The 124,068-nt window shown below is 38.2% G+C and overlaps 4 long non-coding RNA genes across 7 annotated transcripts; 2 read left to right on the top strand and 2 right to left on the bottom strand.

Annotated features, from left to right (window-relative positions):
• The first annotated feature begins 29,768 nt into the window (after positions 1-29,768).
• On the top strand, positions 29,769-61,350 carry LOC141577187 (uncharacterized). Its single transcript, XR_012505886.1, has 3 exons — positions 29,769-33,939; positions 35,394-35,568; positions 59,646-61,350. It is a non-coding gene; the product is annotated as an uncharacterized LOC141577187 (long non-coding RNA).
• Positions 61,351-71,376: 10,026 nt separating this feature from the next.
• LOC141577191 (uncharacterized) lies at positions 71,377-105,937 on the top strand. The gene is made up of 2 exons (XR_012505893.1): positions 71,377-72,858; positions 103,910-105,937. It is a non-coding gene; the product is annotated as an uncharacterized LOC141577191 (long non-coding RNA).
• On the bottom strand, positions 82,851-90,405 carry LOC141577189 (uncharacterized). The gene is made up of 3 exons (XR_012505891.1): positions 86,585-90,405; positions 85,175-85,282; positions 82,851-83,307 (listed from the first exon to the last, which is right to left on the bottom strand). It is a non-coding gene; the product is annotated as an uncharacterized LOC141577189 (long non-coding RNA).
• LOC141577188 (uncharacterized) lies at positions 93,323-114,593 on the bottom strand. Of its 4 annotated transcripts, XR_012505888.1 has the most exons (4): positions 109,951-114,399; positions 108,971-109,114; positions 107,627-108,646; positions 93,323-95,873 (listed from the first exon to the last, which is right to left on the bottom strand). It is a non-coding gene; the product is annotated as an uncharacterized LOC141577188 (long non-coding RNA). The 4 variants fall into 4 exon arrangements; XR_012505887.1 differs by lacking the exon at positions 93,323-95,873 and having other exon boundaries at positions 107,171-108,646; positions 109,951-112,814; XR_012505889.1 differs by lacking the exon at positions 93,323-95,873 and having other exon boundaries at positions 107,171-108,646; positions 110,134-112,814.
• Positions 114,594-124,068: the final 9,475 nt, after the last annotated feature.

Genomic DNA, 124,068 nt, shown 5'->3' with positions numbered 1-124,068 from the left:
AGTTTCTTCACAGGTACAGAAATAACTTGATATGATATAAAAGCAAGACTTTATTCTGATTTATTAGCTTTGTTTTTTCTTTGGTGGTTTTACTTTTTTTTTTGTCAAACTCAGGAAAAACTACCAAAATATTGCAAAGATTTCCCATGTAGTCTTCATTGAGGTTCCCCAAATGTTAACAACTTACACAGTGACAGTGTAGTTATCAAAATCAGGAAACTTACACTGATATAGTACTGTTACCTAGTCTCCAGCCTGTATTCAGTTTTCACCGGTTGTCTCAGTAATGTCCTCCCTCTGTCCAGGATCTGATGCAATTGCATTTTAATTGTCATGTCCCCTCTTAGTTTTCTGTAATCTGAAACAATTCCAAAATCTTTCTTTGTCTTTCAAGACTCTTATACTTTGAAGAGTACTGGTCAGTAATTTTGTAGAATGCCCAACAATTTGGATTTGTGTGGTTTCCCCATGATTCAATGAATGTTAAACATTTTTGGTTAAGAGAACTCTACAAGTGACGTTATTAAGCTTACTAGGAGGCACGTGCTACTGACTTGTACAATTACCAGTGATGCTAATTTGTTCACTTGGTTTAGGTGATACAATTGGGGTTGTCTGCTGTAGTTGTGCTTTTCCTTTGTAATTAATAAGTGTTCTGTAGGCAAACACTTTGTGACCAGGTAATTATCTTATTTTTCATCATACTCTCTAATTTTTATTTTCATTGGTGATTCTTACCTGAAATGATATTATTACTGTGGTGTTTGCCAAATGGTGATTTTCTGTTTCCATCATTCCTTCTGCATTTATTGGTTGGATCTCCTACAAAGAAAAGCTTTCACCACCAAGCCCATAAAAACCAGCAACACGGGGCCTTTGAGGCCACCCCCCCCTTTTGGAGACAGCCCGAATTCTGTCCATGGAGTATGTACCTACTTTTAATCTGAGCACCCAACCCCCACACCTCGTGGCCTTTCTCTTGCCTTTCAATGTATCTCTCTGGATAAATCTACTTTCAATCAAAAAAAGAAAAAAAAGGAAAAAAAAGAAAAGCTTTCCTTTCTTAGTTATGTGTTCAATTATTAAATCTATATCAGAATAGCCTTGAGGATTTTTATTTTACTTATATCAAATATACTAACAGATTCTTAGTCTATGGATTCAATCTATTAGCATCATTACTTTTTGTGCTGTAATTACTCTAGTTTTGGCTCTAGGGAACCCCTTCAAGAAGGCTTCTGGCTCATCATTTTTTGAGGATTGACTGTCTTTCTAGTACCACAGGATGTCCCAGGCTCATCTTGTGCATTCTCTGCTCTAGCCCTGGAATTAACAATTTCACCAAGGAAGATTAGCTGTCTTTATTGAAGATTGGAATTCTTCCATACTCTTTCCCTGATAATTGTATCTCAGCATCTTTTAAAAATCTTTCCAATATAAAACTACTTTGGAGGTTATGGGTATGTAACTCTGCTGTAGAGAAGTTAGTTTGTATCCAGTAATTCCCTTTGTAATAGATTCTGTATAGTTCCCAGCAGATTCATCTTGCACTTATTAAAGTGGGAGGATTTCTGCACAGGTTCCACTGTGTCAAATATGTTATTTCATGGAAACATGATTGAAGATTTATTATTTACAAGCCATTCGTTCCTAGACACTTGAACTTAAAACTAAGGGAGGCATTAGTACCCCATGTTCTTAGAATGAGTTGTTTTGGCACCACAGATTTCATTCATACTCTTCATTAATTTATCTTGTATACATCTGTAAATTAACTTTACTAGTGGTTCTCAAAGTGTGGTCCCCTACCACTAGTAGTGCCAGCCTCCTGTGGGAACTAGTTAGAAGTGTAGCCTTCTCGGGTAACACCCAGAGGAGGTAGTGTGGGTTATCAAGCCCTCAGGTGATCCTGATGCAGGAGAAACATTGCTGTGTCCATTTCCTGTAAATTGTTTCCAATTACTGGTGGAGGTACAGAGTGCCAGTTTATCCGTTTGCTGTTTTATATTATCTGTTTTACCTAGCTTGTAGGGGTAGTGAGTTATTTTGAAGATTAACTCTCTGTTCTCTCCTCCCCTTGAATCTGGTAGCCTCAAATTTACTTTCTGTCTCTATGAATTTGTTCATTTTAGGTATTTCATACAAGTGGAGACTCATACAATATTTGTCCCTTTTGCCTTGTTTATTTCACTTAACATAAAGTTTTCCAGGTCCATCCATGTTGTAGAATGTGTGTCAGAATTTCATTCCTTTTCATAGTTGAATAACAGTCCATTGCATGTATATATCATATTTTGTTTATCGATTCATTTGTTAATGAACACAGGTTATTTTCACTTTTTGGCTATTGTGAATAAGGCTTGCAATGAATGTTGGTGTATAAATATTTTTTAGAGATTTTTTTCAAATCTTGTGTATATATCTAGGAATGGAATTTGAGGGTCATATGGTAATTCTGTTTTTAACTTTTTTAGAAAATACCAAACTATTTTCCACAGTGTATGTATTGTTTTTATTACCACCAACAATCTACAGTTTCTTCATATCCTTGCCAGTGCTTATATTTTGTTTTAAAAAAAGTATTAAATTTTTAAAATAATTATGGCTATCCCAGTAGGTGCAAAATGGTGTTTCAGTGTGATTTTCATTTGCATTTCTCTAATGGCTGATGATGTTAAGCATTTTTTCATGTGCTTTCTGGTCATTTATATATCTCCTTTGAAGAAATGTCTATTCCAGACCTTTGCCCATTTTAAAATTAATTTGTTTGTCTTTTTGTTGTTGTGTTATAGAAATTCTTTATATATTTTAGATATTAAACCCTTATCAGATATATGGCTTACAAATATTTTCACCCATTAGGTAGGTTATCTTTTTATTTATTGATAATATCTTGATGTACAAAAGTTTTATTTATTTATTTATTTTAAAGTTTTACATTTGATGAAGTCCAATTTATCTATTTTTTCTTTTGTTGCTTGTACTTTGGTGTCATATCTAAGAGCTACTGCCGTGATAATGGCAATCCACGATCATGAAGATTTACCCCTGTGTTTTTGCATAACAGTTTTGTGATTTTAGCTTTTATATGTAGATTGTTGATCCATGTTGAGTTAACTTTTGTATATGGTGTGACACAGGGGTCATCTTCATTCTTTTATGTGTGGAAATCCAGTTGCTCCAGCACAATTGGTTGAGGAGACCTTTCTTTCTCCATTGAATGAACTTGGCACCCTAATCAAAATCACTTGAAAATAGATTTATGGCTTAAAGTCTGGACTTTCAGTACTGTTTCATTGGTGTATATGTCTATTCTTATGTACTATGTTGTTTTGAAGATACATTTCTCATGCTGTTTTATATACTTTTAAAAAACTTCTTTAGGCACTTTAAGTGTTATTTTAACTTTCTGTTCTTGATAAGAGTAAAATTATGAATAACTTTAAACATTTAAAATATTGCACTTAGTAAATTATAAAGAAGTAACTTTAGTATTATTTGATATGTACACTCCTGGGCTTCTGAGGGAAGCATGAAAATGCACAAGACTTGTTTCTGTTCTCTAACAACTTGCAACTCCATTCATTTACTTTAAAAGTACTATACTTTTGCTTTGCCATTCTATGTTTTCATGTGAGTCCACCCTTATGATGTCGTTAGTATAGTATAAGAGATGCTTATCCCTGTTGCAGCAAAGATGCAAAATTTAGATATAATTTTTTTTTTTTTTGCTGTTGTATAGTTTGTATCTTTACGTTAAGCACCTAATTTTATTACTCTTGTTATGTTTTTATAATTCATTTCTGTTATATTCTGCAACTAGTTTCCTAGAGTATGGGTCTTTCATGTTTTAGTTTTTTATGAAAGACACTTTAAGCCAATATACTACTGAAGTTTGCCTCCTTCTGTATGTTTTTACCCATCCATCTGCAAACACGGAATCTGTCTTGGGCAAATTTATATTCTGGTTCTGAGACTTGTTCACTGTGTTTTGTGCAGATAGTGAGATGGGCTATTGTAATGTGAACTTCCAGGGTAAATTTCTAGTAGTTGATAGCAATGTTCTCAAGCATGCGTTCCTCTTGCAAGAACTTAATTATGTTTATCTTTAGTTACTCTTGCCTAGAATAGCACTGTGTGATAGAAATATAATTTGAGCCACATATGTTATTTAAATATTTCTAGTACCCTCATTTAAAAGAGTTAAAAAGGGCTAGATATAATTTTAATGTATTTTAATTAATCTGACATATCCAGGATATTATCATTCTAACATTTAAATAATATGACAAGATTGAGATATTTTACTTTTTTTAAAAACTTTTTCAAGTTTTTGGAACTATGTGTTCACTTTATATTTATTAAATAAATTTTGTAATTTTTTTTTAAATTGAGGTATAGTCAGTTTACAATGTTATGTCGATCTCTGGTGTACGGCACAATTCTTCAGTCATACATGAATATATATATATATATATATTCATTTTCTTATTCTTTTTTACCATGAGCTACTATAAGTAATTGAGTGTATTTCCCTGTGCTATACAGTATAAACTTCTTTATCTATTTTACTTTTTTAAACCAATCCCTTGAAACCTAGTAGGTCTTTTACATATTGATTGGATCACCAAATTTTCATCAAAAATATTTGATCTTAGTTGAGACTTCAAACAATTTATGGTTGAAAATGTAGATTCACATGACTAAGTTGTTCCAAAGAAACTTATACTTTTCAATATCTGAATTAAGTGCCAAAAATTTTTCTTTTACTAATTTTATTTATAATGATAAAACTTGTTCATGCTTTTTTTGAATTTGAAGCAAAAGTTTAACAGTTTCAAATCTGTGCTAATTAAGCAAATTCACTAATTCTTGTGTCAACTTAGTGTTATTAACATCATTTCCTAAGGATATTGCATAAGTTGAACAACAAGTTTAAACTCGATCAAAACAACAAAGTGTTCAACTATTTCTGATTATTTTTGCAGCCAATTTTTACAACATTCTGTATTGTAAATAAAATATTCTGTACATTGATTCATGTTAGGGAAAAGTGTAAAATCTTTATTATCAAATCATATTATTGTAGATTCATCACCAGTTGTGGGTTCTGGCCAGCAGAAGTCCCACCGAGATGGAATAACTATTCAAGACTCTGGAATATTCAAGAGAGCGAGAGGGAGTTGGGAGCCTCGAGCCTCTCCAATCTCCCACATTTATTGAGTACAGTCAAAGGAGGAATGCAGGGATTTAGGGAAGGATAGGGTGGGATCACAATGAGTACAAAGGCTTTGTTTATTGTTGGTGTTTGGCTCAAGGTCAGAAGACCCATTTTGGTGAATCATGTTTGTGGGTGTTGAGACTTTCAGCTCATCAGGGCGGAACGTATGAGAATCAGCTGCTTAACAACTTGGACTCAGTCGGCTGTGCCTGTCTTAGGTTGCCCCCCTCAGGGGATCTTACTTGTCATTGGCTACCCAGCCTTCTCACCTCAGATTCTGCAGATTTTTACCATTCCAGCCCAAGGCTGTTTTGGGGATAGAAGACTAACAGCAGGCACGCCCAGCTTTTATAGCCATGGACCTGGGTCATTGCTAAAACTTCAAGGCAGTTACTAAGCAAGTCTTCTTTAAGGAGATAAGCGGCTGGGATCTGTTACAATTTGTTAACCCAATCATGGGCTCCCACAATTATAAGAACTTTCAATTTCAACATAAATGTCTGTACCTGTGTAACTAGGTCATAGGTACAATTTCTCTTTCTTTGGTACTTCAGGCCATGGTTGTTTACCTGTACTGAGATACCATTGAGAAAACATGAGCACTGCCATTTTTGTCTTTGATTATTGAATATTGAAAAAAATACTTTCTTAATCAGCGTCAATAATACAGTAAATCTTTGTGAAATTCTTCCTCTACTCAACCATTGAGCAAGGAACACAAGATTCTTAAATGTATTGTTTTCTATTTTTTCAAAAGTTTTGCAAGCTGTCTAGGATTCTTATTATTTTCAAGCACATACTTATCAGTTTTAACAATTTAATACATGCTACGTTTCATAGCTTTAGAATGCTGAGCACAAACATTTTCTCATTCTATTTTTTGAGAGGGAGGTAATTAGGTTTAGTTGTATGTTTATTTTTGATGATGGCACTGGGGATTGAACCCAGGACCTTGTGCATGCTAGGCACACACTCTATCGCTGAGCTATACTCGCCCCTCACAAATCTACTCTATGTATGTCATATAATGGAGCAGAGCAATAAAAGGAGTATCAGTTTCTTCTTTTAAAAATCCAATAAGTGTAGCTTTTTAACCTAACATGGCTGGAGCTGTCTATTGAGACAGAGACTAATATTTTAATATATAGCTGAAATTCTTTGGCTGTGTAAAAGATGAAAAATAATCCATGCTAAAATTTTGATTTTTTTAAGGTACATATTGACATTTCTTCTTAAGTTTGGAAGTTCTTTCAAACAAAATGTGTCTAAAGTTGTACTTTGGTAGTGTCTCTTGTATCACATGGCTTATCTAAAGCTAAAAGAAAACTAATTTCTCATATTTTGAATCTACTGATTTTTGATACAGGTCTTCCATATGATGGACAGTTGTTTGGTGGCTTAATTGAAGGCCTTCTACTTTTTCTATAATATCTGTTTTAGTATTCCTCATAATTTTCTAATAAGATATCTATAATTGAAATAATTTATTTACCATCTCTCTACTTAAATGTGGTTTCTTCCCTCTTTCCTTCCTTCCATCCTTCCTTCCTACCATCCTTCCTTTCTTTCTTACATCTCTCTCTCCCTCCCTCCCTTTCTTTTTGCAAGAATCCATGTCATTTTATAGCTTACTAGAGTAATAAGCCCAGATTCTTTAAAAATCTTTTAAAAATGTTTTTTGGACATTTACTTCTGATCTCAGGTGAATAAGTTTTTTGCTTCTCTTTTGACTTAGGAAAATTCTTATGAAAATTTACTATGTGTTTCCTGAAAATGTCTCTTAATATTGTCTACTTTTTTGTTTAAAATATTTTTATATAAGTAATAGCTTTTAAATTTTGCTTTACCAGAGATACTTGTGATTACTATTCATGTTAAAATTGGTGCATTGTTTTCTTCCAGTCTCACTTCACTGTGCCGGTGGCAGTGCTATCACAGCATCTGCTCACTTCATGTCTTTGTGTTACATTTTAGTAATTCTTGCAATATTTCATAATTTTTCATTATTATTATACTTGGTGTGGTAATCTGTGATCAGTAATCCTTGATGTTACTATGGCAATTGTTTCGGGGTGCCAAAAACCACACCCATTTAAGATGGCGAACACAATCGGTAAAGGTTGTGTGTTCTGGCTGCTCCACCAACTGGTCATTCCCTCATCTCTCTCCCTCTCTTCAGGCCTGCCTATTACTTAATACACAAAAATATTGTAATCAGGGTGATTAATATCCCTACAGTGGTCCCAGTGTTCAAGTGAAAGTAAGAGTTGCATGTCTCTCACTTTAAATCAAAAACTAGAAACAAGTGCAGTAAGGAAGACATACTAAAGCTGAGATAGGCTGAAAACTAGGCCTCTTGTGCAAATGAGCCAAATTGTGAGCAAAGGAAAGCTCTTGAAGGAAATTAACAGTGCTACTCCAGTGAATACACAAATAATAAGAAAGTGAAACAGGCTAATTGCTGATACGGAGAAAGCTTTATTGTTCTAGATAAAAATCTAATCAGCCACAGCATTCCCTTAATCCAAAACCTAATCTAGAGAAAGGCCCTAATTCTCTTTAATTCTCTGAAGGCTGAGAGAGGTGAGGAAACTGCAGAAGAGAAGGCTGAAGTTATCAGAGGTTGGCTGATGAGGTTTAAGGAAAGACACAATCTCCATAACACAAAAGTACAAGGGGAAACAATAAAGGCTGATGGAGAAAGTGCAGCAAGTCAGCCTCAATATCTCAATAAGAGAATTCATTTCGGTGTCTATACTAAATGACATATTTTCAGTGTAGATGGAACAGCATTATATTGGAAGATGCCATCTAGGTCTTTCATTCGGGTCTAACATTGCTGGTGACTTTAAGTTGAAGCGAGTACTTATCCAGCATTCTGAAAACCATCAGGCCCTGAAGAATTATGTTCAGTCTGCTCTCCTGTGCTCTATGAATGGAACAACAAAGCCTAGATGAGAGCACATGTATTGACAACATGGTTTATTGAATATTTTAAGCTCACATTTGAGACCTCAGAAAAAAAAAAAGATTCCTTTCAAAATATTTTTGCTCATTGGCAAGGTAACTGATCACCCAAGAGCTCTGATGGAGATTAATGTTATGTGCCTGCTAACAAAACATGTTCTGCAGCCCATGGACAGAGTGACTACAACTCTCAAGTCTTATTATTTAAGATATATTTTGCAAGGCTACAGCTGCCATAGGTAGAGATTCCTCTGATGAATCTGTGCCAAGTACAGTGAAAACCTTCTGGACAGGGTTCCCCATTCTAGATGCCATTAAGAAAATTTGTGACTTGTGGGAAGAGGTCAAAGTATCAACATTAACAAGAGTTTGAAAGACATTGATTCCAATCCTCCTGGATGACTTTTTGAGGAGTTCAAACCTTCAGTGGAGGAATGAATTACAGATGTGGTGGAAATAGCAAGAGAATGAGAATCAGAAGTGGAGCAAGGAGATGTGACTGAATTAGCTGCAATCTCAGAATAAAATGTGAATGGGTGAAGAGTTGCTCCTTATGGATGAACAAAGAAGGTGATTATTGAGATGAAATCTACTCCTGGTGAAGATGTTATGAAGATTGTTGAAATGACCAAAAAGCATTTAGAATATTACACAAACTTGATAAAGTGACAGTAGGGTTTGAGAGAATTGAGTCCAGATTTGAAAGCAGTTTTACTGTGGATAGAGTGCTATCAAACAGCATTACACATTAGAGGGAAATCACTTGTAAACGCAAGAGCCAATTGATGCAGCAAACTTCACTGCTTAATTTTTAGAAATTACCACAGCCACCCCAGCTTCCAGCAACCACCGCCCTGGTCAGTCAGCAGCCACCAACATGGAGGCAAGACCCTCCACCAGCAGAAAGATTACAGCTCACTGTCAGCTCAGTGGATGATTAGCATTTTTTAACAATAAAGTATTTTTTGATTAAGGTATGTATATTTTTTAGACATAATGCTATTGTGTACTTATCAGGCTATAGTAAATTGCAACTATAAATTTATATGTACTAGGAAACCCCAAAACTCCTGTGACTTGCTTTGTTGTGACATTGGCTTCATAGCAATAGTCTGGAATTTAGCCTGTAGTGTTTCCAAGGTATGCCTGTACTTGCATTTTCTTTGTGGCGTACCTCATAGTCATGCAAAATTAAAAAGAGAAAAAAACATTTCAAACATTGTTTATGGATAAATACTATTTAGTAATCAAACATTTGGACACATGTATTATATTTGAAGTCATGGCTCATCCCCCATTATTCTCCAAGTATTCTGCAGGAGTACTTGGGGAGTGGGGGCATGTCTATATTTTAAACCTGCTTTCATCATTTCAGTGAAAGACCAAATGACAACAAAAGAGGGGAGTAATTTTGTTTAAGAACTCTCACACAAGTTAAAATTTAAGAACATTTCATCTATAGAAGTCTATAGAGGTCTAATCAGGCTTACAACATATCTTTAAATTAGGAAATTTAATTTCAGTTGACATGGACTGTGGAAAGAGGTTAATGGAGTTCAAGTATTTAATATTCTGAGTTTGGGTATGTATGAACATGTTTTATTATGCATACCTCAACTGCTTTGTGGTTTTTAAAGCTAGGGGTCTCTCAACTAGTTATAGCACCAGCCTTTCTCTCTCTCTCTCTTTCTTTCCTGTTTTTTCTTTTATCTTCTTTTCTTTCTTTCGTTGTTGTCCTTTGAGCAAGTCAAGCAGTAAGTTCTCCATGTTTCTGATTTCCCCAAAATAAATGTAAATAGTAATTCCATTCTCAGTCATGATCTGTGAATAGAGGGGGATGTCTAAAGACCTGTTTTAAAAATCATATGAGCAAGTCTATGAATAAAAAAAGGAATTGAAACTGTCAACTAGAGAATTTCTCTACCAGATTGTTTCCAAATGCATTCTGTAGGAGTAGTCACTAGATATGGTCCTTGAAGAAAGTTTTCTGTGATTAAGTTTGAAGAAACACTGAGTACCATAATAGTGGCCTATTGATGAGTCATAATGCACAATAGTATGTTAAAGATTCTGAGACATTTTACAAGAAAGAAACTTGTAAAAGCTTGTTTATGTTTTGTTTCTTAAACTTCTTGGACAGTGGAATTCTTTTTTTATTTGTCATATCTGATGTATGAGGAATGCTGCCCTCTAGAGGCATATATATATATATATATTTTTTTTTTTGGTTGGGGGAGAAAACTTTCTTATATATTATCTGTCTAACATGAGAAAAAGGACAAATCTCATAGACTAAATTCCAGAAATTTAATGTAATTGTATATTTTTCATTTTTTAATGTTTTCTTTTAAAAAATCTGAGACAAGATACTATATAAAGCAACGGTGAGAAGAGAAAGCAGTGAGACCTACTGGTACCATCTATGTAAGAGCTGGTTAACATTTTCAAATCAGTAGTTCTTAGAAAAAAATAAATAGAGCTCTATCTCTAATGTCCATATGTCTTTAGTTGGTTCTCCCAATTTTCAAGAAATACATTATTTTTCTACACATATTTTCCTTTTCTGCAAGTTTACTTAAATGATTTTTATAAAGCTAATACTACACAGATGCCAAAATTGGAGAGACGGTACTCACACAAACTTCACACATTACTTTTATTTTACAAACACTTACATAGAGCTTACATACTACAGTGTGATAATGGCACAGAACAGAGGTAGAAATTAACAAAACAGAACAGTGTCTAGGAAAGGATCCATATAAAATGGAGTTTTGCATGCAACACAATTGGCAATTGAAATAGTGAGGAATGGCAGATTATGCAATATATTTTGAGATAAATGATTAGGAATAGCCCATAAAAATGAAAATATTAATTTAAAACAAGTACGATTTCTAAAATAAAGGAATTACAAGACAAAAGAGAGCAAGAAGATGAGCACAAGACTGTAAAGAAATGGAAATGGTGCAAGCATAAAAATATGCTCAGTTGCAGTCACCAGAGACACTGCAAATTAACCCAACCAGATACCAGCATCCTATCAAATTAGTAAGTAAGTAAGTAAATAAATAAATAAATAAATAAATAAAGTGATAATCAATGCTCAGAAAGTTGAAAAGAAACAGGTAATTTAATCTCTGCTGGAGGGACTACTGGTACAGCTTTACAGGAGGACAATCTATTAATATAAAAATAAAATACTACAAACTGGTGATTCCATTTCTCAGTGTCTACCCTAGAGAAATAATTTGTTCTTTTACAAATTGCACTGCAGCAATTTGTAAGAGAAAAATTGAAAAATCTAAATATATATCACCAACAAATATATATATAGTCTTGGATATATATCCCTCCACTGTGGAATATTTTGCAATGATTCAAAGGAGATATACATGCATAATATATATAGAGAAAGACAAGGAAACACAATCAAGACATTAATTGGGGAAAAATAAGTTCAAGAACATACATTCTTCCTATTACTCATGTAAAAGTGGAAAAGAAAAAGATTCCTACATATTCCACATAGACCCATCTATACACACACACATACAGACATACAGACAGACGTACATAAATGTGTTGGAAAAATCACTGGTAGGAAAACTGACAAGCAATCATTACCTGCAGGAAATAATCCGTGACTGGTAGAAGGCAGTCAAGGAAAATATCAATGTATTTGTTTATTATTTTCTCTGCAACATTTAATTAGAAATATTTGCAAATACATAGAAAGGTTAGGAGAAATGTAAGTGAACATCCATAAACCCACCTAGATTGTACAGTAGTCTATTATATTTATTTTATATCTATTCACCATCTGTTTTTAATGCATTTCATGTTGCAGATGTCCATACAATTTACCCCTAAACACTCCATGCATATTAACTAAAATTGAGAAAGCAAATTATATTCAGTGAAATACACAAACCTCCAATGTACCATTACTTGAGTTCAGCCTATATGATCCAAGCCACTATCAAGATAGAGAACATTACCATCACCTATAAATCTCTCTCATGTCCCTATCCAGTCAATCCCCACACCCACCATCCTAGAGGCAGACATAATTTTGAGCTTTTTTTCAAGCACAGATAAGTATTGCTTGTTTTATAATTTCATAAAAATGAAACTATATAGTAATGTTCTCATAAATAAAATACTGAAATGCTAGTTTACATATTGTTTATGGCCACTTTCAAGCTACTAATAGCAGAGTCGAGAAGATGAAACACTCCATTGCTAGCAAAGCCTAAAATACTATCTGGTCTTTTAAAGAAAAAAGTTGCATTTATATAGGCTTTTTCGTTCCAAACTGACAGTTGAAACTATCTTATGCAACTTTTCCCTTATAGAGGAAACTAAGACCAAGAGATTTTAAATGACTTATCTAAGTTTAGGTGGAAATGTAGAACTCAAATTTAGGTCTGTATTCTGAGTCCTAGTCTGATCATCTTTTCTCAATATACCGGTAAATTTCTACAACTTATCAAGCAAAAATATATATGCCCACAGGCTCACTTTGACTCACATGCCCTATCTGTAAACTTCAAAATGAGTTAGAAGTTTAGTGGAACAGAATCATGGTGAGCTAAGGGAAATTAAACCTTTATGAACAAGTTTTTCCACAAAGAAGACTTTCATAGTGTGGAGCTAAACTAATGAATCCACAGTACTCTCAACTTACAAACAGGTGGATCACAGGTGGAAACTGATTAAGTGACAATTTCTTCATCAAAAAAATAGCAAGTGCCTATTATGTGCTGGGTGCTGTAGGGATATAAAGTCCTGCTGTGAGAACATCCAGTGAGTAGGAGCAGTGCATAGAAAAAACTATCATCCAATTTACAAAGTTTTAGGTGTTAGAGGTGATAAGTGTGGTATTATTTTCATCTGGGCATGCCAGAGAAGGCTTATGATGGAGCTGGAACTGAAGAGTTTATGACGTAGAGGATGAAGGGTGTGGGAGAGGGAATGAACAGGGCACCCCAGACCAGCGGGCCTCAGATACACCTATCTGGCTGTGACAGGAGGTATACCAGGAATATGGTGTAAAATGGCAGGTTATGAGGTTGGAAACATAGTTCTAAGCCAATATGTAATACACTCAGAATGCCAGGCTATCTGGAACTTATGTAAACATTCTGAAAGCAGCGGGAATCCAAATAGTTTTGGGGTACCGGGAAGTAGCATTAGCAAAACTACAGCCTTAGAAATAATTTGAGAAATACTGGGTTAGGTCTGTCAGCCGCGGGAGGCTGGAGAGGGATGCGAGGAGGTGAGCTGCCCAACTGGAAAAAATGCACAAGGAGCTGACATGATGCGTGAGGAGCTCACATGGAGCAGAACAGCAGTATTGCAGTACAAGCGGGTGAAGCACGTCCTCGGGCATATGCGCTTGTCTTTTTAATATGCCCGCGCATGCGTATTGTTCATAATACTTTCTCATGCTATTGGCACATGCATACATTTACTTCCCACCTCACACACATGCAAGTTATTGTGAACTTTGACCTCGGTCCCATGGCTTACTCACTTAAGACTGTCGACAAGGTCACGACAATTCCAAATGATTCTTGGATCTTTCTAGAGGTGCACCAGTATTTAAGAGCCCACGGTCTCCAGTCAAAAAACACTGCACTGTTTTTTAACAGCAGATAATAGCTAAAAGCCAAGGGTCTATTTAAACTTGGAACAATTTTGAAAGAAAGTTACAAAAGATCTTCATCTGGTGTTTAAGTTTTACAATCAGAGAATTTACATGAAAAGGCACTGCCAGGCCCTGATAAAGAGGGGCAGAACTGGTAGGAATGTTAAGGGCTATGCAATTTGCAACAGGTGGTTAGCATTGCAGAGCTAGGAAAGTCAAGCCCCCGAGGGTCCCTGTGAATGTGCAGCTTCACAAGGCATTGGAGGATGAGGCCAGATGGAAGAGTGGTGAGCAGGTCAGAGACAATTCATTCCTGAACTGACGGTGGTAGGGTGTGCCTCATAGAGGTATTCAGGAGATGTTATGGGAAATAAAACTGGCATGATCTGGCCGGGTTCAGAGCCCAGATGACAGCAGTGATAGTCACAGTCTTCAAAAACTACAAATACAGGAGCAACTCAGAACTTCAGTGAAGGAAGGGGAAAGAGCCCCGCTTAATCAGTTGACGTATAAGGTACCTGAGTTATCTAAGCCTCACTCTCAGGTTTATCGGATATGCAAGAAGCAACTGCAATCTGAGATGATAACCAAGAAGTAAAATTTGTCAGTAATTTTTGCAATTGTTTTAAGATGAAGATGAAGAGAAGACAAGGCCCAAAAGAGCACCTGGGAGATACATATTCAGGAAACAAGAGAACCAAGAAAGGAATGGCTAGAGAAGTGTGGAGTGGGGGTAAGGGCCGCTTTTTATGGGCCACATACTGCCAGCCGGTCAGAAACCACCAAAAGAAAAGTACCTCATTCTGTACACAAGGGCCAATTCCTTACCATGGTAATAGCAAAATACTAAGAGGAAATCATAAATAAGAGCCAGCTCCACAAATGTCTCAACAACAAAATTTAAACAGATATGGGGAGGTTGTTAGGTTAGAGAATTCTTTTCAAACATATTATTAGCTAACAGCACCGTTTAGGGAGAGGATGAGACTGTTAAATTAACCTCCATTGAGTCTGAGGGTAGGTAAGTTAAAAAATAATCAGAAGCCTCTATGAAGTTCTCATAAGAGCCATATAAGCAGCTGAATAGGGCAATAAAGCCAGACACAGCAGAGCTGGGTAATAGCTCTGGTTCTGTTATCCTAATCAGGTGCACCACCCAGGCATGTTAAGCTCAGCTGAGTCTCCCATGAGAAAGTAAAGGGGGGGCTTCTTCTGAACACTGAACTATGAAAACCCATTCGTGCTGTACTCAAAAGAAAAAAAGAAAGGAAAATGCCCAAACACTGGGTGAACCTTTATGCTATTAAATGCCAATACCATCAAAGATATTAAAAATAATTTTGTAGAAGACTAATTACAGCTAATTAGACTGGGGACATTTCATAATACTGCTCACTTATCCAACCAATTTTTATTACGTCCCTACTAAGTGCCAGGCCCCAAACTAGGTGTTAGGAAGTTGTACATAAGAAGTTTATGTCTAGTAAACAGGCGACAATAATACTATATGAAGTGACAAATGCTATGGTGGAAAAAGGTATCAGAGGGTACATTGAAGCACTTGACCCAGTCTTAAGGAGGTCAAAGAGGAGTTCAAAAACATTTCCCAGAGATCAGGCTCTGAAAGCTGATGTCTGACTAGCCAGGCCAAGTTGAAGGAAGGAGACACTCAAAAGCTAGGAAACCATCCCAGAATGGGTGGGAGAGAACTACGTAGGACAGTAAGGCGACAGGAGAGAAATACACCAATGTGCCTGCAAACAGTTTGTAGGTCACACTAAGAGCCCCAGGGGAGAGTAACGATTTACATGAAGAGGTGCCTATAAAACATCCAGTTGAAAATTTCTGACAGGCATTTAGAGGAATATAAAAGAGGCTTAGGGACTAGAGATGCAGATTTGGATCCCAACATAGAGACAGTAACTAAAGCCACAAGAACACCAAAGTTCTAGCGGGAAGTGCGGACAGTCTCCACACTGAGAGGTGATGGAGAGGCCCAGGGAGGCTCCCAACGCATCAACCTGTAAGAAGGTGGCAGAAGGAAAAAAAATCATTCCCCTTACACATTAAGTGATAAGACTAGGAATCTAGCTGAATATACATACATATATATATATTTTTTTCTTTCCCTTGACTTTATTTTTTTGGTCAATTAAGCTTTTCTAAAATTATACTGTTACAATTTGTCAATTTCTAGTGATTAGCATAATGTTTCAGTCATATATATACACAAATATATTCATTTCACTCTTTTTTCATTATAGATTTCTACAAGATATTGAGTATATTTCCCTGTGCTATACAGAAGAAATTTGTTTTTTTAATCTATTTTTATATATAGTAATGTTTGCATATCTCAAACTCTCATTTTGTCCCCCCATCCCCTTTCCCCCAGTAACCATAAGACTGTTTATTATGTCTGCAAGTCTCTTTCTGTCTTGTAGATGAGTCCATCAGTGACTTTTTTTTAGATTCCACATATGAGTGATATTATATGGTATTTTTCTTTCTCATTCTGACTTCCTTTACTTAGACTGATGATCTCCAAGTCCATCCTTGTTGCTGCAAATGACATTATTTTATTCTTTTATATGGCTGAGTAGTATTTCATTATATAATTATACCACAGCTTGTTTATTCAGTTATCTTTTGATGGACATTTTAGGTTGCTTATAGTAAATAGTGCTGCTATTAACATTGGGGTGCATGTGTCTTTTTGAATTAGATTTCCCTCCAGATGTATGCCCAGGAGTGGGATTGTTGGGTCATAGGTTAGATCTGTTTTTAGTTTTTTAAGGAATCTCTATACTGCTTTTCATAATAGCTGCAACAAACTACATTCCCTCCAGCACTGTAGGAGGGTTCCCTTTTTTCCACACTCTCTCCAGCATTTATCATTTGTGGACTTTTTAATTATGACCATTCTGATTGGTGTGAGGTGATACCTCATTGTAGTTTTAATTTGCATTTCTCTGATAATTAGCGATACTGAGCGTTTCTTCATGTGCCTATTGGCCATTTGTTTGTCTTCATAGGAGAATTACTTCTTTAGGTCTTCTGTCCATTTTTGGATAGGACTGTTTGTTTTTTTGTTATCAAGTTGTATCAGCTTTTTTTTTTTTTTTAACATTCTGAGAATTTATCCCTTGTCAGTTTCATCATTTGCAAATATTTTCTCCCATTCTATAGGTTGTCATTTTGTTTTGTGTATTGTTTTCTTTGCTGTGCAAAGATTATAAGTTCAATTAGGTCTCATTTGTTTATTTTTGCTTTTATTTCTATTGCCTGGGTTTACTGCCCTAGGAGAATATTGCTAAGATTTATTTCAGAGAATGTTTTGCCTATGTTTTCTTCTAGGAGTTTTTTTTTTAATTGAATTACAGTTAGTTTACAATGTTGTGTCAATTTCTGGTATACAGCATATTGCTTCAGTCTAGCTGTATATTTAAAAAATTTATTTATATATTAAAAAATTGCACATAGGAAAATGTTAACAGTGATTACTTTAAGTGATTAAAGATTACAAGTTTTACTTCAAAATAAATGTAATAAATGCATAATTAGAAAATAATTAATTTATTTTTGAAAGTTAAAATGTTTTTTCTTCTATTACAAAAGCAATGTTAAATGGTCCTTAAACAAACATGATGATAAATCATGGTAAATTTGTTACTAAAGATAGGAGGGTTTTTAAACTTCTTTGAATACAGCTGATTTAATTCTGTAGATCTTTATTCAAAAGTGAATTTCAAAGAAATCAAATTATTTCAAGAGTGAAGGGAGGAGCTCTTTAACATAGTAAAGCACATACTACAGTTATTGCAAAGGTACTGGAAGGCCCCCCCACACTCTCTCCCTCCCTTCCACCAGCAATAAAGGAAGTGCTGCCCCCTGGTGGAGGACGGCTCAGTAAGCCTATGCGGCTGCCACTGCCAAGCCCACGACTGACCTTCATTTCCAGCCTGAGCACAGGGTAAGGCAAGTCCTGTTACTTTCCCAACAGCACACATTTATGTAAAGTATCTCCAATATGTCACCTCACAGGACAAAGAGCATCCTAGAAAACTGGGAGAATACACACATTTGCCTTCTCCTCTACAGTCAGACACCCAAGATAGGATGGAGTCTGATCTCCGAGGCAGACAGCATTATCTGAGGTATGACCTAGAAAGGGAAAAAGTGACTGAAAAAAAAATGGCACTTCATGGACCTACAATAAAACAGATGCACATGAACAAATTGGAGATTTTAATAGTTTTGATCCAGAATTCTGACCTTGCTTGGAACCAGTAACTTGAGTTTTCAGTTAATATTAACATAAAGTGTCTATTGACAGATAACCTTAAGATAATGACAAGTGGTCGTCGTCACTAAATGACACCATGTCACGACATAATTTGAAGAGTAAAGAAAAGTTCTGTCCATAGAGGGAATTGAAAGGCCAAGGATTCTATTACTGAGTGAGTGAATTTTGATAGATCAGATCTGTGGGTTCAATGTTCACATATATGAAATGAAGGCACAAGATTAGTTTAGTAACTTTCAAGCTTTTTTTTTTTTTACTATGAGTCATAGTAAGAGACATTTTACAGCAGGGTATCTGAATACACAAAACACAGGTAAGTTTCATGGAACACCATTATCTCTTAAACTTAGGAAGAATAATGTTCATGGAAAGAGAGACAAATGAGATTAAAGCAATTGAACTTTAAAGCAGAAGGGAGATGATTAAAAGAGCAAGATTCTGGAGGAGACATGGCGTAGACAAAATCAAAAGGACTGATATTAGTCTTGGGAATGATAGGGATCACTTTTTTCTTCACAGACAGTAAGGACGGAAGGAGGAATCAAGAAACAAAAGCCTTTTGAGATTGAGAGGTAGAAAATTGACAGAAGCCTATCTCTGAAATCTTCAGTCATCTCAATGAGGAGAGTAAAACACTTACTGAGCAGCGTAAGCTCTAGTTGTTAAATAAACATTTTATTTTATGTAGGACTGTTTAACTTTGATTCCTATTTTGTTTTATCACAGTGGAAATTTAATAACTTTCAATATTCATAACTTTTAGTAACTTACTTTACCAGAGTTAAAATTTGATTAGGATTTGACATTCTTAAAGTATTAGTGATGTTTTAGACACATTACAGAAAAAGATTTAAATGAAGAAGCCAACTTAGTAAAGTGTATTCCCTGTGGCCAATATTGGTTAATATTGTTTTCTCCTTAATAATTTGACATTTTCATAAGGAAAATAATTTCAAGTATGCTACCTATAGACTAATTCTAAGGGAAAAACCTGTATTATTATTGTAATGAATGTCATCTGCCTTGTGGAATGAAAAAAAATTTAAACTGACTCAAAATATTTTTTTTATATATAGTATATACAAGAATTTACATTTAATTTAGAATAATTTTGAGAATTTTGAGATCATATATTCTACTTCTATTAATATAATCTGTATTTTAAAATGTTATTTTCTAGTTTTTATTTATTTCAAATATTTCACTCCAACTCTTTCTTATTTCTTAAAGTAAAAATAAAAATGAGCAATGATTTGCTTTGACAAAGTAATTCTTAAGGGTTTAGCAGCAATAAAGTTTATTTAACCTCTCAGTTTAGATTGGTTTTACTCTGTAACAGCAAATACTGAAGAAATTAGACTAGGTCTGAATAAAGCTGGTGGTGAAACTGAGTTTTCTACAATACCATAATGCAGGCAGTTCTCTTGTAAAACAATATATGTGTCTCTAGAAAAAACCTAAACTTCTGCAAAATCATACCCTAAAAATACAGACAAGCCACTCAGAACTATGCAGCTTTGTAATCTCTGTACTAGCAAAACTGGTAAGTGTTCTCATAAAATTCTACTATAGTTGAACATTTGCACCCAATATCAGTTAGTCTTCTCCTTTGAAATGTAAGTCCACAAGGGCATTCAATTCTGTTAAAGATAAATTGTCAAAATTAAAAATTCTGATCCAGGATGTAGCCTTTCTTCTTTAGATACTACCCTCTTTTTTTTTTTTTTTTTTTTTGAGAAAACATGGGGAAACATTTTCATGATTTATTTGTGTTCACAGCTCAGCCAGGTAGTCTAACATTGTAGAAATCCTAGTAGTTCTTGAAGCCATTAACTGGCCTCTGTTCGCCCTCTTCCAAAGGATTGTCAGGTGTTTTCCTTAAGGTCATCATTTATTGCTAAGGCTCTGTGAGAAAGCTCATCCTTCAAGGCTTTAAAACATTGTTATGATGGAGACAATTATTTCTGGACCAATGTGACTTTCACATTATACTGACCTTACCACTTAATGATGAATGAACTGATTCTCACTACAGAAGTGTGTTATGTAGAAAAAAAATTAGACAGTAGTCTCTAGCTGTCCCATTGCTATGTCATGATTCATATAGTGGACAGTATTTGTGCACATTCATGTTTATATATACATAGTACCATGTAGTAAAGGAAAAGAGCTTTAGGATTTGGCTGACTTGGCCAGTGGAATCAAATTTAGGTGAATGAGTTTTGGTTATGTGAAGTAAATGCTAATTATCTGGTAGGATTCTTTTGGAGATTGAGATAATTTACTAAAACATCTAGCACAGTGATGGGCATATTGCAGAAACTCAACAAGTGTTATTTCATTTTCTAGTGATGAATCTTAAGGCTAAAAATACTAAGTGACTAGCTACCCCTGTACATAGCAAAAGTCAGATTCACTATGTAATTCTTATGAGAAATTCCTATACACACATACATAACTGTAGGTTCATAGATAAATGCAGATTCTCCTACAGATTTAAGGTTTATTATTCCCTTAATTGATTAACGTTTCACTAGGTCATATCCTTTTCTATCCAGATATTAAGGCTGATAATGATAAAAAAAATTGGTAGGGAAGCTCTCTCCTTGATGTAACTTCCTATACTAATTAGAATAGGACGCTGTACTAAGGTTGTGTCAGCAGTTTAACTCATGCCTGTTTGCACTTTTCCAGTAGACTATAAAATGTTTCCCTAGCTGCCTGATAATAGTCTGACATTGGCAAATTCATTGCTTCCTTTTTAAAAAAATGGCATCTCCCCCGGGCAAAATAAAATATAGCAGGTTGCTTGTTTTATGTTACTGCATTATGTTTATTGTGTGAGTCTTCCTTTAGAGTAATTTATAAATGAATATGAAATTCATTAATGTGAAGTTAACACATTTCTATTTTTTTCAGTAAAATTTCTTCATGTTAAGATGGTCAGTATTTTATTCTTTTATTTATAGATAAAATTATAGCAACAAAAATTATTTTCTTTTCCCCAGCTTTCCACCTTTTAGTATAAAAAGGAAAGAATATCTTCTTTGTTTCTATAACAGATTTGTTTACAGTATCTGCGGTTATTTACCTCACAACACCGTTTGCAGTAACATTGCAGATTCTGCATGCTCTAGATATTAAGATGTGCTGTATGAGTTTGTAGTTGTTGTAATTTTGTTGTTTTATATTTTGAAATGTTAAGAATTAGAACTCACAGAATTTGACATCCCAAGTTTTCATTAGGTTTTTGAGCTGTTATGAATATTAAAAGTTATAATTAGGGATCTAAATTTGCATGTATTAAGTGATTAATTTTGAAATCATATTACACACAATAACATTTGTTTAGAGTCAATCGATATGTTTGATCAAATTTAAGAGGCATGAGATACACACTTATTTTAACTATAAGAAAGAAAAAAATGCTACTCTTTAAATTATGGCATCTCATCAATTTCTGAGAAGCTGAGACATGAAAACAAATATGTGCCTTTAGACTCAATGAAATATTTCAGGTGTGTATTTAGACTTGAGGGCTCTTCTTTGGCGAGGAGCAGATTTTGTGTTGCTGGTTGTTGAAAACCCTGCACAATACTATGTATCTGCACAGCTATGCTGGTTCTTCTTGTTCATTCATTTGTTCCCTCCTTTAGTATTTATTGAGTGTCCTTCAGGTGCAAAGCTATGTCATGTTTCTAGTCACACAAGATTTCTCCTCTTGGAACTTCTTTTATATATCTGGAATATAACACAAAACCAAGTAATTGTTTGATGGTACAACATAGTACTTATGTCTCCATCTAGATTCCAAACTATCATAAAGATTGCTCTTTTTCACATATTATGTATCTGCTTCATTTCCTAGCACATAATTTGTAATTCATTGTAACTTCTTGATTAATAGAGATTTGTTTATAATGATAAGAAAAAAGTGTAGTGGGTACACCTGAAAATGATGTCTGTATGATTATGCTTTAATATAATCAGTATTGAATTTTAGAAAAATGGAATAAAAAATTTTAACTGTAAAATGAGATACCAAAGATTTCTTCAAATAGCTAATGACTTTTCTGGATTTCTTTGACATTCCAAGAAATCTAGAAAAGCCCAGTGATCTGGCAGCTGTGGCTTATTACCCAGCTGCACAAGTGAATTACTGCTTTGAACACTGTGGAATCGTGGAATGAAGAGGTGTCTAGGGGTTCTATTGCTTGGGTAGACTGCCCTAGGAGGACACTGCTATGATTTATGTCAGAGAATGTTTTGCCTAGGTTTTCTTCTAGGAGATTTACATTGTCTTATATTTAATTCTATAAGTCATTTTGAGTTTATTTTTGTGTATAGTGTGTGGGAATTGTTCTAACTTCATTGATTTACATGCTGCTGTCCAGTGTTCCCAGCACCATTTGTTGAAGAGACTGTCTTTACTCACTGTATTTTCTTGCCTATCTGTGTCAAAGACTAATTGACTGTAGGTCTGTGGGTTTATTTCTGGGCTTTCTAGTCTGTTCCACTGATCCATATGCCTGTATTTATGTCAATACCTTTCTGTTCTGGTGACTGTAGTTCTGTAGTGTTGTCTGAAGTCTGGGAGGGTTATTCCTCCAGCTTCATTCTTTTTCTTCAATATTGCTTTGGCAATTCTGGGTCTTTTGTGATTCCATATAAATTTAAGATTATTTGTTCAAATTCTATAAAAAGTGTCCTGTGTAATCTGATAGAGATCACATTAAATATGTAGATTGCTTTGGGCAGTATGACCATTTTAACAATATTGATTCTTCCAATCCAGGAGCATGGGGTATCTTTCCATTTCTTAGAAACTTCTTTAATTTCCTTCATCAATGTTTTATAGTTCTCCATTGAATTTTATTAAGTGCATTTTCTGCATCTATTGAGGTTATCATGTGGTTTTAGTCCTTTCTCTTGTTGTGAAGTATCACATTGATTTGCATGTGTTGAATCACACTTGTGTCCCTGGGATGAACCCCACTTGATCATGATTTATGATCTTTTTTATGTGCTGTTGCATTGTATTTGCTAGTATTTTCTTGAGGATTTCTTGCATCTATGTTCTTCTGTGATGTTGGTCTTTAATTCTCTTTTTTGGTGGTGTCTTTGCTTGTTTTTGGTATCAGACTGTTGGTGGCTTCACAGAATGAGTTTGGGAGTATTCCCTCCTGCTTGTTTTCTTTCTATCAGCTTTACAATGTTCTGGAAAGCACACGAAGAAAATATGGTTAAGTGGCATAAGGCTGTGACTATGGTAATTCCACCTAAAGAGTAGTTTTCCCAACAACATAAATTCTTTTGTAACAAAAAGGGAGGGAAAGTGATTGCTTTAAGAAGTAAGATGTGAAAGGCTACTCTACCACACACATTTCTTGTCAGTCACACAGAAGTTGTCAAATAATTATCCCCTGCCACTCAGAAAAAGGTAATATTGTGAGAACACACTGTCCACAGAACCCCCCGTCCACTTCAGCATAGGCATCAATTTTTCTGCCCTGCTCACTGAGGACACCCAGCCGTGGCTACAGGAAAGAGCCCTGATGCCCAAGTACCATCACATCCCATGACAGGTGCCATTGCCTTCCCCTGCAGGGGCAGACAAACTCAGAAAGCCCCCAAAGCCTGGGCGGATGGCCTTAGTAGTGTTCGTTTTTCAAGGCTTCGAGCCCCAACCTATGTTTTTTGCATCCAAAAAGAGGCTGTATTAAGAGATACACACCATTATATACAAAATAGATAAGCACAAGGACCTACTGTATATCACAAGGAACTATATTCAATTTCTTGTAATAACCTACAGTGGAAAAGAATCTGAAAAAGAAAAAAAAATGTATACTGAATCACCCTGCTGTACACCTGAAACTAACACAACATTGTAAATCAAATATACATCAATAAAATATTCTGAAAATACAGCTCTAAAGAGCAATAGAGTCATGGTGTGTGCTGCCAGGCCCAGTGAAGGAATTTTGAGAGGTGAATGCTTTAAAAAATAATTCCTAATACCCTGAGATAACTATTTCCAGGATGGTGCAATTTTACCTTTAAAAAGGGAAAGAAAAAAAACAAAAACAAAAATCTCAGACATCACCGTCCTGGAATTAACCAGCACACAATTAAATTTTGGAAAAGAAAACACAAAACAGTAATGCAGTATTCATCAAATTCACAAAGGAAAACCAAAAATGCCAGCTCCTCACTGAGCTTGATTTCAGACAGAAGGTTGGTAAAGGTTACAGCATGAAAACGTATTTCTAATAATTAAACAATACTTCATAAAATGAACAGGACTGGCAAAAATATATTTCTGGTAAATCAACTCAGGGGATATCCAAATATAATGGAAACAACTCATGTAATTTTAAATTTTCCAGAAGCCTCCCCAACTTTTTTAAAGAAGTAAAAAAAAAAAAAAGATGGAATTGATTTTAGCAATATATTTATATTTAATCCAATAGAGCCAAAATATTATCATTGCTGCGTATAATCAACAGCAAAAATATGAGATATTTCACATGGTTTTATTCATACTAGACCTTCAAAATCTAAGTGTATTTTACACGTACCATGCATCTCAATTTCAGCTGGCTATGTATCAAGCAAGCAATAGTTACATGTGGCTAGCGGCTGCCACTTTGCTTTTCTGTGATTTTTTGGTTTTTGTTTTGTTTGTTTGGGAGGGTAATTAGGTTTTTATTGATTTATTTTTAATGGAGATACTGGGGAGTGAACCCAGGACTTCGTGCACTCTGAGCACATGTTCTATCTCTTAGCAATACCCTCCCCCCTAGCAGCTGCCACTTTGGACAGGGCAGATCTCAATGGATAATTTGCACTTATTTGTAAGTCCAAGTCTTCTCAAAAAAGAATCCCAATGGCAACCTCTTAAATGGATGCTTTCAGAAAATATAATTTCAAATACAGTTTTTAAGTTTTTCCACTCCACCAAGTATGCTCTCTACTGTGATAATCAAGCAGGTGGTTTCCCTATCCCTCATGGAGTCCCAGAAAGCAACAGGTAATGGGAGCAGAAGGGGAGACTTCTGAACTCTCTGTGCCTTTGAGGATCCCTTTGGAGAAAAGAGACATTTTACTCCTGTTCCAGTCTCTTCACCTCCCCAGAAGAGTGTCTTCACTACATCACCATGTCCTTTCTTTCCTCGAATCCACCTCTCATTCCACTGCTGTCGGTTTTAGTCTCCCCAGAAAAAAAACCAGGGGTACTCCCCTATTTTTAACACATCACCAAGCCTCAGTGTGTCCTTCTACAAAAATATCCCACTACTTTTCCTCACCCTGACTGGCTTCTCCACACCCAGTCTCTTGTAGTCTACATGTGAACTAAGATTTAAGAATTACCCCACCTCCCAGCCCTGACACATACACCCTCACTGCTGTTCATGGCCTGTTCCCACTTTCTCAGACAGTGACCTTCATCTCCCCCACACCTGTGGTCCTGGTTGTTCATGGACCTGGGAATCTACCTTTGTGGGACTGTGGAATTCTGTTCATGCTAGTTCCATTCCAGGCCATCTGGTTCTAGGCACATGTCCCAGGAAACCATTTCCAGTGATTCTGGACTCCCTGACCCCACCTTTCCTTGGAGCACATGCTCATCAACAGCACCCCACCAACCCTACCCTCAGCAGATCCACAATGGTAACTGCACTCGGTTCCTCTCTACTCCCCACAAGCATGACTCACTCTGCTCTTCTACACATTCAGGGAAGAGGGAAGGTCCTTCCTATAGTTACATTGTGTCTCCTACCACCATTCATCCTTACCTTCCTCCAGGGTGTTTCCAAATTTGGAATAAATGACACTTGTAAAAATTATCTGAAATTTGGAGAAGCTAGTGTGTGAATCAAGCTATCTATCTTGCTATTGTGGCTTCAGAGATCTTTTAAAAGAACTAGATTAAACTGCAACTTGATTTTTCTTTATTGCACGCGAAAGTGTAAATAAGAAGGCAATGGAAGACCTTCCTAATGTCTAATATAAACCAGGCTATAGCAAGTTGCCCGTTTTTATTAGGTTTTGAAGATTTTTTTTTAATTTTTTAAGTGAGAGGTCTTTATTTTCGAAAACAAATCAATATGATTAAATTTAAGTTTGACAGGATCTACTGTTAATGAGAAATTAATAGCAAGTAATTCATGCCAAGAACTTGATCTACACATTTCCATCTTGTGTCTGCCAGGGACCAGTGATCAGTACAGAGACTGAGCTTGGTTTGATATTTATATTTGTAGCTGTGCTTCTTTAAATTTTTCTCAATAGAGGCAGCTAGCCCACCAAAATAATGTTTTCGATTTCTTTAAATTTTAAAGACAGAAGAAAAACTCATTATGTTATTTGTCAGATCTTGTAAACTCTTGTAATTCTAGTACACTCAGAGACCATATTGATGGCTTCATAAACAGTACATACAAGTGAATATTTTGATGATGCTGATTGGTAGACATATATCTCAAAATGTTTTGAGAAACTGTTTATTTGTGCTATGGATGTATTTGAGGTCCCCCACTGCCTTGGTGTTGTGTTCTTCCACTTGGAGTGAGAGACTCGCTCCCCTGTGGCAGCTAAGATGGCTGATCAGAGAACATGGAGTGAGCATCAGCTAGCCTGAAGTCCCTAACCCTTCCCTTCCATGTCGGATTTCCATGAGAATGAAGCCCAAAGGGAAAAACGAAGGGTGGAAGATATTAAATTTGGTTTGGGCTCATTGCCAGTTTTTCTCAAAATCAGTGCAAGTTTCCTCCTAACCCACTGTGATTTCATTTTGACAGTGGCAGTGGGCTCATCTGTATGTGCTCTCTGAGCATTTTTGCTAGCTTAATGACAACTTTTTTTTTTTTACTTTTTAAAATTGAGTTATAGCTAGTTTACAATGCCTCAATTTCTGGTGCACAGCACAAATCTTCAGTGATACATAAATATACATTTATTAATTTTCATATTCTTTTTAAAAAATTGACTACCACAAGATATTGAATATAATTCCCTGTGCTATACAGTAAAACTTATTTATCTATTTTATATATGTCACTCAGTATCTGCAAATCTCAAATTCCCAGTTTATCCTTTCCAAATCCCCTCTCCCCTGGCAACCACAAGTTTGTATTATATGTCTGTGAGTCTGTTTCTGTTTTACATATAAGTTCATTGGTCTTATTTTTTAGAGTCCACATATAAGTGATATGTGGTATATTTCTTTCTCTTTCTGGCTTAATTCTCTTAGAATGACATTCTCCAGGGACATCCACGTGGCTACAAATGGCAATATGTTCTCAATTTTCATGGCCAAGTAGTATTCCATTTTATAAATATACCATAACTTCTTTATCCAGTCATCTGTCAATGAACATTTAGGTTGCTTCCGTGTCTTGGCTATTGTAACTAGTGCTGCTATGAACATTAGAGTGCAGGTGTCTTTCTGAATTAAGGATTCTTCTGTATATATGCCCAGGAGTGGGAACACTGTATCATATGGTAAGTCTACTTTTGGTCTTTTGAGGAATCTCCATACTGTTTTCCATAATGGCTACACCAAACTACATTCCCACCAACAGTGTAGGAGGGTCCCTTTTGAACAACACCCTTTCCAGCATTTGTCATTTATAGACTTTTGAATGATGGTCATTCTGACTGGTGTGAGGTGAAACATTGTAGTTTTAATTTGTATTTCTCTGATAATTAGTGGTATTGAGCATTTTCTCATGTGCCTTTGGCTATTTGTATGTCTTCATGGGAGAATTGCTTGTTTAGATGTTTTGCCCATTTTTTGATAAGGTTGTTTGTCTTTTTCTTATTAAGTCGTATGAGATGTTTATATATTCTGGAGAACAAGCATTGTCAGTTTCATCTTTTGCACATATTTTCTCCTAATCTATAGGTTGCCATTTTGTTTTGCCCATGGTTTCCTTTACTGTGCAAAAGCTTGTAAGTTTAATTAGGTCCCACTTGTTTATTTCTACTTTTATATCTATTTCTTTGGTAGACTGCCTTGGGGAACATTGCTGAGATGTATGTGAGATAATGTTCTGCTTATGTTTTCTTCTAAGAGCTTTATTGTGACGTATTGTGTTTAAGTCTTTAATTCATTTTGAGTTTATTTTTGTGTATGGTGAGAGGGAGTATTTTAACTTCATTGATTTACATGCTGCTGTCCAGTTTTCCCAAAACCATTTGCTGAAGAGACTGTCTTTATTCCATTGTATGTTCTTGCCTCCTTTGTTGAAGATTAATTGACCAAAAGATTGTGGGTTCATTGCTGGGCTATTTTGTTCCATTGATATGTCTGTTTTTGTATCAATACCATGCTGTTTTGATTAATGTAGCTCTGTAGTATGGCCTGAAGTCTGGGAGGGTTGTTCCTCCAGCTCATTCTTTTCCTTCAGTTATGTTTTGGCAATTCTGGGTCTTTTGTGATTCCATATAAGTTTTATAATAATTTGTTCCAGTTCTGTGAAATATGTCCTTAGTAATTTGATAGAGATTGCATTAAATCTGTAGATTGCCTTGGGAAATGTGTACATTTTAACAATACTGATTCATCCAATCCAGGAGCATGGGATATCTTTCCATTTTTTAAAGTCTCCCTTAATTTCCTTGTAGTTCTCCATGTATAAGTCTTCCACTTCCTTGGTTAGATTTACTCCTAGATATTTTATTACTTTAGGTGTAATTTTATAAGGGATTGTTTCTTTACTTCCTTTTCCTGTTGATTCATCATTAGTGTAAAGAAATGCAACTGATTTTTGTACATTAATCTTGTATTGTTTTGTACATTTATCTTGTGACCTTTGTACATTAATCTTGTATTGTTTTGTACATTAATCTTGTGATCTTGTATCCTTGTACCTTGCCAAATTCTTTCATTAGTTCGTGTAGTTTATGCATGGACCTTTTAGGGTTTTCTATATATAGTATCATGTCCTCTGCATAAAGTGATGATTTTTTAGCTTCTTTTCCAATTTGGATCTCTTTTATTTCTTTTTCTTGCCTGATTGCAGTGGCTAGGACTTCCAAGATTATGTTGAATAGAAATGGTGAGAGTGGAGAACCCTGCCTTTTGCCAGATTTTAGTGGGAAGGTTTTCAGCTTTTCACCATTGAGTTCTATGCTGGCTGTAGGTTTGTCATAAACAGCTTTTCTTACGTTATGTTATGTCCCCTCTATACCTACTTTGGTGAGGATTTTTATCATAATGGATGGTGAATCTTATCAAATGCTTTTTCTTCATCTATTAAGATGATCATGTGGTTTTTGTCCTTTTTCTTGTTTTTGGGGTGTATTACATTGATTGATTTGCATATGTAGAACCATCCTTGTGTTCCTGGGATGAACCCGACTTGATCATGTTGTATGATCTTTTCTATGTGCTGTTGGATTCTGTTTGCTAATATTATGTTGAGAATATTTGTATCTATGTTTCCTCAGTGATATTGATCTGTGAGTTCCTTTTTTGGTAGTGTCTTTGTCTGGTTTTGTATCAGGGTGATGGTGAATTCATAGAATGAGTTTGGGAGTACTCCCTCCTTTTCAATCTTCTGGAAGATTTTGAGAAATACTAGTATGAGTTCTTCTTTGTATGTATGATAGAATTCCCCAATGAATCCATGCAGTCCTGGACATTTGTTCGTTGGGAGATTTTTTTTTTTTTTATGCTTATCCAATTTCATTTCTAGTGATTGGTTTGTTCTAGTGGTCAGTTTATTCTTGATTCAGTCAAGTGGACTGTATGTTTCCAGAAACTTGTCCGTTTCTTCAAGGTTATTCATTTACTTTCCATAAAGTTGTTCACAGTATTCTCATATGATATTTTGAATTTCTGTGGTATTGGCTGTAATTTCTCCATTTTCCTTTCTTATTTTGATTGTGCTCTGTCTTTTCTCTTCTTTGTGAGCTAGGCCTGAGGTTTGTCAATTTTATTTACTCTTTCAAAAAAAACAGCTCTTTGTTTGATTGACTTTTTCTATTGTTTTTTAAATCTCTATTTTATTTATTTCCTCCCTGATATTTATTGTTTTCTTCCTTCTGCTGACTTTAGGTTTTGTTTGCTCTTCTTTTTCTAATTCTTTTAGTTGGTTAGTTGTTTATTTCAGATTGTTCATCTTTTTTGAGGAAGACCTTTACTGCAATGAACTTTCTTCTTAGGAATGCTTTTGCTGCATCCCATAGATTTTGTGTGGTTGTGATTTTTGTCATTTGTCTCAAAGTATTTTTTAATTTCTTTGATTTTATCATTGACCCTTTGGTTTCTTAGTATCATGTTGTTTAATTATCATGCTGTCATTTGTCTCCTTTGTTTTTCTGTATTTGATTTCTAGTTTCATGCATTGTGTTCAGAAAAAAATGCTTAAAATAATTACTATCATCTTAAAATTGTTGAGTCTTTTTTTGTGCCCAAGTACATGATCTATCCTAGAAAATGTTCCATGTGCACTTATAAAGATTCTATATTGTATTTTTTTAGGATGTAATGTTCCAAAATATCAACCACGTCTAATTTGTATATTATATCATTTAATTTGTTGCGTTATTAAATTTGCATCTGGAAGATCTTCCAGTGAGGATAATGGGATGTTTTAATTTCCTACCATTATTTTATTCCCAGCAATTTCTCCTTTTATATCTGTTAGTATTTGCTTTATGTATTTAGTTGCTCCTACATTGGGTATAGTTATGTTAATGGATGTAATATCTTCATCTTGTATTGCTCCTTAAATCGTAAAACATTCATCTTTCTTTATGGTCTTTGTTTTAAAGTTCATGTTGTGTGAAATCAGTATTGCTACCCCTGCTTTCTTTTCATTTCTGTTTGTGTGTAATATCTTGTTCAATTTTCTCACTCACAGTCTATTTGTGTCCTTTTCCCAAAGGTGGGTCTCTTGTATGTGGCATATTGTAGGTTCTTGTTTTATTTTCCAGTCTTTCACTCTATGTCTTTTCATTAGAGCATTTAACCTATTGAAATTTAAAGTAATTTCTGATCAACTTTGGTTTATTGCCATTTTGAACTTAATTTTGCAGTTGATTTGGCATTTTTTCCCTTGTTCCTTTCTTTTTCCTGGTGTGTGTGTGTGTGTGTGTGCGTGTTTTTTTTTTTTTAAGTTTTCCTTTCTATTATCTTCGTTAATTTTTAGTTTTTGTGACTCTCTTGTAAGTTTCTGTCTTATGGTTACCCAATTTTGTACATATATTAACCCATTACTGTATCTGTTTGTTTTAAACATATAGTAATATAAACTCAAACCCATCCTACCGAGAATGAACAAATTAAAGAATGAAGAAAACTCTATATTTTCTTGCTCCCCTCTCCCACTCTTAATGATTTAGATGTCTTCTTTTACAATTCCATGTTTATTCTGTTGTAATTCATGGTAGTTATCACCTTTCCAATTATGGTTTTCTCCTTTCAAAAGCAACCTACTTCTTTTCAATTTAGAGTATACCATTCAATATTTCTTTTAGTATAGATTTAGTGTTGCTAAATTCTTTTATTTTTGCTTGTCTGTGAAGATATTTATTTCTCCTTCTATTCTAAAGAATAGACTTGCTTGATAAATTATCCTAGGCTGAATCTTTTTTGTTTGTTTGTTTTTCATTCAGGACTTTGAATATATCTTGCCACTACCTTCTGGCTTGTAGTATATGTGTAGAGAAATCAGCTGAAATCCTTATGAGTTTTCCTTTGTAAATAACTCTGTTTTTCTCCTTATGACTTTAGAATCATTTCTTTATCTTTAACCCTGGCCATGCTGATTATAATATAGCTTTGTGTGTGTCTGTTTGGTTTCTTCTTGTTTGGGTCCCTTTGTACTTCCTGTATTGGTATAGCTGATTGCTTCTTTATGTTTCATAAGTTCTTAATTATGATTTCTTCAAATACCTTTTCAATCCCTTTTGCTTTTTTTCTCCTTCTGAGACTCCTGCTATGTGTAGGATTTGGCAAGATTTATATTATCCCATAGGATAGTTGTTTTCATTGAATTTTGTTCTTTCATTGGTTTTTGTTTGTTTTCCTCTATTCTGTTCTGATTAGTTGATTTCTGTTGTCCTGTATTCTAAACCACTTATTAATTCTTCTGCATTAAGTAGCCTACTTTTTTTTACAACTTTTAACTCAGCTCTTATCTCAGCAAATTTGTTTTCCTGTTTTAATTCACTCCTCTTTATAAAGTTTCAATTTCCTATTTGACATATTCTGTGCCTCTATATACAATCTCTTTTTGTGTCTTTAGTACTTTTATCTCTCCTCTTTTGAAAACATGATTTAATAGATTATCAAGGTCTAATTCATTGATCATTCTTTCAGGGGATTTTACCTGTTCTTTTAAATGGGAGTTTTTCCTCTACTTCTTTATTTTACTTATATCTCTCCTGCATTATTGATTATGGAGCATCAGTTATCTCTTCTGTTTCTAAAGGTTTTCTTTTTACTTATTTACCTAAAACGGGTGCAGGAATAAAGCTAAAAAAAATTAAAAGAAAAGAATAAATTTGAAAACAGATTATGAACAATGACAGAAGAACAAGTCAAAGAAAAATAAAAATTGAGACCAATTTTAAAAGTCTTAAAATTAGAAAATAATATCTGAAAGCTGATTATAATAAATAAGAGAACAAAACAAAGACATTAAAAGCAAATTGTAAGAAATTGAAAAAGCTTAAAAGAAGAAAAAAATTTGAGAACATAGTCTAATCGATAATAGAAGAATAAAGCAAAGAGAAATAAAAATGAAATTGAGACAAACTAAAGACAACTTTAAATATTTTAAACTCCAATTTTAAAAGGGGTTTAACAGAAACATAAAAATCTTTTAAAAGTAAAAATTTAAAAAGTAAATGAAAAAAGTGAAAAAATGTGAACGTGTTATTTTGGGCACTATGTGCTCTTAATAATTTTGTTGATAGCTCTGTCTGAAGTATGGGTGGTTACTATGTCTTCCTGTCTTTTGCCTGTTATCCTTTTTGTTGGGGATTTGGCCTGTGATCTGGTAGCAAGAGTCTTCCCTTGCTATTAAATGAGATCTCCTTTTTATTTTGTGGTTGTCACTGCTCCTGTTCTCACCCTGCTGCATGAACTCCACTCACTGGTTCCAGAGGCCCTCCAGTTGTGCCCCCAATCTGTGCTTCTCCTTGTGCCATGGGTCATGCCTCCTCCAAATGCTGTATTGTGGTGGTGCACTTGTGCATGGTAGGTGGTTGGGTCTCTCTGCCTTTCAGTGCCCCTCCCAACTTCACTTCAGTTCCATGCTCTTTAGATGGACTTGGATAAAATGGCCATACCAGTCATCACCCCTGCTCTGTGCCAGAACTCTTCTTGTTCTTCTTAGAAGCATGAGTTCACAGAGGTACTGCAGCAGAACTTTCCTATTTGCCTGGGCCTGTGAACAAATCTGAGTCCCACCTATGAGGTTTCAGAGCCCCTAGGTAGGGATTGAGATTTCAACCCTGCCTCCACCTCGGTGCACATTAGAGTATATGGTGGGTGTGGTTGAGTCCCAATTTTCTTCTCCAGAAAAGGCACCAGATATGATGCCACAAGTATTCAAAGACAAAAACTATGGCACCCCTCCGCCCAGGGCACACCAGCAGTGTTGCTTTGCCTTTTTTTTTTTTTTATATTTTATAGGGTACTCATGTTGTTCTGCTCTGTATACCTTTCCAGCGATGGCACACAGCACATTGAAATCTCCTGAGGTTGCCTCTGTACAGTTGGCCCGAGTCCTCCATCAGGCTCATGCAGTCTGTTTCATCCCACACATGCTGGTTGGTGTCTAAGCCTGGGGATCATGAGGATACTTTTTGCCCCATTTAATTTAGTTCTGTCAGTTAAGGGCTATTCTATACAATTTCAAGCCTCAGAGGTTCCCCCTCCATCCAGCTTACCTCTTCATTGGAGTGGGAGAGACCCAGCAAATAAGCACTATACCACCTTTGCTGCTCCCTCCCCATGGAACTGGACTGCACTATTTCCCTTTTTCTTCCTTTTATTTTCCTTTTCTCCTGCCAGATTAATGGCGTGTTTTGTCTTTTGATGAAAGTAAGGTTCTGTCAAAGTTCAGCAGACTTTCTGATTGGATAGGTGGGTCAGTGGATGTCAGTCTTGGTGCATTTGTGGGAGAAGGTGAGCTAAGGGTTTCGTTCTACTCCACCACCTTGGCCCTTCTTGATTTTTTCTTTTTTTAAATGTACAGTAGTCTAGTGTCTGTATGTGTCAACTGTAGTGGGATTTTGTCCAGTAAACCTAAAATTTCTACTTTTAAATAAACTACTGAGTTTATAAAAAAGAACTTAATTAACAGCTGCAAGCCAGCATCATCTATTCAAGGGTGTGTTAGAGAAGGATGGAGGGGAGGAAGGGGAGAGGGGGAAGAGACTCTAAGGGTGAGAGAGTGGGTAAGGGGGAAGCCCTACCTGCTAAAAAGTGGATGCTTGCTGCCATTCAACACAGCTCAGTGCCGGGGCACCCCAGTTTATGCAGGAAGAGCTAGCTGTCTGGACTCTGATCTACAGACACTGCTCTCAGCTTCTACTCTAGAGTTGAGCTGGTGCTGCTGGAGGAGAGTGTGGAGTCAGGGCAACAGTGGTTGGATGGCAGCCTCTGATGTTAACAAGGAGCTGTGAGTTCAGACTTGCTCCTTAAGCCCCTAAAGGACAATGAGCAAGTGAGTCCATCTAGAGAGACAAGGAGGGAGAGGGCCCTGTGGTGCTCCCACTGACTATCCAAGCATCCAACTTAGAATTCTGCCTCAGGCTGACATCTTTGACCAAGAAACAACACAGGTTGCTTTTATTTCCTAATTTAATAAAAGCCTTTTGCTCACTTCCACGGGAAGCATAATAACAAATCTGAGCTACTTTAAGAAGAAGGAAAATCCTCACTGAGCACCTACCCTGCACCAGACATGGTATAAGGAACTTCATGGCTGTGATCTCAGTGACATCTGACAAGTCACTAAGAACTGGGATGAAGGGACATGAGCAGAAACCAGAAGACAAAGACAGGCTGAAGGCAGATGTCATAAAGAAAATTCCACAAGGATGAATAGCAGAAGCAGAAAGTGGAGCTGGTGTGGGACCACATGGGCAAATTCCTAGGTTTGAATTCCAATGAACTAGGCAGGGAGGTAATCCTGGACTTAAAGCATAAAGATCATTGGTTTCACAGTTTCTCTGCATGACCAATTATTTTTGTTTGTTTTTTCTTCTTGCTGTCCTAGATTTTCCAACATGGCAATTTTTATACTTCTTCATCAACCATTCCATTGACTGCTTCTCTTTCAACTCATATGCATAAAAGTCTTCACCCCAGGACCAGATAACAAATCAGTTAATAACAGGAAGGATAAGCCTTCAGAACTTGCCAAGCAAAAGGAGAGATTGGTATGCACTAAGGTAAATATGTAAGATGATGTATAATTGAACTTTAAGTGAGTGGCTCACAGTAGTGCTCAAAAAGTTCAAAGAGGAAAGGAAGGCAGGTGGAAGTGGTCCTGTTTGTGTGTGTTTGTGTGTTTAAGCATGCGTGCTGGGAGAGGAATTGAGTAATGGATGAAGACATCATGCAAAATGGCTGAAGTGTCAGTAACAATCTTTGGATATGAGTTGAGAAAGGGAAATAAAAATGTGAATTTGGAAATGATGCTTGAGGCCAGAATGTAAAAGTCCTTGAAGGTCAAATTAAGATGTGCTATCATATTTTATGTCTCGTATTTCACACCAATTTAAGTGTTGACCCTCTTAGAAATGGTGAATTAGAGAGGAGATGAAGGGTTCCTTTAAAGAAGAAATCTAGACAAACCACAGCACACTGAGGCAATGGTACCCAGCAATTGCATTCCACAAGATTAAGTACATTAGCATTTCTACAGAAAAATAATAATTTATATCACTGTATGTTTCCTACTACCTACAGAGTTAGAAAATAGCTCAGTAACATTGAATTTGAAATATTCAAAGGGTGACCTAGAGAGACACCAATTAATCTTTGGTGTGGTTGAGTGGGTGTTTCAAAATGTTTCAGTTTTTCCTGACAGTGGCCACTTTTATTAGGTATTTACCTAGAAGCAGATTTGCTGGAATAGGTTTATCTGTATGTTCAGGTTGAAGTGGATACTGACAGATATTTGCTTCTCAGGTGATTGTAGCAATTTACATGCTCATCAGCATTGTAGCATTCTTTATGTGCTCCTGAAAGTTGGGAAGTTCTGAGCCTCAATTCAGTTCTACAAAGGGTAAAATTTTAAGCAATCTCCTTTGTAGTTCTCATGCATACCACATTTTTAGTTATTACCAGTGGTATAATAAATAAAATATCTGTCCTTTATTTCTGGTACCAGACACAGAACTTCAAAACTCTTGGAATTTCTTGAGTGAGAAGAGTGTCTCTTATGCTAATGAGGTGACTCATGGTAGTGGGCCCCAAGTTAACTTCAGCATGAGGGCTAATCCCAGAAAGACCAGCCACATAATTAGAGGGTTGAAAATTAGGGCCATGCTGAACTCTGGGAAGGTGGGAGGAGATGGTGCTGGAGATGGAGATTAATCATGTGTCCAATGATTTAATAAATTATAAAGCCCAAGTAAAAACTCTGGACATCAAACTCAGTGATGCCTTCTGGTTTGTGAATACCCTGACTCCACTTGCAGCCAGTGTCTGAGGTTGGCATACACTAAGTCTGTGTAGTTTATTTGTTGAACAACTTAATGCACTGATTCTAACCTGAGTCTTACATCCAAATCTTGAATCATTCTGGAAGTATAAAGTCTATGAGCTTGTGTCTCTTATGGTGAAGCTTGACATTTCTGTCCATGTAGGGAGATTCAGGAAAGGTATGACTAAACAGTGGGAACATTACTGTGTGGAAAAAGAAATCATCATAGGAAATGAAATCCTCTAACACAACTATTTTCAGTTCAAAGCAAGCCAAAACAAATTGACTATTCCACTTGTGACCTAGGCTGTGAGCATTGGTCTCTCCAGTAAGATTTGGCTTCTCCAGTAAGATTAACAAAAGGACAGATGACTGGATAAAGAAGTTGTATATTTATACAATGGAATAATGCACATCCATAAAAAAATAATAAAATGATGCCATTTAAAGCAACATGAATGGACCTGGGGAATATCATTTTAAGTGATGTCAGAAAGAGAAAGAAAAATGCCATATGATATCACTTATATGTAGCATCTAAAAAATAGTTGAAATTATTAAAAAACAAAAAAGACTCACAGACATAGAAAACAAACTTATGGTTTCCAGAGGGAGAAGAGAGTGGGAAGGGCTAAATTGAGAGCTTGAGATTTGCAGATACTAATATATATATAAAATATAAACAACAATTCCATACTGTATAGCACAGAGAACTATATTCAATATCTTGTAGTAACTTATGGTGAAAAAGAATATAAAAATGTATATATGTATGTTAATGTATGACTGAAGCATTATGTTGTACACCAGATATTGACATAACATTGTAAGTTGACTATACTTCAGTAAATAAATATAAATAAATATATATAGATATATTTTAATTATGCATTAAAATTCAACAGTAAACTTTTATTCTCTAAAAGAAAGAGGGGAGTGAGTGGAGAAGCAATTTGAAATGTGTTTTGTATTTCATTATCTCATAATATAAGGATGATTCTAGTCTATAATTAATAAATAACTTGCAAGGCTTAAACCCAGCAGAGAAAATATTTAAATATTTACTTTTGGGGAATTAGATTTAGACCAAGAGGAAAAAAAAATCTAAAACTGATATTAGACATCCATCAATAAACATTCAAAATAAATTCAGTGTCTTCCAGTATTAGACTGACATGTTCACCTTTATTTCCTAGAATTATATGAATTGTGGGGGAGTGGAATTAAGATAAAACTATGTTGGACTTTGGATGTCTGGCTAAGGCATTTTAGTTTTAAGTTTTGTTCACAGGGGAGAGTGGAGAACTTTTGGAAGGCAGCTATACTCACCACTATATGCCTTCAAGTGGAGAAGTTTTGATCAGTAGATGGAAGAGAAGAAATTAGTACCACAGAAAAAAGCATTATCAAGGAAGGTAGAACAAAGATAACTGATGTTCACTGTACATGGCTACCAGACTTTCCATCAGTACATCCTTTTATTTAAAATTCATAGGATTACACTTATATTTACTTCTTCCCTGCAGAATGTGCTGTCAATTTTTTAAAAAATAAGAAATGCCATGTTAATTTTCAGACAGGTATACAATATCTGTCTGAATATATCATGGAAACATTGAGAATTCTGGCCAATTATTAGTAATTTCAGTATCAAATTTAAGAAAGAGGAGTCAGGAGCAGCCAAGATGGTGGAGTAGAAAGACATTAGTAGCTCACCCTTTCCCACAAATACACCGAGAGACACCCCGGGACCTAACCATTCACTCAGAACACCTACTGAACATTAACAGAACATCGCCTTCTTCAAAAGACAGAATTCACCACAAACCTGGTAGGAAAAAAGTAAAAGGAAAATAGCGTGGGATGGATCCCACAGTGTGGGAGTGACAAAGGAGGATTTGCACTCTTAAACTGGGGGGGAAGGGGGGACTCCAAGTCTTGTATCTGTGCAAAGTAGCCCTTGGCCCACAAAACAATAAGTAAAATGAGCACTAAATTTCCCTGTGACCTCAGCCTTAGACACAAACCAGCAGGGGGTGGGCTGGGAATGGCTGCCAGAGCCAAGTGGTGGACTGGGGCCAACTGCACAGAGGCAATCTCAGGGGGCTGAAGTATGCTATTAACTATGTCTGGGAGGATATAGAAAACAGAACAGCCTGAGTTCCCCATAAAATTAAAAAAAGCAATACTGCTGGTGTGCATTGCAGGGAGAAGCACAATGAGGCTGGGCCATAGCCTTTGTCTACACAGGCCTGTGGCACCATTGCTGGTGTGTTCTTAGGAGAAGAGAGGCAGGGCTCCACCACAACCACCATATTCCTTAGTGTTCAGCTCCCAGGCAGAGGTGGATTTGAAACACAAATTCATATCTAGAGGCTCCACAACTTCACAGGCAGGACTGAAATTTGTTTACAACACCAAGCAAAGGGGGCCATTTTGCTATGCAGATGCCTTTGCGGACCCACACCTCTAAGACAATTGGGCAAGGACTAGAGTTCTGGCACAGAGTGAGGGTGAGTGCTGGTGTGGCCATTTTCTGTGAGCCCACCTACCCTGAGTGGATGCAGCACTGAGAGTAGTTCTGACCAAGTTGCTTGACCTGTGGGCGTCTGGGAAGAGTGAGCAGGATTTGCAAAGTGGGGTGATTGAAGGGGCAGCATTTGGGACTTGGCATGATGCTGATCTGGTAGCATGAATGTAGTCACTGAGTGCTGGAAGCCCTACTGGTGTAGGCATCTAAGACAAGTGAGCATAGTTTGTGTATCAGGGAAAGTGCAGGTGCAGTGTTTGCTGCTGGGGATGTCACTGACCTGATAGTGCATCACCAACCAAGTGTGTGACCCAGAATTCAGTGGAATTGGGGGCAGAGAACCTGGGGGACACCAGAGCAACAGACTGACATTCCTGTCACTAAAGCTAGGACAAGGTCAGTGTCAAGAAAAAGTACTTAAAGTGCTCCAACCCCACCTATTATGCACCAGAGTTCAGAACCAGGTCTGGAAGCCTCACTCCCAACAAAAAGGAAACAGACTCAGTCCCTGACAGAGATATGACAACCACAGAACAAAAAGGAGACCACACTAAAAAACCAGAGAAGGCTCTGGTCACCACAACACCAGCCACATCCCTAATCAAAAGGAAAACAGATAACACACATGGAAGAAAGACATGGCTACCATCCATAGTAAAAACAGACCTAGTGAAAAAATTATTAGGGGTGTGCAGTCTACACAGGAACACATCCTCTTCAAAAAAAAAAAAAATCCCTTGAAGGCCAGAGAAGATAACTGATACTTCATAATCCATAGTGCCAGAGAGATATAAGTAAAATGAAGGAGGGGAATGATTCTCAATTAAAAGAACAATAGAAATCCCCAGAAAGAACAGTCAATGAAATACATCTGAGTAGTCTACTAGATCATGACTTCAAAACTGGAGGGATGAAAGCACTGAAAGAAATAAAAGAGACTATAAATATAGAGAGAGAACATTATGAAAAGGAAATTGAAACTTTAAAGGGGCGATAATTAAAAACATAATACTCAATGGCTATGAAAAGAGCCAAGCTATAGGCAGTCAAAAGCAGACTAGACAATGCAGAAGAATGAATAAGTGACTTAGAAGACATGATAGGAGAAGTCACCCAATAAGAACAGCAGACAGAAATGCAGGAAGAAAAAAAAAAAAAAGAACAATGAAAGCAATATAAGGGATCTATGGGATAATATATAACATTCCAACCTATGTATAAGAGTGGTCACAGAAGGAGAAGAAAAAGCAAAAGAGATTGAAAAGGTATTTGAAGAAATCATGACTGAGAATATCCCAAACCTAAAGAAGCAATCAAATATCTAAGTACAGGAAGCACAGAGAGTACTCAAGAAGAAGAACCCAAATAGACTTACACCAAGACATATTAAAATTAAGATGGTGAAAGTTAAAGATAAAGAAATGATACTAAAGGCTGCAAGAGAAAAATGAATTGTTAGTTATAAGAAAAACCCCATAAGGCTATCTGTTGGTTTCCCTTCACCAACACTGCTGGCCAGAAGGGAGTGGCAATATATATTAAAATTTCTGAAAGAGAGAAAGCTGCAACCTAGGATAATTTATGCAGTAAGGCTGTACTTTAGAATAGAAAGAGAAAGAATTTCATAGACAAGCATAAACTAAAAGAATTCAGCAATACTAAGCCTATGCTAAAGTAAATAATGATAAGTTTACTCTAAATAGAAAATAAGCAGAGGAGAAGGGCAAAGATGGTGGAGTAGAAGGACACTTGTAGCTCACCATCTCCCACAAATACACCAAGACTGATATCCATGAACCCACCCACCCAAACAGAACAATTGCTGAACTTTGACAGAACATTGCCTTCTTCAAAAGACCAAATACATTGCCAATCGAGTAGGAGAAAAGGAAAAAAAAAAAAAAAAAGGAAGAGAAAGGAAAATAGTGGGGAAACGTTCCTGCAGGGAGAGAGTGACAAAAAAGAAATAGCCTTCATTTGCTGGGTCTCATTCACTCGAAAGGAGAGGTCAGTGGGATTGAGGGGGAACTTCCAAGGCTTGGATCTGGATGGTATGGCCTTTGACTGACAGAACTAAGTTTAGTGGGCACAAAGGATCCCTGTAATCCCCAGGCATAGACATCAACCAGCAGGGTTGGGACAGGACAGGCTGCCCAATCCAGGAAAAGGACATGGGCCAAATGTACAGAAGCAAGCTTGGGGGACTTCAATGAGCTGTGTGCCATAGCTAGGGGGATATACAGATCAGAAAAGCCTGGGTCCCTTATAAAATACACACACACACACACACACAAAACTACACTGCAGGTGTGCCCTAGGGAGAGGGGCACTGTAGCATTTGTCTCTGCAGACCCATGGCACCATTATTTGTGTATCCTTGGGAGAAGAGAGGCAGGGCTTAACAACAACCATATTCTCCAGTGTGCAGCTCCCACATGAAAGTGGGGTTGAAACCTGAAGCTATACCTAGGGTTCGGCAACCTCATAGGTGAGACTGAGATTTGTTTACAGCCCCAGGCAGAGTTAATCTTTCTGCAAAGGTGCCTCTGTGGACTCGTGCTTCTAAGACAAATGAATAAGAAGAAGATATTTGGCACAGAGCAGGGACAAGGGCTAGTGAGGCCAGTTTCCCTGAGCCAGGGACATGACTGGTGGGCCTCTAGAACCAGTGAGAGGAATTCAGGCAGCAGGGTAAGGATAGTGTCGGTGACAACAACAGAACAAAAAGGAGGGCCCAGTAAATAGCCAGGGCATGCTCTTGCCACCAGAACACTGGCCACATCCCCAACCAAAATAATAACAGGCAAAAAGGAAGGAAGGAAGACTTGGCAACTACCTGTGAGTAAGAAAGAACTCTCAACAAAATTATAAGGGAACAGTCTATAGAGAAATATATCCATATTTTCTATAATTTTTACTTTTTTAAAATATTTTATTCATTAATAACTTAAAATTTTTCTTTAAAATATTTTTATTAATTTTAAATTGATTTCAACTTGATTTTTATTTGTTTTGTTCTTCTGTTATTGATTATACACTGTTTTCAATTTTTTTATTTTACAGTTCTCTTTTATAGTTTTATTTCTGCATCCACTTCAGATAAATAAATGAATAAATAAAACCTTTCAGGACCAGAGTAGATAACTGATACTTTATAATCCATAGTGCCAGAGAAAGATAAGAAAAGTAAAGAAGCAAAAAATCACTCCCAATTAAAATAACAATAGAAATTCCCTGAAAGAATAATCAATAAAACAGAATTTGTTAGTCTACTACATCATTATTTCAAAAAATGACTGATCACAGTACAGAAGGAAATGAAACAAATTGTGCTTAGAGACAGAGAATATGTCAAAAAAGAAATTAACACTATAAAGAGGAGCCACATAAAATTGGAAAACCCATTTTTTGAAATGAGAGCTAGTGGGCTAGATAATGCAGAGGAATGAATAAGTGACTTAGAAGACAGGAAAACAAAATCATCCAATCAGAACAGCAGAGAGAGAGAAAAAAAATCAATGAAAACAATATAAGTGATATATGGTATAATATAAAGTGTGTCAATGTATGCATATTTGGGGTCCCAGAAGGAGAAGAAAGAGCAAAAGGGATTGAAAAGGCATTTAAAGAAAAAAATAACTGAAAACTCCCCAAACCTAAAGAAGCAATCAGATATCCAAGTACAGGAAGCACAGAGGGTCCAAAACAAGAAGAAACCAAACATAACCACACCAAGACATATTATAATCAGGATGGCCAGGTTTCCACTGAAAGGAAAAAGAACATAATTGGAAAGATGATAACTACAATGAATAACAACAGGATAAACAAGAAATTGTAAGAGAGACGTCTAAATCATTAAGAGTGGGAGAAGGGAGCAAGAAAATTGAGTATTTTTCTTTTCTTTTTCTTTTTCTTTTTGTTTTTGGCAGGATGGTTTGAACTTATATCACTATCTCTTTAAAACAAACAGATACAGTAATGGGTTAGTATATATATAAAAGAGTAACCACATGACAAATATTAACAACGGAGACACACACAAAATAAAACAGAGATAATACAAGGAAAATTATCAAACCACAAAAAGAAAAAGAAAAAAAAAAAACAAAGAGGAAATACCAAATCAACTGCAAAACTAAGTTCAAAATGGCAATAAATACAAGTCTATCAATGATTTCTGTATATGTCAATGGACTAAATGCTCCAATCAAAAGCCAGAGTGGTATATTGGAAAATAAAACAAGAACATGCAGTATGCTGTATACAAGATACACACTTTAGGGAGAAGAAGAGACATAGAGTGAGAATGAGAGGATTGAAAATGATATTCCATGCAAATGGAAAAAAAAAACAAAGTAGGAGTAGCAATACTGATTACAGACAAAATAACTTAAAAACTAAAACCATAAATAATGATAAGCAGGGCACTATATAATGATTGAAGGCAAAATGCAAGATGAGGATAGTATACATGTTAACATACAAGAACAAAACATAGAACCTAAATACATAAAGTGAATACTAACAAATATAAAGAGAGAAATCTATGGGAACACAATCATAGTAGGAGATTTTAACACCCCATTCACATCACTTGACAGGTTTTCCTGACAGAAAGATAAAGGCAAAACAGCAACTAAATGATAGAATAGAACAATTAGGCTTGGTTGATATTTTCAGAATATTACATCCCCAAAAATTACAATATACATTCTTTCCAGTGCACATGGAACACTTTCTAGGATTGGTCATGCACTTGGGCACAAAAGAAGACTCAACAATTTTAGGAAGATAGTAATTATTTTAGGCATTTTTTTCTAAACACAATGCCATGAAACTAGAAATCAACTACAGCAAAACGTAGGAGAAAAAAATGACAGGATGATGATTAAATAACATGATACTAAGAAACCAATGGGTCAATGTTAAATTCAAAGAAGATATTAAAAAAATACTTTGAGACAAATGACAAAAATCACAACCACACAAAATCTATGGGATGCAGCAAAAGCAGTCCTAAGAAGAAAGTTCATAGCAATAAAGGCCTTCCTCAAAAAAGATAAACAATCTGAAATAAGCAACCTAACCAACCAACTAAAAGAATTAGAAAAAGAAGAGCAAACAAAACCTAAAGTCAGCAGAAGGAAGAAAACAATAAAGATAAGGGAGGAAATAAATAAAATAGAGATTTAAAAAAACAATAGAAAAAGTCAATCAAATGAAGAGATGGTTTCTTGAAAGAGTAAATAAAACTGACAAGCCTCAGGCCTAGCTCACAAAGAAGAGAAAAGACAGAGCACAAATAATTAAAATAAGATAGGAAAATTGAGAAATTACAACCAAAACCACAGAAATTCAAAATATCATATGAGAATACTGTGAACAACTTTATGGAAAATAAATGAATAACCTTGAAGAAATGGACAAGTTTCTGGAATATACAGTCCACAAAGACTGAATCAAGAAGAAATTGACCACTAGAACAAACTGATCACTAGAAATGAAATTGAATAAGTATTAAAAAAAGAACAGAGTATTTACATAATCTCAGAATATTTACATAATCTCAAATTAATAGATGCTAAAAACAGTGGGTGAAATCTTGATGAAGAACAGAATATTTACATAATCTCAAGTTACTGGTTAGTCACAAAGGAAAAAAGAACTTTGTAGGGAAGAAACCTAATAGACACCACCTAGTGAATTGATGAACTTAGCCATCACCCATAAATGGAAAAATTGATATCTTTTGCCATCTAAAATAACACCTTGGGAAGAACATAGCATCACTGATGCCTGTTGTGCTCCTGCTAAGAATACATGACATGGAACTAGTCATGAGGCAATATCAGAAAAATATAAAATGGACACTATAAAATTAATGATATATGTTCTTGAAAAATCATAAGATCATGAAAGAAAAGAAATGCTGAAAATTGTTCCATACTAAAGGAGAATAAAAGTACAAATCAAATGAATGTTATTTTTCAATATCTGAGCACAGATATTAGATATTATAGATATAATTTTAGACATTTAACTCTTATAAGAACAAAAAATCATGATAAAAATTTTAAAGGAAGATATGCAAATGTTTCATCTAATAGAAAATAATATGAGAGAACTTACTTTAAAAAAAAGGAATGGAAAACATGAAGTTGAAAAGTATAACTGAATTTAAAAACTTGCTGGAGAAATGATAATGCCAAGAGAATGACAGAGAAGACACTTACTTGGAGAAAATCTTTTCAAAAAGCACATCTGATAAAGGACTGTTATCTTCAATATACACAAAACAATTAAAACTCAACAGTGAAACAAAAATACCTGATTAAATGTAGCCAAAAGTCATTAACAGACATCTCACCAAAGAAAATACACAGAGGGCAAATAAGCATATCAAAAAATATTCCACATAATATGTTGTTAGGCAAATGGAAACAAAAATATTAGAACACCCCAAATTCAGGACACAGACAACACCAAGCCCTGGTGAGGATGTGGATCTATAGCACTTCTTATTCACTGCTGATGGGAATGCAAGATGGTAGGGAATCTGTGGAAGACAGTTTGTCAACTTCTTAAAAGGCTAAACACTCATGCACAATATAATCCAGCAGTTGCACTCCTTGGTATTTACCAGAAGGAGTTGAAAACTTATGTCCACACAAAAAACAATATATAGATGTTTAGAGCAGCTTTACCCATCATATCCAAATCTTGGAAGCAACCAAGATGCTCTTCATTAGGTAATGGGTAAATAAACTGTGGTACAGCTGGACAATAGAATAATACTCTATCCTAAAAACAAATGAGCCATCAAGGTATGAAAAGACATGGAAGAAATTTGAATTCCTGTTTCTTTTTCTTTTTTTTTTTTTTGAATGCCTATTACTAAGTGAAAGAAGCCAATTGGAAAAGGCTACATATTGTATGATTTCAACTATGTGACATCCTAGAAAAGGCAAAACCATATGAACAGTAAAAAGATTGGTGGTTGCCAGGGATTTTGGGTGGGAGAACTGAATAGGCAAGCAATGAATATTTTGAAGCTGGTGAAAATACTCCACTTGATACTATAATAATGGATGTATGTCATTACACATTTGTCCAAATCCACAGAATGCACACCAAGAGTGAAACTTAATAAAAACCATGAGCTTCAGGTGATAAAGATGTGTCATTATTGGTTCATCAACAGTAACAGATAGAAACATCCCCCACCAAAGTGGCCTAATAGGGAAGGCTGTGCAAGTATGGGGACAGGGCATATGGGCAATCTCTGTACCTTCCTCTCAGTTTTGATGTGAACATAAAACTGCTCTTGGAAAACATCTATTTAAAGTTTTACTAGTCATAACCACAGAGAATCTATGCTTTGCAGGAAAAGCAGTCCTAGGAGGGAAGCTCATAATAATACAGGACTTCCTCAAAAAAGAAGAACAATCTCAAATAAAAATTCTAACCTACTAGCTAAAACCAAGAGCAAACAAACGCAAGTCAGCAGAAGAAAGAAAATAAGAAAGATCATGGAGGAAATAAATAAAGATTAAAAAACAATGGAAAAAATCAATCAAACCAACAGCTGGTTTTCTGAAAGAGTAAACAAAATTGACAGATCTCTGGCCAAGCTCATGAAGAAGAGAAAAGAGAGAGCAGAAATAAACAAAATAAGAAAGGAAAATGGAGAAATTACAAACAATACCACAAAATACACAATGTAATATGAGAATACTATGAACAACTATAAGGACACAAAATGGATAACCTAGAAGAAATGGACAAGTTTCTGGAAACATAGAGTCCACCAAGACTGAATGAAGAAAACTTGACCACTTGAACAAACCAATCAGGAGAAATCAAATTGAATTAGAAATAAAGGCTTACCTAGAAACAAAATTCCAGGACCAGAAGGCTTCACTGAGGAATTTGACCAAACATACAAAGAACTCATAACAATCCTTCTTGAACACTTCCAGTAGACTGAAAAAGAGAGAGTACCCCCAAACTCATTCTATGAAGCCACCGTTAGCCTGATACCAAAAACAAAGTTACTACCAAAAAACAACAATACATACTAATACCACTGGTGATCATAGATGCAAAACTCCTCACCAAAATATTAGCAGAGTCCAACAGCACATAAAAGAGATCATACACCATGATCAATTTGGATTCATCCCAGGAACACAAGGATGCTGCACCATACATGAATCAATCAATGTAATGCATCACAACAAGAGAAAACACACACACACACACACACACACACACACACACAATCATCTCAATAGATGCAGAAAAATCATTTGATAAAATTCAACACTAATTTATGATAAAACACATTACCAAAGTGGTTATGGAGGGAACATAGCTCAACATAATAAAAGCTTTTTTTTTAACTTTTAAAAATTGAGTTATAGTCATTTTACAATGTTGTGTCACATTCCAGTGTAGAGCACAATTTTTTAGTTATACATGAACATACATGTATTCATTGTCACATTGTTTTTTGCTGTGAGCTTCCACAAGATCTTGTATATATTTCCCTGTGCTATACAGTATAATCTTCATAAAGGACAAGGTTGTCACTCTCACCACTTGTATTCAATATAGTCTTTGAATCCCTAGCCACAGCAATCAGGTAAGAAAAAAGAAATAAAAAGGATCCAAATAGGAAAAGGAAGAGGTAAAATTGTGACTATATGCAGATGACATGATACTGAATACAGAAAAATTTGAAAGTTTCACACAAAACTAAAACTAATAAAAGAATTTGGCAAGGTAGCAGATACAAGGTTAATGGACAAAAACCGGTTGCATTTCTTTATACAAATAATGAATAATCAGGAAAAGAATGTAAAGAAACACTCCCTTTTAAAATAGCACCCAAAGTAATAAAATATCTAATAATAAATTTAATCAAGGAGGTGAAATTGTTATAAATGAAGAACAATGAAACTGATTAAGGAGATTAAAGTAAACCTGAAAAAATGGAAAGATATCCCGTGCACCTGCCCAAGGCAATTTACAGATTTAATGCAACGTGTATTAAATTACCTAGGACATACTGCAGAGAAATAGAACAAATCATATTAAATTTTATATGGAAACACAAAAGACACAAAATTGCCAAGGCATTGCTGAAGAAAAAGAATAAGGCTAGGGAAATAACCCTCTCAGATTTCAGAAAATACTACAAGCTACAGTAATCAAAACAGCATAGTATTAGTACAAAAACAGAAATATGGATCAATGGAACAGGATAGAAAGCCCAGAAGTAAACCCAGAAAATTTTGGTCAATTAATCTTCAACAAAAGTGGCAAGAACATACAATGGAATAAACAGAGTCTCTTCAGCAAATGGTGTTGGAGAAACTGGAGAGCATCATGTAAATCAATGAAGTTAGAATACTCCATTACACCATACACAAAAATAAATGTAAAATGGATTAAAGACTAAAACATAAGACAAGACACAGTAAACTTCCTAGAAGAAATCATAGGCAAAATATTATCTCACATACATCTCAACAATGTTCTACTAGGGCAGTCTACCTAAACAATAGAAATAAAATCAAAACTAAGCAAGTGGGATATAATTAACTTACAATCTTTTGTACAGCAAAGGAAACCATAAACAAAACAAATCGGTAACTTATGGAATGGGAGAAAATATTTGCAAAAGATGAAACTGACAATGGCTTGGTCTCCAGAATATATAAAGAGCTCATATGACTTAATAAGAAAAACAAACAACCCAATCCCAAAATGATCAGAAGACCTAAACAAGCAATTCTCCAATGAACACATATAAATACCCTATAGGCTCATGAAAAAAAATGCTTAATATCACTAATTATCAGAGAAATGTAAATCAAAACTACAATGAGATATTATCTCACACTAGTCAGAATGGCCATCATTCAAAAGTCCACAAATGAAAAATGCTGGAGGGGGTGTGGAGAAAAGAGCACCCTAATACACTGTTGATGTCAATGCAGTTTGGTGCAGCCATTGTGGAAAACAGAATGGAGATTCCTAAAAAGACTAAAAATACAAATAACTTATGATGCAGCAATCCCACTCCTGGGCAATTATCCAAAGGGAACGCTAAATCAAAAATACGTCTACACATCCTACAGCCAGCATAGTACTCAATGGTGAAAAACTCAAAATCTTCCCACTAAAACCTGGAATAAGACACGGTTACCCACTATCAACAGTCCTATTCAACATAGTCTTGAAAGTCCTAGCCACAGCAATCAGGCAAGAGAGAAATAAAAGGGATCCAAACTGGAAAAAAGAGGTAAAAGTGTCACTATATGCAGATGACATGATGTTAAATATAGAAAACCCAAAAACTAGTAGAAATAATCACAGAATTCAGCAAGGTAGCAGGTTACAAGATTAGCATTCAAAAATAAATTTCATTTCTTTACACTAATGATGAATCAACAGAAAAAGAATGTAAAGTTTCAATCTCCTTTAAAATAGCTCCCAAAGTAATAAAATACCTAGGAGTAAATCTAACCAAGGAAATGAAAGACTTCTACACAGAAAACTATAAAACACTGATGAAGGAAATTAAATAAGACTTTAAAAAAGTGGAAAGATATCCCATGCTCCTGGATTGGAAGAATCAATATTGTTGAAATGGCATTATACTCAAGGCAATCTACAGATTTAAGGTGATCCCTATCAATTTACCCAGGACATATTTCACAGAAGTAGAACAAATCATAATAAAATTTACATATTCTTGTTTAATAAAAGCTATTTTTGACAAACCTACAGTCAGCACAATACTCAATGGTGAAAAACCGAAAACCTTCCCACAAATATCTGGATTGCACTTGGACCAAGAAAAAAATTATTAAGTAGGACATGATTAGAACAGCTGGTGCAATTTGAATATGAACTGTGGCATACATAATAATACTGAATCAGTATTAAGTATCCTGATTTTGATAAATATATTGTGATTGCATAAGAGAAAATCTTAAAAAAATAGTCACTGAATTTGAGACATGATTTCTATAAATTATACTCAGATCATTCAGAAATAGATATGCCCAGGAGTGGATCATGCAATAAGTCTATTTTTAGTTTTTTGAGACACCTCCATACTGTTTTCCATAATGGCTGCACCAAGCATATGATCTAGTAATCCCACTCCTGGGCACATATCCAGAGGGAACTCTAAATTGAAAAGATACATGCACCCCAATGTCCATAGCAGCACAATATACAATAGTCAAGACATGGAAACAACTTAAATGTCCATTGACATATGACACTATAAAGAAGCGGTGTTATATTTATACAATGGAATACTATTCAGCCATAAAAAAGAATAAAATCATAACATGGATGGATCTAGAGATCATCATTATAAGTGAAGTAAGCCAGAAAGAGAAAGAAAAAATATGGTATCACTTATATGTGAAATCTAAAAATGAAAGAAAAGGAAGAAAGTACTGAACTAATCTACAAAGTAGAAACAGACTTGCAAGCATAGTAAATATTCTTATGGTTACTGGGGGAAAGCGAGTAGGAAGGGATAAATTTGGGAGTTTGTGATTTGCAAATTTGGGCCACAATATATAAAAACTGGATTAAAAAAACAAATTTCTTCTGTATAGCACTGGGATCTTTATCTCCTTCTGCTTTTCCAATTTGGATCTCTTTTATTTCTTTTTCATGCCTGAGTGCAGTGGCTAGGACTTCCAAGATTATGTTGAACAGAAATGGTGAGAGTGGACAACATTGCCTTTTCCAAGATTTTAGTAGGAAGGTTTTCAGCATTTCACCATTGAATTTTATGCTGGCTATAGATTTGTCATAAACAGCTTTTATTATGTTGAGATATGTTCCCTATAAGCCCACTTTGGTGAGAATTTTTATCATAAATTGGCATTGAATTTTATCAAACGCTTTTTCTGTATCTATTAAATTCAAAGAAGAAATTATATGGAACCACAAAAGACCTAGAATTGCCAAAGCATTACTGAAGAAAAAGAAAAGAGGCTGGAGCAATAACTTTCCCAGACTTCAGACAATACTACAGAGCTACACTAATCAAGATAGCATGGTATTGGTACAAAAACAGATACATGGAGCATTGGAACAGAATAGAGAGCCCTGAAATGAACCCACAAACTTTTGGTCTACTAATCTTCAACAAACGAGGCAAGAATATTCAATGGAATCAAGAGAGTCTCTTCAGCATACGGTATTGGTAAAACTGGACAGCAGCACGTAAAGCAATAAAGCTAGAACACTCCCTTACACAATACACAAAAATAAACTCAAAATGAATCAAAGACTTAAACATAACACATGATATAACAAACCTCCTAGAGGAAAATATAGGCAAAACACTATCTGACATACATCTCAAAAATATTCTCCTAGAACAGTCAACCCAAGCATTATAAATAAATTAAAGAATAAACAAATGGGACCTAATAAAATTTACAAGCTTCTGCACAGCAAAACAAACCATAAGTAAAACAAAACGACAAGCTAGGGAATGGGAAATAATTTTTTTTGCAAATGAAATTGACAAATGCTTGATCTCCAGAATATATAAGCAGCTCACACAATTTAATAAGAATAAAAGCAAACAACCCAAACCAAAATGGGCAGAAGACCCAAATAAGCAATTCTCCAAGGAAGACATGCAAATGATCAATAGGCACATGAAAAAATACTCAATATCACTAATTATCAGAGAAATGCAAATCAAAAGTAAAATGAGGTATCAGCTCAAACAAGTCAGAATGGCCATCACTCAAAAGTCCAAAAATGACAAATGCTGGAGAGGCTGTGGAGAAAAGGGAACCCTCATACACTGCTGGAGAGAAGGCAGTTTGGTGCAGCCACTGCGGAAAACAGCATGCAGATTCCTAAAAAGATTAGGAATAGACCTAACATATGACCCAGGATACCACACCTGGGCATATATACAGAAGGAACCCTACTTCAAAATGACACTTGCACCCCAATGTTCATAGCAGAACTATTTACAATAGCCAAGACATGGAAAGAGCCTAAACATCCATCAACAGATGACTGGATAAAGGAGATATGGTATATTTATAAAATGGAATACTATTCAGACATAAGTCCGACAACATAATGCCATGTATATAAACAGAGACAGAATCAAAGACATAGAATACAAACTTCTGGTCAAACGGAATGAGGGTGGGAAAGGACTGGGATAGCAAAATGCAGAAAATATATCCAAGACTGTACTGTGTATCACAGGGAAATATATACAAGATTTTGTGCTGGCTGAAAATGAAGATAAGAGACAATGAATGTATATATGCTCATGCATAAAAGAAAAACTGCTCTACACTGGAATATGAAACAAAATTGTAAAATGATTATGAATCAATAAAAAGTTAAAAAAAGAAATTTGATGGGTGACATAATAGAACGGCTAAAGAAAGGATTTGGCAGACTAGATAATGAAGAGGGACTTGAAGTGTTTGAGAAGACACGAGAACAGAAAAACGTCAGTAAAAAGATGACATAGAAAATCAAATTAAAACCAATGCAAACATTGCTGTTGAAACCTAGGAAAAGACAAAGGATGCAGGGCTACGACATATAGGATTCCCAGATGAAAAAGCAAGATAATCAAAGAAAAAAGAAAAAAGGAAAAAAGCTCTGAAAAGCTATTCGAAAAAAATCAGACTGAAACATGCTGAAAGCCAAGCAACAATCATCTATAAGAAACCAGGAAGCACGGAGCATCCAAAGAAGGCGGAATCCCAATAGACTTACAAGCAGCTGTATTATCATTCAAATCATCAAAGTTCATGATCAAGCGAGTGACTTTGAATGCACTTAGAGTAAAGCTACTTAGTCACAACAGAACCTCCAGAGGGATTTCAGCTGATATCTCGACAGATTCATTGCAGGAAAGGAAGCAGGGACAAGACACAGACCAAATTCTGAATGAGAAAAAGCTGCAGTCTAGTGTAGCCTATGCCACAAGACTGCACTTTACAATTCTGGACAATGTATAGAATTTCACAGACTGGTCAATCGTAAAAGAAATCAGCAGTTTGAAGTTTATCCTAAAAGAAAGATTGCGAATTCTCCCTTGAATACAAAACAAGCAAGATTATCTGGAAATAAGAAAATCATCACTGGAAATGCAAGAATTGCAATGACTTGCAAAGAATAAACAAGAAGGCAAAGAGGAAGTCAAAATCCTAAAGATGGGAGAGGGAAGCAGGAAAAGATAGGTGATTTTCAGCACTTCACTATGTGAATCAGCTTATATGTCTCTCTTAAACAAACGGAGGGATACATGGCATAATGTGTTTGAAAAACAAACAAACAAAAAACAAACAAACAAACACCAAAAGCATACGGTTGACTGACATATATCCGACGGAACCAAGAAAATTCAAAACAAAATACTCAAAGTGATGTCAAGGATCATTCAGCATGCTTTGACAGAGTTTCGCTGCATGCATCTACACAACACACTTGTATTTAGAAAACAGATGCGTGCACTAATATTCATAAATATTGATTCATAAGAGCATATCGTGACCTAACCCAGATGACTATTTTCAATAAAATGAATCCATAGTCCGTGATATAGACTTACAAGCCTTCCATCAGGAAGAATGAATGGCATATTCAACCCTACGAACAGATTAAATGGCATATGCCTATAACAAAGACAAGTAGCTCTGCAAAACCGTACTAAGAGTAAAAGAGACAGACAGAAAAGTGGATATTGGGATTGGATTCGTTTCTAGGAAATGCAGCCCCCATGAAGCAAATGGATCCATAGTCTGAGAGCGTGGGTGATTCAGCAGAAAAGCAACAGAAAGATATGCATTCTGGCTGAATAGATATGATGCAAACATAAGATTCCTGTAGTGTGTCTTTGGGTACTGTTAACTGTTAGAATGTTTAAAGACATGTGAATATACAAACTTAACATGGACATAATTCCTCCGTTTGTACTACTTATACAGAAAGGAACATAAGGAAAGAGGAATGGAAAATAAGATCCATGGGACACTAATGGAGAGAAACACACTTAACTTAGGAAAGTCTCATCTGATACAGCCCCTCCCCCAACACTGACAAGAAGTTGCAACCATTGGGGATGGCAGTTACCGGTTGAATTCCAGGTGGAAACTTGTTTACCGCGTGGCATGTTGTGGCTGGTGGATCCAAAATAAGTAGGTGAACCATGTGGGTAGATCAGTGTCATGGAGGGGTGCAGCCCTCTGAAGGTTGGGTTATGTGTCCTGATAGGGAAGCTGTGTAAGTTCGAGATAGTGCTGCTGCCCAAAGGCCTGAATTCACGGGTCAGTTTCCAGAACCTGAAAGGTCAGACAGTGGAAGTTCTGCCTGTATTCAGCTTACTGGTGAGACTCCGAGTTACTTTGAGACATGCCCAGTCCTGTTGAAGTCAACTTTATGGGAGACACGAAGGGAAGTTGGCAGAAAAGCTGGATGCACGGATTGAGGGGAGATGCGAACACTTTGATGATTGTTGTTCTGCTACACTGGAGATTAGTGGTATGGAGAATGTACAGAATGCTAGGCTCGAAAGTCATTCATGAGACATATTGAGCCTCACTGATACTGGCAGAAAACTGTGGAGGGACAACGTGCACTTGAGGAAAGTTCTCAATTCACTGCTCCAAGAATGGGTCCAAGATTCTGGACGTCTAAAACAGAAGAGATGGCAGAGATCAAAAAAGCGCTCATGTTCTTGGAACAGGTGGTGAGAATCCACACGTCCCAAGGGGCAATAACAAACCAATAAGACCACCATGCACAAAGCCCTGGTAAGCCTTCTCCCAGGGTTGGGCCTAGATATCAAGCACATTCTCTTCCCTCCCCACAACTCAGGCATCCATTTTAAAGCATCAGCACCTGAGCTGCAATGAAGACATTAGGAGCAGAGCAAGCCCCTCCTAGGATCAGTGTTCAAACACCTTCACATTCTGTGCACAGCAGTGAAATCCTCCATGGTCAACTACTCTCGACTAAAACAGATTGGAAATGAATTCTTAGGTCACACAATGAAATGATGACCTTCCACTAGATTCAGCAAATGCTGTGTGTTTGTCTACTTTGGGGTGAAGGGAGTGTGGTAAGTGAGGGGAATATTTGACTGAATTTGAATATTTAGTAGGCCTCAGTTTTCCAAGACAGTATAGGTAACAATTATAAGTCAGTTATTGAAATGAACTGTAAAAGTCACCATAGACATGTAGGGACACATATTGTGTTGATTTTCCTTTCACTTCAGTCAAGTCCCGGGTGCAGGATATCATGGGGTTGCAGTCTTGGATGGGTTAAATTGCTTTACCAAACATGATCGGATGATTAAGTATTCTCATGGTTGATAGAAGAGCACCTTGTTCTCCATAGACTAGCAAAGATGCAGCAGTGTTCTCATAGCTATGATGCCTCTGGGTACTATTGGAAGCAAGCCTACATGTCAATATGTTGTTTGTGTTTCCTTGTGTTTTCCTAGAGAGAAAAGTTGCCCCTTTAATCACCAACATTGGCAAGTATGTGTCATTGGGGGAAAGGGCAGCACATCAACAAGGGGAACCCAGGGTGGGGGTTATTTCATGGTTCCAATATTTATTTCATGTTTCCTGTTGTTGAAGGCATCAACAGTAAAGGTTTCACCTGTTCCCTTCAACACTTTGGACTGGTATTTTACATTTTTCTGTCTATTTTCCTCTTAGAGCTGACAAACTGGTACCTGAATATGACTAGACTGGATTCGGGTTAGTTTTAGTATGTTTTGAAAATTAACTTCATTTTCATACAAATCCCAAAATATGTAAATCAATTCCATTAACCATGTGAAAGACTGTAACTGAGGAATCAACACAATGTCAATACTGGTGTTTTCAGAAAAACCCTCCCACCATGGCGGTACGGATAATAGAGCTAAAGAAGAATCACTTTTCTGTGAGTTATAATGAAAAATGTTGATTTGTCTATGTCCATTTGGCAGAGTTCCAGTGCAAATTTCGCACACTCGCTGCCATATACAGAGCAATATAATTATTGACTCACCCAGCCCTTTGCTAAGGAACATGGCTAAGAGTGGTCTCTTACTTGTAAAGACAGAAAGAGGCCTCACAAAACCTGGAAGGAGCAGGAAGAAATGTTGAGATTGGAAATTAGTGCAGGACCTGACCTCTGGTGAGGTAGAAGCTAAGGTGAATCTCTGCTTTACTGGGTCGCAAACACTCAAGCGGACAGGACACTAGAGTTTGAAAGTGCTGCACTGAGTGTTAGCAGAGGGCACAGCAGATGCTTGGCTGACAGAACTCAAAGAAATCGTACAAAATAACCCCTGAGTTGATTCCCAGACCAAGATATGAGCTGCCAAATTTGAGCTAGCAGGAGCTGTGCAAGATTAGGGACAGGGCTAAGGATGATGGCACACACTGAATCTCAGCGATCTGGAGGGTGTATTGGATTGTGGTTTGTCCTATCAAGAGAGCAAACCGGCCTGGGATCCCAATGAGAAAGCAACCAAACTGGCGGGCGAGTTTGACTTTACTGAAATATCCCATGGCCACATCCACAGCATCTGTAGTCCAAGGAACCAATTTGGAATTTTGCAAGTCGAACAAGTGTGGGGCTCAATGAGAGATATCATTCATCTGGTTTCAATGATCTACGGGTCCTTGAGGTTGAAATTGGTGTCCAGTACCATAGGATCTTCCATATTCATAGCTAGGACTGGGATTAGGATTTGGTAAGAGGCAGTGGATGCAGGTCAGCTCTGTAGTAGTCTTCATGATCCCATGCCACCAGAATGAGAGGACAAAGATGAGTGGTTCCTGTCCGCTGCTTGAGAAGATGAAGCGTTTAATTCAGCTTTATCTCCCAAAGGCAGATGCTACATTTGGGATGGCACTGACATGTTACGGCAACGAGGACATCAAGGTGGGGCTGTGGGATCATTGCAGCAGTCCCTGATGCATGACATCCTTAGATATGTTTCCACTGGTGTTTCTGTAGACAAAGAAGCTCTGGGAAGACCTTGTACTATTGGGACATACCACTGCAATAAAAAGGACAATTGCACTGTCACAATGGTGTTTTGGAAACACTCCAAATTGACATACAGCAGCCTGCCAAGCAGAAACCTTATAGAAGCTTCGTTTCCACAAGGGAGAGGGTCCATGCACGTTCAGAGCTGTGATATAATCGTAATAAAAATTAAGTTCTACTAAACGACAAGAGTAGGTTTTGTACATGACAACCACTGCAACACCAGCAATTAGAGATATACCACACTACACACACAGAAAAATAACATTGCATCACTGTCTAGGAAATATTGTCCTCACAGAAATATCATGGAATTGCATACACCCAAGAGACTAAAATTTTCACTTAAACAAGCCCAGCAAGTCTACATTATATACCTGAAAATACTTGACCAGTAGAGTTACAAAACTATAGTAAAAGAGACAGGAAGTACCATTTTCACTCCAAAAGGGATTGAAGGTTCCAGAAAATGGTTTAAAGAATTAGACTCTGAAACAATTCCAGAGCAAGCCTTGAAAAGGTTGGTGAGAGAAGCACTGAAGAACAGTATTGTCTTAGAATTTCAAAAGGCAGAATACAAGAAAAAGGGAAGAGAACATCTATATACAAGACAAATAAATCAGAAAACTCGATGGATGGGATAATAGGGCAGATAAAGTCAGTCCTAAGCGGACTAGATAATGCAGAGGGACTCGTGAGTGACTGCGAAGACAGGAGAACAGAAATACCCTGATCAGAAGATGACATAGAAAAGCAAATGAAAACCAATGCAAAAAATTCTGCTGAATCCTGGATAAGACAAAGCATGCAAAGCTAGGATTCATAGGATTCCAAGAAGGAAAAGCATGATATGTATATAAAAAAATATCTGAAAATGTATTTGTAAAAATATCAGACTGAAACTTGCTGAAAAGCAAGAAACAATCATGTATAAGAAATGATGAGGCACAAAGCGTCCAAAGAAGGCGGAATCCCAAAAGACCTACAAGCAGCTGTTTTATCTTTCAAATCATCAAATTCATGATCCACCGAGTGATTTTAAATGCACCTAGGTAAAAGCAACTTAGTCACAACAGAACCTCCAGAGGGGTTTCAGCTGATATCTCGACAGATTCATTGCAGGACAGTTAGCATTGACAAGACACAGACAAATTTCTGAATGAGAAAAAGCTGCAGTCTAGTGCAGCCTATGCCACAAGACTGCCATTTACAATACTGGCCGATGTAGACAATTTCACAGACTGGCCAATTTTAAAAGATCTCAGAACTTCAAAATTTATCATAAAAGAAAGATTGTGAATTCTACCCTGAATAGAAAACTAGAAAGATGATCTGGAAATAAGAAAACCATCATTGGAAATGCAGGAGATACAATATAAGTTGCAAAGAATAAAAGAGAAGTAGGCAAAGAGGACGTCAAAATCCTATGGATGGGAGAAGGTAGCAGGAAACATAGGTGATGTTCAGCAATTTTGTATCTTAATCACTATATATGACTATTTTCATCAAATGGAGTGATACATTGCATAATGTGTTTGCAAAACAAACAAACAACAAAAAAGCAAACAAACAATCACCAAAAGCGTACGGTTGAGTGACATATATCCGCAGAAACCAAGAAAATTCAAAAGAAAATACTAAAAGTGATGTCAAGGATCATTCAGCACGCTTTGACACAGTTTGGCTGAATGCATATAAACAACACCCTTGTATTAAGAAAACACACGAGTGCATAAATCTTAATAAATATTGATACATAAGAGCACATTGTGACCTAACCCAAATGACTATTTTGAATAAAATAGATCCATAGTCCGTGATATAGAAATACAAGCCTTCCATTAGGATGAATGAATGGCATATTGAATACTACGAGGAGAATAAATGGCATATTCCTATAATAAAGACAAGTAGCTCTGCCAAATCTTAAAAGAGTAAAAAAGACAGACAGTAAATTGTATAATGGGACTGGTTTCGTTTCTAGGAAATTCAGCCCCAATGAAACAAACGAATCCAAGTTCTGAGAGTGTGGGTTTTTCAGCAGAAAAGCAACAGAGAGATATGCATTCTCGGTGAATGTATATGACACAAATATAAGATTACTGTAGTGAGTCTTTGGGTACTGTTAACTGTTAGAAAGTTTATAGACATGTGAATCCATAAACTTAACATGGACGTACTTCCTCCGTTTCTACTTTATATAGAAAACTGCACATAAGAAAAGAGGAATGGAAAATAAGAAACATGGGACACAAATGGAGAGAAACACACATACCTTAGGAAACTCTGGATGGATGCAGCCCCTCCCCGAACACTGACAAGATGCAGCAACCATTGGGGATGGCAGTTACCAGTTGAAATCCAGGTGGAATGCTGGTGTGTCCCGCGTGGCTTGTTGTGGCTGGTGGATCCAAGGTAACTGGGCAGAACACGGTGGGTGGATCAGTGTCATGGAGGGGCTGCCGCCCTCTCTGAAGCTTGGGATATGTCTCTTGTTCGGGAAGCTGTGTAAGAGCAAGATACTGCTGCTGCCCAATGGCCTGAGTTCACGGGTCAGTTTCCAGAAACTGAAAGGTCAGACAGTGGAAGTTCTGCCTGTCCTCAGCTTACTGGTGAGACTCCGAGTTAGTTTGACACATGTCCAGTCCTGTAGAAGTCAACTTTAAGGGAGACACGAAGAGAAGTTGGCAGAAAAGCTGGATGCACGGATTGAGGGGAGATGTGAACACTTTGATGATTGCTGTTCTGCTACACTGGAGATTAGTGGTATGGAGAATTCTTTACAGAATACTAGGCTCGGAAGATATTCATGAGACATATTGAGCCTCACTGATACTGGCAGAAAACTGTGGAGGGGCAACGTGCACTTGAAAAGTTCTCAGTTCACTTCTCCAAGAACGGGTCCAAGATTCTGGACGTCTAAAATAGAAGAGATGGCAGAGATCATAAAAGCGCTCATGTTCTTGGAACAGGTCGTGAGAATCCACACGTCCCAAGGGAAAATTTCAAAACACTAATACCACCATGCACCAAGCCCAGGTAAGCCTTCGCCCAGGGTGGGGTCTAGCTATCAAGCACTTTCTCTTCCCTCCCCAACACAGGCATCCATTTTAAGGCATCAGCACGTGAGCTGCAATGAAGCCATTAGGAGCAGAGCAAGCCGCTTCTAGAATCAGAGTTCAAATACCTTCACATTCTGTGAACAACAGTGAACTCCTCCATGGTCAACTACTCTCGAGTAAAACAGATTGCAATTGAATACTTAGATCACACCGCGAAATGATGACCTTCCCCTAGATTCAGCAAATGCTGCGGTTCTGTCTACTTTGGGGTGAAGGGAGAGTGGTAAGTGAGGGGAATCTTTGACTGAACTTGAATATGTACTAAGCCTCAGTTTTTCAAGAGAGTATAGGTAAATCTTATAAGTCAGTTATTGAAATGATCTGTAAAAGTCACCATAGACATGAATGGACACATGTTTTGTGGATTGTCTTTTCCCTTCAGTCAAGTTCCGGGTGCAGGATATCATGGGGGTGCAGTCTTGGATGGGTTAAATTGCTTTATCAAACGTGATCGGATGAGTATATATTCTCATGGTTGATAGAAGAGCACCTGGTTCTCCATAGTCTAGCAAAGCTGCAGCAGATTTCTCATAGATATAATGCTTCTAGGTGCTATTTGAACCAAGCCTATGTGTAAATATGTTATTTGTGTTTCCTTGTGTTTACCTCGAGAGAAAAGTTGCCCCTTTACTAGCCATCATTGACAATTACGTGTCATTGGGAGGAAAGGGCAGCACATCAACAAGGGAAACCCAGGGTTGGGGTTATTTCATGGTTCCTATATTTAGCTCATTGTTCCTGTTGTTGAATGCATAAATAATAAAGCTTTCACCTGTCCCCTTCAACACTTGGGACTGCTATTTTACATTCTTTCTATTTTTATTTTGAGCTGACATATTAGTACCAGAAAATGACAAATGTGCTTTGGGGCTAGATTCAGTATGTTTCGAAAGTTAACTTCATTTTGATACAACTCCCAAAATATGTAAATCAATTCCATTAACCATTTGAAAGACTGCCACTGAGGTATCAACGCAATGTCAATAATGGAGTTTTCAGACAAACCGTCCCACCATGTCTGTACAGAAAATTGAGCTAAACAAGAATCACATTTCTGTGAGTTATGTCTGTGAAATGTTGATTTATTGATGTCCATTTGGCAGAGTACTGGTGCAAATTTCGCTCATTCACTGACATGTGCTCAGAAAGATATATATGGACTCAACAAACCCTTGGCTTGGGACACTTGGTGAAGAGTGGTCTCTTACTTACAAAGACAGGAAGAGGCCTCACAAAACCTGGAAGGAGCAGAAAGAAATGTAGAGAATGGAAATTAGTGCAGGACCTGACCTCTGGTGAAGGAGCAGCCAAGGTGAAACTCTCGTTTACTTGGACACACACTCTCAGGTGGTCAGGAAACAAGGGATTGAAAGCACTGCGCTGCGTGTTAGAAGAGGGCACAGCAGATGCTTGGGTGACAAAACTCAAAGAAATCAGCACAAAATATCCCCACAGTTGATTCCCAGACCAAGATACGAGTGGCCAAATTTGAGCTAGCAGAAGCTGGGCAAGATGAGGGATATGGTTGTGGATAATGGCACACACTGAATCTCAGTGATCTGGAGGGTGTATTGGATTGTGGTTGGTCCTATCAAGAGAGCAAACCGGCCTGGGTTACAAATGAGAAACCAACCAATCTGGCGTGCGAGTTTGTGTTTATCGAAATGTCCCATGGCCACATCCAATGCATCTGGAGATTCAGGGACCAATTGGTTATTTTACCAATCGAGCACGTGTGGGGCTCAGTCAGAGCCATCATGCATCAGGTCTGAGATTTCCAGGGGGCCTTGAGGTTGAACTCAGTGTCCAAAGCCATAGGATTTGCCAATTTCATAGGCAGGATTGGGATTTGCTTTCTGGGGTGGAGGGTCTCCCCCAAGTGTCTGGACTTGACTCTGGGTGAGTTGGTCAGTTGGACAGTGGCTCAGTGTGAGTCCATGTCCAGTGGAGGAGGTAGCGGGTTAGATCTAGAAGGACTCCTTCTGGGGCGGGAGGGCACACAATGGAGGCAGGAGGCCAAGTCCAGTTGACTGAGAACAGGTCATATCCTGCATTGTCCTGCAGGGCAAATGAAAGCGTCCAGTCTACAGAAGGTGGAAAGGTGGTCCATACAATGGTTCAGCTCAGAAGTCACATCCTCAAAGGAGCCTTCCCTGCCTGCACAGTCTAAAGGGACAGCCTCCTCCAAGCATATCTCCCCAGCAGACACCTGCTCCATTTCCTGCATAGCATTCAGGACTCGGGCCCCTGCTCCGCACCCAGTCATGTTTCCGCTGCCTAGAGGGAAAGCCCTCACGGGAGCCATCAAGCCCTGCATGACCATGGCCCCACATCTCTGTCTCCCCTGCCACCACTGTCTCCACCTGGCCCTCTTCTCCTTCACACCGGCACTCCTGAATTCCCCCAACCCTGTGTGCTCTCCAGAGCACGTGTCCCTCCTAACATGTTGTGTGCTCACTGTGTCTCACCCACTGCATGCCTCCCACCCAGGTCAATATCCAGCACACAGTAGGGCTCAGTAAGTAGAGAATGAAAGACTCTTACCATCACTGCTGGGAAGACTTTTCTCTGTGGCCTACAGTGATCACAGACACTTCACATATTCGCTGAGGTCCTACTGTGTGCTGGGCGGGTTCCAGATACCGGGCACAGCAGGTAGTGAAGCAGGCATGTCTCCATTCTCATGCAGCAGACAGCCTGGTGGGGGACACAGAGAAAATTAAGTAAAATATACACAATATCCGGAGGTGATATGTTCCATGGAGAAAAATAAGGTCAGGGAGGACATTTGAGCAGATTCCTGGAGGTGTTTAAGAAGCAGAGGGAGACAGTTCCTGGCTGAAAGATCAGCCAGCACAAAGGCCCTGAGGCCACAGTGGGATGCGCTTGGAGGGTCTTAGTTATCCATGTGAGTTCTTAGTCCTGCCTTGAATATGTATGTTGCTTTTAATTGTAAACCTAGATTTCAACTTTATAGCAAATTAACCTGCATCATCAATCTGCATAATTTAGCCAATTCTGTTTCAGGTGTTGTGGGCACAATTGCGGGCTAGTTACTTGGGTTGGTAAAGAACTACCCACGTCTGAGAAGGGTCTAGGAAAGTTTAATAGGGACACTGCTATAGGCAACATCAGGCCACACAGGCAAGAGGTGCCTACACGAGCGCCAAGGTTGAGTGTGTAGGGTCTGTTATTGGGGGTGTGCTGTGCACACAAGGAGGAGGGGGATGCATGATCAATTCATGCACAGGTACCTGGTTGGTTGTGAGATCTGACAGGGGCTTCTCTGAACAACAGGCTTTACCACTTTGATAAGGGCAGGATGTGAGGCCTCTCTTCCTGGGGCAATGAGTTTACATAGGGTAAACACACAGCAAGAGAAGATGTTTTATAGCTTGTGGAAATGCAGGTGTGCAAAGGGTCCTGCAGTGTGGAGTGGGAGGTAAAGTGCCACTGGGCTCTAGGCACACAGAGAGCCCAGGGGTGAGGGTGTATGACTCTAAAGAGTGCCAGCTGGCTTCACACCAGGGACTTTATGTGGAAACAGGACAATCTAGGTTGTCAGCACGTGTCTACTCAGTGAGCTCCCTAAGCATAGCTCTGTCAGGCACCAGGTGGCTGTGAAATGAACATGAAGTTCCCCACCCTGAGGACCCCAATGAATGAACATCTTGACATCCTCAAGCCCCTTCCCCTGCACCACCGCCCCACCTCATCTGGGTCTCAGGCTCTGACCCTGACATCAGTGGCACCTTCGTTCCCTACATCCAGCGCCTCTGGACGTCTCTGTGATGAGCTGTTCCATGTCAGAGAGCCCCAAACTGAGCTCTGCCTTTACCCCATGAATGCTTCCTCCCTGTGAAGCCCCTTGTGAAGGAGCCACCACTAGCAGGATCCTTCAGCCCTGAGTGTCTGCCTTCCCCACCCCTCCGATTTCCCCCAGCACATGATCCCCTCTGGAGGTCCCTATTATCCTCTCCCTCCCAATTCAGTCTTGGGCTGCACAGCAAATCCCTCTTCACAATCTCCCACAAGACAATTCCAGGTCCACTTGGGGACACTGAGGTGACACAGGCTGGTGTTGCTGGGAATGAAAAGCAAGATCCTGGAGCAGAGGAGAGGCAAGAGCTCCCAATCCACCAGAAAATAGGCTAAAGTGGGGGCAAGACACCCATAAAGGGTGAGGCAGGCATCACACTGCAGCCCCGCCCTCTGCTACCCCAGGGTGCCCTGTGTTTCCTGCTTTGGCCTGGGGGACTTCCCCCCTTACTCTCTGTTAGAGGGGTGCCCATTCATTCATTCACACCCTCATTCACCATGTACATGGGTCCTGCTCAGTGCCAGGCCTCAGCTGAATGACAGCTCATCCTTGGGGACACAGCTCAGATCTCACCTCCTCAATGAAGCACTTCTGGATTCCCACCCCTCCTGAAGCTCCTCTGGCCTCAATTGGGACCACTAGGGCTGTGACCACACTCTGATTACCTCCCAAGTCTGTGATCTCTGTGAAAGCTCTGGGCCCAATGTGGAAAGAGACTCAGAAAAATGGGGCCAAAAGGGGCTAAGAAAAATGTTACTAGTTCTCTATTACAGAGAAGGGCACTGAGCAGAGAGAGGGCAGTGTCCAACCAAAGCTACAAAGCATGGTCTTAGTGAGCCCTCCCATGTCCCTGTTACTAGTTCTCTGTTACAGATGAGGACACTGAGCCATAGAGAGGGAGCAGAGCCCTGCTATAGCCTTGGCCCCACGGCCTGTGTCCTTTATGAGTAGCTCCATGCTGCCAGCAGGGGTGTGGGCCTGGAATGGAGGTTGAAAGCAGCCTGACCCCCAGGACCCTTTCATACACAAAGTCAGTCTCAGGAAACACCCCTCAAGACCTACTCTACACCCCTGGGATTGGGACCTGATTGCTGTTCCTGGAAGCTGGCTGGGCTTCCCTGTGAATTGGCCCAGGAGATGCTTGGGACAGACACAGCGACCCTGAGGCTCCCTGTCCCCAGATGAGCAGCTCTGGTCCCCTTGACTGTCCCTGGCAGAGGCCTGATGACATGAGGTGTTGGCCGGGTAGCCAGCTGTGGAGATGAGGAAACGGGGGCAACATGCATGTACATGCAGGGATCCAGGTATTCACTCAACAATCATTGATTCAGGCCTTGACGTGTGGCTTGCCTGGGCCCAGGCCTGGGTGTCCAGCAGTGCATACAGTCAACCCCTTGAGCCTTCTGGGAAAGCAGTGCTCAGAGGAACTGGCCCTCAGTGCCCCCATCAGTCCCCATACCTGGGCCTCTCTGGGGGATTCTGAAATGTGGGATCATGACGGTCCTGGGAAAGGAGAGAGAATGTGGGCTGGGCGTCAGGTCTGCATCAGAACCTAATGATGCCCATAATGTTGTGTGACCTGGAAACTCCCTGACCTCTCTGTACCTGGCTATCCAGCCCTGTCTCAGAGGACTGCTGTGCTTGGCACACAGTAGGACCTCAATCAGAGGAAATACCCAGCCCTTCCCCAGGAACCTCTCCTATTACATGCCCAAAGCTAAGCCCATGTGCCACACATCACCAGAGCTGATACTTGACAAACAGGGCAAGTGAAATCCAGCAACTCCTCCATCCTGCCTGAGGCCCTTCCCTCCTCAGTGACAGTGGCTCAGAGCATGTCTCTGCATCCCAGAAGTCTGAACTGAGCCTTGTGACCTGGAGGAGTCCCTGTTGCACACAACTCTGTTTCCAGGTCCTTCCAACAAGACACAAGAGCACCTGGTCAGTGTCTTAGCTGCAAGGTCCTCCCTTTGCAAATTGCCCCATCTCATTCAGGCTAGAAGATGTGAGTTCCAGGGCACATGACCATCCAAATGAAGACTTCAGGGAAATATTCCCTGCCCACACTGCAGTCTTCTGAGCCCACCTTCTAAAAGAAGGTGTAGTGACCCACGGTTGTGCACAGTTTTATCAGAACACAGCCCTCACCCACCCACCATTGGAAACAAGTGAGAAGCAGAGATTCCCAAGTGCCTAGACCCCTGTCATCCAGAAAGCAGAGGTTAGGGTTACAGACAGAAGGGGAGAAAGTACTTTCAGACTATATATCTGATAAGGGGTTAACACCCAAAACATATAGAGAACTCTTACAATTCAACAGCAAAAAACAAGCAATCTGATTTAAAAAGTGGGCAGAGGAACTGAATAGACATTTTTCCAAAGAAGGCACACAGATGTCTAACAGGTACATGAAAAGGTGCTCAACATCACTCACCATCAGGGAAATGCAAATCAAAACCACAATGAGATATCCCCTCACACCTGTCAGGGTGGATGTCATCAAAATACAAGAGATAACAAGTGATGGTGGTGGTGCGAAGAAAAGGGAAACTTGTGCAACGTTGGTGGGAATTTAAATTGGTGCCATCACTCTGGAAAAGAGTAAGGAAGCTCTCCCAAAATTTAATTCCATATGATCCAGCAAGTCCAATGCTGGGAATATATCCAAAGGAATTGAAATCACTATGTCAATGAGACAACTGCACCCTCATGTTCACTGTATCATTATTTACAATAACCAAGATATGTAAACAACCTAAGTGTCTGTCAACAGATGAATGGATACAGAAAACGTGATGCATATGTATGTATATATAATGGAATCTTAATCAGACATTAAAAAAATGAATTCCTGCCATTTGTGACAACTTGGATGGACCTTCAGTGTATTATGCTAAGTGAAATAAATAAGACAGTGAAAGACAAATACCTATGATCTCATTTATATGTGGAATCTACAAAATAATCCGAAACCCATAGAAACAGAGATCAGGTTGGTGGTTGCCAGAGGTGAGTCAGGGGGTGATTGAAATTCGGGAAGATAATCAAAATGTACAAACTTCCACTTAGAAGATAAACAAGTCCTGGGGACATAGTGTACTGCAAGGTGACTGTAGTTAACAACACTGCGCTGTGCATTTGATAGTTGTTAAGAGAGTACCTCTTAAAATTTCTGATCACAAGGAAAATAGTGTGTGACTATGGGTGATGACAGACATCAAGTAAATTTAATGCAGTGATCATTTCACAATATGCACATGTAATAAATCATTATGCTGCACACCTAAAGCCAACAAAGTTATGTGACAATTGTATCTCAGGAATACTTATCCCAGGAAGCGGGGGTGCAAGCCTGGACTACCTACTGCAGGAGCTGCCTTTGCCCTCCAACAGCAGAGGGTGGTAATTGTGACAGGGACTGTAGGTCCCTCAAAGCCTAGAATGATTGCTGTCTGGACCTTCACAGGGAGAGTGTGCAGACCCTGCCCTGGAAGACGGTGGTCATGGCAGCAACGACGGCCTGCCTGTGTGCAGGCTCAGCCCAGACAGCTCCTGTGCTCTGCTGTCACCGCATTTACTTCCCTCCCCACCCTCAGAGGGAGAGGCTTCAATGTTGCGATTTTACACATGAGAAAACTGAGGCTCATTTGCTTTGAATTATTGACCAAGTGGTGGGGGAAGTTTTGAACCCCAGTGTTCTGATTTCAAAGCCACATCTCAGCCCTGATTTTTAGAAGGTGGAGGTCCAGGCACTGGGGACCCTCCACCTTCCTCACTTGTAGTCTTACTCCAGGGCTGCCATCCCCGAGGCGTCTGGGTGAACACATTTAATCCGCTTACTCTGCACCAGCTGAGCCCTTGGCTGCCAGTCTGTTGTCGCTGCCTGACACCAGCTGAGTTTTACAAGTAAATCATCCAACCTGCCCTGCCAGCCCACTTGCCCTGCTATGTGGGGCAGACCCTTCCTAGCCTGGTCATTCTAAACCATTATCTCACACATTTGCACAACTGCATCGAAAGGGCCCTACTCCCTGTGTGGAGGTATCGACAAGGGGAAGGGAGGGGAGTTTGGGGTGACCGCTTACTGTGAAGGTGACACATGATAGGGACATGTTCATGTCCATAATGGCACTCAATTTGAAGCTAAGAACATGGTCACAGCGAGGGCTAAAAGCTGAGAGGCTACAAGGCTGCTGAGAAAGGGGCTTGAATATTGAATTGTAAATGTGTAATTTAATTTAAAAATTAGTACCCTGGGTGATAAGAATTTGCCCCTAAGGCCAGAATTGGCCGCCTGACCATTGGGAACCCCTCAAATCCAGGATGTAATATCTGAGCATGGAGGGGGCTTAAATTGGGGTGCTGTCCTCTCAGTCATGGTGCACCTGCCCACGTGTGCACCCATGAACTGCAGTGCTCACACATCAAGGCACCTCTCATGCCCTGCCAAGGAGGTCAGTGTCATAAGGAAAGGATGACAGACTGTGAGGTCACACGTGTGCCCCTGCAGGGGTGAATGTTGTAAAGGGCATAGCCCCCCCACTCTCACCTCCAGGAGGGGTGGTGGAGGGAGCAGGACTACTGAGCCCCTAGGCTTAGCAAGCATCCTGGCTGAGGTTGGGGAGGCTGTCCACTCTGAAGTCATAGGTCAGATGGTAGATTGGAGTCCCACCCCCACAGCTCACCAGTGAGACCGTCTAGTCTGTTTTCTCTGTAAACTGGAACACAGTCACCCTCACCCTCAGAAATGGGGGCAGCCTGTGTAAATTACAACACAAAGCCATGCGCTGTTTCAAGTGCCCGGGGTGTCCAGCCCCCCTAGGCCGGGCAGGTGGGAGAGGAGGTGTGTGGGTTAGCAGGTGTGACAGCAGAGCTGAGACTTGGCTGAGTGCATACACTCTAATATCCAGGAACTGCGAGCTACCACTAGCAAACCTGTTCATTGGGGCCATGTGTACTCTCCCTTGTCATTTACAATCCCCTGTTTGAACAGAGGCCTCTGGAGTCTATTAGCCACATTGTTGCCTGTCACCACACTGTTGCAGGTCCAGGGTCTCCATTTAGCCAGCTTGAAGGAATAGTCAAACTTTTTCTTAAAACCAGTGACAGAAAACCAAAGTGGCTTAAAGAAGCAAACAGGGCAGGAGAGAATGACTTAACTAACTGAGACATCCACAGGGAGATAGCTTCAGGAAGGGCTGTACCTGGTGCTCAGTGACATCAGCAGAAGTCATCCTTCCTCACCTCTGGGCTCTGCCACTGGTGCCATCTTCACATGGCTCTGCCTTTATGAGAGCAATATAGTCACCAACTGCCACAGGCTGACATCACCACCCCTCAACTCCCAACTGAAATAGAAATTTTCTGCTCCCAGGATTCCAGCAACTATGCCTGACCTCCTTGGAAACTGACTGGGCTGGTGCCCAGCCCTGAGCCAATCACAGTGGCCAGGGAGGATGGAAAATGCTGATTGGCCAGATAAAGGCCATGTGACCATCCTCTCCAGGAAACCTGTGAGCTGTTCACCTGTTTTCAGGTTGGGAGAGTGTGATGTCTCCCAGAGGATCCTGCTACTAGCACAAACTGCAGGTGGCACAGTGAGCTGAAATGAGCCTGTCTGCTTGGTGACAAGTGACAGGTCACTTAGTGGTTCACTGCTCCAGGGAAGGAGGCATGTCCACACAGTATTGGGGCTTCAGAGCCAGATGTAGTAGAAAAGCCTCCCAGTCTCCCAAAAGGTGGGAAAGTGAGCAGTGACACCGGAAAGGCACTCCCCTCTGTGGCCCTTGGCTTTCTCCTTGTTACAGTGGAGAGTGCAGTGTTGCCCCTGACAGCTCACTTCCCTGCTGGGAGGCCTATGCAACAGGTGGAGAGTGCTTGGAAAAGCCCACTTATTCTGAGGAACTGTTATTGCTCCTGGTGGCATTATTATTTTCATGTCACTTGTGAGGTGGGACCTGAAGGGTCCCTGATCTGGGGGCACAGACACCCACAGAAACTTGGCCCACTATTACTGTTCATTCAACAATGACTTACCGAGCACCTACTGTGTGTCAGTTTCCCAGGGTAGAGCAGTGGTGTTGACAGCAAAAGCCCCTGCCTCACCTCATCTCTGCATCCCAGGTGGGGTCAACAGTGTGGGAGTTAATGAAGCAGAGGACGTGGCCGAAGCCTTGTGGGAACCCCTGGGTTTTTCTCTGTGCTGAGGGCACTAGCAGCACACCGATTTTGGGACTCAGTACCCGCAGGACCCAGCATGATGGGTAAAGGAGAGGGGCATTTCTAAAAGCCCATCCTCACTAACCCAAGGCTCTGGAGGGCAGCTCCACTCTGCTCAAACCCAGGGGGCATCTTCCACCATTCTGATCACCCTCTGGTATTACTCCCCGCTCAGATGCACTTTTCCCTGTGGCAGCTACACTCAGAATATGTGTTTGTTTCTCTCCCATGTGGTTAAGTGGAGTTCAGATACATAATAGTGATGGAGTGGCTAAGCCTCTGGGCAGATTGCTGGGTGACCCGCGGAAATTGCTGCACATGATTAGCTCCCTTCTGCCAACCAAAGGGCCAGGCCCCAACACTGTTCTCTCTGTTCTAGCTCACTTAATCTGCACAGACACTCTGTGCAGGACATCCTGTTATCCCCCATCTCTGCTGACTTTGGGTGGACAAAGCTTGGGTTTGAGAAAGTTGCCAAGGTCACATTGTTGACAAGTGGGGAGCTGGGATTTTGCACCCTGGTCCCAGCAGTCTGGATCATGGAAAGGCCTGGGTGGGGCAGCTTATTGCCAAGGGAAGTCCTGCCCAAGCCTCTCCCATGAGAGCCCACCCAACAGCACATCTAGCAGAGTCAGCATTTCCTGGACCAGATGGACAGAACCTCAAAACTTCTTTGCAAACAGATTGTTTCCATGTTCTTTTTTCAAACACAGAAAGGCCACAGGCCAGGGAAGGAAAAGGCCAAGAGTTATTTCATTCGGGAGAGTGAAGGACAAGTGTGAAGACACACAGCACTCCCAGCAGACCTCTCGGCAGAGCCTGCCACTGGGTGAGCAGCTACCATGACTACCTACCATAAGCCTGTGAGGTTCATGCCTGTACAATCCTGCCTGTGAGAAGAGCAAAGTGAAGCTCAGAGAGGTGTGGGGACACTCCAAAGACAAACAGATAAGGTGGGATCATCACCACCATGCTGTGCTGGGACAGGCAGTCACCTGTCACACTGCTCATGCATGGCCTGCTGGGAGTAGTGAAGGCCTGACAGGAGCACAGGAACACTGTGGTGAAGGTGATATTTCTACCTGGGACAGCTGGTGCCGGGAACTCTAGCTGATTCTTCATTGTGCCTGCTTTGAGTGTCAGCATGTTGCAGCCTCATGTAGGGGAAGGGCTGTCTCCTTTCCACACCGGTGCACAAGGAAGAGCATGTACACACTGGCATCACCATAGATCACCGGCAGGATCAGGATCTGGAGCTCAGAGCAGAAACTGCCAACACCTCAGGAACTGGTGCAAGAGGAGGACCTGAGTGCCCCCTGAAACATGTCTAGTTTTAAAAACATACTTAATTAGGGGGAAGTGATAAACAGTTGATCCCTTCAAAATATTCGGTTATCCAAGGAACAACAGCACCTCAGCATTGTAAGAAGATTAAGTCAGTCATCAATAACCATCACTATATGTATGAGAAAACAGTGTTAGGAGATACAAAAGGGTCTCAGGATCATGCAGGTCAGAACTGAGAACCGTCCAAAGCATGTGCTGCATGATAGCCTCTCTAAGCTACCTGAGGCTTGGTCTGCTCCTGACACAGGGCAGATGGTTTTGAGAAAACCACACTCCTCAGGGGACCGCAGGGAGTTGAAAGAGTTGAGTTTGGGTTCCTGATCATCTTCTAAGTTTGGAATTTTGAGATTCTTCTGCACCTGTCCTTCCTCCAGAACAGAATCTGATTCAGGCGGGATTCCAAGGACTGAGGCATGTGCCAGGCAAGAGAGCAGGCATGGCTGAATGAGAGCATCGCCAGTGCCATCAACAAAGAGGCCAGGGCACTGAGATTTCCAGTGATTTAGCATCCTGGCTGGGAGGGGTCATGTGTTCTACAGTGAGTTCTGAGTATCCTGCACCGCCCTCGAGGACCTGCAGGGGGCGCGCGAAGCCAACGTGTCTTAGGTGGCGGTGCGCATACGCAGTCCGCATCAGCAACCAGCGTCTTCTCTGGGGGCGGAGCTTGTTTTCCTCAGGACTGAGCGGGCGGCGCCAGGGAGGCTCCGGCACAGGGCTGCCTGCGTGTTCTCGGGAGAAGGACGCTCCCCGCCCGCTGTCTGAAGATACGCCGGTTTCCCACGGCCTGAGCCCGCTTCCTGCCGGGGTGTGTGTGGACCTGACCGAGCTGGAGCCACGGCCGGCTGGGCAGGATGGGACGGGTGCGCTGGCGGGCCCGCTTCGAATATTCTCCTCGCCCGCCGGGAGCGGGTGAGTGTCCGCGCCCCTGGTCCTCACCGCCCGGGTCCCCCTCCCCCGTGTAATCGGAGGTGTGTACACAAAGGTTCAGGAGTGGGGACGCGGGTGTAATGGGAAAGGGGCTGAGAAAGTACTGAAAGAGTTAAAGAGAAGTGTGTAAAATCACATTATGTTAATTTTTATATTTTAAGTTTGTCAAAGTCAGAGTTTATCATTCTTTTAATTTCTTGTCTTTAAAGGAATGCAATCATTTATTTTATACTTAAAATATGATTCTCAGATTACCTCGTTTTCAAGTCAAAATACTGCCACGGTTGACATTTTCTCATAATATAGTGACAATCTTAAACATGTGTGAATATAAACTCATTGAAAAAATCTTGCAGCATTCCATGCTGAGTAGTCTTGTTAAAAATAATATCCGGGCCATTACTAAATCATTACAAAAATATAAATTTTTTGAATCACTTTTAGAAGTTCCAGAAACAGTGGTATTTTTAAAACACCAACCACTGCATAGTGCTTAAGACCATTTAAGATGAAATATATTCAAACCTAAAACTTTAGAATACTCAAAAGGCAGGATAATATCTGCTTTTTCATTGCAAATACATGTTTTCTTCATAAGTGCAATATACGAAAGTATTCAGCTAAATTTTGTATATCTTTATTCAAAAGGTGAAATTAGAATAAAATCTCCTTATTTTTTATTTTAAGGCTATTTCCCATAAAAATTGGTATTTTTATCTGTAGGATCTTAATTGTCCATTCATTTGTTTTTTTCTTTTGGTTTATTTTCTTTAACAGAGTGCGTTCCTGTGTCTTTTTAGAGTTTTTAATTGTGCTAACTTATTCCAAGAGACTTTCTGACACTGATAATAAATAAGGGGAGAGGCCTTATAGTAACTGTGCATCTTTTATGTCAGCACAGTGTGCTTGCTGATATGATTTTACATTAGATTATAATATAATTATTTTATTTGATTTACATATATACTAATACATATTTTATATATGTACACACATATATGAATATTTACTAAATGCCATTAATTTGCATGGGGTGGTAGCTGATAACATGTGTTCTTTCTGACCACTGGCTATTCTTATGTGTGTCTAACGTACTTCTTAGAACAGATGCTAGAACATCACACCTCTCATTATACAGTATTTTAAAGGTTATATTTTATTTTACTTATTTTTAAACACTTTTTATTAGGTAATAGTCATTTTACAATGTTATGACAAATTCCACTGTAGAGCAAAATTTTTCAGTTATACCTGAACGTTCATATATTCATTGTCACATTTTTTTTTTTTGCTGTGAATTACCACAAGATCTTGCATATATTTAAAATTCCACACATGAGTGATCTCATATGGTATTCCTCTTTCTGTTCTGCTCAATCTAGAATAACATTCTCCAGGAGCATCCATGTCTCTGCAAATGGCATTGTTGTCAGTTTTTGTGGCTGAATAGTATCCCATCATATAAATATCCCACGTCTTTATCCAGTCATCTGTTGAAGTACATTTTAGGCTGTTTGCATGTCTTAGCTGTTGTAAACAGTGTAGAGAAATCAGCTGAAAATCTTATGTGGGTTCCCTTGTAACTCACTCTTTGTTTTCCTCTTGCTTCCTTTAGGATCATTTCTTTATCCTTGACTCTGGCTATCTTGATTAGGATGTGCCTTGGTGTGGGTCTGATTGAGTTCTTATTTTTTGGGACCCTCTGAGCCTCCTGTGCTTGGATATGATTCCTTCTTTAGGTTTGGGAAGTTTTCAGTCATGAGTCCTTTCCATACCTTTTCAATCCCCTTTGTTCTTTTTCCCCTTCTGGAACTCCTATTATGCATAGATTGGCACACTTTATATTACCCCATAGGTCCCGTATATTGTTTTCATTGTTTTTTATTTGTTTTTCTCTCAGCTGTTCTGATTGGGTGCTTTCTGTTGTCCTGTCTTCTAGATCACATATTTGTTCTTCTGTATTTTCTAGTCTGCTTTGCACAGCCTTTAGGTCAGCTCTCATCTCAGCCAATGAGTTTACTAATTCTACTTGGTTCTTCTCTATAGTTTCTATTTCATTTTTGACATATTTTATATCCCTAAACCCTATTTCTTTTAGTTCCTTCAGTACTTTGATCACTCTTTTTTTGAAACCATGATCTAGTAGGCCATCAATGTCTATTTCCTTGATCATGCTTTCAGGGAACTTCTCTTGATCATTTAATTGGGAGTGGTTTCTCTGCTTCTTCATATTGCTCATATCTCTCTGGCACCGTGGCTTAAGGATATCAGTTATGTACTTAACCTGGAGATGGTGTGCCCTTAATGATTTTATTGACAGGTCTTTGTGTCTTTGCCCTGCTTCACGAACTCAGCTTGCTGTTTCATAGGCCTTCTGTTGATGCCCTCATCTGTGCTGCTCTCAGTGGCTGTTGGCTAGCAGATTGTGCCCCCTCCTAACACTAGGTCAGGAGCTGAGCTCTTACCCAGTGGGCGGGCAGGTCACTCCCACTCCTGATGCCACAGTCAGATTCTGTGCTCAGGGGGAGGCAGGAGGGCAGATCACACCCCATCCCAGCAGCGTGGTCAAGTGCTGTGTTCCTGCCAGGAAGGTGGGTGGCTGCCCATCTGCCCTCTCCTGGTGCTGGTCACTCTGCTGCTCTGTGCAGCTGCCTGCTCTGCCTCAGGTAAGCGGTCTGTAGGTGGGCTCTGGGAAGACCGCGGAACAGCCCCACCTACACTCTGAGCCAAATCTGAGCTCCTTGTTTCCCTTGGCAGCACAAGTTCTGTGAGGTGTCAGGGTAGACAGATCCTCCCTGCCTCGGGCTATAAACAAGTCTCAGTCCTGCCTAGGAGGTTGTGGAGCCCCCACATGCAGTTTCAGGTCTCAGCCCTGCCCCCACCCAGGCACTATGAACAGGAGATGGTAGCTGTGACTGAGCTTTGCCTCTCTTCTTGCGAGATGTGCCAGTAATGGCACAGGTCTGAGGAGACAAAGGCTACAGCACCCCTCCCCCAGGGCACATGCCTGTTTATAGTTTTGTTACCTTTTGAGTTAAAATTTACCTGACAATGAAATGTATAAATTAGGCTTCTGAGGTTCATCCTTGTATCAGTAGTTGATTCTTTTTTATTGTTGAATAGTATTCCATTGTTTGAATATACTATCATTTGTTTTATCCATTCTCCTACTGATAAATATTTAGGCTTTGGGTATCTTTTTTTGCAAGCAAACATTTTTTTAAAAAATGCAAATATAATATACATGCTTAAATGTGAACACATCTTAAGTATGCAGCTCAGTGATTTTTCACAATGTAAACACATCTATGTAATCTTCATCCAGTCAAGAAACAGAACATTGCTGTTCCACTTTGGATTTCTTCCCAGATACTACGGCACACCTTTGATGGACTCAACATCATATATTCAGCCACCATGGATTGCCTTTTTTGCTTTTGAAATTTTTGGTCCCGTACTTTCCACTCAACATTATGTAAGATTCATCCACTAGTGTTTTCTGTAAACTAGTATATTTATTTTTATTGCTTAAAGTATACAACTTGTATGCATGTGCCACCACTTATGGTTATGTATTTATTGTTTACAGGTGTTTGGGTCATTTTCTATTTGGGGCTATAAGAAAAAGTGATTATGAGAATTTTCTGGATGTCCTTTGGTGCTCAGATGTAGAAGTTTCTGAAGGGTACACACATGGGTTACCCTTGGTAATAGGGGGTGTGTGTGTGTATGTATGTGTATGTGTGTGTGTGTACATATATATACACACATATACATATATAACTTTCATTCAAAAAGCCTATTTCCAAAGTATTTGTAAGAATTTATATTCCCACTTGCCATGTGTAAGAGTCCCCATTGCTTGTTGCCCTCACCAATGCTTCGTATCACTTAACAACTAACTATTCTAGTGGATGTCTAATGGTGTTCCAAGTGTGGTTTTAGTACATATTTCCATTATTACTAAAGAGGTCAGCCTCTTTCCATAGCTTATTTGGATTTTTTTTTTTTTGAAGCAAGTGTTCAATTTGTTTGCACATTTTAATATTGAGGTTCTGCTTTTTCTCCACTGGTTTTTGTTCTTTATATGCCCTAGATACAAGTCTTTTTTTGGATATAGGTATAGCAAATATATTTTCCCACCATGTGGCTTAGCTTTTCACTTTCTTAATGGTATCTCTTGATAAAAATAATTCTTAATTTTACTGAAGTCCAACTTAAAATTCTTCTTTTATGTTTAGTGCTGTATCCTGTTTAAGAACTCTTTGCCACTTTAAAGTCATTAAAATATCTCCTACATTATTTTCTAGATGCTTTATTTTTGTGCGGGATTAGGTTATTTATTTTAATGGAGGTACTGGGAGTTGAACCCAAGACCTTATGCATGCTAAGCACACATTCCACCTGAGCTTTACCCTCCCCCAGATGCTTTGCTTTATGTTTCAAATTTATTAGATTTATACTCTATCTAAAATTACTGTTCATGTATGGTACAGGGTTTAATTCAATACTGTTCCATTTGTCTATATGTCTAACTTTAGGTAGTTATCACATAGACTTAATATTGTTTTATAATAAGTACTTTAAGATTGTTCTTTAATATCATCTTGGCTATTGTTGGCCCTTCACTCTTCTCTATGTATTTAGAATCAGCTTGTCAAGTTCTACAAAAAAACAGTAACAACAATTAACTTTTGGGGATTTTGATGTGCACATATAAATCTTCGGATCAGTTGAAGGGGAACTGACATCTTTAAAATGTCGAGCCCTCCAATCCATAAATTTGGATTATCTCCGTTATTTTTATCACTGCTGTAACAAATTATCACAAATTTTGCAGCTTAAAGCAACACAAACTTATTATTTTATGGTTCTGTAGGTCAAGTCAGTAACAGGTATCACTTGGCTAAAAGTCAAGATGTCAGCAGCGCTATGCCCTTCTGTGGGTCAAAGGAAGAATATATTTCCTTGTCTTTTCCAGCTTCTAGAGTTCACCCACACTTCTTTACCCATGGCCCTTCCTCTATCTTCAAATCTAAAAGCTTTACAGCTTTCTAATCCTTCTTCCAAAGTCATATCTTTCTGACCAGAGCTGGGAAAGCTTTTCAATTTTTAAGGAATCCTGTTTTTAGACTAGGCCCATGTAGATAATCCAGGATAATCTCCCTGTCTCAGAGTCCTTAACCTGATACATCTGCAAAATCCCCTTTGCCATGTAAAATAACATATTCACAGATTTCAGGATTAGAGCATGCATATAGTTAGGGGTCAATGTGGTGCACTATTCTGTTTATCAAACTGTTTAACATTTGACGCTTTCTGACAAACGTACAAGATAGAAGATCCTGATCATGTTTAGAATGCTTCCTCTGCAAAATATTGGGCACTGAGTTTATTTGAAAGGACTGAAAATAATACTACCACAGGAATGGTTTCCTAATTCTACTGACATTTACTTACTTTATACTTAAATACGCAAAATGGTCAGCCAGGAGTGGGATCTTTGCAAATAAAATAAATGTATAATTCAAGCATTTATCACTGAATTTACTAGCTAATTCTATTTTAGAAACAGACAGAAAATAAAACAGTTTAGAGTAAGTCTGCTTACTTATATATTAAGTGAAAATAAAGATTTAAAAGCATGTCTGAATATGGGATAAAGTGAGCATCATAAAATGTAATGTTAATATTTAGTACCTGCAAATCTCAAACTCCCAATTTAAAAACAAGTTCATACTGTATAGCACAGGGAATTATATCCAATACGGTTTTGTAGTAACTTATGGTGAAAAAGAGTATGTAAATGAATAAATGTAAGTTCATGTATGACTGAAGCATTGTGCTGTACACCAGAAATTGACACAACATTTTAAACTGACTATATATATATATATATATATATATATATATATATATATATATATATATATATATGAAAGGACTATATATTCCAGGAAAAAAATTAGATTGATAACCAACAAAAAATCTGTCAGTAATATAATGCTAGAAACACTGAGACACAAAACAAAATCTCAGGCATACACCTGTTTATAGAGTCATAGAAAAAATAGTGCCTATGCAAGTCCCTGATATGTATGAGAAATTAGGAAAGGCAATATAAAAGTTCAAAATGCTTTGCTATGTAAGAGTTTCAAGATGACTCAGACATAAACTTAAGTGGTCAAAATGTTTATATAATTAATGATAACTTAAAGTAATTGAGGACATCATTTTGAATGAGATAAAGATAGCTGCTCAATTTTCATATTACTAAGGAAGTCATTTCTGTTTGCAGTATGTTCATATTATTTTTATATGTACTTATATTTTATAAAGACATCAACTTAGATCCTGGCTGATAACTGACAGTGGAGCAACTGATTGATATAAATGGGTATCATAGGCTTATCAGATTTCATATGCTTTAAATATACATTAATTATTAGCTGTCAGGAAGAGTTCAATTTTCATTTATTCTAACATAGCTGTGTCACAGGCAGGTTACTCTGTATTTACAATGGAGGATCATGATAGATATAAAGATATCAAGCCTTATTGATCTTCATAGGGGTGCTTTTATAAGAAAAGGAGAATAAAATAGGAAAAATCTAAAATACTCCTTTTTTTACAGTGTTCTAACAGTTTTATCTTGATTTTTATTTTTTTACTGAGTTATAGTCCGTTTACAATGTTGTGTCAATTTCTGGTGTACAGCACAATTTTTCAGTCCTTTATGAATATACGTATATTTGTTTTCATATTTTTTCACCATGAGCTACTACAAAATCTTGAATATATTTCCCTGTGCTATACAGTATAAACTTGTTTATCTATTCTATATATACTGTGAGTATTTACAAATCTTGAACTTCCAGTCTGTCCCTACTCACACCCTGTAAAATACTATTAAATCAACATATATTTATGAAGAACTATGAAAAATGGGAAACTGTAAGTTGTTTCTTTAAATTGGAGCAAAGAGAACTCCTTTAACTGGGAAAATAGTTAAAATCTGGCAAGTTTTATAATTTCATGTTCACCCCTGACAGCTTTTCTTTCCTCCTTTCTCCTTCAATCTTTTTTGGGCCTTCTAAAGGATAAATTAAAAAAAAGAAAAAAAAAAGAAAATTAAGAAACAGCTTTGCATCTAAAATAACCTCCTAACTGGAAAGATTGTATACTTTGTGAAAAATTTACAGCTGCCTACTTATGATCTATGTCTCTGTCCACACTGCCTTACTTGTTAGGAAGGGTCTTAAAAAAAAAAAAGTAAAGAAAAATAGCAAATTATAATGGCTTTTACATTTTAAATTCTTTTCTATGAGTTTACAATCTGCTCTATCATGAGTTATTAAGATAAACATTATCAGCTATACTCTACTTTCCTATCATGCACATTGTGACTCTGAGAAGCACGCACGCTCTAACTTACAATCTGCAGGTGGTGTACAGGTTAATGCAGTTCTTTTGACAATATATGGTTTTGTAGTCTAGTTGTCAAACTACTACATAATGGAAAAGATGTAGAACTACTGGTACCACTGCCCTCGGTCTCTGTCACTTACCTTAAACATACCTGGAAAAGTAGATTCAAAAACTCATTGGCAAGAACATTTTTCACACTCCAGATCTGATATTCCTCTAGAGTTAAGATGGCCATTCTGAAAGAGAAACAATGTTTAAGAATATCTTAAATCTTCATTTTCTTATATTATTTGAATAAAATCTGTTTTATTAAACTTGCAACGGTCATTTGTCTGAAAGAAAACTAATGATTTAATGTAGATGCTATGTGTTCATCTAAAAGTAGGCCAGCAAAAATAAGTTCAAAAGTAACCAAACTCTGAAGTAGTGAGTCATAACGTGGGCAATTTATCACCAAAAATCTTCCTCCAGTAAGACCTGGGAAATAACTCACAGTATCTTCTGGTTCAAGGTGAAGTTTACTAACAGAACCAACAAAAGGTTCTGGGTAGAGAAAAAGGACTATTTACTAACTTTGAAATCATCTTTCCAAACTCTCTGGATTATGCCCATTGACCCTAATAATTTTCTAAGATCTTCTTTAAAACACCTGGCAATATCATTAGACTTCTTAAGAGACTTAAAAGAACTAAATATATATAATAAATGAGTATCTGTATTAACATTTCCTCAAAATAAAATTTAGCATTACTTTCACAAGTTGAGTAAAGTGGTATTTTTTGTTTTTGGTGTCATAGTGTACCAAAAATTACATTTAAGTACAGTAGACATATTTCTTGGGAGGCAAAAATATAACCAAATGCTTCTTACTTCATGTTTTGAACAATCACCTTAACAATCCTAGATGAATAATAATGTTCTTAGCTTTTATTACTTAATTATATTATTATTATCTAACGTTTTATTATTTAATGATACTTAGTAATATTTATTATTAATCATATTCATGTATTCATTCAATATATAATACCATTTATTATAAGAAAAGATTTTAAAGCACTGTGGTGGTAATTATTGACTTTCAGGATGCAACTTCCATTAAAGTATATTAATACCAATGTAATGATACAAAATAATGGGTAATATTGTCACAGTTTAGTCACCAGTGACTATGGGTAATAGGTTTGGTTGAAAGGTCCAAATTCTATTCTAAATTTTTACCATTTCATTGTTATGGTTACACGGAGATGGAGCAGCTAAATGATCTTTTTTTTAATGTTCAAAGTACAGCCATAAGAAGAAGCTCAGTCTTACATAAAAATAGACAGCAATGATAACCCCATACTTATCAAACACCCAGAAAAAAGGCAATGGAAATTGTATCTCTACATAGGTATTTCCTAAAAGAAACTTTCCTATGTTTCTGTTTTCATATATACCAAATAGAAATGGCTACCTTACTTTGGGCAGAAAAGTAAATGAAGACGGTTATCTGAATTGCCAAACAAAGATCAAGCCCTGAAAATTAATTTCTACTATTTATTTCTTTTGATTGTCAGTTAATAAGACTATGATGATTTCTTCTGGATTTGTGATTAAAAAAAAAATGTTACTTATTTTTCTAAGCCTGTATAAGAACACTATGGTCTACATCCTACCATCTACTACTTGGTACATGTCAAGATTTGAATAGAAAGGGTCAAATTAAGTCATATGTGTCTCACATATATGGATTATCTTCAGTTTCACAGGGATACATAGACATTAAGGCAAACCTATTATAATATCTTCAATAAATGTTGTGAAACTGAAAAAATTCAAGGCCTTATTCTTTGTAAAGTACATGCTTGTTTCTGCTATTATACACTTATTCTGGCTGCTATTAAAGAACTTAGGACAGACCCTCACCAATATTATTGAAAAAAAAATTTTAAACTATATACACCACCCAGATTGAGATAAAAAATAATTTCCATCATCCCAGATATCCTATGGTCCTTCCCAGTTAAATCACCCATCTCCTAAATCACTATTGTAACACTTATTAACATTAGTTCTGTCTCTGTTCTAGAACTTCATATAAATTGAATTATACAATGTGTTCTTTTATTCTGTGGCTTCTTTTGCTCAATATAAGCTTTGTTTTACCATAATGTATTAAAATGGGAGAAGTAAAGATTATAAATTACAGATGGCAAGGGCTGTCTCTACTTAATTTTTATAAAATGCCTAGCTTATAAAATATAATGTTTTTATGTAAATAACACTTAATGGAGTTGTTTAAAGGTGGAATGGGTTTTCTTTAGGGACAACTTGGAGGTATTGTAACCACAGGTCCAAATAAGCATTTAGCAGGGATGATGTAGAAGAGATTCAATTATGTATATGTAAGGTATGTATACCAATTCAGAATATAATGTATTTTTAGAAAAGAACAAATTAGTCTCTGCTAGACTCACCTTTGTGGTGTCATGTGCATTCTATCTGTCTTCTACAATGTTGGATACATCCACATGTAATTCCTTTAAAACCAGAAACCCAAGTCAGTAGTTAGGAAAGAGAAGGTATTGTTTTTATTAGCCAGTAGCTGAAGTATAAAGTATTTTGTCAAGTTTTTTTTTTTAATTACAGAAATAGATTGTTTACCTTAACGATTATACAATTTTCCAGTGGTTTCATTTTTTTTACATAATACATTCAGTTTATTAAATTTTCTAAGGCAAATTCTCTTCCTAATTTTGCATCTTTGGCTATGAATATTTTGAGTAGCATAATATAGAACCTGGAAGTAGTAAGAAATCTTTTTCTCAACCTCTTTTAAAAAATTCTTCACTCTATGTTCCTGTTGGAAGTTTACATGCAAGAAGATGTATACAATCAGACTTTACCAGGGTATCATCGGTGCAGTTGTCCTTCCAGACCTCTAAATGTGCAACCACGTGTCTCTCAGTTCAACCCTAGAAAGAACTCCGTCACCGTCAACATCAAATACCTTGAAGCAAACTAAAGAAAAGAAACTCTTATGGAGGGAAATTACTTTCATATTCTGAAGTATAATACATTTTATTACAAGCTGCCCTAGTAAAATTACTTAGTTCCTCAAACAACTACATTCTGGATTAAGTTCTTATTTGGAGGACACTGTGTCCTTAAAGTCCTTTGAACTTGTAGGCATTCCTGTACACTTCACAAGTCTCTCTCCTTATATCATTAGCCAGCTTAGAGAACTCTATCATTCACCTAAATCTAAAGTTAAATTTCTTGCAAACTGAAAAAGGGCCTAGTTACTATACAATATCTCACAGATTTTGAGAAGGTAATTCAACCTTTTAAATTAATTTCTACTATTTAAAACTGATCACTTCAGAGTTGATTCTTACAATCCTGAAAATATTCCATCTACATTAAGAATCAACAAAAAGCTGGTACAGTCAGCCCCCTGTATCCATTGGTTCTGCATTCACAGGTATAAAAAGTAGATCAAAAAATATATATATATATAAAATATATATATATATAACTTTCCCAGAAAGTTCTCAAAAGCAAAACTTGAATTTGCTATTCACTGACAACTATTTACATATCATTTACATTTTATTTACAAACAATTACATTATATTAGGTATTACAAGTAACCTAGAGATGATTTAAAGTATACAGGAGGATGTGCATAGGTTATATGCAAATACTATGCCATTTTACATAAGGACTTGAACATCCATGTATTTGGTATCTGAGGGGGTGTCAGAACCAATACTCAGCAGATAATGAGAGATGACTGTATAAAGATTTTGCCTCTCCAATGTAATTAATGTGCACCCAATATTTTTGCCTAAGAACAATTTGAAATATTCAATGAAGTTTATATACAACAAGCTGAAAATCCGAAATATCAGCACTTTGCTAATTAACATCAATATCAGCAAAATTGCTAGTTAGTCTAGTTGGTTAACTTCCACTAGTCCACTGGCAAAAAATAAATTTAAAGAAAAATTTAAGACAATAATTAACCTAAATTGAGGAACAAAAGCTTCAGCCTCTTTACTACCAGAACTTTAATGTGAACAAATAATCTATCACAAAGCCAGGTTAGAGTAATGGTATTCTATCAGGGAAGATTAAAAAAATCTAAATTTTTAAGATTAAATAATTATCTACTTCACACACCAGTGTAATAATTATGCTATTAAATTAACACAGTGCATCACAGTACAACATTACTAAAGAATATTGAACTATTAAGTATCATACCCAAAATATGCTGTATTTGTGAAGATGTATTTTAGAAAGATGCAGTGATAATGACCCTAGTGAATATATAAGAATTAGGTTCCAATTAAATGTAAACTGCTGCATTTTCCTAACCAAATATGGTTAAGATTTATTAATGTAATATGCTTATAAATTATGCTATAATATTTTAGCTAGGTTTAAAAGATAAATTTAGTATTTAATAAAATTGTTTTATCATAAATATAATTTTGCTAATAAAATATCAATATACACAGTGATAGAAAATAAGTTGGAATTCAAGTTAAGCAAGACAAATTTTCTAAATAGACTACCAGAAAATAATTTCTATATGCTTAACATTTTAAAACACATCATGACTGATGTAGTTCATTTGTCATGAATTGTACATTCATCTGGAAATTCAACCATTATTAATAACAAAGATCTTAAATTACTCCACAGTAAAAAAGAATAGATGATTTAACCTTTACACTGACCTCAGTAAAACCTCAGCAAGAGACTGCTATTTGCCAAAGGGATGAAAATTCAAGCTTTAATCAGATGATTTTTTACATGAATGGATGCTAATTTTTTTCTCTGTATAGCTTCCAAATTTTGTGATGTTTAACACACTTACATTTCTGTCTTTCAGCCAGAGGTCCTCTGCAACAAGCTGATAACCCACAGAATATCTCCTTAAAATCTATGTGGCTGTCATGATTTTCACCAAAATCATTAAATAAACCTGTAAAATAGGAACACAGAATAAATCACAGCCAGCAAACTTCCTGTTAATAATGACATGCTTATGAAAGGAGGCATGACTTACATAAGCTGACGTAGTTTTTAAAAGTTATCAGTAGTTTCCACTGTCTTAGGAAGTTTTTTTTTTCCTCCCCTGGCATAATTATAACCAAAATTGAACTTCCTAGAAGAAAATACTATCATTTAGTGTTTGGTTTTGTCTGCCTACCTGTCTCTATCTTATATTAATTCCAAAAGTCAAAAGTGATTGTAGAATGTAAAAAATAAAAATATATTTCAAAAATTTAACTGGAAAAAAGCCAGAGACCACAATTATCCTAATATGGAAAGACTAAGAAGAAAAAGGAAAAAAGAAGAAGAAAAATTGAACTCTATCAAAGATATACTGTGTTGTTATTAACAAGCTTCATACAGCTCCTTCATGAAGCAAAGAAAACTAACACACTATATTATAAGAGAAAGAAATTCTGTACTGCAGTCTTCATTGTGCCACTTAATCTGTATAAATAAATATATTAAATTTCAGAAATAAAGGGCAATTTATAATCTAATCCTGTGGTTTTTAAACTTTTCATAAAAAATAAATGGAATCATTTTGTTTTCAAATGAAATGATTTCTCAATCTCTAATTGAGAAATAATAAGGTAATAAAAAGGTAAAAAAAATACTGCACTGCTGAATGCACAGTGGAAGCCCTGTCTGTTCTAGCTCCCCTAACAAATATTTCTAAAACTTACTAGAAACCTGAAGAATACAGACTGTCTATTTCAAGACTCTAATTCTGTGCCATCAAAGAGCAGAAAATTGAAGCTAAGAAGTAATTAAATGACTTGCTAAAAGTAAGAAATTTTTTTAAAAAGGTCTGAATCAGAAGCAGAACCCAAGCTTTCAGATTTCCAATACAGTTTTTGTGATTATCACCCACAACTACTCTTTGTAAACCTCATTTAATATATATATATATATAGTAGTGAAAATTTTAGAGCTAAGTGAGGACCTTAGAGATGGTCTAGTCCAGTGGTTTCTTAATTTTTCAAAGTTGGGGGAAGGATACAGCAGTAGAACCTTCTTCTATATAAAAGATATACAATAGACACTCCTCAGCTGAGGAAGAGGTGGGGTCATGTGTGGAAGCTAGAGCTTTGCCTATTCAGTGTCCACCACCCTGACCCTGCACCAGATGCTGAGGCACCGCACTGGAGCACAGTTTCATAATGATCGTCTTGGTCAAACTGATTTTATATATGAGAATATTCAGGTGCAGAAAGGTAAACCGACTTACGCAAGGCTCCAAAGGTGGAACAAGGCTCACGTGTTTAGAAAAGAACATTTGTAGAAAATAGAAGGATTCCCACCTTCAGTCAGGGATGGACGAATTGGTGGTGAAGCCAATGGGCCAAATGTCTCTAAATCAAATCATCCAGTTCGGGATTGAGCCCTCAGCAACCAATAGCATTTCTCCAGATGAATGATGTCTGATTCTTGCACTAACAATCAAATCAAACAAGATTATAAAATCTCACTCTTCTCTTCTGGACAATTAATTAGTTCATCCTGATAATGTAACTTCTAAAGATACAATTTAATTTCCCAGTTAAACTGTTAAAAACCTACCTAAAACAAAAACTCTGAAAGACAAATATATTGTATCTAAAGTGGCATGTAAATTAAATTCAAATTAACATAAAAGAGGCTTTAAAATGGGAAAAAAATTTGCAATTTCCCATTAAGCAGGCTGTTTAATTCCATCATGTAAAATAATAAACTAAGATATTTATTTTTTGCTTCCCACACTTTTATCTGTATTCACTTTGGTGATTTTAATCTCTATCTTGGATTTGAAAATTCTTGATCATAGTCTCTCCTGGCTACACAGGTAACACACTAATAGCCGAATCTATGTTTGAGTTATCCTGTCACTATGGTAACCACTTACACATTTAATACTTATTAAATAAATGTACAAATGGGATAGACCTAAGCTTCTTCTTGGCCGTAAAATTCTTACTACCCCTCCTATAAAGGCAAGAGCCTCCTCTGTAGGACAGAGTGTAAATGTATCTCCTGAGAAGGATTCCCCAACAAGGGCTGTCTTTACAGCATGCTTTTAGATAAGATGTTTTTATGGGACATTTCAATAAAAGGATGAAGGACCTAAGCTTCCCAGTATGGTGGGAGTTGTGATGGGCATGGGAGGATGCTCACTTGGGAGGATGAGATGTTAAAGACACTAACAGTGAAAAGGACAGGGCAAGATGAAGGGCGATTGGGAAACAGGACCACAGAGATGTGACATCTACTTCACACTGTCATCTAAGTGATACCTACTTGAAAGAAACATTTCTAAAGTTAAATTCTATAATGGGGGTTATTTAAATGAAGCACACATATACTCAATGAGTAGATCACATAATTTTTAGAGATTCAGAGTACTTTTTACATCAATAACTAGTATTTATAAATTCCTGTGTGCTAAATAAGTATATGGAATTATTTTCATTTTGCTTTTAGACTTACTACAGCTTAACCTATTCACTGCACTGATACAGAGTAATTTTTCTAATGAATAAAAATGATAATATACAACCTTGTTAAAGATTCTTTAATTTCTCCATCACCAGATTTATGAACATTTAGGCCTATTTGTCAGGCCCCATTTCTTACCAGCTTTTTCACCAACACCTTACATTTAGGTTATATTGCATTACCCAGAGGTCGGGAAATGTTCTTTCGCACATCCATGTCTTTATTAGGTCCTGTGTCCTCTGAGGAGAAACATTCTCCCCAATTTCACATCCTTCCATTTTACAGCCTAACCACTAATCCTTCTGTGAACACCTTCTAATGCTTTCCAACCTCACCAGCTACACCAGGGTTTTAACTTCTCTCTTCCGCAACTGTCCTCCACTGTATATAGTATCCAATATTCAAGTGAAGTATGAGTCCTCGTTTACAGGTCTGTGGCCTCCCTAGATTATAAAGTATTTGGATTCAGAAACCTTGTCCTTTTATCACTGTAGCAGCTAGAATTCATTTCATAGGACCTGATACATAGTAACCACCCAATAAATACTTGCTGAATGAATGAATGAATGAATGAATAGCCAAGGCAATCTTCACAGCCAAGGCTTCCCCATTCTAGCTCAGTATTCTTTCTTTTTTCTTTTTTTTAGGTTTAAAGTTTTAACATTTTTTATTGATTTGTAATCATTTTACAATGTTGTGTCAAATTCCAGTGTTCAGCACAATTTTTCAGTTATTCATGGACATATACACACTCATAGTCACATTTTTTTCTGAGTTATCATAACATTTTGCGTATATTTCCCTGTGCTATACTGTGTAGTCTATTCTACAATTTTGAAATCCCAGTCTATCCCGTCCCACCCTCCACCCCCCTGGTAACCACAAGTCTGTATTCTCTGTCTGTGAGTCTATTTCTGTCCTTTATTTACCCTTTTTTTTGTTTGTTTGTTTGTTTTTGTTTTTGTTTTTTAGATTCCACATATGAGCGATCTCATATGGTATTTTTCTTTCTCTTTCTGTCTTACTTCACTTAGAATGACATTCTCCAGGAGCATCAATGTTGCTGCAAATGGCATTATGTTGTCGGTTTTTATGGCTGAGTAGTATTCCATTGTATAAATATACCACCTCTTCTTTATCCAGTCACCTGTTGATGGACATTTAGGCTGTTTCCATGTTTTGGCTATTGTAAATAGTGCTGCTATGAAGATTGGGGTGCAGGTGTCATCCTGAAGTTGATTTCCTTCTGGATACAAGCCCAAGAGTGGGATTCCTGGGTCATATGGTAAGTCTATTCCTAGTCTTTTGAGGAATCTCCACACTGTTTTCCATAGTGGCTGCACCAAACTGCATTCCCACCAGCAGTGTAGGAGGGTTCCCCTTCCTCCACAGCCTCTCCAGCATTTGTCATTTGTGGATTTTTGAATGACGGCCATTCTGACTGGTGTGAGGTGAGACCTCATTGTAGTTTTGATTTGCATTTCTCTGATAATTAGTGATATTGAGCATTTTTTCATGTGCTTTTTGATCATTTGTATGTCTTCCTTGGAGAATTGTTTAGGTATTCTGCCCATTTTTGGATTGGGTTGTTTATTTTTTTCTTATTGAGTAGTATGAGCTGCTTATATATTCTGGAGATCAAGCCTTTGTCGATTTCACTTGCAAAAATTTTCTCCCATTCCGTAGGTTTTCTTCTTTTATTTCTGGTTTCCTTTGCTGTGCAGAAGCTTGTAAGTTTCATTAGGTCCCATTTGTTTATTCTTCCTTTTATTTCTTCTAGGAGAAAAGTTTTAAATGTATGTGAGATAATGTTTTGCCTATGTTTTCCTCTAGGTGGTTTATTGTATCTTGTCTTATGTTTAAGTCTTTAATCCATTTTGAGTTTATTTTTGTGTATGGTGTAAGGGAGTGTTCTAGCCTCATTGTTTTACATGCTGCTGTCCAGTTTTCCCAACCCCATTTGCTGAAGAGACTGTGTTTATTCCAATGTATATTCTTGCCTCCTTTGTCAAAGATGAGTTGACCAAAAGTTTGTGGGTTCATTTCTGGGCTCTCTATTCTGTTCCATTGGTCTATATGTCTGTTTTGGTACCAATACCATGCTGTCTTGATGACTGTAGCTGTATAGTATTGTCTGAAGTCTGGGAGAGTTATTCCTCCAGCCTCTTTCTTTCTCTTCAGTAATGCTTTGGCATTTCTAGGTCTTTGATGGTTCCATATGAATTTTATTATGATTTTTTCTAGTTCTGTGAAATATGTCCTGGGTAATTGGATAGGGATTGCATTAAATCTGTAGATTGCCTTGGGCAGTGTGACCATTTTAACAATATTGATTCTTCCAATCCAAGAGCATGGAATATCTTTCCATTTTTTAAAGCCTTCTTTAATTTCCTTCATCAAAGGTTTATAGTTTTCTGTGTATAATTCTTTCACCTCCTTGTTTAGATTTATTCCCAGATATTTTATTACTTTGGGTGATATTTGAAAGGGGATTGTTTCTTTACTTTCTTCTTCTGTTGTTTTATTGTTAGTGTAAAGGAATGAAACTGATTTTTGAACGTTAATTTTGTAACCTGCTACCTTGCTGAATTCTTCAATCAGCTCTAGTAGCTTTTGTGTGGACCTTTTATGGTTTTCTATATATAGTAACATGTCATCAGCATATAATGACACTTTTATCTCTTCTTTTCCAATTTGGATCCCTTTTATTTCTTTCTCTTACCTGACTGCTGTGGCTAGGAATTCCAGGACTATGTTGAATAGGAGTGGTGATAGTGGACATCCCAGTCTTGTCCCAGATTTTAGTGGGAAGCTTTTGAGTTTTTCACCGTTGAGTACTATGCTGGCTGTAGGTTTGTCATATATAGCTTTTATTATGTTGAGATATGTTCCCTCTATACGCACTTTGGCAAGAGTTTTTATCATAAATGGGTGTTGAATTTTATCAAATGCTTTTTCTGCATCAATTGAGATGATCATGTGGTTTTTGTCCTTTCTCTTGTTGATGTGATGTATTACACTGATTGATTTGCGTATGTTGAACCAGCCTTGTGTCCCTGGGATGAACCCCACTTGGTCATGATGTATAATCTTTTTTATGTGTTGTTGGATTCTATTTGCTAGAATTTTGGTGAGGATTTTGGCGGCTATGTTCATCAGTGATATTGGCCTATAATTCTCTTTTTTTTTGTAGTGTCTTTGCCTGGTTTTGGTATCAGGGTGATGGTGGCTTCATAGAATGAGTTTGGGAGTATTCCCTCCTTTTCAATCGTCTGGAAGAGTTTGAGAAGGACTGGTATGAGTTCTTCTTTGTATGTTTGGTAGAATTCCCCGGTGAAGCCGTCCGGTCCTGGACTTTTATTTGTAGGAAGGTTTTTAATTGCTATTTCTATTTCCTTTCTACTGATCGGATTGTTCAACTGTTCAGATTCTTCTTGATTCAGTTTTGGTGGACAGTATGTTTCCAGAAACTTGTCCATCTCCTCTAGGTTATCCAGTTTGTTTCCATATAGTTTTTCATAATATTCTCGTATGATATTCTGTATTTCTATTTTGTTTGCTGTAATTTCTCCATTTTCCTTTCTTATTTTGCTAATTTGTACTCTGTCTTTTTTATTCTTTGTGAGTTTGGCCAGATGTTTTTCGATTTTATTTACTTTTTCAAAAAGCAGCTTTTGGTTTGGTTGATTTTTTCTTTGGTCTTGTTAAACTCTATTGTATTTAATTCCTCTCTGATCTTTATTATTTCCTTCCTTCTGCTGCTTTTTGGGCTTTTTGTTCTTCTTTTTCTAATTCATTCAGGTGGCGGGTTAAATTGTTTATTTGAGATTGTTCTTCTTTTTTGAGGAAGGCCTGTATCGCTATAAACTTCCCTCTTAGCACTGTCTTTGCTGTGTCCCATAGGTTTTGAGTGGTTGTGCTTTCATTATCATTTGTCTCAAGGTATTTTTTAATTTCAGCTTTGATTTCCTCATTGATCCATTGTTTTTTCAATAATATATTGTTTAATCTCCATGCTTTCCTTTTTTTCTCCTTTGTTTCTCTGTTGTTGATTTCCAGTTTCATGGCATTGTGGTCAGTAAAGATGCTTGAGATAATTTCTATGTTCTTAAAATTGTTGAGGTTTCTTTTGTGCCCAAGTACATGATCGATCCTGGAAAATATTCCATGTGCACTTGAAAAGAATGTATATCCTATTTTTGGGGGGTGTAATGCTCTGAAATTATCCACCAAATCTAGTTTTTCTATTGTAGTATTTAATTTCTCTGTTGCCTTGTTTATTTTCTGTCTGGAAGATCTGTCTAGTGATGTTAATGCAGGGTTAAAATCTTCAACTACGATTGTATTCCCATCAATATCCCCCTTTATCTCTGTTAGTAATTCTTGTATGTACTTAGGTGCTCCTATATTGGGTGCGTATATATTAACGAGTGTAATATCCTCATCTTGTATCACTCCTTTAATCATTATAAAATGTCCTTCTTTATCTTTCTTTATGGCCTTTGTTTTAAAGTCTATTTTGTCTGAAATCAGTACTGCAACACCTGCTTTTCTGGCTTTTCCATTTGCATGGAATAACCTGTTCCATCCTTTCACTCTCAATCTATATGTGTCCTTCTCCCTAAAGTGGGTCTCTTGTATGCAGCATATTGAAGGTTCTTGCTTTATTATCCAGTCTGCCACTCTGTGTCTTTTGACTGGAGCATTTAGTCCATTAACATTTACAGTAATTAATGATAGATGTGTGTTTATTGCCACTTTGAACTTATATTTGCAGTTGAATTGGTATATGCTCTTTGTTCCTTTCTTCTTCCTTTTGTGGTTTGGTAATTTTCCTTTGTATTATCATGGATTTTATTTAATTTTTGTGACTCCTTTGTAAATTTTTGGCTTGTGGTTACCCTTTTTTGTAAATCTGTCAACCCATTACTATAACTGTTTTTATTAAACTGATAGTAACATGATCTCAATCCCATCCTACTGTTAAAAAAATTTTAAAAAGAAAGAAAAATATTTTCCATATTTCCCTGCCTCCCTCTCCCATTCTCAGTGATTTGTATGTCTTCTTTTATAATTTCATGTTTACTTTATTTGTAATTCATGAGTTATCACCTTTCTAGTTGTGTGTTTCTCATTTCTGTAGCATCCTGCTGCTTTTCTATTTAGTATAGCCCTTTCAATATTTCTTTTAGCATGGGTTTAGTGTTGCTAAACTCCTGCAGCTTTTTTTTTTTTTTTTTGTCTGTGAAACTCTTTATTTCTCCTTCTATCCTCAAGGATAGCTTTGCTGGATAAAGGACCCTAGGCTGGATCTTTTTTTCATTCAGGGATTTGAATATATCTTGCCACTCCCTTCTGGCCTGTAGTGTTTGTGTAGAGAAATCAGCTGAGAGCCTTATGGGGGTTCCCTTGTAACTTACTCTTTGCTTTTCTCTTGCTGCCTTTAGAATCATTTCTTTAACCTTGACCATGGCCATCTTGATTATGATATGTCTTGGTGTGTGTCTATTTGGGTTCTTCCTGTTTGGGACCCTCTGAGCTTCCTGTACTTGGATATCTGATTCCTTCTTTAAGTTTGGGAAGTTTTCAGTCATGATTTCTTCAAAAACCTTTTCAATCCTCTTTGATCTTTCTTCTCCTTCTGGGAACCCTATTATGCAAAGATTGGGAAGCTTTATATTATCCCATAGGTCCCTTATGCTATTTTCATTATTTTTTATTTGCTTCTCTTGTAGTTTTTCTGAATGGGTGCTTTCTATTGCCCTGTCTTCTAGATCACTAATTCGTTCCTCTGCATTATCTAGTCGGCTTTGCACAGCTATTAGATCATTCCTCATCTCTGTCAATGAGTTTAACCATTCTACTTGGCTCTTCTTTATAGCTTCAATTTCATTTTTGACATATTTTATATCTCTAAACACTATCTCTTTTAATTCCTTCAGCAATTCGATCACTCGTTTTTTGAAATTTTGATCCAGTAGGCTATCAATGTCTATTTTGTTGATCTTTCTTTCAGGGGATTTCTCTTGTTCTTTTAATTGGGAAAGGTTTTTCTGCTTCTTCATCTTGCTCATACCTCTTTGGCACTGTGGTTTATGGAGTATCAGTTGTTTATTTTGGTCCTTAAGCATTTTATCTATCTGATGCCTATTTAGGAATAGAACTTAGGAAAAAAAGAAAAAAAAATAAGAGAGAGAGAGAAAGAATTTTAAAAGAAGGGAGAAATAGGGTTTGAAAACAGTGTATAATGAATAATAGAAGAGTGAGTTGAAGCAGAGTATTAATCGGGTTGATACGTCCTTTTGAAACCTTTACAAAAAAAGGGGGGGGAGATGAATAGACGTATTTGAGACCTGTGTCTAATCAATAGCAGGACATCAAAACCCAAGGGAAATAGAAATGAATTAAGAAGTCAAGATTAAGAGATTAATAGATAATAGAACAGGTAAAAAAAGATTTAAAAAAAAGGGGGGGTTTTGTCGGTGTTCTCCTGGAGTCTGTGTGCTTTTAATATGAAGTCTTTCTGTCTTCGTCCTGTTTTGGAAGCTCAGCTTGCTGTTTTCAGAGGCCCTCCGTTGGCGCCTACTTCTGTGCTGCTCCCAGCACCTGTCGGCAAGCTGATCGCGCCTCCTCCTAACACTGGGTCAGGTGCAGCTCTCCTCTGCTGTGGGCGGGCGGGTCGCTGCCCCTCCGGATGCCGCAGTCAGATGTTGCAGACTGGCCGGGTAGGAGGGCGGGTCGTGCCCCCTCTCAGCACCTCGGTCAGGGGCTGTGTTCCTGCCCGAAAGGCGGGGGGCCGCTCTCGCTCTACCTGCGCCGCCGCCGGTAGCTCAGCTGCTCTGCGCGGTTGCGCGCTCCGCCCTGGTCGGCGCTCCGCAGGTGGGCTCGGGGAAGACCGAGGGACAACCCTGTCCCTACTCTGAGCCAGAACCCAGCTCCTTGTTTGTCTTTGTGGAGCAAGTTCTCTGAGGGACCAGGATGGAAGGATCCTATCTGCCCCGGGATGCAGGCCAGTCTCAGTCTGGCCTTTGAGGCTGCTAAACCCTTCGGTGCGGATGTAGGTTTCGCCCCCGCCCCCACCTGAGTGCTCAGCGCGGAGGATATGGCGGCTGTGCCTGAGCCCCTCCTCTCTTCCCCCGAAAACTTTCCGCGGGTTTTCAGAGATGGGGGTGTGCACCCTTCCCCCGAGAGCACATCAACCTTGCTGTTTTATGGAGGGCCCAGTTTGTTCTGCCCTGTGCAGCCACAGCCACGGCGCGCAGCCCCTTGCGTTCCCCCGGGGCTGCCTCCGTGCAGCCTCCCCCGTCCTCCGCCCGGCTTGTGCAGCATGGCCCTGCCCACCGCTGCCAGCCCGCGACTCAGGCTGGGTGTCGGGGGGACACTCTGTGCCCGTTTAACTTAGTTCTTTTAGTCAAGGGCTGCTCTGTACAGATCCGAGCCTCGGAGGCTCCCCCTCCGTCCCACTGGCCTCTCAGTTGGAGAGGGGAGACCCAGCGAGCGAGCGCCAGTCCTCCTTTGCCGCTCCCTCACCGTGGGACCCATCCCGCGCTGCTTTGCCTTTTTTTCTTTCTTTTTTCCTTTTCTCCTACCAGATTTTTGGTGTCTTTATCTTTTGAAGAGGGCGATGTTCTGTCGGAGTTCCACAGGTGCTCTGGTTGGCTGAGTGGGTCTGTAGATGTGGGTCTTGGTGTATTTGTGGGAGAGGGTGACCTGCGAGCGTCCTTCTACTCCGCCAACTTCTGAATCCCCTCCTTATTCTTTTTTGTGAATTTTCTCATTTCCCTGCTACCCCATCATTGGCATCCAAATTCTATTTTAAATACTTGCCCCAGTTGATGGTACTAAGCTGTAGTCTTGTACCTTTTCATGAGAGGAAGCAACAAACATTATTATTCAATGTCAGCATTTATTTTTTAGCTTAAAGTTTGGCTTACATTTAAGACATAGCTCTTGGAATCAAATAGACCTAGATGTGCATCCTGGCTCTGCCGATTAGTCAGTGTCTAACCCCAGCCTCTTGCTCCCTCCATTTCTTCATCTGTGACCTGGGGTAAATTCAGATATGAGGATTAAATGAAAATAATAGAGAGAGAGTGCCTGACAAAGTAAGTGGTAGTTTTTCTTATCTTTTTAAATTTGGCCGAATCTGGGTGAACCTTTTTGAAAATGAACTCTTATTCCATTAAAAAAAAAAGTTTTAAAATTGGTCATCTCCATACATATCCAAATGAGTGTTGTTAAATTGTTAGTCAAACCTTTGGATAATTGTCTCCAAAATCAGTTTAAACTCAAATAGCAGCAAAGTCTTTCTTGTATTTTTTTTTTAAGGAAAAAACAGCACAGCATAGCTGAGCCTTAACCTTATTTAGCCTTGATTTGAATGATTTTTAGCAGATCCACTCTTAGAAGCAGAAACATTTCCACCAATGAGTCTACTTCATAGTATTTTTCCCCTAGTAGCTAGTTGTTAAGGCCCTACTGTGTGCCAGAAGATGTGCTAGTTTCTGGGGACATATTGGTAAGCAGAAATGCACATGGTCCCTGCTGCTGTGGAAGTTGTAGTTACTGAGGGAGACAAGTGAGTCTATCACTGAAAATAAATGAAAAATTGCCATTATTAAAGTTGTTAGGAAGGAGACATACAGGTGCTGTGAAAGTATGTGCAAACTTCTTATGATCCGAAGTTGAATGTTGAATTTAGGAACAAAAAATTGGCCAGTGAGTTGAAGTAAAGAGATGTTATGGGCATATGGTTTGAAATGAGCTCAGACACAAGGTGAGCCTGCCCTCGGCATGGACCAGAACATGCCACAGTCTCCAGCACCACTCCAAAGAATGCATTTCATGGTTTGGAGCCTTCTTTAAAATAAGTGCCCATGATATATAACTTCTCAATATGATACTCTGGAAGGAACTACATAATTTAGGAATAATTTAATTATTTCATAATTTATTCATGCTCTATTGATAAACATTAAATTCACACACTTTTTCTTTTAGATACACCAAGCAGAGGCATCTGAGAAAATTGGCTGTAAAGTAGAATCTTTTCAGAGAGTGTCAGAGTGTTGATCTGCATTACCCGTAGTGAGAATTTGAATTTGAAGCCATTTGGCTGAATGGGGTAGCATAAGAAACACTGTTGGCAGGAGAATAGGTAGCCCACAAAGTAGCAGTGGAGGATGACCACAGGATGAGAGGTGTGAGCAGTGTGTTCCAGAGAGCAGGCAGGACTGTGCTTGGGATGGCCCATCTCAGAGCCAGCAGGCAGCCCCAATGTCCCATCTCTCCAAGGCATTCTAGGTTCACATAGACAAGAACCCAGCTTGGCACCGTGGCAGTGGGGTACCATTTCTCCTTGTCCTGTCCAGCTGAGCTAACGGGGCATCCTTTGGGGAAAATGTTGCCTCTCTGGTCTCTTTTAGGGCTTTGGAAGTTGGCTGGGAGGCTCTGTTCCCATGTAACATGTTAGGGCATGACTGAGCCTCGGGGGAAGAGCTGCCTGCCATTGGACTGTAGGTGATTTCTTGTTCTGAGCTGATAAATTTAAGATGAATTCCATTCATCTAAAGATTTTTAAGTTCATCTCTCTAGGCAAACCTAAATGAGTTTTAGTTAAATGAGGTACCAAAATAGGCAACTGAGCAAGGACTTGTCTTCCAAAAGCATTTGTGAGTCATGGTGCAGTTTCTAAAGGCATAGTGTTGTGCATGGTGGGCAGGTTCCCAGCCCTCCCCAAGAGTATTTGTGCTAGGTATTTACCCTAATGAGTCACAAGCCTTTCACTTTCACCTTCCCAGGAATGCCAATGGAACTAGGAATTTCCCTAGCTCTTCAATCGCTCTGTATTTGGAATTCCTCCCTCAGGGTGCAGCAAACTTGTTTCGACCTCAGGGACTTCTCAATTGCTGTTCTCTGCCTAGAACATTCTTCCCCTAAGAATCTGAATGACTGCTTCCTTCTCAATGGAAGGTCAGCTCCAGTGTGACCTCAGGGATACTTTCCCTAATATCTAGATAAAGTACCACTGCCTGCCACCATCATAGTCCTTCAGACCTGGGTTCATTGCTTGCTGACTTGTTCATATTCTGTTCCCCCCAACACAGACACAAGAATATAAGTTCTGTGAAAGCATGGATCTTGTCTCCCTTGTTTACATGTTCTTAAGCCTGGTAGAGAGTTAACTTCCCAACCTGCTTCATGTGGTAGTAGGCAAAAAGTTTACCCCTTTGGACATAAAATTGGGATAACATCACCTGTGCTTTCTGCCTCATAGAAAAAATGAGGACCTGGAGTTAGGGTGCTGAAGATACTTTTTCTCCCAGAAAATTGTGATTAATTTTTTGATTCCATATATATATATATATATTATATATATATATAGCAAATATCAATACCATTGATCCAACTACATAACCCCAAAAAACTTAGAACACATTTTGTGCTTCTCTTTGCTTTGTTTCCCACTAAACTACTCTTTAAACAATAGTAATCAGTTTGTCCAGATTCCATATCCTTAAGGTCCCTCCCTTCAGCGCCCTTCCTTCGCAGCCTTTTTATTGCCTTAAGTCTTTCCAGGACCACTGCTAATTGTCTTCCAACCAGTAGTTCAGTTTGTGTTCTTTCCCCTCTTCCACCTCCCAAATTTGTCATTCACAATGCAGGAAAATAATTGTTGTGGAAAGCAAATTCCACACCAATACTGCTTGTTTTAATAATCATGTAATGACTTGCTTTGCCACAGGATCATGTCCAAATGCCTTGGAAAGCCATGTAAGACAGTCTTTCTCTGTGTGCTTCTGCAACTCTCAAGCTTCACCTCTTGCCCCTCTGTCATTTCTAAATCATCAGTGCACACACCATGGACACAATGTGCACAGTCACATGCCATGCACTAGCCATCTCAAACTGTTTGCAGTGCAGAGAGGAAGGTACTAGGTTGCCAGATGGCTTCACTCCCCACTATTTGTGGTGTCCACCTTGCCTTGTCAAACACCTGCCCATCTTTCAAGAGTCAATTCAAATGTATCTATTCTGAAAGACCATTCCAGACACTTGTCCTCTGCCCACCACTTCCAAGAGCTTCTCATTTCTTTCTCTACACTGCCTCTGAGCCTTGTATTACATGTATTATAATACCCATGCCAGAGATCATCTCTGCCTCCTCCTCAGTGCTCCTTCATGGTCAAGTTATTTGATTCATCTCCTGAGCTTCCTGGGCCAGGCTTTATACTTGGCATGTAAACAATATCCGGAAAAGAATGAAACAACCAAATTCAGTGTACTTATTATCTAGTAGAGGGCTTTGTTCAATAGCATACTTTTGACTGATATTTGAAAAATTGAAAGATCTCCTTGAAGGTTAGAGGTAGGAAGAAGGGATATTGTATTTATGCTGTTAATAGATATCAGTTGAATGGCCAAAATATTTTGTCAAAGAGCTAGTGTTAACTGAACATTTACTGTGTTCAGAGTTCTGGATTTGGCCATTTGCAGGGGATTCTTGAAATAGCTTTTGGACATTTCTGAAATGACTCTGGCTTTATCATTTTATTCGGTCAAAACGTTAAATGGTCAGCAAAGGTTCTTGGCTTCCAGGCACTTTAGAACAAAGTGCCTGAATGTTTTTTCAACCATTACCCTCTAAAAGGAATTTGAAACACTGTGTCCTTTCCTCATCCATTTAAAAATAACTAAAATTTTTATCTTGACTTTAAATCATTATAAAAGTTTGTGCTTCTGATATTATAAATACTGATTTACAAAAACCACTCTTTTTAATGTACACAATGGGAGCTAAATTAAATCCCAAAGTGATTTTGTATCTACCGTGTCATCCATATAAAAAACACATAATAAACAAACTCTTCTAGAAAATCCAGGAATTTTACATAGTTGTTTCCCTTGTGGAACTCATTTCATTCCTCTCCTCCTATAAAATTTAATTCCCATATAACAATCTTATGTTTGATATCTTTTATTGACTACCTTACAAGTGCATTCTTAACTCACTATCATCCATGTACACAGCAAGATAAACCTCCATTTACCCACCCCTTTGCTCAGGACACCTGCTGGACGTTGGTTGAACATCTCTTACTTCAAGAGACAGAAAGGGTCCTCACAAAATTGGGAAAGAGGAAAAAGAAAAGTAGAAAAGGAAATCAGTGCAGGACCTGACTTTTGGTGAGGGAGCCAAAAAGGGGAAAACACTTTTACTGGGACACACACAGAGAGATCAGTTAGGATTAAAGGAGATCCAATGATGGTGAGAGGAGTGCACAGCAGATGCTTGGCTGACAGAACTGAAAGAAACCAGCACAAAATATCCCTGCAATCAATCCCAAGACCTTGACTTGAGCTGCTGATGCTGAGCTAGGAATGTCTGCTGAAGCTGAGGGAGAGGGCTGAGGCTGATGGCACAGACTGAGTCTCATGGGGTTGGAGTGTGTTGTTTTCTGTGATTGGTAGTGTCTACAGAACAGAACTGCCTGGGACATGAATTCAAAAAGCAACATTGCTGATGCACATAGTGTGGATTATCTAGGTATCTCATGGACATATTCACTATCTGTGAAGATACAGGGCCCAATTTGGCATTTTTGCAATAGAGGAAAAGCAGGGCTCTATCAGAACCATCATAATTTTGGTTTGAGGGACCCAGGGGAAGTTGGAGTTGAAATCAGAATCCATGGCCAAAGAATCTGCACATTTCATAGGCAAAACTGTGATTTTTATTGGGTCCAAGGCAGACAGTGTGGATACGCTCTGTGGTTGTCTTGGTGGTCCCATGCCACAAGGAAGAGAGAGCCAAGAGCAGAGATCTGGGTGCACAGAAGGGGAAGTTGAAGCCTTTCCATCAGCCTTGTCTACCACATGCAAATGTGACAATAGGGATGGCACTGACCTGGTACTGCACTGAGGACCCAGGTGGGGGACTGAAGGAACATTGCAGCAAGCCCTAATGCATGAGATCTTTGGATTTGTTTCCACTGGTGTCTCTGTGTAGAATTTGGACATTCCCATGGCAATTGAAAGGATAAAGAACTGTCATGAGTGTGTATTGGAGACATTCCAACACCACATACCACAGCCTGCACCCCAGAAATGGTTTGGAAGTCTCAATTCCAATACAAGGAGGAGCCCTAGCCACTCTCCAATCTGTGATAAACACCTAACCAAAATGAGGCTCTGCGAAACAACAAAAGTAGATTGTGTTTACCACAACAAAAACCACATCGGCAATCATAGAAATAACAGGCAATGCACACAAAAGAATGGCATGGCACCACACCATACCAAAAACAGATCTCACAGCAATATCATGGAAATGTGCACAGCCAACATAGGAAATCTTCCACTTACAAAAAGCCCTTCAAGTCTACAATAGATAACTGACAATCTTTAACCCATAAAAATTGAGAGATATAATAAAATGAAAAAGAAGAACCATTCCCAGACCCAACCTCCATCACACTTGGAAACTGAACAAAAAATAAATTAAAAAAAGAAGCATGTGAACACCCTTATCTACAGAAAAGACTGAAATAAAAGTTAGATTATGACTACTTCTTAAAAAAAGTTTTGGTTTTCTAAAATGTATGAATTTTCAAAGCCACATTTTATATTCTCCACCACCTTTTTCTTGTCAATGAGCCTGAGTTAGGTGTTCACTCAGTGACCAAGAAGATCTCAGGTGTTGTCAGCAGGACCTAAAGAAAGCCTCCTCCTACTTGCTTCATCAAAAGAAAATCGACCTATAGTTCCTGCCACTGAGCTGAGAAAACAGGCAGTGAAAAGACATTCAACATTGTTAATCATCAGAGAAATGCAAATTAAAACCACAGTGAGATATTACCTCGTGTCCATCAGGATGGCTATCATCAAAAAGACCACAAAAACACAAACATGTAACAACAATGTGGAGAAAAGAGAACCCATATATACTGTTGGTGTATAGTTTATACAGAGACTAGTGTGTGAGAGCTGAGTCCTGGAGGCCTGTGATTTATCCAGGACGTCAAGCTATTGCAGGCAGCATGTGGTGCTTGAAACCAGTTTTCAGCCCTGGCTTTCCATAGGCATCAGTCTCCCCAGGAGCTGAGTCCCCCAACATCACACACCCCCACCCAGAGATTCTGATACAATTGGCCCAGGCAACCAGATTTGAAAAGCTTCCCACTTGATTCAAAGTGTAGTCACATTGAGAGACACTGTGAGCAACTAGTTCACTCTGGGTTTAGTCAGTATAGTTTATATACCCAAACTAGGAACAGTAGGAACAATAGAAATGCAAACTATTACAACCACTATGGAAAGCAGGACGGTGGCTTCTCAAAAAACTAAAAATAGAACTAATATATGATCTAGCAATTCCGCTTCCTGGTATTCATCCAAAGAAAATGAAAATATTAACCTAAAAAGATATATGCACCCCAATGTTCATGGTAACCTTATTTACAATTGCCAAGATATGGAAGCAAACTAAGTGTCCGTCAACAGATGACTGGATAAAGAAGTTGTGGTATATATAAAATGGAATATTACTGAGCCATAAAAAAGAATGAATGTTGCCATCTGCAGCAATATAGATGGACTTGGGGAGTATTATGCTGAGTGAAATAAGTCAGACAGAAGAAACAAATACTGTAGAATATCACTTATATATGAACTCTGAAAAAGAAAACTAGTGAACGTAACAACAACAACAACAACAACAAAAACAGACTCACAGGTACTGAGAACAAACAAATGGGCATCCATGGAGACAGGGAAGAGGGGAGGGCAAGACTGGGGTAGGGGATTAAGAGGTACAAACTACTACGTATAAAATAAATAAGCTACAAGGATATGTTGTACTGCACAGGGAATATAGCTGATATCTTATAATAACTATAAATGGAGTATAACCTTTAAAAACTGCAACCTGAAACATATAATATTGTACATCAACCCTACCTCAGTTAGAAAAACGTCAAAGACCAGTTTGCCCCATATGACCCAGGTCCCTCCAGTTTTGCCTCCTTTTCCTATCTGTAGGGCTCAGTGTCATCATCTGTTAAATAAGGTACTCAGTCTAGAAGGCCAGCTCTACTTCAAGAATCCCGTAAATCTACTGAAAACAAACTAAATGATCAAATGAGAAAACTCAACCCCAGCATGAGCAATCCTTACTGCTGGCAGAAGTTTCATCTCCACCATGATGAAATGAGGACTAAATAGTGTGCACTTGTTCCTTGCTTTCATGAACAGGAAGACACAGCTAATGTTATGTGAGATTTAAGAAGTAGGGAAAACAAGAGACATACTGCACTAAACTTAATACTTTCATCTGCCTTTGCTTTCCCTTCCTTGCACATTTACTGGAGGTGAGATGTGTTTAATTAAGGTTATATACCAATGAAAACCAAATTATAATTTGCTTTTACCCATCAAATTTGTGTATATAGAAAATGTTTTCCAATAATAAAATAACATTTATTAACCATAAAATTTCAAATAATTTTAAAACACAAAGAGTAGAAAGTAAGAGTTATCCATCTCTTGCCAAGATATATTTTATTTCCTTTAAGGAGTTTAACACATATCATTCAAAACCTTTTCTTATATATATATACATAAAGTATATTTTAAGTAAAATGAAATAATACTATGTGTAAATTTTACAACTTGCTTTTTCATTTGACAATATATACTGTAGACATCCTTTCATTTGAATTTACATTGCTTTACCTCATTCTTTTTAAAGGCTGAATAGTATTCTACTGTCCAGATGAATTAAACTGTATTAAGCCCTCCCTACTGAGCCTGGTCCTCTCCCCCCTAAGGTTCAGGCCCCTGCATCTATGAAGGGGAGACATTGTCTTGGGGGAAGAGCAGGATGTGCAGACAGAGGTGAGCAGGCAGGGAAGCAGGGCCAGCTGACTGCCACTTTCTGCCCCTCCCCTCTGGCTTTCAGCAACACTTCCTTCATCCTACAGTTACATGAACTGCCTGTTTCTCCTTTCAAGTTTCAAAATTCTCTGCACTCAAAGAATTTTGGAGAAACATTACATGAGCATTTTCCGATTTTTCATTTCAGATTCCTCCTTCTCTCTGACAACAACACATCTGGCACTAATCTAAATACTCATGAAGCAAGACCAGCGAACTCACAGAAAGCAAGAGGGGAAGGACCCCCTTGATCTTTCAGTCAACATGGAGGGTTAAAATTGTCCAATTTAAAAATACAGCTGGGCAGATAAGAATAAGAGATACTAAAATATTTAAATCAAATACTTGTGGTTAACTGAGTCATATTGCCAAGCATTTTAGTCATCCTCACTCCAAGAAAAATATTTTATCAGGAATCTGGCCCTTAACAAATCCTATAAAACAGAAGTCAAATAGGACTGTCTGCAGAGTGACGGTAAGAGTCTATTATTCTCAGAATGCTGGGCCTTTAATTCCAGAATGAAATCCAAGCATGTTACCCAAGCAGCATATACCTTACACAGGAGATGTTGGACAGCGATGGGACAGTTCTGTATTACTTTGTCAACAACATCTGAGATGGATTCCATAAAATCTGGGTTGGCAAACAGAATTTTATACAGATATAAAAGAAACGTTACACATTTCTCTCAGCAACTTTTTTAAAAAAGTAACTTTAACAAATACAGAATTCACTATGCCTTTAAAACTGTCACATTGGAATGAATGTGTCAAATTAATCCAAGTGACTCTGTGCATGGAGTGATGGTGACATGTCCCCTCAAGAGATGAAATGTGTGGGTTTAGAGAGGGAAAAAATCAAACAGTAACAAAGACAGACCAGCCCTGTGTTAGAATACACAGTGACTCACACTTTATATGAGATTGTAAAAAGCAAGTGCTCAGTGTATGTGACATGTAGTGAAAAATATTGTGAGTAGATATTGAACATGTGATGTATAGACACTAATGTCATGAAAAAGTTAGCCAGGATATAAGAAAAAACCTAGTCAGTGACTCATACTGTAAACCTGAGCTAGAAGACTGGGAAGGGGGAATGGTGGTGGCTTCTAAGTGAAACAATCAATATGGTAACAATCATGTTATTGAGTAAAAAATCTTACATTCAATTCCATAAGTGAAATAAGCTAAAGTATAAGTAATTCAGTTACAAAATTCTGAAATATGCTTTAAAAATCATGGAAAGTGTTGCTCGAGGGAAGAAGAAGGCGCCATGCAGCTGTTCACTGGACATTGTTGGTTTATGTCTATTTTAACTGAAGACTATCAAGAGCGAATGAGTGCCGTGATATCAGGTACAGTCAGACATGCATTGTGTGCCATTTCCCTGAACAAACAGTCATACACATCGAAGAACAGGCAGTGGTTTGTATTTACCTATTAAATGTAAACTGAATGAGGCAGAAAATTATACCAAAATAGAAGTAAAATCCAATTTACTTAAACCTTAAAATATTGCCTCTTAGTTACTGTTTTTGCAAAAGCAGTAATCATTCTTTGTGACTACTCATTAAACTGATGATATCTCTAATTCTTCTTCCCAAGGCTGTCCTCAAACAGAAGCTTTAACTTGCAGCAGGGAACACAGCAGGACCAGCTGTACTGGGTTAAAAGTTGGACTGAGGACGGATCGTCATGTGTGATGGGAAGGTTATATGTACGATATCGTACTCTTATACAGAGGCAAATTCCAATCAAGCCTCGAGATTAACTAGTTTTCATATCAGTAGGAGATGAATTTCAAATCCATTATCTTCTATTGTTCTTAAAGCTGCTTCCTAACCACTCTTGGTTTAACCAACCATTAACTGTTTAACAGATAGCCAGACCCAAAGTGGAGCACGATGAAACACCCAGTCAACGGCGTGGACCACGCAGGAGCCAGAGCAGCCACTGAAGCTGCAGCCTACACTCCCAAGGTCCTCCCTAAAAGGTGGCCACCTCACTCGGGAGCCCCACGGAGAGCCACCCTTGCACACACGAGGTGGCAGCATTGCTCCACACACGTCATTCTCTGCACAATCAGAAAGCAAATGTCTTATCTCTGGGTGAAAGAAAATTTCAGGGCCTGGGAACCTTTCCTAGCCAACATCGATAATGAACTTCTTCTGGCTGATGGCATTGTTCCCTGTGTGCTGTTTGATCCACTTCCGTGGATCCATGACATACTTGGCAAACTCCTTGACTATATTGGGGCAAATGTGACAGTACTTCTCCTGCAGACACACACACAGACACACAGAGATATCACCAGGCATTAGCCGCCACCCTGTCTGCCCTCCGGCAAACACCCAATAACTCCAGCACCACAAACCCCCGACATCAGTCCTGCCCACGGCCACAGCTCCAAGGGACACTTACTGGGCTCAGTGATGTCTAACAGCTATGCTCTGGCAATGTACTCTGCTTTCTTTCCAGCTCTGATGTTAGTCCCAGCGTCACTGTGTCACATGTTGCTGCCTACTATCTGAGATGATGTCTGACGGTGCCTATCAAGTCCCTAGTCTCCATCTCCTCTCTTCTTACTCCTTGTATGCCCCCACGTGGCACCTGCCCAGGCACTCGCTGCCACCCACTGGGACAAGCAGACCCGCATCGCAGCCCAACCCAGATCTGAAGGCAGCAGATCTGGCCCTGTGGTCACCACATCTGATTGGCAGGTGGTTAACCTGCTCTGTGGTCTGACACAGCACACTCAGTGGCTCCATGACATAGAGTTAGTGAGTGCCTAGGCACGTGGGATGCACAAGTGAATAAAACACACACAGACCCCTGCCCACTGGCCCATACACTGGCTGAGAATCAGAGTAACCAGTGATGGTGATAAATAAGTAAATGGCACAGCACTTTGTAAGGTGCTGGGACCATGAACCAAAGGAAAGCCCGACTTTGACTGAATGGAGCTGCCACACATTGGGGCATGAGAACCCGCTCAGTGCCAGCCCCAGCCTGTGCTGTGCAAAGTGTTTCCTCAGCTGGTGATGCCTGACTGGGGGTCTCTGGGTTGATCATCCAGATCAACCTTAGAGCTAACCTCACAAGAACAGCGGTTGGCCCCTGGGTACCAGATTCTGAAAGTCAGCTTCCTGTGGGCCAAGTGGGCTTTGTTCAATGCCTGCACTTTGTCAGGCCCAAAGCTGGTGCTCAGGAGGACCTCTGAAGGCATTTTCACAATACTAAGTTCAAAATTTCTTAGAATCCCTGAAACGAAACCTAATACCACCCTTGGTATACTCTGCACAACTGTAAGACTGATGGGCCAGACTTGCTACACACCCCTGTGCTCACTGATAACTGAGTGAGTGGGTCACTCCATACAACCTCAAATCTACCAGGCTGAGGGCAGAAACAGTAAGTTGTCCTAAGACACCAGGTCAAAGTCTTGCAGCATCTCAGAGGCTTAACAGAAGGCAGGAAGTGCCTCCACAGAGTTGATGGTGTGCAGTGTGTCAGCCCCAAGACCTGGACCACCACTGCCCCCACCAACAGGATCCACACAACCTCAGGCCCACTCCTGCCCACAGGGGCAACAAGACACAGGGCAACTCTGACCCACTCCCACAGAGAGAAGTGGGGCAAGAACTAACTGACAGCAGGGTTGGGGCGGCTGACCTGCAGGGAACACAAGGAGCTCTTCCACTTCCTGACCTTCATGGCTGAGTGATACATTGTCACCGACCAAATGGGCCAAACCTGGTTCAGGGTCAGAGATGGACCCCAGAGAGCCAGTGAGGAAGGTAAAATCCACCACGAGGACTAGGAGAGCAGCCTCTGTCACAGTCAGCATACTCAGGGCCCTGCTCACCTGCATGGCCACCCCGACGGTCCGGAGCCAGAGGCTTTGTGACATATTGGTAACAGGAGTGGGGTGGCGAGGGAACTTCGGTCAAACATCCAAATTTATTTCCTTGAAGAAACACAAGGAAAGGACTAGGGGAAGTTCTAGGAAATATTTTAACATAAAAAGAATGTCTTATGCTACTTCTGTAAACCTTCCCCCAGGGGGAAAGTATTGACTCCCATGGGCTGCCCAGGACCACACACCCAAGTTTTGAGGTGCCCCAGCCCTGGAAACTCTAGTCCTGGGCACACCAGAGCACCCAGCCACCCTACTCACAGGAGCCCTGACTCGCACCTGTGCACCCTGTCCTAAAAATACCTCTCCATCCACCAAGAGTGTCATGCAAAATGTGGGACTCCCCCCAGGCACTAGCTTTCCTTCAACCAGCTTGTTACTGGGTGCAAAAGTGGGAGGGAAGGGGGGAGGCTAACCTCCCTTAAACTCCCCTGCAGCTCAGAAACTATGTGTTCAAGGTCACATGTCACTTCCATGCTTAAATTTTTCTCCAAAAACAAAATCTTTGCTCTTTATATAATAATTATCCTTGTATTAATAAGAATCTCTTCATTTTGACTAAAACAAAACAAGAACAAAACAGTAATTTGTCCTGATTTTGCAACCTGAAGAGAAAATTGCTTTGAAAGGGGTCTGTCAACTGCTACCTACAGACTGACACAAAGACAAAACTGATGGATTAGTCAAGTGGGCATTTTAAATAAAGGCCAATGAGACATTTTCCTCCGAATCTTACTGATTTAATTTTAGAGCTTCCTGTAACTCCTCCAGCATGGTAACGGAGTCTAGAAAACACAGGAGGACTCTGTTCAATGATTCACGCTAGAACAGCATCACTCTGAATGGTAATTCTCAGGGTACAGAACCACACACAGCAAGAGCTGGAAATGAGTTTGAATTCTGGCTGACTGCACAGGACTCCTCACAGTCACTGCTGCTGCTGTCTGCTCCTTACTCGGGAAATGAAGCCTGGAGGGAGAGGTGAAAGACACATTGGCTAATTGAAGGTTCTGTCTAATCAGGCTCCAATTAAATGACATCATACTACACAGGATGCTCAATACCAGTTATCAAGCTGCTCTCACTTACAGCTGGAACCTCCACAAGCATCCCTGTTCAGAGAAGAGGCTAAGCTTTCAGCCCCTTAATTCAACTGGTAAACAGATGGAGACCCACATTCATGGGGAGGGGAGGACAGGCACGGTGGGAGCAGGGGTGGCAGCCACAAGGGGAAGTGTGCAAACACCGTTTCTCTCTCACCCCCAAACTGGCCAATTTCCCATCTGTTTTTACCTTAATGGCCTTTGCAGTCTCCAGTGGTTGCTCAGGAGGGATTCCCACCTCCCTCTCCCTTGGCAGCTGTTGAATGAAATACATAATATCTCTACCTGCAATAGGGATGTGTTTGATGCAGCTTCCAATTACCTAATCTTCCACCTGGGGAGACAGAGAGGCAAAACAACATGTGAGTAATTCCTGGAGGGAAGCCCTCCCTGGACTCTAAGTTAGACTCCTGCCCCCACCTGCCCTGGCAATGCAAGCATTTACTGAATCTCCACTCTGTGCAAAGCTCAGGACTGGGGGAGGGGGAATAAAATGACCATGCATGCAATTCCAGATGCTCTGTAAGCAAAGTGGCCTTTCCATTAGGAATGTGAAGAGAAAACCGCAGAAGGCATTTAATTTCCAAAATGCTGTTGTCTGTCCAAACAATGGGTCACTATTGTTCCTCTAACAAAAAGGAAGAAGTTTTAACTATTAATTTTTTAACATTTTTATTGAGTTATAGGCATTTTACAATGTTGTGTCAAATTCCAGTGTAGAGCACAATTTTTCAGTTATACATGAACATATATATATTCATTGTCACTTTTTTTTTTGCTGTTTAACTATTAATTTTTAAACCAACTACAATTTGGCTTGCATTTAAAAGTCAACAACCTGGTTAGCATGCGTTACTTAGGGTGTGACAACCTGGACTCAGATCCTGGTTCTACATCTGTGGGCAGAGTAACCATGACCACACCTGTTAACACATATGTTTCAGCCTTGGCACCTTCACCTATCATATGCGGCGAGTGGGTGCACAGAAGAGACCCAGTGACAGGCAGCAGGTCAAGCACACAGCATGGTTTAGGCATGCATTAAGGACTCAGTAATTGACCTGCTCACTCTAGTAAGGGCTGCACTTGGTAGGAAGGAACAGTCTGGCATGTTCCCCTCAACCCTATGCTATGTGAGATCCATGCTGAGGGGAGTTTGGATCTGCTCACCCAGCTGCCCTCCCGGGCCAGTGACCTGGTTGTCAGCCGTCACCAGCAGGAGAGGGCCAGGAGCTGCTGTGTGGCCCCAGGGCCTCACCAGCCCCCTGGGGTGCCACTCAACATGCAGGCCACAGGCTGGGAAGGTCCAGCTCATGCTGGTGGGAGCAGCCGGGCAGAGTGGACAATCCCCACCTGCACCAGGTAGAGGAGGCTTTCTGAGCACCCTGATGGCACTGGCTGCTTGTCACACACTCATGGAGACAGAAGGTTGGAGCGAATCCTCATCCATCTGATGGATGTATCAGTTCCACCGAGTACAATCACAGACAGTTACCAGTGAATTTGCAAGAAAAGGTGACTGAATTCCTCTTATGTCTTCTGAGGTGCACAACTTCTAGAAGTGAGAGAGTGTGTAGCCTTTCTCAGGAGACCAAGCCAATTGTAGAATATTTAAGATCAAGATAAAAGATATGTACACATTATTAAAATCAGAAACTTAAAATCATAAGAACAGTAGCTCTCGCAAACAGAAACTATTCACAATTTCTATACTCAGTACATTACATATAACATTTTCTAAAATTAATTCAACCCATGTTGAGTATCAGCTTCATCACAGATTAAATATATTAAAATAACCCACAGCCAATGGTAGGAAAACAAGTAAGTGAGTTGTGCTACACCCACATGATGGGCTGTCAGGTAGTTACTAAATATCTTTCCACAGAGTATTTAACCATAAAGATACATCAGGGATAAATCAATATGCAAAATACAACTTCAGGAGCACATTGTACAATTAGAACACGAAATCAGATGGAGGGTATCCCAACTGTGCTTAAAACGTGTATCGTGTGTCTAAGAAAAAGAGCTCAGTAGACTATACCGAAAAAGTGTGGCACAGTCCTCTGGGCAGGTTTGTGGGTCAGTCTATTTTCTTCTTTACATTTCTCCATTTTACCTAAATTTTGTACAGTAAATGTAATTTTTATAAATAGGGGGGAAAAAACTGCACTAAGAAACAGAAAAATCTGAACAACAACTTTCTCTGTGGGCCTGCACGTAGTGTGAAACTTGTTTCAGATGCACAGGGGAGGCCAGGAAGCAGACCCACAGGCACAGACCCTGACCTCGGCCTGCACTGACCTCTGAGGACGTGACCTCAGAGAGGAGCCAGGCAGGACCACACAGCAAGTGGCACCTAAACACCTCACACCCAGGAGGGGGCAGTGTTCCGAGACTGGCTGAAGGGGCTGCGAGCACAGAGCATGCTCTGCAGGCTTCCTGCCTCTCCTCACCCCTGGGCCAAGGGGACACTGGCAGGGTGCGGGGACACAGGGGAAGGATTTGGCTTTTTCCTCCTGACTGTAGACACGTCAGCCTCTCCCTGCAGTGATTTCTGAACTTTGAGGTATTAAAGCACCAGCATATTAGTACATCATCTCTGCAACGTCTTGAAATAAAACAGTGACTATTTTTTAACTGAAATAAATGAATTTTTTTTTAAAAAAAACCTAGTTTGCATTTTTTTAAATTTAAGTCTTAGTTGATTTACAAAGTTATGTTAGTTTTGCTTACATTTTTCTCCATTATAATTTTATATTTTACTGAAAATATAAAGACTTATGATTGATAAAAATTCACTGTTAAATCTTTTATTTGTAAATATTAGAAAAGAAAGTTATTTTTGCTATCTCAAATTTTTATACACTTTCTTTTAATTGTATCTGTGTTATTAACCATATAATAATAATGCAAATTGATATAAAGTAACATGCATTTACAAAGTCAAACAAGTTAGATTGAAATATCATTTTAAGAATTATTTTTATTTATTGGCATTTATTTTGAAATATTTTCAAAATAGACATGATCCTTATTTTGTCTACTTGTAGATTCAATACCCTTTAACATAGCATTTATATAATCATATCTTACTTCTTACATTTTAAAAAATGTATCCTTTTCTTAGTACTTATTATTACTTTTTAGGATAAATATATAGTTACCATTCCTTCTGATTCTTTGAATGTCTTGGTATTACTTTGGCTTAACTACAAACATAACAACCTTAGTGGTAACACAATTATAGAATTATAATATTTTTCCTCAAAGCTTTATAGCTATTTCCATAATATTTTGTGGCTAGTCAGTCTTTAATAGAAGAAGACAAGGCTATTCTTTGTTTTCTCTATAGAAGTAATTTTGTTTATATTTTTTTCTGGTCCACTTTTAAATTTAACATTTTGAAATAGATATAGGTATATATCTATTTTGCATTATAATTAAGCTCTAAACATGGTATATTCTTTTACTTTTCTTGATATGCCTATTTCCCTGCCCTGGGAACAAATCTGGGTATCCAACACTTTGGCACATTTTCTTGGTTGTTCTCTGATTGCTAAGAGTCTGGTCATACCCATGCTTTAGCTACTGCACTAGATGACTGAATTTCTAATGCTATTTCCTTCTTTTGAGCTGCAGTTTCATTAAATTTATGTATTATTTATTTTAGAAGCAAATAAAAGCTTATATTTATAGGTAAATGGCATAAGTTTTAGTGGAATGTGGAGATCACAATACAAATGTTTAGTTGATATAGATCTTTACTCTAAATAATGACGAAATTTTTTGATGTTAACTTGCCTTCCTGCTTTCCTTCCCTCTTCTTTCTTTTTGATTGGTATTTTTGGCTCTAAAATTTATTTTTGTGGCAAAACCTTATTTGAATTGATACAGACATGAAGGATACACACACACACATAAATGTCTATATAAACTCTGCTAAATAAATAATCATAAAATCCCTGTTCCTCGAATCAATCCAAAATATTTTAAGAATGCTGCTTTCCTTGGATTAAACTTAATTCTTCTCCTCACTTATTAAGCAGCATTCCTTTGTCATGCAGTGACTATAGCCTTGTTCTTCCTGCAAGTAATTGTGTTTTATAAATTTGTAAGCAACCAGAGTGATTTCAGAATTTGTTAAAGATTTACAAAAAATTGACATGATCTTAACCACATGCTGCTATTGCCAATATGCCCTTTAGAGTGATGTTTTTACTAAAAGCAATGTCTGACTCCTTCACATTCCTACAATAATGGCCTTATTATTATACTACAAAAGATGACATCTTCAAATAAAAAATGTCTAAGTCTATAATAACATTCCATGAATTCACTTATTACACAATATTAACAAACTACTTAAAGAATGATCAAAACCATGTAAGATATTATTTCTCATGTATTGGAAAAAATATTATGATCAAGTAAATTAAATCTAATAGTGCTAAAACATTCAAAGCCTTTCCAATGATAAAAACTTTAAATATAAAATATTCTACTTCAAAAATAGTTTCAGAAATGTTATAAATGGTGAGAGGATGTATATATCATATATAGTTTTCTGTTTATGAATTTGATTATATTATAGCAATGGAACAGTGTAATATTAAATTTTTAAAAATGCAAATCAATTGAAGATATAAATTAACCTCAAATTTGGGTTGTAAATAACTTTATATTTAGCTTTCAGTTTTCTTTGTGTTTTTATATCATTTCAGGAAAGTAATTATCATATATAAGTGTACAAATCTGAGTCTTTAATATGTCTCAACCTCAAGAGTTCTAAACCCCTCAATTTCCTTCTTTCCTTCCTTCTTTCTTTTCTCCCTTCTTTCCTATTCCTTTATTGGTAATTTTGGGTATAAAAGTTAATTGTTGGCAATAATTTATCAGAACTTTTAATGTGAATGAAGGATGAGAGATATATACATATATACACACACACATATAATGATGATCCTACTTGGAATAAATATTTCCATATTTCTATGACAAATTATGAATGAATTTAACTATAGTATGTTATTCCTTAACATTTTTCAAAATATACAGTATATGTACTTACAACTTTATACTGTGAACTTAATTGTTTAATATCTACCTTCATGCATGGAAGAGTTTTTATGTTATTATAAAGTATACTTTAATAATGTGATAAAGGAGAATTACATGGTGTTAAGAAATTATGTTAATGTAATGGGCTTTATGAATTCACAAATTAGCTGAGCACTGAGAGTGATTGGAATTAGATAGGCAAATCTCTTGAGGGGAGTAGGGGATTGATGTGCAAAAGATTATTTCTAAGAGTGAGAATAGCATGTGTATGGCCCTGTAGCATGAGGGAACATAGTAAGTACGAGGATTGTAAGAAGTGTATCTATGGTAATGATCATGAAGGTGAACAAGGAGTGATTTGAGGCAACTAACAAGGGTAAGGCCAAATATATAACAGTCAGCATATTACAGCAGGCTGTCCGGCCAGCCGGCCCTCCGCCCGCGCCGCGGGGTGGGCTAGCGCCCCGCGGTGGTCTCGGGCTCCCAGCCCACTGCCCCGCCTCACTGCCACCTGCTAGGCGTCGTCCGGGGACGCCCGTCGCCAAGAGAGACCCTCAATCACAAGTCACCCCGCCCTCCCCACCCTCCTCGCCGTGCCACGCAACCCCGCCCCCGAACCGCCCTCCCGATCTCCGTGCAGTACCCCTCACCCCTCGCCGGGAAGAACGCAGTGGTTCCAGCAGCTGTGGCGGCTCTTTGAGCCCAAGGGGCGGGCGCGGCAGCCATTGGCGGAGGCCGCTGCCTCCGGCTGTCAATCCTGCGGCCAGGCCCCGCCCCACCGGCGGAGCGTGGCAAGACGCAGGGCCGCGGGGGCTATCGGGACGGCTCCAAGATGGCCGCGCGCTTGGGGTCCGCACCTGCTGGCGGTCCCGAGCCCCGTTCACTGCCACCGCTGCTGACCAGAGCCGCCGGTCGGCACGGCGACACCGGGGGCTGACCCCGCGGGGCGGGAGGCCGCCATGGCGACCCTGGAAAAGCTGGCGAAGGCCTTCGAGTCCCTCAAGTCCTTTCCGCGCCCGCCGCCGCCGCCTCAGCCCCCTCAGCTGGCAACGCAGCCTCAACCGCCGCCGCCGCCGCCGCCCGCCCAGCGCCCTCAGCCGGTACCGCCGCCGCCTCGGCCCCCTCAGCCGGTACTGCCGCCGCCTCGGCCCCCTCAGCCAGCACCGCAGCCTCAACCGCCACCGACGCCCACCCAGCCGTGGGCCAGGAGCCGCTGCACAGACGGTGAGTCCCTGCGGGCCCCTCCCCAGCCCTGCGCGGGTATCCGTCCCTCCCTCGGCCTCCCCCAAAGGCCCCGAGGCGGTCCGGTCCCCAGGCCTCTGCTTTCCCGGCTGCGAACCTCGGGAAGGAACGGGGCTGTGTTGTGATCCGAGGCCGCGGGTCCTGTTCAGCTTCCTCTGGGCCACTCCCACCCCTATCCTCGTCCGGGCCAGGTGTAACATTTTATCTTCCCTTTTCAACTGAGGGTTTAAAACAGTGTTTCAGATAACTGTCAAAACGCTATGCATGCAAAACCCTAGGTTAATTTAAGGGAAGGAGTAGGAGAGAAGGGGGAAAGGAGAGAAGTTCACCGGTCACTTCTGTGGGGGTGGGTTACATGGTCACAGTGGTGAACGCTTAACTGCTACATGGCCCCGTGCGCTTACCGTCATAGTCGTTACTGTTACTAGCCCCGGACAGCACTGGTGTTAAGGAGGCATGACCACGGAACAGGTGCTCATTGAGCTTAATTTTACACAAACAGTAAGATTTCCAAGGAATCAAGACAGGCAGTAAACGCCAGCTGCAGAGGACAGCTTGTGCAGGGTTGGGAAACAGCATGGCATGATCAGAACTTTAGTTTGACTGGCTTGAAATGTAGAGGGAAAGGGAAACTTCACACTGATGAATCAGAGAGGAGATAGCTGTTTTTATTAAACTAAAATGGTTAAATGAGCCTTGTTGGTTAATGATTTGCTTTAGCAATGTGAATTTGGATTCTGCAAGTATTTTATAAGTTCTGTAAGAAGCTTGTTTTAAAATTTCAAAACTCTTAAGATATTAGAAGTTCAGTTATATTTTATAAGAATTTTTTAAAAAGTGTTTATTTAACTCAATTAGAACTGAGTTCCTTTAACATAGACTTTATTATCTCATGTATTAATACCTGCTAGAGGTACACAATGACAAATGTGATTTATAAACAGACACATACAGACACAAGGAAAACAGAGCATTTAGCTTCAGTAACAGTTTAAGAGAAAAGTCAGAAACAGAAATTTTCCCTGGTCAAAATATCAATAAAAGCACCTGGGGCTTATATCCTTTAATTGATTTGAGCTCTAAATGGACAAATACACAATTTTTTTTTTAAATTGCTAAGAACAAGTTTCTTTTTCATGTTGAATAATGATTTTGAAGTTTAAATAAATACCAACAATAGAGCTATGAGGGAGGAAAAATATAAAATACTGATTTTTTTTTTAATCTCACCGTAAGGTGCATTCTTAATTACATAGGAGAGAACTGTCATGATTTGCGCAACTCGCTTGCAAATAGTTCAACAGTATTAACAATGATTGAATTTAGATGGTGGGCATATGGGAATTTATCATCCTATTAAACAGTTTTCTGTACTTCTGAGACTTAGAATAAAACATTGGAAGGAACCTGTTAGACATAATGCTCTATGTGAAGTAATTTGTTCCCTTTGTGAAATTCTAGGAAGGTTAAAATGCATGTTCATAACATCAAGAAAATCACAAGCATTTACGATGTAATCAGAACTACCTGAGGATCTGTGAAATTTGGTGAGTTGGTGAATTTTTTAAAATGTCTTAAAACATTTTGTTTTTACAAAGATTACAGGAGTAAGAGAAGATAAATTTTAATCAACTCTTAATATTTTTTTCCTGGTTGATGTGATATAATTAAATGTGGGGAAACAAGGTAAATTCTAAAAGGAGACACTACCTTGATGGTTTTCTATGGAGGAAACTCAAGCAGGAAGAAGTTTAATTTAAAAACATAAATTACTGCTCTTTATAATACATTCTAAGTTGTCATTCTTTTGAATGCCTTCCTTTCCAAACAGGTGTGTTATTCTGGGAGATCATCAGGACTTCTGGGTATTTGGAGGTACTGACCTAACCAGTGGAACTGCTGATTTATAAGAAGTTGTCCAGAATTTTGGAAAACTGATTAGTAGAGGTAAAAAATGTTTCCTTGGCAAGTGATGACAGAAAGTGACTTGAGTGAATTTTCCTTTGTTTTTAGGCAGGTGTACCTAACCATGTATGTTAACAATGATTACAGGCTGGAGACCGAGAAGAACTACCATTTTTGCCAGCTGGGATGCAGAAAAATTTGGACTTCTGGGTTCCACAAATGGGCTGAGGTAACTAAGACAGAAAACGTATCTTCTTGGTCAACATGTATCTCAGGGTAATCACAGATGTGTTCCATTACCTGATATTGTTTTAATTTGGATAAATACTCAAGAAAATTTAAGAAATAGAGTTTGCTTTTGCTTTTACATCAGTTTGGTAAAACAGAACAACCTCTTAATTACTAAGTACAAACCAAGTTTTTCATTATTTTTAAAATATTTTAGTTTCTATTTGTATTTTTTTGTGATAAGTAAGTAAAATCTGTAAGCTCAGAAAATAGTCAAACCTAGGAAGCTGCTTCTGACAAGTGAATTAGCTTATTGAAAATCTGATATAGATCCTTGGCATTAATTTTCAAGTTTTTACAGTTTCCTTGGATTTCTTCTATCTAGGAAAACAACATGCTCTTTTAAGATGACTATACTCTGATTATAGTCTCTCCTTTATGGATTCCGTACTAAATTGTAACCATAGGTATATTTTACCATTTACAAAAGTGCCTGGTTGGGAAGTATAATACAATGATTTTGTTAATTGAATTACTCTAAAATTTCAAGGATTTATTTTTAATTCAATTATGATTAATTTTCATTTGTCACTGGCTCTTAATGCTTTATTTTAAAGTGTCTTTCATAGGCCCCCTTCTTTCATCTTCTTCCCTTAGGCTCTCTGTCCAGTAACTCTAAGTTCTTACATGTTCATGGTCGGCTTGTGTGTTTTTTTTAAAGCAGGTGCACCAAAAAGCACTTTCCTGTGACTATCCTCTGTTTTGTTCATCATTTATGAGTCCCAATTTTATAGAATTGATTTGAAGAATGTCATATCTTTCTTATCATTGTGTCTGGTTTTTAAAATGCTTTCCTTCTGACTCATTTCCGCATACTTTAAAATAATAATATGAATCAAATAAGTATGGGAATAAAATCACAGTTACTTGTATCACATTTGATTCCATTTATATTGCAAAGTCTTATTATTATGTTGGTGTTATGAACATGCATTTCATAATACACGTATTTAGATGAATCAGATCTTATTCATTAAGGTCATTTACTTTTAGAAATATGTAATTTCTTGTGAATACATGTATATAGAAATACATGTGTCTTTCTATAATTTAAGCAGCTTAAAATACAGATAAAATAAATCCAAGATAAAAGATAATATGCCTTTCTTTAATTTAACTTCATGTGAGTTAAAAGACAATTTGAATATTGTTTCCCATTTTCTACTAGCTTCTTGATCATGTTCAGCAGCACATTTATCTTTACATATAGTTAAGGAATCTTTTATTTCTACTGTAGCTCTGTCATAATGGAAATTCTGCAGCAGAATCAGCTGTCATCTATCCCGTGTGGCCAAGTGCAGAGGTGAGAATTCTCATTTGTGTGATGACTACTCACAGCTTTAAATATTTTTACTGTAACTGCTCTTATAAGGTAGCAAGATAGAGAGAGAGAGAGAAATAGAGAGAAGAAAAGAGTTCTCTCTGCATATTCCCATGTGTGTGATGGCATTAGTCTTCTTCTGCTGTATTTTTCTAGAATGTGTGTGCGTGTGTGCATGTATGTGTGAGAGAGAAATGTCTTGTCTTTGTCCTAATAGCCACTCTTCTCTCCCTCTAGTTTTTTCTCTATCCTCCCCTCCTTTCTTTTTCTTTTTCATCAATATCTTCTCTTTCAAAAAATTCTTGATAAATCAAATTTCCAACTTCCTCACTTTTAATATGGTAAAGTTACTTGGATCCCCAACGTCAAGGGATCTCTTACTTTAATGTCTTTAAGGATTGCCAGGGACACCTTTTAAAAATACAGATTTCCAAGCCTTACTTTGAGCAGTTCTCTTCCAGTAGATCCAGGGTGAGGCTGAGCATCTCCGAGCCTTCCCCCTTCATATTATGGTGCAGGGGATCAGGGGCAGTTTTCCTCTGGGTCTCCCTGCTGTTGCTATGAAAAGTGGCTACAGCATCACTAATATTTTTCTTTCTTGTTTTAATTGCTTTAATATTATCAAGCAGTTAATAGCATTTTCTTAAAATGATGGTCAAAGGCATAGGCATTTGATTTATAATGGTATCTGCAAACCACTCTTTTACTGAATTAATTTGTTTGTTTTGCTTGTATATCCACAATTGTAAATGCTGTGAGTTAAGTGACTGCTTTGCTTCAACTACAGGAGAATGTGAAAACACTCCAGGAGAGAGAGGTTGCATATATCAATGCAGACTCATACACAGAAGGTAAATTTTATTTCAGATTGTCATTAAATAGTATACCAGTATTTAATTCTATCAACTCCAACTCATAAACTAGGATTATCCTCTTTCTATGAGATGCCTCAATAATACCTCCATTTCTCCATTTTACCAGAGAGAACATTATTATGATTCAAATGAATCAATATGATTCATAACTAAGGTATTGATCCTAATTCCTTTAGTATATTTACCATTGGCCTATCTTGGATTACTACTTAAAACTTTAGTACTTTTGACATTCTTCCTGTGGAGCTATTTTTAAAAGTTGGGCTAAAATATTTCATACAGAAATAGTTCCTGTATGTATTGGAACAACTCTGAAATAATCACCCACTACAGACTTCCTTTTGACCCTGACATGTGACATGTGCATCTGTAGGCTTTCATCATATTATGGTTATTTCTAGGTAAGTGTCACAGGACACATGTTAGTTACTGACACGCTCTAGTCTAAAGTCTTGATATTGAATTGAATGAATGAATAAAAACATGAACACTATGGCCTTACCACTTCCTTTGCCAAAGACCCCTAGGTACTGCTGCCGTAATGAGCAATGACCCTGTTACTGCAGGAGCTGCGGCCTTAGGAGCAGAGTCCACCTCTGCAGTCTCCTATCCCGAGTGTGTGCTGCAGCCTCTCTGGCTCCTGAAGAGTTATTTCCACCTTGTGTTTTAGTTTTAGCCAGACTGTCTGTCTGTCTGTCTATTTATCTACCTACCTATCTATTCTAAAATTTTATTTATTTGTTTTTACTGAAGTACATTTGATGTGTAATATTAGTTTCAGGTGTACAGCAAAGTTATTCAGTTATATACATATACATATACATATACATATACATATACATATACATATACATATACATTGTTTTTAGATTCTTTTCCATCATAGGTTATTATAAGATACTGAATATAATTCCCTGTGCTATACAGTAGGTCCTTGTTTATCTGTTTCATATATAATAGTGTATATCTTATTCCTGAACTCTAACATATCTCTTCCCTTCCCCATTTCCCCTTGGGTAACCATAGTTTCTTTTCTATATCGTGAGTCTATTTCTGGCTTGTAAATAAGTTCATTTGTATCATTTTTTTGTTTGTTTACATTCCACATATAAGTGATATAATTTGGTATTTGCCTTTCTGTCTGACATACTTCACTGAATATGATAATCTGTAGGGTCCACCCTATTTTTAATTCTCCAGGAATGATGCCTTCATATTGAAATCTGTTATATCTTGTTTATAATTAGGAAATAAAGTTAGAATTAAATACAGGTTTGAAGTCCATTTGGAGGTATTAAAATACTCTCTTATTTATTTTGCAGGCAATTATACTCTCAGAGTTGACTGTACACCCCTTCTTTTCCAGTTGGTATATAAACTGACAAAAGAGGTATGTAAATAGATCTGTCATAATGTTTTCTGATGAGTAGATAAATCAATAACTTTTGTTTTCTAAATTACTAATATTTAAACTGGTGACAGACATAGCTGATTTGTATAAATAATAAATCAGAACGAGCTTTAATACACTACTTATGTGACATAACTATGAGAACAGTAGTGCTAGTCTCTGTTCTAATAATAGTTCCTAATAATTGTATACATTTGTTAAAATATGCAGGGTCTATTGTTTCATGAGGCAGAGTCTCTTTGATATAACAGAAACAATACTGAGCTGGGATGGGGAAGCCTTGGCTGTGAAGATTGCCTTGGCTATTCATTCATTCATTCATTCCTTCATTCAGCAAGTATTTATTGTGTGGTTACTATGTATCAGGTCCTATGAAATGAATTCTAGCAGCAACAGCGATAAAAGGACAAGGTTACTGAATCCAAATACTTTGTAATCTAGAGAGGCCACAGACCTGTAAATGAGGACTCATACTTCACTTGAATATTGGATACTATATACAGTGGATGACAGTTGCGGAAGAGAGAAACTAAGACCCTGGGGTAGCTGGTGAGGTTGGAAAGCATTAGAAGGTGTTCACAGAAGGATTAGTGGTTAGGCTGTAAAATGGAAGGATGTGAAAGTGGGGAGAAGGTTTCTCCTCAGAGGACACAGGACCTAATAAAGACGTGGATGTGTGAAAGAACATTTCCCGACCTCTGGGTAATGCAATATAACCTAAATGTAAGGTGTTGGTGAAAAAGCTGGTAAGAAACGGGGCCTGACACATAGGCCTAAATGTTCATAAATCTGGTGATGGAGAAATTAAAGAATCTTTAACAAGTTTGTACATTATCATTTTTATTCATTAGAAAAATTACTCTGTATCAGTGCAGTGAATAGGTTAAGCTGTAGTAAGTCTAAAAGCAAAATGGAAAAAATTCCACATACTTATTTAGCACACAGGAATTTATAAATACTAGTTATTGATGTAAAAAGTACTCTGAAAATGCTAATGCACTCTGAATCTCTAAAAATTATGTGATCTACTCATTGAGAATATGTGTGCTTCATTTAAATAACCCCCCATTATAGAATTTAACTGTAGAAATGTTTCTTTCAAGTAGGTATCACTTAGATGACAGTGGGAAGTAGATGTCACATCTCTGTGGTCCTGTATCCCAATCGCCTTTCATCTTGCCCTGTCCTTTTCACTGTTAGTGTCTTTAACATCTCATCCTCCCAAGTGAGCATCCTCCCATGCCCATCACAACTCCCACCATACTGGGAAGCTTAGGTCCTTCATCCTTTTATTGAAATGTCCCATAGAAACATCTTATCTAAATGCACGCTGTAAAGACAGCCCTTGTTGGGGAATCCTTCTCAGGAGATACATTTACACTCTGTCCTACAGAGGAGGCTTCTGCATTTATAGGAGGGGTAGTAAGAATTTTAGGGCCAAGAAGGAGAAGCTTAGGTCTATCCCATTTGTACATTTATTTAATAAGTATTAAATGTGTAAGTGGTTACAATAGTGACAGGATAAATCAAACATAGTTTCTGCTATTAGTGTGTTACCAGTGTAGCCAGGAGAGACTATGATCAAGAATTTTCAAATCCAAGATAGAGATTAAAATCACCAAAGTGAATACAGATAAAAGTGTGGGAAGCAAAAAATAAATATCTTAGTTTATTATTTTACATGATGGAATTAAACAGCCTGCTTAATGGGAAATTGCAAATTTTTTTCCCATTTTAAAGCCTCTTTTATGTTAATTTGAATTTAATTTTCATGCCACTTTAGATACAATATATCTGTCTTTCAGAGTTTTTGTTTTAGGTAGTTTTTTTAACAGTTTAACTGGGAAATTAAAATGTATCTTTAGTAGTTACATTATCAGGATGAACTAATTAATTGTCCAGAAGAGAAGAGTGAGATTTTATAATCTTGTTTGATTTGATTGTTAGTGCAAGAATCAGACATCATTCATCTGGAGAAATGCTATTGGTTGCTGAGGGCTCAATCCCGAACTGGATGATTTGATTTAGAGACATTTGGCCCATTGGCTTCACCACCAATTCGTCCATCCCTGACTGAAGGTGGGAATCCTTCTATTTTCTACAAATGTTCTTTGCTAAACACGTGAGCCTTGTTCCACCTTTGGAGCCTTGTGTATGTTGGTTTACCTTTCTGCACCTGAATATTCTCATATATAAAATCAGTTTGACCAAGACAATCATTATGAAACTGTGCTCCAGTGCGGTGCCTCAGCATCTGGTGCAGGGTCAGGGTGGTGGACACTGAATAGGCAAAGCTCTAGCTTCCAAACATGACCCCACCTCTTCCTCAGCTGAGGAGTGTGTATTGTATATCTTTTATATAGAAGGTTCCACTGCTGTATCCTTCCCCCACCTTTAAAAAATTAAGAAACCAATGGACTAGACCATCTCTAAGGTCCCCACTTAGCTCTAAACTTTTCACTACTATATATATATATATATATATATATATATTAATTGAGGTTTACAAGGAGTAGTTGTGGGTGATAATCACAAAAACTGTATTTGAAATGTGAAAGCTTGGGTTCTGCTTCTGATTCAGACCTTTTTAAAAAAATTTCTTTTAGCAAGTCATTTAACTACTTCTTAGCTTCAATTTTCTGCTCTTTGAGGGCACAGAATTAGATTCTTGAAATAGTCTGTATTCTTCAGGTTTCTAGTGTGTTTTAGAAATATTTGTTAGGGGAGCTAAAACAGACAGGGCTTCCACTTCAGCAGAGCAGTTATGTTTTTACCTTTTTAGAATTAGAGATTGAGAAATCATTTCATTTGAAAACAAAATGATTCCATTTATTTTTTATGAAAAGTTTAAAATCCACAGGATTAGATTATAAATTGCCCTTTATTTCTGAAATTTAATATATTTATTTATACAGATTAAGTGGTACAATGAAGACTGCAGTACAGAATTTCTTTCTCTTATAATATAGTGTGTTTTCTTTGCTTCATGAAGGAGCTCTATGAAGCTTGTTAATAACAACACAGTATATCTCTGATAGAGTTCAACTTTTCTTCTTCTTTTTTCCTTTCTCTCCTTAGTCTTTCCAAATTAGGATAATTGTGGTCTCTGGCTTTTTTCCAGTTAAATTTTTGAAATATATTTTTATTTTTTACATTCTACAATCACTTTTGACTTTTGGAAT

The sequence above is a fragment of the Camelus bactrianus genome, chromosome 3 (assembly GCF_048773025.1).
Source record: "Camelus bactrianus isolate YW-2024 breed Bactrian camel chromosome 3, ASM4877302v1, whole genome shotgun sequence".
NCBI classification, from domain to species: domain Eukaryota; kingdom Metazoa; phylum Chordata; class Mammalia; order Artiodactyla; family Camelidae; genus Camelus; species Camelus bactrianus.
Note: the sequence above shows the minus strand (reverse complement) of the source record. Positions and strands in the feature narration are given on the sequence as shown.